At 37.9% G+C, this 144,179-nt stretch overlaps 3 protein-coding genes across 3 annotated transcripts; all 3 read right to left on the reverse strand.

The window, feature by feature from the left end:
• Positions 1 to 25,669: 25,669 nt before the first annotated feature.
• Positions 25,670 to 62,534, reverse strand: LOC139742687 (sucrase-isomaltase, intestinal-like). The gene is made up of 22 exons (XM_071653216.1): positions 62,400 to 62,534; positions 56,252 to 56,406; positions 54,795 to 54,969; positions 54,143 to 54,239; positions 52,722 to 52,834; positions 51,030 to 51,155; positions 50,404 to 50,535; positions 49,752 to 49,856; positions 41,838 to 41,951; positions 41,263 to 41,350; positions 38,092 to 38,221; positions 37,355 to 37,491; positions 34,220 to 34,254; positions 33,308 to 33,424; positions 32,498 to 32,643; positions 31,654 to 31,738; positions 30,993 to 31,049; positions 30,063 to 30,187; positions 29,353 to 29,447; positions 28,868 to 28,917; positions 27,485 to 27,646; positions 25,670 to 26,842 (listed from the first exon to the last, which is right to left on the reverse strand). The coding sequence occupies exons 2-22, from the start codon at positions 56,296 to 56,298 to the stop codon at positions 26,780 to 26,782; spliced, it is 2,199 nt and encodes a 732-aa protein (XP_071509317.1). The 5' UTR covers positions 56,299 to 56,406; positions 62,400 to 62,534; the 3' UTR covers positions 25,670 to 26,779.
• A 7,157-nt stretch (positions 62,535 to 69,691) lies between these two features.
• Positions 69,692 to 89,002, reverse strand: LOC139742693 (protein FAM43A-like). Its single transcript, XM_071653222.1, has 3 exons — positions 88,808 to 89,002; positions 74,051 to 74,233; positions 69,692 to 70,162 (listed from the first exon to the last, which is right to left on the reverse strand). The coding sequence occupies exons 1-3, from the start codon at positions 89,000 to 89,002 to the stop codon at positions 69,692 to 69,694; spliced, it is 849 nt and encodes a 282-aa protein (XP_071509323.1).
• Positions 89,003 to 113,208: 24,206 nt separating this feature from the next.
• LOC139742694 (uncharacterized) lies at positions 113,209 to 131,273 on the reverse strand. The gene is made up of 12 exons (XM_071653223.1): positions 130,938 to 131,273; positions 129,062 to 129,259; positions 125,171 to 125,377; positions 124,138 to 124,379; positions 123,460 to 123,556; positions 122,294 to 122,491; positions 120,238 to 120,397; positions 119,777 to 119,874; positions 119,089 to 119,368; positions 116,389 to 116,490; positions 114,373 to 114,597; positions 113,209 to 113,510 (listed from the first exon to the last, which is right to left on the reverse strand). The coding sequence occupies exons 1-12, from the start codon at positions 131,271 to 131,273 to the stop codon at positions 113,209 to 113,211; spliced, it is 2,445 nt and encodes an 814-aa protein (XP_071509324.1).
• Positions 131,274 to 144,179: the final 12,906 nt, after the last annotated feature.

Raw genomic sequence — 144,179 nt, forward strand, 5'->3', positions numbered from 1 at the left:
GTATTGTGTGTGTTTATCATGTATGCAATAATATATGCATAATAACTGTTTATATTTCTCCTTTGAATTTTGCTTTTATGTCGTTCCACTTCTATATACTATTATATCATTTTTTGTTTGTTTTGTATTTTGCTTTTAATGGCTCTCACTTTCATATTTTGGTAACATCTATGTACACCAGGTTTAGGGCTCGTTACTTGTTCAGCCCCCCCCCCCCTCCCCTTCGCTCATGCTGATGCTGCGTCACTGTTCCTATTCTGTGTCTTTTATGTTATTCATCATAGTTGTCTGATGTTACCTCCCTATCATTATCCCTCTCATTTTGCCCTTATAATCCTTGGGATCATCAATGGCCCACCTCTGCCTTTTGTCTGTTTACCCTCCTGCCTTTTGTCTGTCTATACCCTCTTGCCGGGGATTAAAAATCCCCGGCTTCCTTTAATTTTTGGCTCCCTGCCTTTGCTTCTAACTCCTCCCTTTGTTTTATTGTTCCGTGTCCCTACATATAGCCCTCCTTAGATTGTGCTTGTTGTGTGTAGTCAATTTATGTGATTACTTTCTCTACAGGCCCCTTTTGTCGCCATTAGTTTACCCCCATGGGCTCGTCATTTTATTATCTCCGCCAAAGAGGGACTCGATCGTTTGGTTTGGTTTGTTTGTTTGTTTGTTTGTTTATTTATTTGTTTGTCTGTTTGCAAAATAACTCAATAAGTTGCGAACGGATTTGAATGGAACGGGCAGGAAATGTTGATATTGACACAAGGAACCGATGATTAAATTTTGGTAGTTGGGAAGCAGTCATAAGCAGCTATTTTTTAACAAAAATAAACACGCATCGAACAACACATCTTATCGCTCACGTTTCTTTCATAAAACAATTTTATTCGCTATAGTGGGATTCGCGAACTCGCTATATTATTTTCAGATGAACAAATAATACTCGTTTTATCTTGGGGGCTATAAACATTGGCTTTGCAGCATTCATTTATATTCAGCTCATTCAGAATAACCGATTCGAAAGCATTATGCACAACGCCTCCACTATCATTTTGAAAGAATGCACTTGAAAATTATATCATACCAATACATTACATAATTATGAAGTCAGCAGAACACCGTACGATTGTAGGCCTACAATTATATAGCCATTGCTGTGTTTATTTTAAAAGAAATAATGTTTAAGAATCAGTCGAGAACATTGCCTGAATTGGTGTGGATTTTCATTTTAAACCTGCCTTCCTCTTATGAACTTGTTCACGTGGTTATGTCTAAATTTGCATTCTGTTAGGTGTTGTGACTCTTGTGTCATCTGACGTGCTGTTGATGACATCAGGAGAGGAAAGAAGAAAATAATTTTGTAACTGAGACACTTCGTAGATATTTGAACAAACAATTTATGAATTTGTGATATCACGACCTATTCATGTCAACAGGCGCCATATGGACACAGACCAGAATTGGATTTAAAGGGATCATAATGTGAGTTATGCAACGAAGATCTTATAGAGAATTACTATTTATAACATGCAATGAAGACTTGGTATTGTCACAGAAACCTGTCGACAAACTTTAACTTTTAAAGAGGTATTTCAGCACAACATATAACAAAATTACCCATCAGAACAATTAAATCACAAGTTGATAAGGGAAATATAAAAAAGCTAGGTTAATCATATTTTTGGCTGGTGATTTACAAAAGAAAGAGCATAAAACCTAGCCTGGATACAAAATGTAATCTATGCAGTGATAGGGAGTAGAACAGTTTGTGTTAAACAAATGACAGAAAGTATCATGGGATTCATCCTTCGATTCTGTATTACCAAATCTAGAATTTTATCACATTGATTTCTCAGCTTGGGTATAAATATTGAAGTTGGATACATTATCGATTTTATAATCATGTCACCTGCATTCAGAAAACTAAATCTCAAAGACATCGATTCTACAATGTTGTATGCGTCTGACCATGAAGTAGACTGGTGAGATTTTTGCACTTCTTGGATATACAGAAATGTCTTCAAAAGTATGATATTGTTATCAAAGGGAGATGATACTTATCTTAGGGATAAGCAGAATTATCAGGTTCTTTATTTTCATAGTAAAAAACTCCGTTTCCTTTCACTATGTGTTGTTTTGAAACAGAATAAGAGCTTTTTTTGCAGACAAATATTAAGAAAGCTGTCATTGAATTATGCATTGGAACTTCACTTCAGGTAGATCTTTTTTTAGCACACAGTAACATTGCAATTTTCAGGAACAGGAGGAAAAAAAAAACAAAGGGAGAGATATCAGTTTCAATTTTCATACAGTCCCATTTCCTTTCAATTTGTGGTGTTTTCTTACAGGAAGGGCTTTTCATCCGTCCCTGAATTGTGCAGTAGAACCTCACTCAAATCTGCTTTCAGCTCACCACTTTCAGAAACAGCAGGAAAACAACAACAGCAACAATATCCTTCACATAATTATAGGTATGATCCGTCGCGTCGAAAGCAGCCACACGTCGCTGTCACCACAACCGAGAAAATCACTCTTCCGTCGAGGCACATGTGTAGCGAGAAAAAAAACCCAGATATCTTTTGTTTATTTTAGCTGATTCAAAAACTATAGAGTTTTGTCTGCCGCTAGCTTCAGTTTCAAAATGTCTCGATTACTAGAAAAGTGTGAAATATTCGATTTTTTTTTGCAGGCATTTGTGTGTGTGCGTGTGTGTGTGTGTGTGTGTGTGTGTGTGTGCGTGTGTGTGTGTGTGTGTGTGTGTGTGTACTCCCTAGCAGCGATCGAAACTGATTGGCTGATGGTGACGTATTTCACTGAAGTCGTTCTTTGCCCAAGTGCGAGTAACAAAACTCGGAGCGATGAATTGTCTGTAATAGAAGAGAGTCATGGACTTCGATGTAATTAATGCAAACGTATTGATTGAGTGCGCCTTGTCGACTTACTTGACAATGCTGGACGTAATCCCGAAATATCTTTGCGCCATCACTACTCTCTCTCTCTCTCTCTCTCTCTCTCTCCCATTGTATTTGCTGAACAGGGCTGCCAGATGATGATCTCGGGAACAAAAAAAAATTGTGAAATTGGTGATTTCTAGAAGCCCTTGGTGATAAATTTTTATCCTTGTAACCAAATCTTGTTGATATTTTGGCACAATGTATTTTGCTGGTGATTTCAGAAAACAAAATGATCATGATAAATAGAAGCGAAAATGCTCCTTTCCCAAAGTTTCTCCCTCAACACATTGCATTTTCCTGTAAAACTCACACACACACATACACAATTGTGTGTGTGTGTGTGTTATTATATTTTTTAACCAGGCTCGTGTTCGCAATGAAATATGAACAAAAATAAGCAGCTGTATTGTTCTCTCTCGTGCTGCTAAATCACATCTTTTTTAACATACAGTGCAATATGTGTTTTTGATTTGTTTTTTGCAAATCATACCAAACAAACACACACACACACACACACACACACACGCACGCACACACACACACACACACATGCACTGAGGTATTGCCCATTGAGCACATCGTTACACGTTTCGTAATTATTGCGTTTGACCAAACGTGTTCTGCAATACATTGGGAGACCAGCGTAATTCAATCATGCAGAGTATACTGGTATAAGATGGAAGTTTAACGTGATCAGTTACGAATCAGTTTGTGGTTGTCTTCAAGTTGAACCCTAAACCACACGTTCCGAAATCTGCTATTTTTTTTCTGATTTGTTTATTCATGTTTTTTTTTTTGATTTTCACATGCCTTTTGGTGATTTGGTTTTGTTGGATTCTGACACCGCTGCTCAATTTTTCTCCTTTCTTTACGTTGATCATACGCTCTTTAAAGGCACGACAAATCGAGTACAAAACATTTCTGCTACAAACAGACCCTAGAGAGTAATGTCATTATTGACACATAGCTTCTTTTGCTGCCCCAATTAGATACAGGAATGCTTCGTAAAAAGATCGTTTTGTTTTATCCGTCTCTGTTTCAAGCATTATTTTATCATATCCAATCGTGAAGCTATGAAGTTATCTTTGCGACATTTTTGGATGTCTAATGTGAAATTACAATGGTCGTACTTTGTGTTTAATTTGGCACAAACTATGTTTATTTGACAATCAAAGAAGAACGAATTCGTCATATGCTCACATGACAACGTGTAAGCAGTTTTTTTTTTCGGTTTTTTTTTTTTTTGTAGTCTGTTGTAGAAAGAGAATACAAGTGAAACTAACGTATACTGGATAAAAGAAAAAATCAAGTCCGTAACAGAATTCACCAGGATTAGAAAGATTACGTATTTCATTCAGAGGACATAACATATTTGCGTGATTTCTCCTCATGCATTCGAAAAATCATCAAACTAATCTTCACTCTTGAGAACCTTCTTAAAAAGTGTGTAATCCGTTATCTAGATGGTCTCGTTATTCAAGTTTCGTCAGAACACAAACAGGAACCATGCTTTCGACGCCAAAATCTGACCACTATATCGCCAGCTGAAGTCCAATGGGTGTTAATTATACTCATATTACGGAGTTCCGACATTAAACAAAAAACAACAACAGCAACCCAAACATTGCACGTTTTAGGAGCTTAGTAATTTGCTGCATATTAAACTTGCTGATATTGTATACAAAAGCATGTAACAGACATATACAAATGTGACACAAAAATTCACCGGAAGCAAACCCAATCAGGTATATATACACCCAAACGTCAAATTAACAAAATTGTATTTCCTGGCATACACAGCACAGCACAGCACAGCATAGCACAGCACTCACCTCAGCACAGTATTATAGTAAAGAATGCCTATTGACAACAAATAAACGATAACTATTTTGAATTTTCCCTTTATTTTTGACTTCATTAATTACTACGATATTTTGGATTTGATTATTGAATCTATTTTGTAGACACGTCCGTCTTACAGATATTATGTAAATCAATTTCAAATCTCGAATTTTACCCCGAGGCCTCGATCCACGTCAAGCTGCTGTTTATAATCGCGTTCTCCTGCTTTTCTGTTATCATAATAGCTAAAAATGTGTAATTTTGAAATCAATTCATTTAAATCCCCTTCTGTTATTCTTTTTTCGTGAAATTTGTTTATTGGAACGACATGATTATCAATCATTATTTACATAATTTACAACTGTTGGTTCAACGATTTGCTTCTGAACATTTTTTTTTTTTGTGAATGTTATTATGCTACACGTCCCATACATCGAAAACTGTCATGTTCATAGTGTGTGTGTATATATGTACTTTGAATTAATTTTTAAGACAGTATGCTGGCTTATGCGTCGTGTAATGTTAATTTCTAAATATGTGCATTCTTTTGTTATGTGTGGTTTGGAAAAAGGCAGAAATATAATCAAACCAAACCAAAATCAAAACGTCAGTTGTCTTCATTTACTCTTTTTTTATCTCGTCCCATACACTATTTTGATATTCTGTTTATTTTATTCCTGATCAATCATGATACTAGTAGATTAATGCAGCAGCTGCAGCTGCAGCATAAGTATTTGGGATGATTATGTTCGCATGTTGCAACCTACAAGCAGGAAAACAATAGATAATTAAAGCACAAAACCAAGTTTAAACGTCCTAATTTCACTTCATCTTATCATTATCACTGACATGAGAACTGTACGTGTTAATCCTTTCAGAAAATGTAGCTGCTTAATTCAGTTAACACTGGAATTAATATCTGCAGTAAGAACCTCTCGAGCTTTCAAATGAATCATGTTCCTCAATTTTCTTCAAGGCAGACAATTTTCAGACTTCAGTGAATTGACAAATTCATATAACAGGCATAAGAAGAACATAGCTGGTAATCGGTATACTAAATGCCGCACTTCTGCTGAATAATTTAAGAATTTGTGTTAAAAGCAAAACATTTACTGTTCAGCGAGCGTATAAAAAACTGCTGTACCGGCGTGATATCATCAAAGTATTACACAGAATCGCGTCACCGACAACATGACCGATGTTACGAGTAATACGTACAGAAAAGTTATCTTTTTGAATGCACGGACTGCTAGTAGCTATACTGACCAGAGATCATTATTACCACACGCTTTACGTTTTACACTGTGCAAGAATCTTTGACATCCTGATCCAAAACCCGACAATAAAAATAAAAAAAAGAAAGCGCTACCTACATTGTAAGCAATCACATCTTGTGTATTACCGACGCTTTTAGCTCCGTCTTTTAACATCATGAATAGTGAGTTTTCGCAAGCACGACGCGGCCGGTAGTGGAGCGGTTCGTGTGCAAAATTTGATTCTACGCATGTTCAAATGCGAGAAATTTCCCTTCCTGGGAAAAAAGAGTAGGGTTGTTACGGCACAAATTGTTGCTCCTGCATAATTTGTCGCCTGGCGACAAACTGTGCTGCTTGGGCAATCCCCAATTTTTGTCCTCGATGGCGACAATTTGTGCAGGCAAAATGAAACGTAGCAGCACAAATTGTCGTCGGTCATGCACTATGAATTGTGTCAGTGTGTGGTTGGGGTGATTATGCATGCTCCAGTGTTACGCTTGGGTGGGGTGGGTATGAATGGAAGTTATGCGTATCTGTGTGTGCGGAGGGGGGGGGGGTTGCATGGTATGTGTTGTGTATGATTTGTAGGTGCGAACCCAAAACGAGCTTTTCAATTAGATATTAATCAAACTGAAAAGAAAATCTTACCACATAAATCTTCAACAGCAGGCAGGAGCAAAAGTCTACTGTGGCAATTAAAATGCCTTCAACGTGTATGAGCACGTGTTTAGAGTTCACAGCGGCGTTGATTTCAAAATGGTATGTGTGAGGCGGGCTAGGACAGAGACCGAGAGAGAAGGCATACGAGGGAGGTACCCTCCCTAAATGTTATCTGTTTTTGTCCATTTTTTTTCACTGCATTCATTTTCTTCCATCAGTCTTAACTTCAAATCCCATATCACAATTCTTTGTCCCAGAAAAAGTTTGCCATGCTTAAGCAAGAGCGAATAGCATTTCATTTTGTCCCCAATAATTCCCGAAATGAGGACCATTTTCTTGCGTTCTGTCCAAAATATCTTATCCACAGTGTGCACCAGATTGCTGAATTTCAATCATGAAAATGCAGATTGATTTAATTTTAATGTTAGCGGGTGGGGGAGGGACTCGGAGTTGGAATATCTGTGAGCAGGGGACGGGTGTGGGAGAAGGGTGTCTCCCCTCCCCCCCCCCCTCCCTGACGAGGAAGATTTTGCATTTTCAGACCTGAGATTCAGCGATCTGGTGCACACTTTTGGTGAAATTTCGGATTTTTCCTATAAAAAAGAAAGAAAAGAAAATAATATCAAAAGATAATAATATTAAATAACTAAATCGTGGCATCTCACCTCTTGCTCCGTGTGTGCGACATCACTGTGTAAGCTTACTAAATAGTATCTATACATGGAAGTTGACAGGGAGAGGGTGTGGGAGGGGGTGTATTGCATTTTGGGAATTTTAGAACATAGAACGATCTGATGTGCACATTCATGGAATATTCGGAAAATTGTCAATCCTCAAAGTGTGCAGAGTCTAAGTCAATGGATAGGAACCGAGCGGGGGTGGGAAAAGTAAATTAAAAGAGGATGAGGAAATGTTTAAATTTATTACAATTGAAGTAATACATGTAGATCTGATGAATGAAATAATACCATATTTCTTTCATTTCGGAAATTTTTGGGGGAACAAGATGACATGTCTGAACCCTTACTCTTGCTCTGAACCCCACCCCCCGGGTGTGCTTACTCTTGCTCTGAACCCCACCCCCCCCCCCCTGGGTGTGCTTACTCTTGCTCTGAACCCCACCCCCTGGGTGTGCTTACTCTTGCTCTGAACCCCACCCCCTGGGTGTGCTTACTCTTGCTCTGAACCCCACCCCCTGGGTGTGCTTACTCTTGCTCTGAACCCCACCCCCTGGGTGTGCTTACTCTTGCTCTGAACCCCACCCCCTGGGTGTGCTTACTCTTGCTCTGAACCCCACCCCCTGGGTGTGCTTACTCTTGCTCTGAACCCCACCCCCTGGGTGTGCTTACTCTTGCTCTGAACCCCACCCCCTGGGTGTGCTTACTCTTGCTCTGAACCCCACCCCCTGGGTGTGCTTACTCTTGCTCTGAACCCCACCCCCTGGGTGTGCTTACTCTTGCTCTGAACCCCACCCCCTGGGTGTGCTTACTCTTGCTCTGAACCCCACCCCCTGGGTGTGCTTACTCTTGCTCTGAACCCCACCCCCTGGGTGTGCTTACTCTTGCTCTGAACCCCACCCCCTGGGTGTGCTTACTCTTGCTCTGAACCCCACCCCCTGGGTGTGCTTACTCTTGCTCTGAACCCCACCCCCTGGGTGTGCTTACTCTTGCTCTGAACCCCACCCCCTGGGTGTGCTTACTCTTGCTCTGAACCCCACCCCCTGGGTGTGCTTACTCTTGCTCTGAACCCCACCCCCTGGGTGTGCTTACTCTTGCTCTGAACCCCACCCCCTGGGTGTGCTTACTCTTGCTCTGAACCCCACCCCCTGGGTGTGCTTACTCTTGCTCTGAACCCCACCCCCTGGGTGTGCTTACTCTTGCTCTGAACCCCACCCCCTGGGTGTGCTTACTCTTGCTCTGAACCCCACCCCCTGGGTGTGCTTACTCTTGCTCTGAACCCCACCCCCTGGGTGTGCTTACTCTTGCTCTGAACCCCACCCCCTGGGTGTGCTTACTCTTGCTCTGAACCCCACCCCCTGGGTGTGCTTACTCTTGCTCTGAACCCCACCCCCTGGGTGTGCTTACTCTTGCTCTGAACCCCACCCCCTGGGTGTGCTTACTCTTGCTCTGAACCCCACCCCCTGGGTGTGCTTACTCTTGCTCTGAACCCCACCCCCTGGGTGTGCTTACTCTTGCTCTGAACCCCACCCCCTGGGTGTGCTTACTCTTGCTCTGAACCCCACCCCCTGGGTGTGCTTACTCTTGCTCTGAACCCCACCCCCTGGGTGTGCTTACTCTTGCTCTGAACCCCACCCCCTGGGTGTGCTTACTCTTGCTCTGAACCCCACCCCCTGGGTGTGCTTACTCTTGCTCTGAACCCCACCCCCTGGGTGTGCTTACTCTTGCTCTGAACCCCACCCCCTGGGTGTGCTTACTCTTGCTCTGAACCCCACCCCCTGGGTGTGCTTACTCTTGCTCTGAACCCCACCCCCTGGGTGTGCTTACTCTTGCTCTGAACCCCACCCCCTGGGTGTGCTTACTCTTGCTCTGAACCCCACCCCCTGGGTGTGCTTACTCTTGCTCTGAACCCCACCCCCTGGGTGTGCTTACTCTTGCTCTGAACCCCACCCCCTGGGTGTGCTTACTCTTGCTCTGAACCCCACCCCCTGGGTGTGAAAAATATTAATTTCTTAAACGACAACACTCCACCAGACAAGACCCAGTCTCAAAGAGTGTACCACACCCAGTGGATGGGTTTTAAACAAGATTGCATCTTGTTTAAACTCCATCCCCTTGATGTGGCACATGATACTGTGTCTTGTCTGGCCTAGCGTTGTCTTTTAAGAAATTAATATTTTTCTATATCGTTTTGTATAGACTCGTTTACTACGTAATACGGGACACGCGGCACAATCACACCAACACACACTTTATTTTTAAATCATTTTGTATATGCGATGTATATGCATATGCATTTGCATATACTTGTATATGCACATGAATATGCATCCACTTCACTTATTAATGAAGTGGATGTCACATTTCACACTTTGCACTTTCACAACACATCCGAAACTACAAGACTGAACAAATGAATTTTATTTTCCATTTCATTTTGGATGCCAGAGTATATAAGATAAATATGTCAAAAGTGCAGAGTGTAGAGACCCCAGGGGGCGTGCTGTCACAGTGCTGACTTGGTTGGCACCGTAACAGCACACCCACTGGTGTCTGTACATTCTGCTTTTTTTTTTCTTTTTTTTGGGGACATATTTTATCTTATATGCTCTGCATACAAAATGAGATGGGTGTCACATTTCAATCTGGGCACTCTGAAAATGAAGACAAAACAGGTTCTGAAAATAAACTTTTATTTTAATTTCGTAACATTATTTTTTTCTGTATTGCAATCAACTGTACAAGTCCATGAAGCAATCTATATTTCCACTAAAATGTGATGCTTGACCAGGTCTTTGAGAGATTTTCAAGTCTTAAGATGAAGCTGTCGTTATTAGAGGGGAAGTCATATCATTCAGCTAAATGTCTCGAGGCAACGGGGAATACTGCTACATACGACATGCATCACAAAGCACGTCGCCAGCTATTTTGTTGGTTTCTTGGGAGGAGAATTAGAACCAAAAGAAGGGTCTAAATTCATCTATTGGAGCCTCCATTTAGTCTTATGGTTTAAGATATTAGCTATCGTCTGTCAGGAAATACCAAAATTTATTGTGGATCTATCTTAATAATTATCTAACCTTACTTCATGTTTACATGGTTTTAAGACAGTATATACAATTAAAAGCGAAACTTGTTCGCAGTCATTTGCTTTTAAGATCATTCAGATTTTATCATAAAGGAATAAAGTTATATTGGATGAAGCAAAGAAACGGCCAGTCCCCAAAAAGACAGCCAAGTCACTTAATAAAAACTTTAGATGCATTACCCGGGATCGTGAAAGTCGTTCTCACAGTGCTGACCAATGTGAAGTACGAGAGGGGAGGCCCCGGCCGTCAAAGATGGCTCTATGGTCAGCTCTAGTAATGGGTTGTTTGAGCGTGGATTAGTCTCGTTGGTTGTATGCCCCACTAAGGCAATGGGGATGCTCGGCATTCTGGATCAAGTAACCTGTAGAAGTCTTATTTAACTAGAGACATACAAACATGATATCGATCATAAACGTTTCCGCAATCTACATCTCACTACACTGATCAGAATCGGTATTACTTTTCACTTTTTTTATTTTTTTAGTTTTACTTTTTCAAATAAAAAGAAAACCAAACGGAAGTCCAGGATATAGATGATTTGGTGGCACACGGCGTGTAGTAGCATAGCAGTTTTCTATAATTTCTGTCCCAAATATGGAATTAAAAAACCAAAGGCAATGAGAGCTTACAGCCAATACACTATCACCGCTTGAAACCGTATTCTGCTAAAATGATGTCCACTTGAGCTAACTGCTAGATTCTATAAATGGTTACGGAACCCGTATACAAGAGATAAAAGAGATAAAGCGGCATATTGGACACGCCCTATACTGTAACACAGGTGAAACAATATCATTTTGCAAGCGTAGATTTAAAACACAGACTAAACTACTAATGGCCCATTCGTGGCGGTATACAGGTGGACTGGTGTCTGCTGCCGGGGATGGCTCCGTGGTCAGTCGAGCAGGTGTCCGAGCTTGGATTGGTCTCACTGGCTGCACTGCACGTCCCCCGTAAAGGCTGTTGGGACACTCGGCATGGTGGGCTTGTCAAAAAACATTTACCTTTGATACGACAGGCATACAAATATAAAGTAACCAGTTAATATAGTTTCCACACAAACAATGTTACATAACATTAACTTGTAAACATAAAAAAGCATCTGATGCACACATCGTGTGTAGTTTTTTACCTCACTAAGACCATAGATCTATATAGTCTACAGATATTTCGTGAAGCAAATAAATAGATAGATAAATAGAGGGCTAAATGTGTTTTACTTATATTTGCTTTGAATGCCGGTACAAAGGAGCCATTGTAGACAGCTGCCCAACTCCTGGGAGAGATGATGTCCACGAAACGGCCGTGTGGTCCTCCCCGCTCCTCACCGGCATGATGTCGGATGCCTTGCTGCAGGGAAAGATGACTCGTTCCTCAGCATGCACGACTCCTCCATGTAGCATAGACTCCTCCAGCGGTGGTACAGGCTGGTCTCTGTCCACGCTGTTCCCTTTAATACTTTTCACCGGGGAGGTGTTCCCACCTCCCTGTTTTCACTGAATCGACCCCCAAGCCAATGACAGGAGTACAAACTCTCTTCAACGCCCATATGAGAAAATCCCTCGTTTTCATTGGTTCTCACAACATCAGCAGTTTCTCAATATATCCTGTCACGCGACCCAAAATGGGCGCGGTTAACATTCCTAGTCAAGGGATTCCAATCATAAGTCTAATTTTATTCAAATGCATACGAATTCGCGCCAACTGATGCGGACTGGGGCAGACTATACTAGAAACAATACAAAAGGGGCAAAATATCCACTAACTGCCCCATTGAAAAAATACCGTGTCTTCACTGGTGCTACGAACAAAATCAGCTGTTTCTTAGGGTAGGCCTGGCATATCACACGAACCAAACTGGGTGCGGTTAACATTCTTAGTCAAATGATTCCTTTCAAAAGCTGAAATATATTCGAATGCTTTCGAATTCTCGTTAAGGCTGCGTTCACATGGTGAGAAGTATACGGTATTCGCTATTCGCTATTCGTTATTCGCTATTCGCTATGCGCCGTCAACGTCGACCCAGTACACCATCACCCGCACCTTCAACTCCCTACTTCTTCCTCCTACACTATCATCTCAGCAATAACAATTTCTAAACTGCGTCAGAATGTCAGTCTACATGCTTATTTTTGCTAAAGGGCAAATCCAGACCAAAATATTCATCATTTCATAAACAAAAGATGGTATACGCTGCTCGAAAATCGAACAAACGCGATTCCCACTATGCTATAGTATTCTACGCTATTCGGCATTTTCGAATAGTGCCCTCCTATGTGAACCGGTGTTAGGACATCCTATCGTTCGATTCAAGCTATTCGCGTGCCCTCGAAAACGCGCACCGAATACCCGAATAGTATACTTCTATGTGAACGCAGCCTAAGAGATGCTGTTTGAGGCAAACTATACTACGAACATTACAATAGGGGCAACGTGCCCACTCGATGCCTAATTGAGGAAGTGCCGTGTTTTCATTGGTGCCAACAAAATCAGCAATTTCTCAAAGTAGGCGTAGCCTATCACAGGACCCAAACTGGGTACGATTAACATTCTTAGTCAGTTGATTCCTTTCAAAATCTGAATCGTATTCAAATGCATGCAAACTCCCACCACCTGGTGCTATGTGAGGCAAGCTACTACTAACATTACAAAAGGGGCAACGTGACCACTCCCTGCCACAGTAGGCGTTTTCACATCAGCCCGATAAAAGTCCAAGCTCGCGATATTTTTTTAATTTGCCAAGTCAGAAAATAGCGCGCTATTTCGAAACATCGGGCTGATGTGAAAACGCCTATTAACAAAATACCGTGTCTTCGTTGGTGCTATCGAAATCACGCAGTTTCTAAAAAAGAAAATAAATTTAAAAAAAAAAGTCGCACAAGGATCCAAACTGGGGGAGGTTAACATTAATGTGCTTGCTTTCAATACATGAATCGTATTCAAATACATGCAAACTCCCGCCGCCTGATGCTATGTGAGGCAGGCTCCTATCTACGGACGGTAGGAAGGGGCAACCTGATCACTCGCTGCCCTAATGACAAAAAATACCGTGTCTTCATTTAGTCCATGGGCCAAGACCCGAAAAATGGGTTGTTGGTACCATCTGAGGTGGCACAACCTTTTTGGTGTCAGTTTGTTTGTCGGGCATAGATATGCTTATCAAGCTATGATAGCATTTCCAAATGAGTAGCTTAGTCATAATAAATGAATTTTAACCAATTTGGTCTCGTTTTTATATCCCTATACTTCTGAATCGAAACTAAACCGCTATACAAAGAAGAGCGCTGTCTTCTGTATGTTCATGCAGCTCTATGGTATGTTCACAGGTGTTCTATTGTAAACGCTTTTTTCTTAATTGGTTAGGCACTTTAATCGTTTTCAAAGAGACATTCGTACCGGGAAGCTTACCAGACGTAACAATAAATTCATGGAATTCGTGTTCAAATAATAAATGAACTTGCATAGACCAGGTGACCAGAATGGTCAGTCAATCAGCCATCGGGGAAGCATCCATTTCATTGGTTTGCTTTGAATGCATTAAAAAACTGTTTTATTCATATTGCCAAATACCAGGTTTGCTGTCAGGTGGATGTACTGGCAAGCAACATTTACAAGGATGACATGAATAATCATTATATGACAGATGCTTATCTCAGTGAATTTAAAAACCAACGTGCCTCTTGGTACAAATGACCTTTTTCTGCTCATGCGCAAAGTGGAACTACGAACTGGCTTATTATCGGCGCCTGTTGCCTTTGGGACCAACTTCTGAAGACATAACCGAAGGAGCAAGATGTGTAGACCTACTCCCTGCCCTCATGACGAAATCCTCTTCTTTACCAATGCAAATTGAATCAGCAGTCCCCCCCCCCCCCCCCCCGATCCTATTATATCTTATGTAATTAGTCGTAATAAATTATTCGGTCTTTAGCAGCCATATTGGAATTCAAAATGGCGGGCAAACCGTTCGTCAGACAGATCACAATATTCCGCTTCCTAACCAAGCGTGTTATAATATTTATGTGCAACCTATTTCAGCGACATTCGTCATTAGAACATAAGATAGGGATTTTCAACTTTTTGGTCGAGGCGGAATACTGAAATTCAAAATGGCGGTCATTCAATATGTTTGTCAGACATTTTAAATCCATCCGTCACATGAATTTGAATTTAGTATGTCCAAAAGCCCTTGTGTACGAAATATCAATGCCACAAGTCATTTAGAAACCAAGACAAGAATCTTTATGCCCTAATTGTTTCTTCATGGCGGCCATGATATTGGAATTCAGGATGGCGGCCGACCCAGTGGTCGTCTCTCTTGAATCCTGCAATTTTTTTTTTTTTTACATAAGCGCCCCAAAATGCCTCGAGAAACAAAATGTACTCATTAAGATGCACATAATCAGGTGTCGGCGACGATCATATACATCAAAGAAAGAAGCAGTTAACAGTCCGTGTATAATTAGGTCCATGGTAGGGCAAGCCTCCGGCAAGCTTTGCAACTTTTGTGAATCATAAGCACGCATGATATCTTAGTACATTGCCTGTCTATTCATATCGACAAAGAAATAAAAGGCGAAGATTTATGCAGGAGAGGAATATGAAGTTTAACGGATTCATCATCTCATCTCATTTGTCTATGGCTGTTCATTATGACTTTGCCTGGAAATCATGAAAAAAAGCCCTGATTTCCAAATTTTCCATGATTTGAAAAATAAATATATATCGCTATCGTGTTTGATTGATGTCATTATTTTTCTTATCAAAAGTCATGTTGAACAAAGACTCGATTTTCCTTTAAATGAACTATAGGGCATAAAAAATGCAAGTGCATGTGGACTTTGCGTTGACTCATGATAACCTCGACGGCATGTGCAATTTCCAAATGAATGTCTAAATATTGTCATATGTTTCATAATAGTTTTCTATTATTTTTCTTATGCTCCCACAAAAAAACAACTTCAAAACCAAGATTCTACCAGTGGCATTATTTGTCAGATGGTGAGTCAATTTGGTACTAAATGATTAATGAAAGAAATTGGAATGTAGCTTTCCCTATAGCTAAACCTAACTGTCATGCTTCCGTTTCAAAAGACATTGCAGGTAAACATGCAAGTTATGTCCACTATGCTGTGAAGGTGCATTCCAATGCCTTTTGTTAGTCAAGTAGTTCCTGAATTTTGGGACGTTGTGAATGCCAGGGGGACTGAGAAAAGATAGGTACATACTGTAAACAACAGTTTCGTCATCAAAACGTCACTCTGTTATAGCGATCGCGTCTAAAATAACAGCTAAAGCTCTCCACTACCATACCAAAAAAGTGTTAAAAAAGTGGAGTCTCTTCGCAATTTGTGCGAATAGCATATGGGTTCTATAGCAAGACAAACCCTAATGCTAACCCTTAGCATTTCACTGGCTTTGATGTTCCATGCTCCTCGCCGCTTTTCCATAGAGTTTGGATAAGGAGACTAAAGAATAGGTTCTTGATTTTAAGAATTTTCAACTGTATTTCAGAGGAAATTTTGAATCTTGTATACAAGTTGGTGGTAATCGTGTATGAAATGATGATGTTTTTTTTTCTTCTTCATCAAATCTCTTTGTTATTGATACCTCCGGACTGAATATTAATGTCTTTTTAAAAAAAAGGTAATATTTGACAATCTGATATTGTTTGCCGGGTTTAACTCTTTATTACCAAATCTATCGAATTTAGTATTTGGCAATTGCATGTTTCTACCTGTTAAATAACATTTTACAGTTTAAGAAGTACATTTTTACTACATTTTTTCGTGTGTCCTATATTCTTTGCACATTGAACAATTGCTGCTGAAAATATTGGAGAGACAGCGCTTTGCTGCTGGCTAGGTATGTTGCATTTTAGGAATGATGCATATTTAAACAGAAGTGCTGTCTTGTGTCAAAGCATGGACCTACAACACATGGACATTCATGGCTCGTTAATTAATTCGTGCACCTGTTTCTGTCAAAAGCGTCACAAACACATTTTGAACATGCTTTCCTGCTTTGATCCAGTGTTGTCCACCGACAGCCAGCCTGGATAAAAACAAGACGGCGCTTTGAGAAATCTAAAAACTACATGTGCAGAAGCTAATAACTCTCTTAAATCAAGAAAAATGCATGTGCAGTTGCAGTGTATCTTGCGAAATCATCGCTAAAGCAATTTCATTTGCGAAATGCAAGTACTTTACAAGAAAAAGCAACTAATTAAGCAGATTGACTGTGATTTGTAATTTATTTTTCCCCATTTGTCGCACATTGTTTCAGAGTAAACATGGGCAGTGCTGTAGACGACATGCTTGTCTTGCCATTCAAGGATGTTACATGCATGGCCGCAAGTGGCCGCTTCAGTAATTACCAATTTTGTGACGCAAAGTTTGTCCTTGTTTCAGGTTTGCTGCTCCCCATCATTGGTGTTTATTCAAAGGCAGTTGAGTCTGAAAAGGCACCTCAGCCAAATATGACTGAAATGAGGGAAACCGGGTTCTTTTGTCAGTGATGATGCACGATTACACAATCGTCATTGTCCAAACGTCTGAATGTACTCATTAAGATGCACATAATCAGGTGGCGGTGGTGAACATTGGATCAAAGAAAGACCTCCGTTCATGGTCCATATGTGTAGCAGGTCCATGGTCAAAGCAATTTATCAACGCCTGCGGTAGAGTGCATAACTTCTCGGCGGCACGGAGCATGGGCAAAAGAAAAGATTCTCTTTTTTTCTCCATCTCTGACACCTCCCTGCTCCTGATGACACGTAATCCCGGCACGTAACATGCGTAAAGTATTGTGTAATGGGTAATTTGCCAAAGCGGTTAACGTTTCTTTAGACAAATGAAGCCTTTCCACCGTCGAATGTCATGCAAATGCATGCAAAGCTTGGGGCTGTTGCTATGTTGTAGGGATACGCAGAGGTACGCCGGAGCCGACTTTTATTTTGAACATGTCCCCCCCCCCCCCCCCAAAAAAAAAAAAAAAAAAAATGCTCAAGCTCCAGCGAAACTAGTTAGTGAAAACAAAGAATGTCAAACTTGGTGATTGTTATGAGCTATTCTTAAGCATTATTAGCAACAGATTCAAACGCATCTCCATTTGTTTTAGTTCGTTGAGCATTCGTAGTCTCGATAGGCCTATTCAGAAGGAGTGAAATATCTTCGCACTTTGTGCATTTTTTCCTTGGTTCATTGCGTGACAATTCTTGAAAGCTTACATACATTCCACTGTCTTTGACTGTGCTCTAAGCCGCTCTTTTACAGAGTATGAATATATCACGGAGACCTCCGTTCAGATGAATTTAATGTGAAAATCCTGTGTGGGACTTGGGGGGGGGGTATATGGCAGGCAACAGATCCCTTCAGTTTTTCTTCATTAAAGAAAATCGATCAACTACCTTGCGTACAAAATGGCTTCGTTTGCGAAGCTTAGAATTTAATTGTGAAATCTTTCTGATAATGAAATGTAATTGGCTAAAGCAGGGCCCTACTTATGTGTATACTTGAGTATCATGTTACAGTTAACGAAGTAGGCCTACATTTTTTAAACTGATTTTTGTTCACGTGTCCTGTTCTCTATACACATTGCTGCCGAAAGTATTGGAAGGGGCATCGAACTGCTCGCTCGGTTTGCTGTGATTGAGGAACAATGCACATTTAAACAGGAACGCTGCGTTTCGTCAAAGCAACTCATCAACACCTACGATAGTCCTCATTAATTCTTCCCTGCACAGAGCATGGTTACAAAGGAGAGATTCTAGTATCTTCTCCTGTATTGAACACCTCCGTGAACAGATAGAAGAAAAGGAGCATACACAATGAAAGCACAATGTATCTGCCTGGCGTTTACCTGCTATTTATATTAACTAGTAGCACCCGTGGAAATCCACGGGTCTGAGGGCCTTATATTTCTTCTTTTTTTTTGGGGGGGGGGGTTTACATATTTGATCTTCCACATTTTGATTGATGAAAGAATTACATGTTTTCTGATTTTTTTGTTGAATTGTGCTCTCTTCTACCCATAACCAACGCTCACAGAGAAATTTGATACTGATATGTGCCGTGATCCGGTCCATGAGTTGGAATCTTCCCGCCATTTGATTTGATTTGATTTGATTTGATTTGTTTGATTTGATTTGATTTGATTTGATTTGATTTGATTTGATTTGATTTGATCTGATCTGATTTGATTTGATTAAATTTGATTTGATTTGATTTGATTTGATTTGATAATGGTTTATTAAAACAAACATGGACAGTAGTAGCCCGAAGGCTAAATTATAATGCATCACATTCAAGAACATTATCAATCACATCAAACAACATACAATGTATGAACATTTCAACAATGACAAATATCGGTTACATTAACATAAAAAGAATATACAGCATCATATAAAAGCAATAACCAATTCATACCAATTATTATAAAAAATATATCACTTTAAAATGATAACCATAGTTATCAACGTACTCATACGAACACACGCATTAGCACACATACACACTCGTACACATGCACATCACATCCACATGTCTATACAGATGAACCTATATACTCATCTCATGCAGGCGTTCAACTCTTGCATACACAGTCACACATCAAACGATAAATAATTATAATATCCTGCTTAATTGAGATTAGAAATCAATTAATAGAAATTAATCATAAACATAAACTCCCCCCCCAAAAAAAAAATAAATTATAGAACTTTGAGTTTCGAGGGGTTAGCAGCACCAGTTGAAATCCGAGGGTTGTCCTGTCCCTCACCCGCCGCCCAACCCCCCCCCCACACACACACACTTACCTAGATTTCCACCCCTCCCCCCCCCCAAAAAAAAGAACAAACAAAACAAAACAAAATTTGGGTAAAATTACTAAAACCTCTTATGGAATTCCCCAAAAGTTCCGTCGAAACAGGGAGATATCCTTGATATTTTGACTTTTATCCCCCCCCCCCCCCCCCGGCCCATGTACCTCCAAGCATCCCCGGAAATCCACGGGCCTTAGGCCTCATATATCGTTTTTATTATTATTCATATTTCTTTTCCCACGCTATGAGAGAAAAAAATTAAACTATTTTCTCCTTCGTTTCCGCCCTCCATTTTGCTCGGGTTTTTTTTATTATGCAACTTTGTTAGATGGATTATAGAGCCACCCGTTTATTTTCTTCAAACAGTTTTATTATTATTGTTGTTATTATCATCATTATTGTTATTATCATTATCATTATTATTTGGGGGAGAGCGAGATCATAGCCATTACTTTTTAGGACGCATCAATATAGGGATGAATGAAGGGAAGAAAACAAATTAATTCGTCAAGGATTGAGAATATTTTTTTTTCCAATCGTAAGGTAAAAGTTACTCTTTGCTTGAGAAAAGATTAAAATAGCTTTCAATTTCAATTTATTTTTCATATTTCTCACATATATCACAATATAAAGTAAATTGATACGAAATCTATACAGAACATAATTCAAAATAGAACTTCACCGGAATATTCAAAAGTTTGTCTTGGTATACACAAGGTCTGTATACATGCGAGTTAAACTGAGATCATGATGCGAAAAATATGATGGTGCTTGCGTTAAAGCAAGCTTGTATAGAGCCGCAGGTCCAGGGGGTAAAATCAGATTAGGGGAAGCATAAGTACAGATATTTTTAGACCATACTATAACTGGGGGATCCGATTAAAACGAACAAGATCAAATCAAATGTTGCTAAATAAAATACAGAATAAAATACAGAAAGGTCACATGTTGCAACTATAACCTACTACAAGAAACGACATTGAGAGAACAACGACTGAGATTGTAAGGATTTAAGTGAGTGTGGAGGTATAGATTGTGACGTAACAGTTTGGCATAAATACATAAATGGAAGGTGGGCTAAAAGAATTTTGTCGTGAATATAAAATATACACACAAGAACAATGGAGCTCAGGAGTCAAATTCCAGCGGGGTCCTAAACCATGCAGGCCGTGTGACCATGGTAACAGACAGCTGCCATGCGCAAGAATTCCAACAATCGAGTGTAACAATAAGTGCTCAGAGAACGCAACAGGCAGACTGATCGAAAAATAATAATGTACATGGTTAGGATCCCGTCGGACTACTACTAGAGGATAAATAAGATAGACAAGGGAGAAAATACTGAGCAACAAGTACTATACAATATGCATGCCCTAGCTGCTCAAAAGATATTGTTTTAATTTTCGTTTGAATGAGGTTAAAGTGGTGCAGCTTGTAAGTTCCGTAGGGAGTTCATTCCAGTACTTAGGTCCAGTGAACATGATAGTTTTTTTTCGCAAAAATTGTTCGGGTACGTGGAAGGTGATATCATTGTTCAAGGCTTTATCATTGTTCAAATTTCTTTTCAAATATAAAAGACCCCCACCCGTTTGTGCCTCATCTGCCCACTCTTTTTTGATGGATCATAGTACCCCCCCCCCCTTCCCGTTCATCTGCCTCGGACTGTTTTATTATTATTATTATTATTATTATTATTATTATTATTATTATTATTATTTATTATTGCGTGATGTTGTGCTGAGTAGGCCTACTTCAGGGAATCCTAGTTTGTTTGTTTTTGTTGCTGTTGTTGTGCTTTTCCCCTTAAAAGTACACTCATTATTCCACTGCTCAGTTTTACCAATAATTGGGGAAGTAAAGAGAGAGAGAGAGAGAGAGAGAGAGAGATAATGGAGGAGGAAGAAATATAGCCAAATTTCCAGATAGTATTATTTCCTTGATTTTTTTTTTTTTTTTTTTACAGTTTCAAGACTATCACTTTCATTCATTCGTAACGTACCATTTACACAACCGACGTGTACAGCTACAGTTAACGACAAAATTATTCATACCCCTGAGAAAGTTTTGGGCAGATATCTTACAACTGAAGGAAGGAGTGATGGTGATTGGGTGTTAAATTTTTGCTCTTATTTGTCCTCAATAAATTGACATTAATTCCAGTTTCACCTCATTTGCATAACAATAGAAATGTTGAGATATAACACCCAATCACCAGCACTCAATCCTTTACTTGTAAGAAATCTGCTCAAAACCAAACATTTCCTTGAGGTATGAATAATTTTGTTGTTAACTGTATATCCCCTACCCCAATGCGACTTACAATTGTAACCTTAAAGTCGTAGTATTGTACCATGAAACTGGGCATACGCCAACAAAATGTGTGAAATATTGTATCATGAAATTAGGGTTATGCTTACGAAATGTGTGAAGTATTACACCCTGAAACCGGGCATGTTCATGCCTACAGAATGTGTCAGTGTTATACTATGAAGCCGGACTATGCTCACCGAATGTGTTGAGTATTAACATGAAACTGGGCATTGTTATTTCCGCAAAATGTGTGGAGTATATATCATGAAACTGGACATTAGTATGTACACAAAATGTTTGAAGTGCAAAACCGGGCAAATATGCACAGAAAATGTGTGAAGTGTTATGCCATGAACCCAGACATACGCCTACAAAATGTGTAAAAATCGAGCTCATCCCACGAGACCGACACCCACGAGTCATACAGCCCACGAGTCATACAGCCCACAAGCTATACAGTCCACGAGTTCGACACTGAGTAAAGAAAGCCCACGAGTTCGACATCAAGTAAAATTAGCCCACGAGTTATACAGCCCATGAGTTCGACACTACACACAAAAGGCTCACGAGACCAACACTATGCAAACAAAGCCCACGAGACCGACACTGCGCTTAAAAGGCTTACGAGACCGACACTATAGGCAAACTAAGCTCACGAGACCGACACTAGACAAAAGAGGCCCACGAGACCGACACTAGGCAAAGAACGCCAACGAGACCGACAGGATGAACAGCGCCACCTATAGACCAATTAATTGTATAGTGTGTCCAGATACTGGCATAAGGAAGATATGAGAGATGGAAAAGGAGAGTTGCTAGGGGATTACCCCGTCAATTGCCCTCCCTCGCCCCTGAACTGTTCAAGATTTTTAATAGTGTTTGCGTGTTTGAGTGTTTGTGAAAAAAATAAACAAAATTAAGAAAATGTGCATGAGATGTTTCAACATTAATTTAAAAAATGCCAAAACACCCTCATTTCCCTGTCCGCAAAAACATATGCCGGTATACAACTGCTTAGAAAAAAAAAAGGATGATGTGGACATTCAGATCAACCAACGAGAATAATACCCAGGTGTGAAATGAAGTTTACAAGAAAATATTTCACAAAATGGTCAATGTTGCAGTGCACAATTGCTATACATGATATGGAAGGGGAGTAGTCATCTGCAAAGATGTTGATTTAGTACAAATTCACAGAAAATGATAATATAATCGTCTATTAAGGTAGCTTTACGGATTCGGAAAAAGAAGATGCATCCGTGAAAACAGCTATGATTCTATTTCATGAAAAATGTACCGTTTTGAGGAAAATAATTCTACAAATACAAGCCACAATCGCTGCGATATAAAACGTTTTCATCCTTTGCAATGTCATACATTACAGTTGCAGAAAAAAAAATAGAATTGAACTCTAAGCAGGTGGGTATAAGAAGACGGATAGGATATCCAATTGGGCGTACTTAACTAGTGAAGCGAGAAAGAAAAGGGCGAAAAATAAAACCCCTTACATCCTGTCCACCGTCTAACTAGAAATTGGGAAAGCCTATTTAAAATAGAACGATGGCATCTAAAATCAAACCATACATAGTTCTTGTCCTCTATTGTTTTTTAATACTTTTTTTTGGGGGGGGGGATGAAGAGGACAATTTTATTCATAAAAAACAAACGTATAAATTGGTAACATGTCTCTCCCCGTAGCGTGACAGAACTTCCCTCTAAAAGCCACACGTGTAGACATACATAGTTACTTGATGTCGTTGATCAATATATGGTGCTGTTCAATTAGTTACAATCTCTCGCTCGATAGCGTGACGTAAATGCACCCGCCAGTATGTAATTTTCTCCTTCATGGAACACCCTGTACAGGTAATTGACATGTATATGGCGCTGTTCATCCTGTCGGTCTCGTGAGCCTTCTTTGCCTAGCGTCGGTCTCGTGAGCCTCTTTTGCGTACTGTCGGTCTAGTGAGCCTTTATTGTGTGGTGTCGGTCTCGTGGGCTTTCTTTGCCTAGTGTCGGTCTCGCTGAGCCTTTTGTGCGTAGTGTCGAACTCATGTATGACTCGTGAGCCGTATAACTCATAGGCTGTATGACTCATGGACCTATCTTTTTTTGTTGGTCTCATGGACCGTATGACTCGTGGGTGTCGCTCTCGTGGGATGACCCCAAAAATTGGGAACTGCACGAGCAGCAAAAGTTGTCGCCAGACAATTTGTGACGGGGCGACAATTTATGCCGCCAACTCTGTTGCGACATAAATTGTTGTCCCGTCAAAAATTGTCGCCCCCTGCTCGGGGCGACAATCTTTGACGGATAATGGTATAAGCAATCAATAAACCTTAAGTTTTCAAAATGCATTGCAGTAATCAATAACAGTACATCGTTCAAGACTCAGTGTCATCCACAGTAGTTGGCGCTCAAAAGAAAATATTCAAACATGAACTGAGCACAGCTTATGGTTTACAGTGACATTCACTAATATCTCGACTGTTTCCTCGAAAAGATGAGATGTGAAATAAGAAACGTCCTTCCATGTTTATACACAAGGTGAACAACTGCCCTCATTTTTTTTTCGAGGAGCTCAGTGCAGTAAACTTGGAGTCCCGTGACTATAGGGCCTCAGAGAAGCCATTCAGGTCGATTCCGCAGTAGGTCGTGGTCCTCATACTGTTGACTAGGTGTGCCCCCACTATGGCCAATACTTGTCAGGCGCGGCTTTTTGTGGTTTTCAACTAAATTGACTGAAGATCCCGTCATGTTTGCCTACTCGCATGCACAGTAACACGTGGCGTAAGGCGCTTAAGAAATTTTGTGACTATGAAGTCAATTGTGATTTATTCTGTAAACATCTATAGGTAATGCTTCAAGGAAATGATTATAATCGTTGCTATAGAGAATAATGTACGCAATGTATTTTTCGGTTCCGTGTGATGGACAATCTCGGAACAAAAAAAAAAATCTACGGTAAACTGTTCTCATTATTTTATTCGCCACATTCCCTCTAAAATGTCTCAGGATGTACAGTGTTCCGTTTACACCCGGGGGCTACGGCAGTGCGCCGTGGGTAGATGGGACATTCTTCTGTTTCCCCTCCTCCGTATCTACATTGTACGAGTCTTCTTTCATTGTCTTCGTTCCAGTCTTCGCTGCGGTGAACAGGTAGCTATCAGACGCCGTTCTCACAGTGTCTGGTCAGGCGACGCTACACAATATTTTCCGCCGCGTCTCATTACGGCCCACCTCTGAGTTTTGTTAAGGCCTGTTACGTGCGTTATCGTTTTATTACGTTCATCCCGGTTTAATTACGGCCTACAAGATTTTTCATTAGCAATGGCAGCGGTGAAGATTACTTTTTGACAGTTTCAAATAGATATCTGACAAGGCAATCACGGTCTTCCAGTCTGCTTATCCCGTCCCATCGCATTGTTGTACTTCCATCCCGTTGGGGCAACCCACGAGACCGACACCCACATGAGTTCGACACTACAGAAAACAGACTGGCGTTGACTTGCCGTAGGCAAAATTTCGCCTTAATTAGAATTACCAATCAGATGAACCTCTTCCAAAGTCAACTACTAGGTGTTTCAAAAAACATTTTCCACTTTTGATTCTTAATAATTCAAAAACTATATATCAGATAACACTGTCATTGATATGAGTGATAGCTGAATAGTGTACAATTTTGTTGGAGGTGGTTTAAATATGAAAGCACAAATCAGTTTCATGAAATCCATGATAATTTCACAGTTAGGTTCCAGGACTTTGTATATTTTCAACCCTCTGTACAAAACTTTCCCTCTGCATAGGGGTCAATGGGTGTGTATTGAAGTGTGTGGTTAACACCCTGACTATGGTCCTGAACAATGGCCAGGGTTTGAATGCTTCATTGTTCATTATAAAATGTCTTACTGGTGGGCTGTATGACTGTGGGCTGTATGACTTATGGGCCGTATAAGACGAGGGTGTCGGTTTCAAGACGCGATATAAAGAAAATCAGAAACAACAACAACTATCACGCGTGACTTTTGAATACTAGTAAACTTTATCATGGTTAGACGAAATACATTGTAGTCTACATAGGCAATCATGAACAATGTTACGTTAATGGCACTGTGGTACAGTTGACGATTGAGAACCTCCTTTGTGTTTTAGAATGTTTCAGAACGCTGGTAGGCCCCCTATACAAAAATGAAAATATTTGGCGTTTAATCTTCCGAAGATGACTGTGATCATCGGATTGTGTAATACCATTACGGCGATTGATGATTTGTATACAATATTCGGTTTACACATTAGTTTGCGCAAATATGTATGTCACAAAATTCATTGTCTCAAAAATCCGGCAATTGGGTTGAAGAACATCTAATATGGACGTCTCATAACTCATGACCATTCCCAGCCACTAAAATCAATGTCATGCGCCACTGTATAGTTGTACACATATTGGCTTGGGGATCGATCCTGTGTTACATATCTCATTGCTTTCTTTTTCGTCTTGAATTTGCAGGGCAATCAAAAAATAAGAAGCGTACTTCGCTTTTTTCGTGTACACTACACTACTATTTTCTCCAATCGTTAAACATCTCAGAAAATACGTAAAATTGTTAAAAGAATCCATATCTTACAACCTGACTTATGAAGTAGACCATTTTCTGTGATTACACAGACAATCAACTATGTCTACTCAGTTCAGTTCAGTCCATTATCATCATGGTATTTCAAACATGCAACGATATGCGTGTATAATTATTACAAACATTATAACAAACACGCATATCATAACGAATGAGGAAGCTAGAAAACAAAATCAGACGAGCCGGGTTATCTATGATCATTTCTATTTTATTTTTCTGCTGGTTCTTCTCAGACAAAGATAAAGAAGTCCATTATTTATCAGGCAATCAGAAAACAGACTATGCATTGTTTGGTTCCTGTTCTGTATAGAGGAACAGTTTGATGATTATTTTAATGCATGTCAACTTACATGAAACTTATGATGGCAGGAATCAGTATCACAAGAAACATATAAATTTCATATTAACGCACACAAAAATATGCAATTCTGTGCCATATTTTCACGACTGCATGGAAATCAGTCCCTGCTTGGTTAATGTCGCTGTCGTCTTCTGTATCAAAGCAAGCAGACACATGCAGCGGGCATGGCGTACATCTAGCCCCAAGTAATCACGTGATCAGTCGTCATACTCAGTCCTAGATTGTTGAGGGTCAAAACCTTGCGAGAGAAGGACAAGACGTAGGAGAAAGGATGATTATCATTTCAAGAGATATTACTGAAACATCTTACCTTCAAAATAAGCACAGAGAAAGAAAAATGATGAAAGAAAAAGAGTATTATTAACTTGTGATAATGGAACTTTAATCCACTGTGGTAGAGATTGCATGCCGCCTCTCCCGTCCTGTCACATTCTCTCTTTAAATCTCTCTCTCTCTTTCTCTCTTTGTGTCTTCACACCTTCTTTTCACACTGTGCTATACGTGCAGTGATGATATAAATGCAGGGATATCATGATCCAACAAAAAGCGCCAGGATCTCAACACTGCCAAACACATGCGGGCGGGAACATACCATGGAATATTTATAGGGGGCCCAAATACTATTAAGGGTTACTATCCAAACCAACAAAGTCTTTGATAAAGATGATCTTCAGGTGGAAAAATCTTCCGGTGGACATTATTTTCTCGTTCCCCCACCCCCCCCCCCCCCCCTTCTCTCTCCCTCCCCATCCCTCTGGCCATGCTCGTTCTTTATCTCTCATTTACCGACATGATCTACATTTTACTGTTTGGTTTCCTAATTATTCATTATGGAAGAGTAATAGTACGAGGCCGTGAATCGTAGGAAAGATGAACAAACCTTGGTCGTGACATTAAAACTGACGTCTGTCCAAGACTCTTTATCTACGATGACCATGGTCGGTTCAGCACCCAAACCAAGAATCTCAACCGAATCGTAAGAGAGAGTTGGGTGCAGTTCGTCGTGAATGACGGTCATCCGGAGCGAGCTGCTGCTGGAATTCTGACGATAAAATGTCATTCAAATAAAATATCAAACTGAAGTGTTATGTTTGGTAAAAAAAGATTATCGGATACCGACCTGACTGAACAGTTTGAGCCACGCAAGGGACTGATTGGCATGCATGCGCCTTTTATAGTGTGAAAGCCTGCAGGAGTGTTCAGCAGTGAATGGAATTATAAAGTGTATCAAATGCGAGCTTGATCGACGACACTCTGGTGTTTTTTTTTTATCCAATTTTTTTTTCTTGTTATTAGGCATTTTGATTACCATTATTTATCAAACAGGTAATATATGAAACAACTAGGCTCTTGTTGTTATGTTTTATATACATCTTATTACTGCTGTGTTGTTATGGTAATTACTGTTTAATAACTGTCATTATCATTATCATCAACAATGGTATTTTAGCATTTCGACAGTGGCATTGTGGCAATTAGTTTGATTAGATTTCAATTATGGCGCGCAAGCAATCTGGGTTTTTTTACATGTATTTTTCAAGTATTTTCGATCGATTTTCAATCATTCAAGTATTTGGCCCTACAGGATTATCTCAACTTTCAAATGAATTTGAAGTCTGAAATATTAGACTTTGAAGATCATGCAATAGAAAATTAAGCGATAAGCACTGTTTTTGTTTTTGTTGTTGTTGTATGGACGTGTCATGATTATACTCAACTCCTATAATCATCGATGCCAATGTATTTGACAAATCATTATCACCATTGCAAATAGACCAGTCCAGAGCTAGTAATTAAGGTTCCTAAAACATGCATTTCTTTTTATTTTGTGGTTAATTTCTGGACACACAAAAAAAAAATCTTGAATTTCGTGGCAAAATTCAGGTGATAATGTCAAAATCCACTCACGTTAATTTAGAAAAAGAATGTAATAATTTGAATGAAGGTTAATTGCATAATTTTCTTTTCATCGGGCCTCCCTATGAATGCATTAGTGAAATGTTTAAAATCACACACACACACACATACATACACACACACACACACACACACACACACACACAGAAATATCGTGACCATTGCATTTGTAGGCTCCTTATGACTTAATGCATAATCATGTCTTATTATACGTAGCCTGGCCTCGTGAAAGCATCCTAATGGCACAATTTCTCTCACCATGGTGGAAGCACTCCTGCCATTTTTCTCTCTGAAGGAAATATCAGCCTATTCGAATTCACAGCAAATTAAGACTTGGCCGTCTTACCGATGTTACTGTATACTGGCTGTAAGTGTACTGTCCGCTGATCACAGAATCTGTTGTTGAGTAATAGAAGGGTGGACAATAATCTAAACACATTCGAAAAAGAATTACTTGTGAGAATCAATTTTATGAATTCATGTACTACTAGGAGATAATAAACCAAATAGCAGAACGAATTGCCTGCAGTTTAGCTCAGAAGCAAGTGTAGTAATTATCAGGGAGTTTATTGGAAATGACGGAAATTACTGAACACTGATTTTAATTGACACATGACATTGGATCGAGTCTGACAAAAACAAGATATTTACCGTCGTTATACACTCTACAACTTCGACGTGAATTGCTTTTGTCACATTCGTCACTATGTGGTTCTTATTCTCTTTTGTGATAGTAGAGCTCACACCCCAAGCAAAAATTAAAATAAATAAACACATATTATGAATAAAAACATACAATGAAAATGCAAAACAAAATGAAGGTCGTTCAACCTTTAGACTGCCCGTCGTCCCAGAACAAGTCACCGTTGGCGGCGTAGTCGTCTTCGTCACCAAGGGCAACGATCAAACCAAGGGAATTCTGTCGACTAGCCAACATGAACATCCAACAAAGAGAGACAAATAGAGAAAGACAGCAAGAGAAAGAGAGTCAGTGAATGGTGAAAAAACGAAAGATGTGTGCTATAGTAGTTCATCGATCAATGAAAAATATTCATACAATTTTATATGATATATGCATATATACTATGTGTATATAAATGTATATATATGTATATATGTATAATATATACATATATATGTATATATATATATATATATATATATATATATATATAATATATTGTATATATGTGTGTGTGTATACATATACATTATATCTTAGAACTAATAGTGCGATACGCAGGAGATTCCGTCTGTCTATTTCGTTTGAGATGTAAAGAATATCAGAATCCAATCTGTAGAGAATCTTGGACAATCTGTTGGGTGAAGTTGATTAATCAACCCTTTCTGACGAGATGTTAAAATCCCAACTAGGTTCCCACAGATAAAGAAAAAAAAAACCGATGCTTGGAATATAAATCAAATGTTTGAATGGATATGGCTTCTGCAGAAAGAGAAAAAAAATCTTTTAGTACCTTATTTAGTGGACAAAATCATGAGATATTCTGCTTCTTTAATTGTATATCATTCCCTTTCTTTACCTCGCCTCCGTTGTGATATTCGGTTCCTGAACAGGGATTATGTAACCTCCACGGATGTGCAATGGGATGTAGTTTAATGGAGCACTCAATACTTCCAGGCGTCCCTTTGCGTCTTCTTCCCTACCCTAGTGAGTTGACACACATCCATACGCGCACACACAAATAATCATACACACCAAAATATTACACAAACGCACATGGATACATACGCAAAGATACACACACGTGTGAAAAAGAAATGGAGAAAAGGAGTAAAAGCTCAAGTCATTAAGAAAAAGATAATGTCTTTTTAGCCGGCTCGAAGATCCCCCCACCCCACTCTGCCCTCTCTCTTTTCCCTCACACCCTCTCTCCCTTTCTTCCCCCCCCCCCCCCGCTCTCTCATGTGTCACTGGTGTTATTACTGTCTTGCCTGTGAATCGTTTTCTTTCAACTTGACTTTTTGAATATTAGTAATACCATTGAAGTAAACTAGCTTTAGGACCGTCATATTCGTAGAAGGGAAAAGTTTAGATAATTAATTTTGCTCTCTTGTATTGATGATTAGTATGACACAAATTGATATCAAAATGAATATTGGTTATCAATCAGTAGGACCAGTCATCAATCTTATCTTCGTAATATGACATAATACAAAACTTTGCAAGGTATTTTCACTAAGTTGCTTATGCATTTGATGCATATTCATACAGAATTATTGATATTTCTTTTTGTTTTATTTTGTTTTTCTCTTTGCTAGAATTATGCCAAGTGCGTTAAGCCTTGGGCAAGATGTTTTACCCACAACGTGAAATTATTAACAACGATACTTGGAATAAAGAAAATAAAGAATGACTTGTGGAAGAGGGGGGGGGGCTTTGAGAACGAAGAAGTTGATGACAATATTAACATTATTCTCGATAAGTTCTGATGCAGAGAATTTGAACGTACCGTGCGGTAGTCATACCAGCGGGCTTCAGGAAAGTACGCCTCGACGGTCAGCTGTCCCTGTGTTGCAAGTGGGAAGAAAATTAAACAAGCAGTTTCTGTTAGTCAAAACCGATACAGGGAAACTGGTAAATATTTGTGACCTGCCATCTCAAAGAAACAAAAAACTCGCGTCGACATTGTATGTTTCTTTTCCATAAAAAAGAAAAAATGGGGGGAAAAAGCCTGAAGGAGTTCTATTTGAAGGTCAGGCCCATATTCAAATTATACAACATGGCACCCTTTATTGTTTGTTGAATGGATTGGGACTCCATGCAATTTAGTGATGGGATTATCAGATTGATCCAAAACTTAATACATCCATCAATGATACTCTATTTATGATTGTGTCAAATTTAATACTCGGGGATTTAGAAAATGCAGAAAAGTAAGTTGTGATAGCGAATATGAACCTACACAAGTGAAACACTGCGCAAATTTTGAATGGATTGTCCGATTTAACGTGTTCTAATACTGCCGAATTTCATTCAATCCATGACTTTGCATATATATCCATCCGTATGGGTTTTATTCCCATTTAATGTAACAGTTGTGATTCTGTTCTGATGAATCTTAAACATATACAGGGAAAAGAACAAGAAAGAAACATGTTTAACAAACTTACCTTCTCCGTTGCTGGAGATATCATGAAGGCTGGTCCCCATAAAAACTGACGATCAATAGTGAATGTGTTGACATCTGTTGGAAATCTGAAGCAGCATAAGACATTTTTGTTATTGTCTTTAAACTTGACAGTGATAAGGAGTCGAAATGTCCTCAAAAGAGATTGGCTAGTTTTATGTATGGTTCTGAATATCAATGTTATATGTAAATGTTTTCATCAAACATTGCATTATGTGTGTAATGTTTCATTTACTAATAGTAATAGTACTATATCGACGACGTAACAAAATATCACTTTCACTTCGCAGGAGCATTGCTCGTGCTGCTTATCTAGTCAACCACTGGATCGCATTTTTCATCTGGACTGTGAAGGTTTTGGTCACACAGTAACATATCGTCATTAAAAAAAGAGAGACCATGTTTTCCAACATACTCTCATCGATTTTAGTGATACTGTTGTTGTTGCTGGTGCCGATATAAGATTTTTTTTTTTTTTTGGTCGTTCTAAGCAATGCATCAAGGAGGGGCAAGGTGAATTATGGGATAGCTACACTTTGTTGCACTTGGAGTACATGTACTATAGTAATCGGAAATCCGCACCAAACCCCTTCGGAGAAAACAATGGGCTGCATGGGTTCCGAGAATAGTTGACAGGATGGACAACTGAAAACGCTTAATTATACTGTATGCCTATAACAACGGAAATCAATAGTGCTCTGACGTGCATTCAACAAAGTAAAAAAAAAATATCTATATGCGACTTCACAACAATCAATGTGTTTCCCAAACACAGTAGAATGTTTGCTATAACATGTGAAAATCTGTAATACCGTGGTAGTTCTTACTCGTGAAGGAGTGGCCTGGCAACCGTAACTCCCTCGGTATGCGCATGGTAGAACAGTGTGTAGAGAAAGGGTAGGAGACGGTAGCGGATGAGGAGAATTTCACGGGATGTTGTTGCCACATCAGTCCATACAGTTGGATGCTGGTCCTATTTCCAAAACGACATGACTGACATTTTTATTACAGCTGATTATAAGATCATTTGTGCGGTGCAATAATTCTAGCGGAAAAAAAAATGTTTTAACAAATGTAATAATAATGTCATTTTCTGATTGATTGATTGATTGATTGATCGAATAATTGTGGTGTAAAGACTCTGGTATATAAAGACTCGGTTCTAGGACAATAATTAGCCCTGAACAATTACCCCTGACCTTAAACCTCACCCTAAGCCTAATCATAATTCTGTACCTAATCTTAATCCTAATTCAAGTTCTAATCTTAAACTTAACCCTAGCCCTAGTCTTTATTTTAACCCTACCACAAACCGGTATTTAGTCATATGGTACAATTGACCTGATACGGTAGACTCTACCACATATTCTCTCTTTTTTTTTTTTTTGTCTATACCAATAAGGAAGAAATGAGGGCCCGTTCAACGTAGCTGATTCATTATGAAGAAGAATGTGCAAATATTATTTGTTCTCTAGAGAACGTGCTCCCCAAATGACAGTGATTGAATACCCATGCAATTTATGTCTATTTGAGTTTACTGTTTGGGGGTTTCACATTCTTTTTTTGCACGTAAAACAGACAGCAAATACAAACTAATACAAGTATAAAGCGTAATGATAGTAGGCCTAATTACATACTATAGTGTCTCTTGTGTTGTGGTTGCGTGCGAATGGGTAGAAAGCGCCAAGCTCCATCCATCGATGACAAAGTTCTTCCGTCGTGTTATAGAAAAATCCACAGATATCAGCACCAACCTATATTCATTAGAAAGCAACAGAGTGCAACGTGACAATCTGTTTCTGATGCCATTGCATTAAGCACTTTATGCATCGTGTATGAGCACGAGATACGCGATGAAAAACAACGAGATATTACAATTGCATCCGGCAAAAGGCTCAATAGAAAATAGACACACATTACCTATCATCTATGTGCACATGTGCTCATAATGTGCTCGAATACCAAGCTGTAGGCCAAGTTATTTTTGTTATTTCTCTAAAAATTATACGGAATTGTTATTAAGTTATGCCGAAACATATAATGCAGCCCCGCTAAGTTACAAAAAAACAAACAAACAAACAAACAAACAAACAAACAAACAAAAACAAAGCAATGATACCTCTGAAATTAGTGAAACAATCCTCCTTGTAAAACAAACCAAAAAAAAAAACAACCCAAAAATATACATCACCATGAAGACATGAAAGAGAGCCAGCTAACTGTTTTGTACGGTATATGAAATCTGTATTTTTCTAAACAAAATGTAAATCTAAATACTTAGTAATGTGATTTGTAATCGATTAAAGCAATATTATATAGTTCACGCCAAAACTTTCTCAGCCTTGGTCACACCTGACATATGGACCTGCACTTGCCCTAAAAGCTTCATGTGAACATTTGGCTGCTCAACGTATTCTCTGGAGGCCAATGGTGTTTTGTTAATCTCATATGTAAAGGGACAAGGCTCAGCTTCCCCGGCTTGATATAAATGAGTGATTGTCACATGATAAGGGTGCGTCTCATTAATTAATCAAAATGTATGAACTTACGTATGGGAATCCAAACATGCTCATCTCGAGTAACGCTAGTGAAGAAGAGAGAGAGAGAGAGGGGGGGGGGGGGAAGAGTGTCAGTCATGTATTCATGTAATAAAAGTTGGCAAGAGCAAGTTCGAATACCCCTCACGGAATCCAGCCTGTTCCTTTCCCATTATAGATTATTTGTATCAGATAAAGATGGCAGATGAGAACAGTTTTCTCAAAGCAACTCAAAAGGGTTATATAACGGTAATTATCGGAATCTAACCCTTTTTTTTCTTGAAAATATGTTGTATAGCCATGCCTAGATTCCAATCAGCTGGAATGATTTCACCATCCTACATTACATTTAACAATCTAACAATCAAGAATTATTATCAACTTATTACTGTGCAATTATTACTATGTCTAAACAATCATTTATTAAAGAATCATCCCCAGCAGCCTTTTTGTTCCTGAGCTCTTTGCTTTCGGCGATTATTTCTTCTAGTGCTATTGGGGAACTCATTTCAATAGCTTAACTTGTGCTACCGACACTATAAAGGTCTCTTTGAGTGATATTGTTTGCACTGTTAAAGTGTTTTTTAAGTTCATCAAATTTTTCGAAATAGTAAAGTTTCAGTGTCAATTTGACTACATGTTTTTCTATCATCTACTTTAGCCATTGATAAGTTTCCAATATCCGTTAGGGTTGTTTTCCTACATTGGTCTTTATAGTTATTACGTAGGCTTATATCGTTTCGCACTATTTGGATCTCGTCTTTCTCACTCTCTGTTTATACATCTTGCGCAATGTTTGACGGTCATCTTCGAGCAACTTCTTTGCGTCAATATCCTTACATTTCTTGTACTTATTTTTCAGAGCAAAATACTTCTTTCGTAATTTGGAGCAATTTTCCTAAAATCACGGACGTCTATGCTTGTGACATCATTGTGGCATACCTCAGTTGGAAATGTATTCTTTTCCAGAAACTCAACCAGTTTTTGACGCGGAAGTAAAGTAAATGTATTTGGCTGCGTTTGTTAGACCATCAATCGCAACTTGATCGATGGTGGCGTCACTTTTAGATAGGCTGTTTAGATCACCAACTATTTTCATAATGTCTTGTTTATTTAGGTTATTACAAATTCATTGGATAATGCAGGATTCTAGTGTGGAAAGAATTTTCTTGGTTTAACGGTTTGTGTGTGTGTGTGTGGGGGGGGGGGTGATTCAATATGTTTCAAATTCTTATCAAACCTAGTGCGTAATGTCACACATAAGGGCTTTTTACACTTGTAAATTTTTGCTTAGCCCCGGACCAACGGTGGGGCTAAGGGGGGGGGGGGGGGGGGGGCTTAGCCCCACCATTGGTACGGGACTATCCTTAGCCCACTTTCTGTTTACACTCGTTTTTGCCAAAGTGGGCTAGCCCCACCGATAGTACGGTACTATCTGGCCCTGCAAAATAGCAGGGGTTAGCACCGCAATTGCGGTGCCAAGCAAGTGAGTATAAACAGAACGAAAAAATAATCCTGGGCTAAGCGACGGAGACGAAGTCCGACCCTCACTGACCAATCAGAAACGAGGTAATCAAGTACTGCCGGTGCGTGCGTGTACGTGTACAGTACACAGCGTAATTATGAATATTCATGTGGTTTGGAAAGTCCGGGGCTAAGAAATACGAGTGTAAAAAGGTCAGTTTTTTCCTTAGCCCCGGACAAGAGATAGTACGGGACTAATTGGCGAGTGTAAAAAGTTGAAAAAATTGGTACGGGACTAACGATAGTCCTGGGTCAGAGAAAGTCCGGGGTTAAGAAACACAAGTGTAAATAGCCCTTAAATTGGGCTATGTTTGTCAACTGGTCAAACAGCAGAGTATCAAATACGTCGACAAAAAAACAAAAACCCTGATCAAATACCTTGGAAAAGTTCGTGGAAAACTATGCAGTAGTCGACAGTGTTTGCAGCCGCACATGTCAGTTTCCCAACAAGTAACGTCATTCAAGTTGCGTAATGTCATACATATTGGGCTATGTTTGTCAAACAACAGAGTATCAAATTCGTCGACAAAAAACATAAACCCTGATCTTGGAAAAGTTCGTGGAAAACTATGCAGTAGTCGACAGTGTTCGCAGCCGCGCATGTCAGTTTCCCAACAAGTAACATCACTACCTATGCGACCATTCACAGTGATCATGTTCAGGCTTTCATATATTATCAGTGAGACTTTGTACACAGAAACACTGTTTTTAATGACACAAATCTGTCTTTTACTGACGATATTTCTAGAGCTACGGTCAGGGTGCAATGTGAAGTGTGCTTCGGAGCGCAGCCGGTTAATTTCCTTTTGTTTGTAACGTGTAGATGGCACAATCACGTTGAGTTGCACTGCCCTATAATTAGGCTGCGGTATGGTGTAATTGTAGCAATGATTATATTGTTTAAGGTAAGCTCTGGAGGGGTTATATTGTGACACTGCATAACTTTGCATGAAATACCGATACGAATATCATTGTTGATTTTGTTTTGTTTTTTCAAGACATAATCTATTTAGGTCCTACCCGTCCCAACAAAGTTGATAATCAGTATTGACGCCAGGTATAATTTCACCTGTAGTCATGACTCATTATCACCATGTTCTTTGAAGATTTAACAACGTACATGTACAGTTTTTGCAACATTCAAAAATGTGATTTGGTCGCTTTAAACCAATTATATATTAGCAGGTACCAGTACCTACAATGACTCAATGTTATCATTATCAAACCCCTCTGGCAGAGCAGTGGCAACATTGAAGAGGCTTCCTTGTGTAGAGAAAACCATACTATTGCTTTCTATTATTACCTTTGGCTGTCGTTATCATTACAACTTACATACTGGTACGTTGGTAGTTTTAATATTATAATTACTGTAAAAATAATGAAAGAAAAGCACAATGATTTATTTTGACATTATCTTCTTCGTACATTTGTATTTCATTTATCGATGCAGATTATCATTCATCCAGTTGAAGTGTAACAATCTAACTTCCAAATCTAATTTCTGGTTTGTAAGAATTTGGAGGATATTTCAATCATTATTAGGGTTAGCAGTATAATCCTAGCAATCGTGTAGCACTGATGACATAATTGGCAACAATTAGAGGAGATGGCCTGAAACCTTACACGGTATGCTGTGGCCAAGAGCGGGCCACTCGCTCTTGTTATCACCCGTCCAGTGCCCGGCGTAATGCCCACTACCCGTGAACGTCGATCTAGTCAGCACCATGCTCCGTCGAGAAGGGAAAATCTCGTCCAAGGCCCTGGGAAAGGCGGAAGGCGGAAGGGTGTATTTATGAGAAACGTCTCTTGGAACATGAAAGCGTAATAGATATTTATCGAACCTCCATTATACTCTAATTATGTAGTCCAAGGAATGGCTTGGCATTTACAGTGGATTACATTAAAAATGGACAGATCCAAAGGGGGACATTGCAGTTCCGGCGTTAGGAAGCGATCTTCTGGACCGCGATCCAGATGACAGCTTCGGGCACGGTTCGCTTCGTAGACCGGCCCAGCATGCGAGAATGGACAGTTCATAACTGTAACATCTGTGATTGTGTAAACCTCTGTATGCGTGTGTTCCCCCCCCCCCCCTTTTTTTTTGGGGGGGGGGGGGGCTTATAAAAGTGTTTACAATTCGGTCTATCATTATAGCACTCTGGCAATGTGGTTCGATTGTTATTTTCCTTTCACTACTTGTGTGATAACTTAAAAAAAAACAACGATAAAACATAATCCCCTTTTCACCCCAAAATGCAGCCAAAGTTTGGTGGTTATACTGTAGTTTTCGCATTTTTAATCTTGACCATGTAATGGCACTTCTTCTTTGTCGGATGAGATGTGGGAGAGGGAACACTCACGTCCTCGTTGCGATGCTCATGGAGTGTCCGTACATGCTGTGTACATTATAATGCCTGCTCCAAGCCTGCATATTGTCCATGCAAATCGTCTTGTCCCAAATGTGTCCTCCGTCTGTCTCGTACAACCAGACTAGTGAGGAACGGAGAGAGGAAAGAACAATGTCCTCCAAAGTTGTCACATTTCTCAACTTACAGTGACAAATAGTTGAAACTGATAACTGTCAAACCTCAGCGCATGATCCATTTCTCTCACTTAAGTAATATATAGGCTTTAGCTATTTTGACTGAACTTCGTGAATATTGTCCTGCTGTTTTTGTTTTGTTTTGTTTGAACAATTCCAACTTTACAAAGAAAAAATGTGAACCATGATCTTGGTCAAACATTTACGCACTTCGATCAAAACAATTAGAACTGTCATGAAACACACACACACACACACAAACACGCTTAGAGACATTTTATGTAATAACGCGCTATATAAATGTTGTGAATTATTATTATTATTATTATTATTAAACACAGACACACGCTTCAGAGCATTCTAATTTGCCACCGTGCCGGGACGTATGTCTTCGAGCATTGAAATGAGGCCATTATACTATAATGTCATTCAATTCAGCTTGTATTTTATGAATTTCGTTTTTGTTTTATCTCTTTGATAAGCAATAAATGTTTTGAAGACAAATCCTTTGTATTGGATGCATAGTCCAGAATGCCGTTTCGTGTAGTTCCAAACGACAAACTGATCTGCGAACTGATAATTCAAGAAACAAATCTGTATCATTCCGTCTTACTCTTCCATTTGGAACACTTAATCATCTGATTGCTTTTGTGTTTTTCACATGTGATTTCAGTTCTCTAAGAAACTTACTCACGTAAGAATGAAACAAAAACATTCGATACAATTCCAACACTTATAAGACTGAATTGCATCCACGCAAATTTTGGTGGGTATTACTCAATGGACACTGATGGACAAAACAGAAATTGATGTGTGCGAAACTGAATGCCCCCCCCCCAAAAAAAAAAAAATAAAAAAAAAAATATATATATATATATATATATATATGTATCACGTCATTTAGAGATAAATCATTACAAATTATTGTAAAATGAATGCAAGCAGCCTGCATTATTTGACTGGCCAATAGGGTACATGCAGGTAATATGAGACTATTAAGCTCATTTGCATAAATGGCATGAAGATGCATACAGAGAAACCCATCAAACTTTGTTTTTGGGAATTAGCAACTATTCATCCTTCCTTTTATATAGCATTTGCACCAATCAAATATTTTTGTTGACAGTTAATATGCAAATTATGACATCATCGCAGAAGTCTCATATTACCTGCATGTGCAGGTAATATGAGACTGTGCATGGTAGACATTGTGTCAATGTTAAAATGACAATCTTATGTCTTAAATTCATGACTTTTTTCTATTGGTGTTGTTTGACTATTTAATTTTAATAGATATCATATGAATATTATCTAAAACTGAGACAAATAACACAATTTTAAGCCAAAAATTGAATTTAAGCATGAAACGCCATTTTCCGTGTGTTTGTACACAAATCTCGGAAATTCTCAAATTTGACGCCGACATGAGATTTCATTACGGACATGAGATTATTACGTAAAGGTCGTTTACTTTTATTTTTCACAAAATAGGTATCAAATGTTGCACAAAAGTTCAAAGAAAAAAAGATAATCCCGATGGGCATTTTATTATATTTTATTATTCTTTTTTTTTTTTTGCAACTGAGCTAGGCCTGGCCTAGCTCAGTTGCAAAAAGAAAATTGAATAAAAAATAATAAAAACCGCGGAAATATCACACAAAACGTTGAGACCCCAGTCTTTTATGGTTAAAACTATGAAAATTGTGAATTCAAATGTTTGAAGTAATCGTGTACAGTATCTAACACATATAAAATAACACTTAAACTAAAGATTAAAGCACACCAAATTAATTGTGGCATTAATTTGGAAGCACCCTATCTAAAGTACACAAATATTAATTTACATACATGTTCATATAGCTGTGTGTTGTAATTTGTGATACATTTTTTATATACTTTGAACATAAAAAAAACTGTCAGAGAAGAAAATGAGGTATTTTGATGTTGGCTTCTATCTAATTAGGCAAGTCACTTGAAATCAGAGATGTCAATAAAACCTGTCCGCCATATTGACGTCTCATATTACCTGCAGCTTGTTGGGTCTTGTTGGTCCCCTTTGAAGCCATATAACACATATTTAGTACAGTACATAGACCAAAACACACTTTCTTTGGTTAAACCAATCAATGAGCTTACGTAAAATGCAAAGAATTGATTTCACACACAATAACTTTACTTACACCAGTGTAATTGGTGAAATGTCAAATCTTATATCAAGGCTAAAAAATACTGTAATTTTTACATATCTTTTCAGTATTTAGTGATATTCTCACCAAACTTTCAGTCAGCGAGCAGGAAAATCATCAAGAACTAAGCACAGTGATGATACAAAACTATAGATGGCGCAATATGCATTTTGGAAGTGGTTCAGGTGGAGTAATAAGGGTTTTTAAGTCACGCGTGCCATATTACCTGCAGTATCATATTACCTGCATGTACCCTATGCGAAATTGACCGCAAAGAAGTAGGTCTCTATTGATAACAATGGCACTAACAATAATCATCAATTATTTTACATACTTTACATACATTTGGACTACATGATTCCAATTTAAACCACTTTTTGGACCTAACTTTTATTAATGCTTGTTTGTTTATTTGACAGATACAGACGTTTTGAGGACACGCAACTTGGAGCTGAGAAGACCGACCGCCTCTATTGTCCTCCGAGCTTTCAAGATCCCACTCCTATCCTCCAGTGGAAGAAAATCTCAGAATTGCTTTCCTTCTAGCCTGTTCTTACAAGAAAAACCGTCATAATTTTTTCTGTCACTAGATATAGATTTGAATGTAATCTTTTAAGCGGCCTAGTCCTATAGTTCGATCGACCTATTTCGAAATCCCCTTATTGTAATTGATCTGGTCAGCACGTGACTGTCAGGTTAGAGACAACGCGCAATAACAGAATATCTAAGCACGGTGGAACCAGATGGATTCTGAAATTAAGACAAAAATGCATGTAGTAGGTTGTCTCTACAAAGGAACTCACATCTAGAAAGGTATGGTGGGTTATTCCATCGATTGATCGGACATCCTTCGGGAGAGCCGTACACGAAGTTAGCTGGCTCGTTCATATCCTGTTTTTGTGGATCATAGCAAGCAAATAAGCAAAATAAAAAAGGACTGGCTCATTTGACACCTGAAGATGAGCTTCAGCTGCTTATTTACTAATTTGTATGTATCTAGTCAGGCATGCGTTCTCTCTATAAAACTGTACTTACACACACAAACACACACACACACACACACACATCCATGCAATATACATAGATAAACACGCAATTACTAAAACAAAATTCAGAGGGAATAAGAGAAAAAAAATGATTTATGTAACTTAAGCGTATTCTTCAACATTATGTTGGTCTACTCAAGATTTTTTCGGTACTTAATATATTCTTATTTGTCTACCTTTGATATCAGCATGATTTGATTTCAAGTTTTCCTTTAATTGGTAAGGAAACAGGGTAAGTGACTGTGCCTAATGCTGGTAATCATTGTACAATAAGAGGGTGTTACGGAAAAGTAATTATTGATTTGGAAAAAAAAACACTGTTAACTTCTTACAATCCATAATGCGTCGTATTTCAACACTTCGTGGAACTGCTTGTTCTGCTTTGTCCACCATTCAACCGTTGGAGGGTGTGTATAGTCCGGGTAGTGCACCAGTCCCGGCCATACCTATAGAATATAATTATATAGGCTAATTGAAAATTTGAATACACATCAATATCTATACAGACAAATATTGGACAGCAGATGATCGCCACAAGTTGCCTTAAATGACTGAAGTGACAACTATCGTTTAACCCTAACTAGGCCGGGGGGGGGGGGGGGGGCCTCCGAGGCCCCCCCCCCCCCCCCCCCTCGACGTTCCGCGCGATGTCTCGCAATCGCAAAAAGCTATAGCCGCGACGTTTCATGACTTTTTTCTTTCGAGTCTCCCGCATCTTTTGATACCAAATTTGCGACGCCCGGGCGTGCGGTTCCGAAGTTACGCATAAATATGTACATGCATGTCAGACCAAAAATTGCTCAAAAACGTGAATTCGTGTACAATTTCAATGCAAACTGTGCTTACAGGCAAATTTCATAAAAGCATGATTATTTTGGTGTTTTATTGATTAAAATCAATGAATAACATATTTTCTGGTTCGGAGCGATGTCGCGGACAAATTTCATCGAAAAACAATGGAAAACATAAAGTCCAAAAAACAATGAAATACATAAGAGATTCAAAAAACAATAAAATACTTTCGAATTTTTTCTGATATCACAATTTTTTTATTACATTTGCTAAGGACACTAAAAAGAATATTTACACAAAAAATGTGCCTGTTTTGAGCTTTACTTTGTGATTTATACCGAATAGACTGATTTCATGCATCATTATGCATAAATTAGCATAATTTAGCATAAATGATAATTTTTTGAAAAATTAACTTCATGGTATTTTAGATTACATCATAGGCAATGTGTGTGCCAATTTTCGTCGCGATCACGCGATTGACGGCCGAGATCTGGAGGGGGGGGGGGGGGCCTGGGAGCCCCCCCCCCCCCCCCCCCGGGCTCTATCAACTACCTAAATAGCCCGGCCTAGTTAGGGTTAACAAGTTTTATTGAAAGTACAGGTCCCGACAGTATTCAACATAAAATTTACTATCTAAAAAACTCGCTGAAACGACGTCATCAAAACGGCTGCCTTTCAAAAGAGAGAGAGAGAAAGAAAGATAGCTCTAAAGTTCGCCACGACTTTTACCACTTATTATCTCGTGAAATGAGTATTTCAGCACAGCAACTATATTGTTTCGCATCACTGCGATGACAATAGATAGCCGCGTACAGTGTGAGCAAGCCCTACTTCCCGCCACCCGCTCCATATGGGCAATGTCATCTAGATTGAGATTCTCTATCCCCCCCCCCCCTCTCTCTCTCTCAGTTCGTTTCAAATAACGAATCTGAGAATCAATTGCGTGTTCTTTATTATTTTATTTGGTATTTTCATTTTACCTTTTTTTTGCTTTTAAGTACGGATCTGACAATTTGAGAAATAGAAAAAGACTCGTTAGAAATTACGGAGCTCATGATATTGCGTCACGCAATAGACAGGGCTAATTATATGACTTGACTTGTATAACTGTTCTCGATTGTATGGTTTCAAAGATATCGCTTGATAATCCTATCGCGCTGCGACATGTTAAGTAACTTTGATGTCAGCTTACTACATGCGAGTATAAACAGGACACCTATTTTCAGAATGATGATTGGTTCAAGCCCGGAATTGATTTTGTAGGTTATCTTCTTTTCTTTTCTCTTTTATATGCATATTGAATATTCCCTTTTTCCTTGCAGAATGTTTGTTTGACATAACTTGATAACGGAAAGTAGGACCTAATTTCTAATTCTGCCTTCATGTTCACAGGACAACATTTAGATGATCATGTTCTGTTAACCTTCCGTGATCAGAATAGAAATGATATTTTTGATCGGAACTTTTAAGTTTTGTTTTTCATTTAAGAAAAGAACTACCTTGATTAAGAAATTGCGTATTTGTTAACATAACGGTGGCCTTGCATTTCTAGTCACTGTCGTACAGTTCATGATGACTAACACACATGCATTCTCGCAAACAAGTCAAAGAAATAACGCTTCGTTTTCATGCCACCTGCGAACAAATGTAGATTTTACCGAAAACCCATCAACGGTGGTTAAAATTGTGTCTGAACTTAATATTTTCATTTATGAATAATGGAGACACTTGAATTTTAAATGAGTGGGTTTGCGAATATAGATCGATGTTCACAATTAGCATTTATTTGTGTTTGAATGAACAAAGAATAGAAAAATGCATTTGATAAACTGAAAATATCTGGATCACCGTTGTTCTGCTCTTTAGTTTTAGTTTCTGAGCTCTTATTTCTTTTCGGGGATGCCCAAATATTTGTTAAATATTCCACTATTACACTCTGTTACAAATATCGAATATTCATGAAGCTTGCACACAAACAGATTTTGCTCTTTTTATGGTAACAAATTTGCAGTGAATACAACAATTTTTCCCTTGAATAAACTTGGTGTAAAACATGTACCTCCGCATTGTGCAAATAATCAACTTTGTTTTAACTATAAGTGGTGTACTGGAATCTGTTTGCTGAGCGAAAATGCAAAATTACTGAGCTTTTCTCAGTCGGTTTATTCCCATTTATAAACTTGTATTACAATGTGACTCTGTTTTGTATGTTCAAGTGGTGTATACACTTCTGTCAATCAGCGTCAGTAGAGACACCCGTTTTACCATGTCAACGCCCCTGTCTCGACCGGGCTCGAAAGACCTATCTGAGGGCTTTCCTCCAAAAAACAAAAAACAAAAACAAAAACAAAAAAACAAGCCAAAATCCTAACCCATTTCCATTCTTAAAGGGGTTATCTCTAAGAATTTGGAACAAGCATACGTATATGCATGGTCGACAGCCGAAGGTGGTTCATGATCGGCTATAGTCATTAAAAACTTCTCCTATGTGACACTACTCAATATTCACCTATGGATTTTTTTTGTTTTGTTTTTAAGCTTCTTTAAATTTCCTGGCTCCAACACTGACCAATAAGCTTCGACCCATTTGTGACCGCCCAGTTCAAAACCAACGAAAGATATGCCAAAAATGTTAACTTTTCTACATATACCTAAGCTCTATAAGCTTTAATATGTATATGACTTGTTAAGCTTGGACCATCCTCACCCATTCCAAAAGTATATAAAATTGGAGAGAGTTTGGAGGTGCAGTTTTATAGGAAAGGAATAAAGGTGACTTAATAGAGTAGGGTACTGAGGCGTGCTGTGCAGGAGAATCAATTAATAATTAATGTGTTCTAGTTCTCACTGAAAGTAGCAACAGTCCGAAACAAAAAGATGGTCCAGAAAACAAACATATCCATTTCATTTTTTTTTCTTTTTAAGCAGCCATATTTTGGCAGTACACATAACGTAGAGAAGAGATTGCTCTTCCAGGTAATACAAACCTAAAATTTAGTTTGGGCTTAATATTGGGAACCCCGGGAGACATATTTGGTCCGTTACAGAAAATTCTCATCTGCGACTTTTTTGTAGATTTGTAACCGGGCGGTCACCTTTGGCAATAATTGTTTGCTAGAGCGAACAACTGAAATAGAAAATGTTGACGACGGACAAACGAATGGGCGAATTTAACCACTTCAAGATTGTAAGGAGGTCGCGTTTCGCGAAAGATTAGACCCACTAAATATATTATGGCGTATACAGTGCCTGAAATTAGAAGTGAGTGGTTCCCGTAAACTATCCCAAAATACCGCAAAACTCCGCAAAAAACACAGAACAAATCCACCTATCATTTACAGGTCTAATCAACGTCGTAGCCAGGATTTGATCTTGGGTGGGGGTAGTCTGCGAGGGAGCGAAGCGACTGAGGCCAAGCGAGCGGAGCAAGCGGGGGGGGGGGGGGGGGGGGGGGTTGTGGGAGGGGGTGTCCCCCCTCCCACGGTAAGAACATTTTGCATTTTGATGTTGTAAATGGTGCAATTTGATGCACGTTTTTGCCCGTTTTATTGACTTGAAACAGTCCCACTTGTTTAAGGTAGCAATATATTTTCATGTTGATTATCATTGAACAATTTGGCTGTAAAATATGGTATCATTTATATAAATGTCTTGTATTAGTTCTTACACTGAATATCATGAACGCGACTGACCCCGAGCGAGTGGAGCGAGCGAGGGAGAGTGGGGGAGGGGGGAGGGTGTGGGAGGGGGGTGTCCCCACCTCCCACGGTGAGAACTTTTTTGCATTTTGATGTTGTAAATGGTGCAATTTGATGCATGTTTTTGCGCGCTTTATCGACGTGAAACAGTCCCACTTGTTTAAGGTAGCAGTATATTTTGATGTAGATTATTATTGAACAATTTTCCTATAAAATATGACAGTGCACCTCAAAACGAACATAAAGTCGCACACACTGATTTTGCGTGAGGACTGAAAATAAGTGAAATGGGTCTGAAAGAGCGGGTCTTCTTTTACATTATGCTAAAATTTGGTATCATAAAACGGGCAGGAAAGTGTGTTTTTTTAGCAGTTTATCTCGAACATTTTTGGTAGAATAGTGTGATTAGGTGTGTCTTTAGAATCCCTTTTTCATTTCTGAAAAACCTTGTCTACACTCTTCACTTTCAGCTCTAATAACTTTTGAAAGGATAATGCTACTGCTTTGAAAGTTGGCATTAATTATGGACAGAGTGTGTTAATGAGGCATGCTTAATTTCAGTTTAATCTGATAATCCTTTCATTGTTGTTACTCTGGTGGTTTACTTCCTGTTTTTTGTCCCATTCATTGCACAGCCAGCACGGTTTGGTAAAGATTAAGCGCTTGAATAGACACTGTACTTCGGAGCCTCTTTTCTCAGTTCACACTTTTCCTGAGTTTGTGCTTTCTTTCCAATATTTAGATAGGTTGGGAGAGTCCATTTGATTTGGGTTATACATCATTTTAAAGCTTAAAGTCTGCTCTTTCAGAATATTGTCTTAACTAAAAATTCATGTCTGGCGACTTTTTGTTTGTTTTGAGGTGCAGGGTCACAAATGGTATGATTTAAATACACTTCTTGTATTAATTCTTTTCACTGAACATAATGAACGCGACTGAACCCGAGCGAGAGGAGCGAGCGGGCGGAGAGGGGAGGGTATGGGAGGGGGTGTCCCCCCTCCCACGGTGAGATCTTTTTGCATTTTGATGTTGCAAATGGTGCAATTTGATGCATGTTTTTGCGTGTTCTTTGACGAGTTGAAACAGTCCCACTTGTTTAAGGTTGCAGTATATTCTAGTGTAGATTATTATTGCACAATTTGCCGATGATATACAAAATGGTATCATTTAAATAAGATTTTGTATTGATTCTTACTCTGAATATCATGGACGCGACTGAGCCCGAGAGAGCGGAGCGAGCGAGGTGGGGGGGGGGGGGGAGGGGGTGTGGGAGGGGGATGTCCCCCCTCCCACGGTGAGAACTTTTTTGCATTTTGATGTTGCAAATGGTGCAATGTCATGCATGCTTTTGCGTGTTTTTTCGTGTTTTATCGACTTGAAACAGTCCCACTTGTTTAATGTAGCAATATATTTTCATGTCGATTATCATTGAACATTCTGGCCATAAAATGGTATTATTCAAATAAACATCTTGTTTTAGTTCTTACACTGAATATCATGAACGCTGTCTGTTCAGCAATCAAACAGAAAAAGCATGCACACGAGGATGTCGATTGGGGCATTTCCCCTCCCACACGAAGGTGATTTTGCATTTTCAGACCTTAAATTCGGCGATCTGGTGCAAATTTTTGGTGCAATATTTTTTCATCGAAGTGTTAAAATCACGGAATTTAGCTCTTATTCCGAATGTGCATCGTCTGTGTGTATGTACAAAGTCTAGTGAGTAAGAGCTTAGGGGAAGGGGATTCCCTCTCCCGCTCGGTGGAGCTTTTGCGTTTTAAGAATTGAAATAAAGCGATCTGGAGTACACTTTTTGTGGAAAATTCGGAAATTGTCATACCCAAAAATGTACTAAGTCTAAAGTGGGTAACAAGCAATGGAAGGGTGGCAAGATACCTCTACCATATTCAAGGGAGCCTTTTTTTTATCAGTTTTAAGCTTTTTGAACTGAAATTCAACAATCTGGCGCACACTTTTGTTGGAATATCTGGAAATTTTTCAATCAGAAGAGAAGTTTAGCAAGTCTGTGGAAGGAGATTCTGTATAATTTTCTGATTGCAGTTAAATGTTTTGGTGCATGCACACATTTTGTGTCATATGGAAAACTTTATGTTCAAAGTGTAGTCACAATCTACTTCTATGAATGGGGGTAGAGGGGCGGGTGAGCAGGGAGAAGGCGTGGGCGAGTGTTATCTCCACCCTTCCCGTACAATGGAGCTTTGCCTTTTTAAGGTTGAAATTGAGATATCTCGTATACGCATATTTGATGGAAAATTTTCGGAAATCATTAAAAAAAAACCTAATGTGAGAGGGGGGGGGGGGGACTGAGTTAGGAAAGGGTCGATTAAAAGGGGAAATTCCCCTTGTACATGAGGGAACTTTGAGTTTTCGGAATATAAGTGATAAGTCTTGTGCACTCACAATTATTCATAATTTTGTGTGAATCTAAAAAGTGCACTAAGGCTAGGGAAAGAGGCACAGAGGGGGAGGGTTTGGGAGGGGGATACCCACTCCCAAGCACGAGAGATTTTGCATATTATGAATTGAAATTCAACGATCTAGTGCACACTTTGAGTGAAATATTCAAAAAATTATGATCTAATTTGATGAAAGGTTGAAAAGGAGACCCGCTTCATGTGCATGCATATAGTATACACGCATTTTTTTTTCCGCCTCGCAAATCCCCGGTCCAAATCTCGACCCCCCCCCCCCCAATCGCCCCCCTGAATACGCCAGTAGGTCTAATACAGACAAAATGTGTAGATACCGATGTATGTGATGCAGTTTTCTGGATGACTAATATTCAGTGTCCTCTTATCTGTGAGACAGCCACACAATCCAATCTCTTTATGATATGGGTGTGTGCTTGTGTGCTGTGTCTCCCCAACCAAAAATCATCATGAAATCATATTCCAGTGCCAATACAAGAAATTTGGGAAGAAATTAAATATATTTTGACTGTTAAGAATTAAACAATGTCAATGTAAAGCTGTTCGTTGGAGTGAGATCTCTTGTCTAAATTTGCCATGCATTACATGTAATTGTATCGCTGACACCGCATCCTGTCTCTGCAAATGAATTTGTTCGGCATTTGAAGTTATTCCCCGTTTTATCTAACAGCTTTTGGCAAATACTGATCTTTTTTATATCTGAATTGTCACGTATAAGCTTCAGCTGCGGCTGTATTTCTACAGACATTATGCAATTACTTTTGTTTTCATTTGTTATACTGAGATTTGTTTTTAATAATCCGCATGAAGTCAGCATTCACTACACGTATTCCGAACATCCCTTACAAACTCTTTCTAACATGTCTAATCTAATACATTGAATGTTGAGTGTAAATATGGTAGTGTCGGACGTCAAATCAGCGGAGAATATCATGCCATTATCCTATTCCAATTGTGTGAAACTAGGAATACAGATATACGAATGTGAACACGAGGATTATTGTTGCTGATGTATTACAACAGTTTCAACGTAAAGACATGTGATTCTATCAATAATACTTTCTAAGAACTCTGTAGCAATTTCAAAAAAAAAAATCAGGAATTTACAGGTTGGTTAACATTATTACTGCTTTACTAATTGGATTTGAGAAGCAAAGCCCCACATTCAAGCAGGCTCCGAAACAAGGAAAACAGTAATGCCGATTTCAAATGAATCATTAATCATTCTATTTGATTGATGGTATGACATATTGCACTTGTTTAGGGGGAGGTGTTTCACGTTTGGATGTCCACAAAGCCTTACCTCTCCCACGGCGTATTCGTCTCCGCTGGGCCTTTTGATAAAGACGTCATTTTCCACTCCTTCGTCGAAGGCGGGGTTCCCGGGTTCGATCTTAATTCCCGGATCCTGTTCATGATCAGCCATGGAAATAAGCTAAGTTGATTTTCCTTTTCAAATCCTTAATTCATCTTTATGCATGCTTCAGCGCTTGCTCTTGACAACATTCAAATTCATAAATGTACCCATTTGGTAATCACTTTACGTAGATCATGTACATAGGATTAGTGCTACTATAATTACATTCATCAAAATATCTTTTTTTTTTTAGTCAAACAGTCCAATCAATTATTGTAAAATTATGAATTATGTCTCAATTTTACCCGACTTTCGAAATGAAGCAACATTTTGGTTTATGTTACAATCATGTGAGTTTAAGCCAATATAAGTAAATTAAGCAAACAATGTTCTAAATCATAATATATTCGCCCCAATGATGTATACGTGCAATAAATTGTTTTCATTATCATTGTTTACAATAACCATTATCCTCATTACAATTATGAGTTATTTCTATAGTTGACACTATATTCATCGTGTCATTATCATCATCAAAAGTTACTTGGTTGTAAAAACCACAAGGCATTACATCGGAAAACGGGGGCATTTTCTTTACCACAATAATGATGTACTTCATTCCCCAGTCATGAAGCTGATCCACGTATTCCGGTAGGCCTGCGTATGTGTCGTTATCGATGGTCCAGTCGCGTTGACCCTCCATATAGTCGATGTCCCCATACTGGACATCCTGTTGTCGTCAGAGAAGGAGAGGGAGAAATTGAAGAAATTTAAAGGAAATTAGATAAACAAGGAGGGGAACAGAAAGAGAGACAGAGAACGTCAGGGAGGGATCACAGAGAAGCATTAATTAAGAAAGATGTATAGAGGTTACATGCTGCAGAGAAATGCTTCAGAGAAATTACAACAACAACAACAACAACAAATAACCACTATGGCAAGATTAAACATGCACGAACTGATGGATAAATTTTGATCAAATTTTGATTAAATGCAAAAGACATTCCACAATTTGAAAAAAAAAAAGAAGTATGGATAAATCGAAGGAAAAATAACGACAGTTTTTCCCTAACAAAATTGTAACATCCCCCCATCATCTTGAATTATACAATTTTACTAGAAAATGGCTCTCCAACATGTGGTAGTGATCATGTGGAAGTAAAGGGAACGGCAAACAGAACGAGGACCGAAAGAAGGAGGTCAGAGTGATATAGTAATCCTTACAAACGGAATCTTGGCATTTCTCATCTCCTCCACCACTTCCTTCACCCTGTCGAGGCTGTTGTACTCCCACCGAGACAGTTGGAATCCCAGGGCCCAGTACGGGGGCATCATTGGCATACCTACTGCCTAAACACCACAGAAAAGATGCCAAAAACGCATTTGGTTATTAAATGTGTGATTACTATATATATAATTCTTTTAAATTCAATTCAGTTTTCTATGTCCTTCTTCATATTTCGCCAGGAAGATGCATGGAATTTTCAAGTATAATGCCTAGTACTGAGCTTGAATACATTCGACAATTGATGACGATTCGGTAACATTGCAATGGGTAGCAAAAAAAAAAGAACAGCTGAAGAAAAAAACAACATACAAGTATATATTGTATACATATATAATATATATGCATGTTTGGGCCAACCTTGTTAACAAAGCAACAAAGGTTATTGGTGTTATACTAATTCAAATCAGTTCAATGCTCATCGGTCTAACATTTTAGAACATTTAAATCGAATGCCATACAGACAATGAAAAAGTTAAAAGGGACAAAAATACAACTACCGTAATACTACACAAACATCTACAAAACACCAGGTATATAATGTATGAGTGAGTGTGTCTTTTTTTTTCTTTGTTGTTTCCTGGCTATAAGGGCATTGAGAGCATGGTGCGAAATGAAAACGGGAAATGCAATGCTATCATCAATTGATTTGTCAAGTAATTATTGTCATAAGATTTCTAGTTAACATAGAAGGCAGATTAAGAGACTGCAATAAACTGTTTCTCGATTGTAGGTCTACCATAAACGTATGCCTAAAATATCTGGAAAAGATGGCAGGAAACTTAAATATTCACATTCACCAAGAATAGTTTAGCCCATGGTCTTTGTGAACAGCCACGTGTCACGTGTCAAAGCTACGAAGTTCATGATTTTTGGAGTACAGATCTAATGCCATGTAATAAGCTTTTCGAAAGATTAACAGAAGCCCTCCTTTTCACATGAACAGACCACTATTTATCATATTATGTGTCATTGTTCTTATTTCAAACAAGAGAAACCAAGACTGTTCACACAGAGTTGATTAACGCAGACGCAATATCTTCACACTAGAAAACTATTGAGAAAACGGTCATTGATTTCTTTATATACACAGTTGTCATTGGCTATAAGGGTTCTATTACTGCCCTGCTACTGATAATAATTCTCAACGAGTAAACATGGCGTAGTCGCGTGTTTTATCATTTTGTATACCCACTTTTCCAGCAGAAAAAATAAACCAATCATAAAGTTGTAAAGGTTTCATCATAATACCTTTACAACAAGGTGATAAATTAGGTGCAATCACTTGAGCAAATAAGATGAGTTTATGAAGCCATCGCTCTATACAACGATCATGGCCGCAAATATTCACCAATATCAGTTTTCTGAAATGAATAAAAAAAAAGGAAGTCATATTAATCTCATCAAGGACAAAGTAACCACGTAGATTACCAGAAACAACCCCCCCCCCAAAAAAAAAGAGTAAAAAATAAAAAAGATAAAATCTGTAGATGTGAAGAGAGACAGATGTAAATGTTTTATTACTTTATCATGTGAAACTATCTGATAAAAAAAGAGTCCTCGATTTGTGTCTCTACAATTTTCCTAGTCTCGTTCGTTGACTTCAGCAAAGGTGAGTTTCCTATGATTACCTCGACATATTGCTGTACAACACTCTCGGGCGAGGGACCAAGAAATACATACAAGTCGATGACGCCTCCAATCATTCGGTAAGTTACAGCCGGCATAGGAGAAAGGGCGACATCTGTTGCAAAGACGGCAATTCATTCGAAAGTTATGATCTTATTTCCATGTTATCATCATATTAGGAAAAAAATAACGAAGAGGGGAGGGGATGAGGGATTCTGACATCAGGTAAGCGGGTTCACATTTTGCAGGTGACTTGTTAGCTTCTTTCATTTTATTTTCCGATTAAAGAGCCTTCGGAATAACGAACCTAATTTCATTTAAGGATTTATGACTTACGAACTTCATTCTACATGTATTTTCGGATTAAGGAACCTTCGGAATATGGCCACAAATATTCTGATTTACGAACACTATTTCATCTTCAGATTAAATAATCTATAAGTTTAGGGAATGGCCAAACTCTTTCTTTCTTTGTTTTTTCTTTCCCGGATTTTCAACAAACCTTCGGGATAATTACGAACATATCACACCAAAGATCCTGTCCTTTACTCGTGTCTTGAAATAATGGATTGAGTTCATTGCATCCGATTTTCCGAATGCCTTTAAAAGAAGATTTTTACGCTCTTGAACAGCACCGGAGTGAGTATAATCATGTAAACGTAACTACGCAGCTATATTTCGTGCTTGCTTGCTTGCTTGCTTGCGCGAGCTCGCGCCCGCGCGCGTGTGTGTGAATGTTTGAGGAATGAATATTTCGCCAAGTAACTTCTCTCCAAATTGCATGGCAATAAGTAAGGTGAATGATATTTGTATCCGCTTTAAAATCACTTTCTTTCTTCTTCGCTTGGGAAATCAACAAAAGAACAGATATAGTAGACGGATAGGGCTGTGAGTAAAATTGAAATGTGAAAAGTAAACGCCTCAGTCTAAGGATTATTGCCGGAAAAGCCGATATGGGCAGTTCAAGTACTAATTACATACCTATGCTCTTCATTGTAGAAAAGATATCATAATTCGCATTGATATTGACCCAGTGATGTTTTCTCTCCTATCTGTTTTCACGTCTTGGACATTTTCTTTTTCATTTCATGAGTGCGCAATACCATGTCCAGACCAATAAAACTAATGTTGGTCTGCCTTTGTTTCATTTTTGCAAGTGCTTGTAATACTTTCTCTCTCTTTTTTTTTTTGATTAAGAGAGTACAAGAACGACGGAGAATACATGTCATATTGTTTGACATGTTTTTAACGCTAATCTATTCAATTCCATGGCGTGTATAAATGGTAATAAATGACGTAAATAAATCAGTGATATTGTAAGGTTGCTGACATTATTATTTGCAGAATGTGAAACCTTACTATCTATAGACTATAGGCCTACGTTCAAAACTACCCATTATCATTTAATAGTAACAATTCTCACCCATTCCGTTGCTGTTCAACATTAGGACTCCAAATGCAGTTCCGTCTTCTTCAACACCCATGAAAAAAGGCTGGTATCCGTATAAATTCCATGGTTTCTAACAAAATAATGATAATAATACAGAAAAGAAAGGTTGATTTATATCAATATGTACACACACACACACACACACACACACACACGCACACACGCACACACGCACACACGCACACACGCACACACGCACACACATGAGAAAAAAAAATAGTTCATCTTACGAAAAAAAAAAAGACTATTGAACGAAAGAACACAAAACTTTCGAAATTAGGTGTCTGGGACTCAGTAGGTTAAGCTGTTTTCAACCAGACTTCATCAACACAGCACGACACAATTATGATTATACAATCAAGAACGGACTTTGCCCCTCTTGACTATAATCAAGGTAAATAGAATAAAAGAGGGATTGAGAATTATAATCGCAAAGCCCTTTGGTAGTACACTTCTTTCGCTAATATCATAACATTCTTGAGCTAATATCATATCATTGATATCATTATAATTACTATCATTATTATCATTACCAACAATCGTGTAACTTTCATAATGATTATTACTTCTTTATAGTTATTCCATAGATCACAACAGTTCCTCTTCAATAAAAAGAAAGCTGTACCCCATAGTAGAAAACCGGGTTACGGGCGAAAATCCCCCAAGTTTTCCAATTCATGTCGTGTTGATATTGCTCGTGGACGTGCTCCCCGAACCCAAAGATGTGATTGGTTGACAGGGTTGCTGAGATCTGGATGAACTGCTCCTCGAAAGTCATGCCGCCAATGGTCGTATCAAATCTACAGATACGAGTGGGGAACAACAGGCTTTGGTGCAACATGACCTTAAAGGAGACCTCCGGATGATTTTCAGATTTTTACATTTGAACAACTATAAAATTAGTTATACCGAGGACAGAGTTTCAGAAAAATTGGGTTGAAGAATAAGAATATTTTCAAAATTTAGAACAAATTGCAATGAACAAGGATGATGACATGGCAGAGTCACCATAAGAATGCATGAGTTGGGGCTCAAGGAAGCAGAACAAAAGAAGAAGGCATGCATAGATTATACACAGGTGAACTCGCAAGCAAGCGGTATTGCAATGGAATTACACTGCTACATTTCTGAAATATGTGAACCTCCTATGTCATCATCCTTGTTCAGTGTAATTTGTTTAAGGTTTTTCAAAGTATTGTTTCTCTGCTCAAGAACCACAATAAATTCCACAAATCTATACATGGAGTTGTCGATTTATGTACTACATGATACGAAATTATGAAAATCGTCTGGAATGTCCGTTTAATGAATTAAATTAAACTCAACAAATTGTGAGTGATGTTGTCGCAACCACGCAGGAAAATTAAAACAGTCGAGGACGTTATTTTCTCCCTGCTTTATAGCCTTCACAAAATTACCAATATTTCTGTCCAAAATAAAGTAAAAGAAACGACCCTTCGCCTAAAGGTCGACATTTCTGGGACATAAAGATTGAATGAAACAATTAGAATTTGATTGATTTCACATAATAATGAAGGTTTTTGTACGCGTCAATTGGGCCATTGTATAGTGATGACGTCATCACACTCCCGAATGACGTACGTGCATGTATGCGGCTGATAAACTCTAGTAGAATTCTACTCTACTGAATTTTAAGAAGCTGACATAATGAAGGTTTAATAAGGTCCTTTTGAAAAGCACAAGCAGAGTTGACGATCAAGCTGTACAAACTTTTCGATTTTTACCAAAAGTATCCTTACTTCGCTTGTACAGTGCTATCATGCAGCACAAAGCCAAGGCATAGCGAGTAGCTAAAGGCTTTATATCACATTAGTACTTGTCAGTTAATTGCTAACAGCTGGTTTGCAAACCATACAGGATTGAAAAAGTAAAACTGAAATTGACATCCAGTTAAGAAGGACATCAACTACAATGCAAATAGTCAAAACCGTCACAAAGCATTTTGAACTAGCTTACGAAATTCGCACGAATAAATTTATGAATGAGCTACTACTATCACGATGTGCTCTCCGCTTCCATTCTCAGAGTGCGCATCAGTGTGGAATACGCACACGGACTCACATTGTGGTTCCCGTGGAGCGTCTCGTGATCATGACACCGAAAGGCATTTCGGTGTAGGTCACATCGTAGAGCGGATCTGTGGGAGGTGACTCCGGGGTAGGAATGTTAACGCTTTCTGGGGGCACTTCGTAACGTGTCGAAAAAGCATCATATATCTGTATTTACAAACAAAAGAGAATGAATGCATGTATATATATATATATATATATATATATATATATATATATATATATATATATGGGGTGCGTAGCTTTTTGTTTTGAAGTAAAAAACTTCTCGTTGGATCCATAGCGTACTTGAGACTCTTTCTTCTTATATATATATATATATATATATATATATATATATATATATATATATAATATCATATTGCGAGAGAGAGAATGAGGGAATGGGATGGCTGGGATTCAAAGACCTTCGTCTTGTCTGCAAAAAAGGATGCATGTTATGACTCTTGGGGGGGGGGGAATGGGGGAGGTGAATGAGCACTACATGCACAATGGATCGCACACGAAACTGATCGGTTTAAGTTGTTGACAGTAAAATGTCTGCGTCAGACAAAGGTTTGTTTATTGCGACATTAGAGTCGTGCAATGGAATAAAAACGACGAGCTGATCATAAATCATCATCTCGTGGCATCACACAACCATTTCCCAATGTCTAGCGCATGCAAGAGCCTCGTCATTCGCCACTGCCAGGTCCCTCTCGGTACAAGGTTGTAACATTGCATTACATAAATTAACATGGGAGTCAATAGAAATTGGTGCCTTCGGCCATGCGATATCCATTTTTGCTCAAACAAAATTGCACGGATGACAGCGACAGTTTGAAATGGAAAGAGTTTTAACTATCATGAGATGATGTAGACACTGAGTAAAGTTTCTTTGGTGCAATTATATGTCACGTGATTAGCAATCGTCAATCGGATAGCTGCAATCATTTTTGATGTTGTATAAAAATTCCAAATGCATAATTACCCCTCGTACAGTTTTTTTTTCACATCGGCCTAACGCCTTGGTGAGATAAGACTGTCCTTGACTAGTCATTTGTCTTGCATGTATCTTTTTCAAGAGCATGTTCTACTTACTGTGTGTATATATAAGTGTATGAAGGAATGGTCTTAAATCGGCCTATTCTGGCCTCGTTTGCTGGTTTATGTGCTTGACAACAAAATCAGAACATCTATGTTTCGAGTAAAAAGATGCTGAAACACCATACACTTTATATATATATATATACACACACACACGCACACATACATGTATATAATACATATATATACATATGTATGTATATATATTCTGTAAATGCAGTCATTTTCAATTTTTTTGCGACTTATGAGATTATAATTTGGGTGCGACACGCGTTCCATACGGTGAATTGTGTAAGCTCGTTGATCCAGGGAGGTGCTAGAGAAGGAGATGCAACTCCTGCTCTCCTTTGAAGTCATGCGCGGCACCGCCGAGAAGTTATGCGCTTAACTACAGGTGGAAACGAGGTGCTTTGACAAAAGAGAGCATCAATAATCAGGACTAGCGCTCTAACATCTAGAAATACTTGCCCCTACTGCAATTCTCTCTCTCTTTTAATGTGATGGCAATAATGGATTTGTGTACCTTGAATTGGAGCAGCGAATCAAAATGCAGTGTAAAACTGACAATTTTAACAGCAAATAGTTCAAAAGCACGCTGGAACACGCTTCAGCGGAGTACTTAAGTTGAAAGATCAAAATATCCTAGATTAAAAGATAGAAAAACTAACATGCGGAAATGTGCGCATTATAGAAAAATATTAGGTTTTTAAGAGGGCCTAAGTTTCATTTCATTTCGATTTGCGCATTACGAAGAAACTAGAAACACGTGTTTATAATATTGAATTCTTTCCTTAACTATTCTAAATCAATTCGAGTATTTCATTTAAAATTTTACGGTGAAATAAAGCTTGTAATTCAACGAAAGGTGAAATGCGTTCTTCGTCTCCGAACTTCATCTTGCAACTAGAGCGGTGGCGAGCATGACTTCAAAGCGTAGTGGAATGCTAGACATCCAATTGTAACGCCTTGAACCCAAACATGTGTTTGCATGAATTACGAAGAGTTGCCACTCTATCTCTGTAACACCTCCCTGGTGCGCGCGCACACACACACACACACACACACACACACACACACACACTGTTTTTTCCTGGCCCGTGCCCAATGTGAAAGCTGTATCTTTTGTTGACATGGATCACCGAGCTTACACACTATTCACCGTATGGATCGCGTGTCGCACTCAAATCATTATCTCATATTAAAGTCGCAAAAATCCGGCGAAATTTGACAATGACTGCATTTTCAGAAATTGGCGTAAAATAAAACGTACTAAACCAAATTGAATGATTTTGGTATCATAGTCTTCTGCGGAAGATGCTCTTTCTAATTATGTCAAAAGATATATAACTTTTAGACCGCAAGGTACTGAAAATCCACCGTTCCGCTTTTTTGGGGACATATACATAAATATATATATTATATATATAGTCATATGAATTAACAGCAATAATTAGTTTCTGCTCCGAGTCCCAAGAAAGTATAGATTCACAACAGTAGGTCAATATAAAAGCTCCGTTAGAGACGTAAATTCGACGAATTTTTGCCCATAGGGCTTTGTCAAGTCAATACATTTGACACTTTTTTTAAGCAGATCAGAAGATGCGTCGTCACTGGTAGCGCGTCCATAACAAAATGCGCACATACACATACACTATGTATTGACTTGACAAAGCCCTATGGGCGAAAATTCGTCGAATTTACGTCTCTAACGGAGTTTTTATATCGACCTACTGTTGTAAATCTATATTCATATATATATATATATATATATATGTGTGTGTGTGTGTGTGTGTGTGTGTGTGTGTGTGTCTGTGTCTGTGTCTGTGTCTGTGTGTGTTTACGTTATTATGATAATCTTTCATTTATATAATCGCTGGGAAAGAAATCAACACGGTATTAAACACTTTTTGATTGTACAAATTTGATAATTTGTTTTTTAATCTTCCAATTTTTCAGAAGATTTATTGAGGCCTTCATCATAAACATAGTTGAAGAAAGATATCTGATACCCGTATCAAGTCAACTCTAATCTCCAAGCTGCTATAATAAAAAAAAAATACTGGATAAAACCTACGTTTGAAAAAAAAAAAGAGATCGGTCATGAATAACGTCACTGATAAATGAACATTGTCGGCACCTACCCTTGATATCACATACAGGTAAAAATTCTAAATGATCTATAATCTAATTCTTGACCCTATTCTTGTCTTTGTTTACCACCTTGTTATACAGAATATACCCCGTTATCTATGTCAGAAAAAAATAAAGAATTAATATGGTTCCAAAGTGTGTATGGTTTATATTCAAACTAGCAAACTAAATGAATGATGGTAATATCTTTAAGCTGTTATTTGATGTAAGCAAAGAAATGTCAATACAATCAAACAAAACCCTTATAAACTGATAGGCTACTTAACTCAGGGTTATCATGAATGTCGATAATGACCAAAATACTTAAACCTTTTGTGCACAAGCTGTTTGTTCCATTGAACTGCAATATACTGTCATGATTGTGCTAGGGGCGTGTAGAAAATGGCCTAACTGTCGGTAATTGTATCAGCAAATACAATCTGTCTTGACCTTTGCTCATAAGCATACGATAATGTTACTGTAATCTGTAATGGTGCAAGGTCGTCAAATGTTGTTCTTTTTATTTTAAACGTAGGATGAGCTAAACCCGCCTGTTTTGTTTTGTTTTGTTTTGTTTTATTTCTTCAAGATATTATGTTATGATTAGAAAAAAAAAAGGCAAGGACTATTTCAGCATTAAAACGTTTTCATTTTTTTTGTGTTGTTGTATTGTCATATCTTTTCAGGTAAGGATGAAAAATATACGATGGACTTAGATACGCCAACGAAAGTAAACATCAAAGAAAAAACAAGAAAACGAAAAATTACACAGACATTTCACGATAAAACAAACTTCAAGTAGAACACAAAAGCCCTATTTGGACTGACCTCGTTTAATATTGTATTGCGATTATGTTTAGACGGGAAAAAAGGCACGGATAAGCCATCAATTCCAACAACACCTGATCCTCGTGAATTAAAGGTACTGAAACAATACCACTCTGTTTTCAAGTTGACTTTATTCAACTAATCGCAATAGCAAAAACAAAAATGTAACCTCAAATCTCCTCACGAGGTTAAGAAATTTATGAGACTCGAGATTGAAATGTTTTCAGGAAACAACGATGTCGGTACAGCACACACGCTTTGCCGATCAGATTATTCAATAATTTTATCATTTCTCAATTTCCATTTTGCCGTGTCGGCAAACGTCAAGCGTTAATTTTCGTCATAAACGCGCAGGCATGGAAATAATATCTTCTTTCAAAAACGTATTCCTCGTTCAAATTTTGCATGTTATGAAAACTGATTTCGCATTTGCATACATTTTCGGCGAAGGTTATTCAAATTTGTCTCTGCCTGTCTCCAGCTCAATCTGCATATTCAAATTCGCAAATAGTCAAACGAGTTTATAAAAGGAATATTCAGTCCATTAACCCCTTCTGTGCCAATAAGTCAAATGTGCACAGACTTCACACAAAAAGCTATGGACAGGTAACTAAATATTGCGTGCAGAGTGTTAAAAAATGGCATTACTTGTACTGTATTTTGAATTGAGTGTAAAAAAGTCTTTGTAAAGATTACACATGCTGGTGAAAATGAATATATAAAATGATTATTTTTCTAAAGGAATAGTCATCATTAAGACAATCAATCTATTGGATGAAAACCGTAATTACCGAAATGATAATCATAATGAAAATACAGTTGAAAAGAAAAAAAAATGAATTGTGTAATGATCATGATGAAAAGAATGATTTACATTGAAGTTCAAAGTTTATACGTTATTTCTAAACAAATATCATGTTAATCGTGATGATGACATTGGAAGTAAAAAGTAGAAGTTACCCTCAGTTATTACCTGCACAAAATCACTTTCGCTTACATGATGTGTGTGTGCATGTGTAGACTTATACCTGTATTACACTCTGAAACGAAACTTTAAAGTGCTTGGAAGTACTTTCCCAATTCACATGGCACTAATTTGAATGCACAAATGTGAAAGTTCATGCCAAAATTTGAAATTGGATGCTTTCATCCGAATTTGAATTAGTGACCATTAAGTTGGGTGTCTAAACTTTGAAATCTGAAATCACTAAGCACTAATTCTTTTGACTGAAGTCATTCCACTATTCAACTTAAAAGATACGATTTTGGATGCGCATAAAATGAAAATGGACAACACTTTTGGGAAATTAGCCTTGGAGGTCAATATTATTGAATTCTCGCTTCTTCTTTTTTTTTTGTCATTCTGAAACTGCAATCCCTTTCGAAACAAGTTATATCTTTCCTGCGCTGCTACAACAAAAGAATGATTTGATGCAGAAAAGGAGTGGGGCTCGTCGAAATTCCATGTGACACGTAAATATATGTGTATATAATGGCCTTTGGCCATGCTGCTCCCACCCATGGAATAATTTACCTTCAGCCGTAAAAAATTGTTCTTCATCAGACTCCTTTAAAAGCAGTCTAAAAATTCACTTATTTAAAGCCTCAATTTGATTATTCATTACATGTATTTGATATTTGTATGTCTTTTATCTCCTTCACTTTCTCTTCCTTCCGCGCCTAGAGCACTCTGCAGAGTGGATTTGGCGCTATATAAAATTGGTTTAATCATATCAATTGTTATTATTATTATCATATTATACATATGTCTATGTGTATGTACAGCGTGTACATATGTAGTGAAGCGAGGTATCATTATAACATCTTTAATTTCCATCTTTATACTCTGTACTTCTGTTTTTTTTTTGGTACTAGATATCACTGATTCATGGAAGTACCAGATCCACGATTGCTGATTTGTTTTTTACCTTCTATAAGCTATTTTTATTTAGCAATAGTTTACTTTATTCACTGAAGACGATACGAACCGACGTGGCCGGAATGATATGAATATGGATTAAGGAGAAAACTTGTGTTGTATGTCCGATAAGTATGTGGGGATGGCTTGATGATAATGATAAAACTGAGTACGTTACTTTCAGACGCAGTCGCTGATTGGTCTGTCTCTCCAGTGAAGCTTTCAGAGTGCCAATTGGAAGCCCGTAGCCACGTTCGCCCACAGTGTCATCTTTACTGATTGTTGCTACCCAACCAAGCTCCGTGGTGATGTGTTCTATGGAATTGTAACATAGAAACAAAGCGGGGCCTGTATTTGTTTTAAAAGAAATACAGTTTATACTAATATAGCATTCCTTGTCCCGTCGGAGGAAAACAAACATCGAGAAAACGCTCTATGAATTTAAAAAACTCAGCATTATTCGATAATACTGATAATAATTATTGATACTGACAGTATTATCTACTGATCCAGATGTTCACCATTAACGTTAACTGCATTCAAAATATGCTTGTTCAATTATGAACAAAATGCAGCATATATACATATAGCAATAATAATGTCACAACAGTGGAATGCATTAAATGCCATTCTTGATTTTGATGAATAATCCGAATTTTCGAGAATCCTTCCTCTTCATCAGGGATGACAGTCAGATGAAGAGGAAGGATCCTCGAAAATTCGGATTATTCATTAAAATCAAGATTGTATTTAATGCATCCCACTGTTGTGACATTATCATTATTATTTCTAGTACTGCCAATACGCGGAGCAACTACAATATATATATATATATATATATATATATATATATATATATATATATGTATGACCCTTGCACCACAAAACATACAAAAAGTCGCCAGATATGGATTTTTAGTAAAGGGCAGATTCTTAAAGTGCAGACTCTGAGCTTTAAAATAATACTGACTCAATTCAAATGGACTCCTCTAACCTATCTAAATATTGGAAAGAAAGCACACACTCTGGAAATTTGTGAACTGAGAAAAGAGGCTCTGAAGTACAAGGTCTATTCATGCGCTTTAAATCATTCTTTACACAGCCGTGCTAGATGTGCAACGAAAGGGACAAAACACATGATGTAAACCACCCGAGCAACAACAATGAAGGGATTATTAGATTAAGCTGAAAGTGAGCATGTTCTACAAACATATTCTGTACATGATTAATGCCGACTTTCAAATCAGTAGCGTTGTCCTTTCAAAAGTTATTAGACTTGAAAGTGAAGAGTGTGCGAAGGATTTCAAGAAAATTAATGAAAAGAAAAGGGAACTCTAAGACATACCTGATCATTCTATTTTCCCCCAAAAAGGGTTGTACAAAAACTGCTGAAAACACACCATCCAATTCATGTTATGATCCGAAACTGAATAATAATGTAGAAGAAGGACAGCTCTTTCAGAAAATATGAAAAACTCAAGATTATCTCAGTTGACTCATTTGACCTTTTTTGAGTCTTCACGTAAAATCAAGGAGTGCGACTTTTTGTTCGTTTTGTGATGCACGGTCACGCGACCAATTAAAAAAAAATGCAATATCAGACATTGACGACATCAGACATCAAGAACAATCCAGAATGAAGCTACACTGTTATCCGTACCAATTCGTCCTCCTCTACGTTCTTCCAGAAGCAGCCGCGTTCTTCACAGACAGACCGGCTAGGGTCCATACTCTCAGGGTGACAGTCGATACGTTGGGCATCTTTCACGTTTCTGTAAAAGAGTTCGTCGTCCGTCTCCACCGGATCTTCCTTCCCTCCGTCCCATATAGTATACCACAGAGACAAGAAGATGGTAAGGCCAACGACCACGGCACAGGTAGCGATGACCGAAACGAGTATGACTAGTTTGCTCGGCATTGTTGTCTTCAAGGTGGAATCACGAGGTGTTATCGCACGTCAGCCCTGAATGGGCGTAAAATGTTTTGCAGCAAAACGTATTCCCAATGCTCGTGAACTTTGCCCTCCAAACCGCGTTATTTGGTAAAGTACTATGATAGATTAGCAAGTGCACAAGTGCAAATTCAGATGTCCAGGTTTACACAGTTAACCGGGATATAAGCGCTGTGATACATGTTCAATCATTGTAAGAGCGCTATATAAGTACCCATATTGTATTGTATTGTATTGTATTGTATTGTATTGTAAGGGACCTAATGTACCCCTCCCTCCCATCTTAGTATGTATCTCTCTCGCCCTCTCTCCCTCTCTCTCTCTTATTCTTTCTCTCTAAGCCTCTCTCTCTCTCCCTCTCTTGAAGAGTCTTATCCATCTGTCAAAAAAAAATGAGCTCAGAGTTTTCTCTTGATTACAAGTGATTATTGGTCGTCTTGGTGTTTGTTTCTTTGTTCCTCTGTGTTTGTTTCTTACTGTAAACATTACGTCGTTTGGTCCTATCGTTTGATGACGTTTGTTACGTTTACGTTGAGGTGTTTTTTCCCATTGAAAAACATGAAAAAATCCAATTGTGTATCATTGTGGCAGATAACGTGTCTCAAATTGAAGGGTCTTATTTGACAAACGTAAACAAAATACCAGTTTGAAAGATAAAAAAAAGGTCTACCATGGAAGACGTGTAGCTACTCTAAGATTGAATTATAAAATTAAATGCTGCCCAAAGCTATGCAAATTGGAAAATATTATTATCCCTTGGAGACTAGATTACTTGTAGATCATTAGATGAGTACGGATAAAGTAGTCGGTGAATAACAAAAGCTCCATTACATTTTATTTTTTACTAAAAGAAATCATGCGCTGATTTATTTACACAAATGTTTGTCTTACGGGCACGTGCAATGAATCAGGCGACACAGACAGGGAAAAGTGTAATAAAGTGATGCAGTAATAAGTATCAGCAAAATTATATTCTTACAATGATTAGGCCGTAAAAAGGTGAATAACATCATAAAAGTCAAGACCAATTTGAAAGAAAGCGTCGTGAAATTACCATCATACACTCATCGTCCGGTGTAAAATCACATGATTTCTATATCAATTGTATCGCCTAATTTTTAAGTACATGTAGTACGGTTAACTAACTATTCAGCATCATGACATTGCCGATGACTGTGTTACTACAATCAGATATACACACGTAGATATGTAAAAGATAAATGTAAAGATTTCGTGTTATTAACCAAGGTTGTTTGCGTGTCCAATCTAGCCATACATTCATTTTTGCTTATTTACATCTTAACTCTATGAATGAAGGACATGAGGAGTCAAACGAACAGACTATTGTGTTTGTGATTTCCAACGTCATTCCAAAGTACATGTACCTTAAAAGCCATTCGCCTTGAGAATATAATTAATTCATTGCAACATTGTAAAAACGGAAATTGTACGCCGTTGCATGAACATTCACTCACGCAAGATATGTCTAGATACCCTCATTCTTACAGTTAGGCGCAGGTGTAAAGTCACAAGTTACTGCAAGGAAATAATACAGAGGCAGACTAAATGAAATGCACAACGCTAATGCTCCCTCTGGGGAAAGGAGATGTTATCATGATTACAGGCGCACGCACTGATACTCTTTTCTCTCTTTTTTTCTTAGATTAATTTCTTCACAAGCCGATTAATGATATGTTCCCCTTCACAACATCCGTACCGCTATGTTACCCTGGGTTTTCGGTTAAAAACCCAGTAAGACATCACTTTCAAGTCAGAACTCAATAGTAGTGGATTTTCGCTAAAAGCAGATTACTCGGTACGAAAAGGGGAAATGTAATGTTTTAAACATCCTTCGAGAAAACGCAGATGATGATGGTAATAAAAAACAAGAGAGCATATGACACATGGGAATACGTGAAAGCATTCGAAACAAATCATTGGTTGGCAAGCAACCGTCGCTAAGCAACCGCCTTTTAAGTGAACCGGTATTGATCACACTTACTTCATCTGTTTTATTTCACATTATTTTCCTTAACTCTATTGGAAGAGAGAGAGAGAGAGAGAGAGAGAAAGACAGACAGACAGACAGAGAGAAAGACCATAAAACAACTCAATGACTTTTCTTTCTAAATGATTGCGTATTGTCGCTAAGTCAAATAAGGCAAACAAAACATCATATAATCAAATGCGCACAAAAAGCCGATTCTATTAAAATTAAATCAAATTCAGAGAGGTAATGAATGTGCATTCTCCCCTAAAACAATATACGTAGTATGATAATATATATATATATATATATATATATATATATATATATATAGAGAGAGAGAGAGAGAGAGAGAGAGAGAGAGAGAGATTTACATATTTTAAGACTGGTGATATTGACTACAATATTCATGGTCATTATCATTGACAATATGCTGCGTAGACAGAAGTAACAGTAATTCAACATCATTACCAACCTCGTGTGATTGCACACATAAGTAGTTTACTCGTTCATTATCTATGACAAATATTGTATTTGTAGATGATTTGATTAATGTGAGTTCTAGAAATATGCAAATCAAACATATATCCCTCAACTACTCTCGACACATATCCTATATGAGTATGCTGTACATAATTATGATCATAAGTATATAAGGAGCAAATCAAATACAAATGTTTATTACTGTACAAGAGCTCCTGATATTTTTAAACAATACAATCACTCACATATTAAAAGAGATTTATCTCAAGCTTGGATTGAAAGAATGCTCAAGGAACTTGATTTCATTGTCTCCTACAGGTCGACAATCTAATAATTGCACATACAAATGATCGATCACCTGGCTTTATCTTTGCTTTGTATGATAGGATTTCCAATAAAAGTGAGCTCCAAAGACTGTATAGGCTTGTTTCTAAGATCTCAAATTTAGGAGTTTCATAAAGTAAGTTGGATCCAAACAAGAAAGAGCTTTTCGCCAAATTACAGAGTTGTCTGACTGACGATGTATTCATATCAATGACCATGCCTATGTGATAATAAAAGCAAACACCCTGCATCACGCGAACACAGAGATATCGATTCTTGTGTGTACTCAGCGTACAATGTAAGCCCATATAGATATACTAAGAACAGTATACATCTCTATGTGTAAGCCCTACTCTCTTGTGCGAAAGATACACTGTCAATCCTGTTTCACAGGATGCACTTTCACACAGCAGTAGCACGGCATAATATGAACAAATGTTAGTAAAAGATTAGATTGGAAGGGGAAATCATCAAGAACATTTGCCTCCATTACCTGAATAAATGATACAAAGTGCACTCCAGCTACTAGGAAGTCCTCGGGACTGGCGGTTTTCTTTAATTACACGGAAATTTGCTATAGCAGAATACAGATACTAAGTGTTTCAAGAAACATTTCCCACTTTTGATCATTAATAATTCAATAACTATTCATTCGATAAAACTGGCATTGATATGAGTAATAGCTGAATAATGTACAATTTTGTTGGAGTAATTTGAATGTGAAAGCATAAATCAGTATCATTAAATCTAAGATTGATTTTGAAGTAAGGTTTCAGATTTTGGTCAAATTTTAACCCTCTGTACAAAAATTGAACTTTGCACAGGAACCACTGATGTGTATGTGAGTGTGTGCTGACAATCATGGCCCTTAACAATGGACACGCCTGAACCACCTGTTGACTATGCGTCAGTCTCGCGCTCATGTGGATTGCCCTGGGCGCTGCTAGTCTGAATTCATGCACGGTAAAGTGTAAAATGTATGCACATGGAAAAGGTAAGCACATGTTTCCGTGTGCTTGCAAACACCTCATTTCATTCCAGCTGGCAATCATTTTGAAAAAAAAAAACTTTGCACAGGGGTCAATGGGTGTGTATGGGAGTGTGTGGTTAACACCCTGACAGTGGTCCTTCAGAACAATGGCCAGGGTTTGAATGCTTCATTATTTATTCATGAGAAATTCCACTATCACAACTAGTCTTTATTCAGCCTCTGGCAGTATCTGTGTAAAATCAAACGCCTGCCGATACTGTCGTTGAGTCGTGACAGTGCTCTCCCTACTTCTGAAAAACAAAATTACAATGATTACCTTCTGTTCTATTGTAAACATGGTGACAGGAAGCAAAGAAAATCAATTAGAGTATACACTTGTGTTTATAGAGCCTTGAATTAATCTACTGTGAAACAAATCGCCCCAATGATAAATGTTGCTGGACTCTTTACCAAAAATGATCTCTTTTTATCGAAAAAGCGAAAAATTTGTAAGACTATTTAATTAGTAGACAATTGTATTAAAATGAGGAACTTTAGATAACTTATGCTTATTTAGTGATATATGAAGCAAAATTGCCCTGGGCGCTGCTAGTCTGAATTCATGCACGGTAAAGTGTAAAATGTATGCACATGGAAAAGGTAAGCACATGTTTCCGTGTGCTTGCAAACACCTCATTTCATTCCAGCTGGCAATCATTTTGAAATTTTGCTTCATATATCACTAAATAAGCATAAGTTATCTAAAGTTCCTCATTTTAATACAATTGTCTACTAATTAAATAGTCTTACAAATTTTTCGCTTTTTCGATAAAAAGAGATCATTTTTGGTAAAGAGTCCAGCAACATTTATCATTGGGGCGATTTGTTTCACAGTAGATTAATTCAAGGCTCTATAAACACAAGTGTATACTCTAATTGATTTTCTTTGCTTCCTGTCACCATGTTTACAATAGAACAGAAGGTAATCATTGTAATTTTGTTTTTCAGAAGTAGGGAGAGCACTGTCACGACTCAACGACAGTATCGGCAGACGTTTGATTTACACAGATACTGCCAGAGGCTGAATAAAGACTAGTTGTGATAGTGGAATTTCTCATGAATAAATAATGAAGCATTCAAACCCTGGCCATTGTTCTGAAGGACCACTGTCAGGGTGTTAACCACACACTCCATACACACCCATTGACCCCTGTGCAAAGTTGAATTTTGTACAGCGGGTTGAAAATACACGTAGAGCAAAATGTGGAACCTAACTGTGAAATTAATCATGGATTTCATGAAACTGATTAATGCTTTCATATCTAAACACCTCCAACCAAATTGTACACTATTCAGCTATCACTCATATCAATGACAATGTTATCTAATATATAGTTTTTGAATTATTAAGAATAAAAATGGGAAATATTTTTTGAAACACCTAGTATGAAGAGGATAACTTGGGGAGCTAAATTTTTACTTCGTCGTAGCGAGAATTCAGCTACAAGGGAGTGCAATTTATGAATCTGCTTGATTATTCTCTGTTCACCATGTTCACTCTGCTCGGGTTTGATCAAACACTAAAAGCAAGTGAACCCCCCCCCCCCGAAAATGTATGACAAATTTGCACAGTAGGGATAATACTTTCTTCTTTCAATATCTCTCGAAGATCATGATGCCTCTGTACATTTTGATTCATCTCGTGCATCCGTCGTAAACAAGTAGGACGGTAGAAGCCATGAACCCCTGAGGGCTTTAGAGTTCTGCATCGGCGGGCTTGAAGTCTTCGAATCGTTCCTCCTCCCTTTTTAGGGTGGGGCTATCAAGGATACCAAGATCCTCGATGTTGTACCTCATCTTGGAATTCTCCTTTCCTTCATCCTTGCTTTCTCGGATCACCAACATTTGTGTCTGCAGACTGAGACGGTGGGCCAGGGGCGGCTTGAAAGACGAGCGAGAGTTAATGATCTTCCGCAGAGGTGTCGGCGGCAGGGCTTCCGTGATCGAGATGTTGTCTCCGCTGTCATCCCCGTCGTCGCTGTCATCGCTCCAGCTCTTGTCGCTAAGGCGGTCGATGCTGGTCAGCATCTCCAGTTTTTTATTGCTGGCCAGCTTCTCGCGTTTGAAGAGCTCGAAGGCGGTCTGGTACATGCACGCGATGGCGGTTGCTATTTCCTTGGTTTTGTCGTCCTTGGTGCAGGCCGCCGCGTGAACACGTAGGGAAACCTGATGTACAAGAATATTATTGAAGGAGACGCGTTATTTTTCTATTTATCATTGTCAGATTGTGACAGTCATGTATTTGGATGGGTATTGGTGCGTGTGTGTGTTTGTAGTGAGTGTGCGCGCGTGCGTGCGTTACCTTCATTTTTACAATAAAGGAATGTGTCTGACTTTATGTCCATTGTCTGCATGAAATATTTATGTACAGTTAACAAAATTATTCATACCCCAGGGACATTTTTGGTTTTGAGCAGATTTCTCACAAGTAAATGATTGAGTGCTTGTGATTGGGTGTTATATCTCAACATTTCTATTGTTATGCAAATGAGGTGAAACTGGAATAAATGTCAATTTATGGAGGACAAATAAGAGTAAAAATTAAACACCCAATCACCATTACTCCTTCCTTCACTTGTAGGAAATCTGCTCAAAACTTGTAATTTCTCAGGGGTATGAATAATTTTGTTGTTAACTGTATACATAGCTACAGAAATAGTGATCCGTTTGAGTTTCAACTATTAGATTTTCATGATTCAATTCAAATGAGTATGCGCGCTTATAAATCAAAACATTTTTGACGCAAAATACATCTTCATAAATTGATAAGGGGACTTTAAGGCTATCGCAATTTTCTGAGAAAATGAGAAGTTATACTGTAGCATTGTCATCATGTAAATAGCGATCTCATAATAACACTCGAACTCTGAAATAAAGACTTACTCCATGATGACACATTTCTGTAATGTTAACATTGATTGGACAGATTGCTGTTGTTTCGGAAACCTTGAAATTTTTCACAACGCACGCATTGGTAAACTGTCTCCGTTGTGCTTTATTGTTTGTTGTATTGTCTTACTGTTTGTTAGTTCTGTCTCATTATGTTTTGTTCCAGAGCATTTCCTTTTAGTAATCTTACTGTTGTCCCAGTCTCGTTTCATATTCATTCGTGTCTGTGTACGTGTGTCTATTTGTTATTCTAGGGGTTTTTTTTTCAGTGGGCTTCCAGACTTCTTCTTTTTTTGTCCTTGAATGTATATTCCTTAAATGTATATTTCTATTGCTGTTTTCTACCAGAAGGGCCCATATTCTATGTACAAGCTTTCCCTTTTAGCGGGTCCCTTCATTTTCAAACTTCACTTCACTTTTCATGACAATGTATATAAGATTACTACATAAAGTTCCGCAATTACTGTGTAATCTTTCCATTCTAAAATCTTTTTTTTACTTTACTCCCTGTAAGTAAAGAAAGTTAAGTGTGTATTTTTTGTCAAAATATGAAATAAAACATTAAAGTTTAAAAAGAATAGAAATGTCTCTACGGCGACTTGTGTGCCTCCGCCACAATGCATGGGTCTCCTAATAGTTTCATAGTACAATGTTTTGACAATGTGTGATGACAGTTTCAACTATAATAGACAAAATATCAAAATGACAGGTTTGTCACAAATGTGCTGAATGCCCACTTTCCTTGAACTAGGTTTCATTGCATGAATGACTTAATTGTCAGATTGCAGGTATTTGGGGATTTGAGGATTTTTACTTGACTTCTGACCCTTTTATAATTTACAAAGTAAGGAGAAAAAGTGTAATTCCAGTATGGTAAAATATTTGTATTTAAACCTGTCCTTTGACCCTTGACCTTTCACCTTAAAGTTCCAAACAGAATACTGTTAGGTAGAACATGTAGATAATTATGTAACAAGTTTCATGATACCTTGAGCTACTTTCGAGATATGGAGGAAGAAGTGAAATTTAGCACTTTTACTTGACCTTTGACCTTTTGGCAAGAAACTTTCCACGGAATATATTTTGGATAATACATGTATATATCAAGTTTCAAGAAAAATCCTGCAGACATTGCATAAATATGAAGTAGTGACATTTTGAAGAGTTGACCTTAACCTTTGAGCCCCCCCCCCCCCATGACCCATGACCTCCCAATTCCCTAGATAATCACTGCCAGTCAGTACATGCTTATTATACTACGTTCCACGAACATGACGAAGATACCTTGAACCATTTGCAAGATATGGAAAAAAGCGTACAATTTCAACATTTTGACTTAACCTTTGACCCTTGACCTTTTACCTCATGACCCGAAACTCTCTCTGGAGAATCTTTATTTGGTAGTATATATACACTAAATTTCAAGAACATACCTTCAGGCATTGCATGGATATGGGGGAAATAGTGAAATTTTGAGCGTTTGACCTTGACCTGTGACCTTTGATCTTGAGCATGTGCACCTAAAAGTTGATAGGCACAACTTCGCCCACTCATATATATACATACCAAGTTTCATTAGGATACCTTAAACGGTTTTTTTTAGTTACGCTGTCCACAAAATTGATTACGGACGGAAGGACGGACGGACGGACGAACGGACAACCCGAAAAAAAAACAACAATGCCTCCGGCACCACTTCGTGGCGGAGGCATGAAATCTATACAAGTAATATGTCATGAATCATTTTTTTTTATCTGAATCATATCCGATTATACTTATCAAAATAATGACAATGCAAATGATAACTGACTCACTATTAAAGAAAATATACGCTATATAGTGACGATAACAAGGGTGTAATATCTGTGTGTTTGTATTTTTGTCATCATTCTGAAATATTAGACTCTGTCAACATTACGAGAAAAGGGCATGTCTTAAACGTCTACGTGGTTATCATAATCGGTTTAAACCTGCCTTCTACATGTACCTTAAAACTAAAGCAACCAACCCCCCCCCCCCCCTCAAAGACAGTGTCTGGAGGGAGGGAAGTATTTCAAAATAAACGTTCAGTCATCCATAAGTTGCGTGTTTCCTGTTACCGCATTTATAGGAAACTCGTATGAAATAAGGAAAATGTATATGGCAAAACAAAAAACGTCCAACGACCTTCACCGCTATTTTTGATTATATTCGTTTGTTTATGTTGCATTGTTTCACTATATTTGATACGAAGTTCTTTGTATTTTGTGCCGAGAGCTGTCTGTGTGTATTGCGTTGTTAATTGATACCGTTCGATTCAGTTCAGTTCAGTTTTGTTTCTGCATTCCATTTTGATACAACAGTAACAAACTATAACAAAGTGTCGGTATAACTGTACGACTAATTTGTATCCTTCAATACATGTTGTGTAGCACAATCGGCGGCAGAACCACTAAAATAAAAAAAAAGAAAAGACTAGCTATGCAGACCATGTTCAGAAGAGGGGCTTACTAGGAACATGGCCCAAGGTAACCTTACAATGTAAAGTAAACTATCGCAAGTACACAATGAATGTCACCAACCACTGGATAAACAGCGGCAATGTTGTGAGGTGTGCGTGTTGTGGTTTTTATAATGTTGATCTGTAGGAGAACTGACTATTATTACATATGCATGTTAATCTGAGACAGGATACGTACTATAATATCTTGGCTTCTTAAAGGTAAACTCATTGTTAGTATCATGGTTAGAGTCCTTTGATATCGTGGATGCATCCAATATTTATAGGTCTTACTAGTGTCCTCAAACACCAGGCAAAGAAAATTAATAGTGCGTAAATGATATCATTTCCGCAACGATAATTACATAATGATATCATATTTTACATGATATTGTAACGTTTGTAAGCTAGTGTTTCCCTATAACAACAGCCAAGATATAATGCACATGTTTGCAGTGTATGCTTTTCTTTATGTATGCCTCCAACCACAGACCAAGACAAGGTGCATGAATATATAATGATCGTATGCAAGCGTGTGCCTAAAGCAACAGGGCAAAACATAGTGTATGCTTATGTGTATCAGCTAGTAATAACAGGCCCAGATATTATTTGCAATGTAATTGATTTCTTTTTTTCTATTGGTTGAAGAAAGTGACCGACATTTTTTTGAGGTTCATAGCTCCCACCTGGAGGCGTGGCAGCTCGTGGCGATAAATCCACGCGAAGACGGTGGGATGCTGTTTGTCCGCCACGCAGCACGTGATCCTATGCAAGCTGAAGAACTGTTCCCTGTCCTCTTTCTTCTCGCCGCAACTTGACGCGTCCGCCCTGACTAGTCGCATCCCTTTACTGCCAACAAACAGCTTCACCTGTATTTATTTTTAAATGATAGAAATCACAATGCACGATCAGTGATCATAGGCAAATGCGTTTTTAGTACGATTTTTGGATAACACCCATCAACCATTATAGAATTAGGACACACAAAAAACTACTTCTTATAATTTCCAGCCCTTCATAACAATACTAAATTTCTTAAGCTCTTTGTTCTCCTTCTCTCTTTCTTTCTTTTTTCTCTCTCTTTGTTTCTATCCCTCTTTCTCTATTCTATTCTTTGATTCTTCTTTCCCTTTCATTCTTTTTGTTCTATTTCCTACTCTCTCAGATCATTCTGCTACCATGATAATTCTGATAATTTTGATAATTTGTTTTGTAATACCCTACTCCTTACTAATAACTTTATGATTCTTTTATATAATCATGACCAATTATTATCCAATTATGCCTTATTTTACTCCTAAAACTTCAGTTAATTTCCTGTATCAAGTCGTAGAGCTTCGCCTGAAAAGTTGGCTATTCCTGATTTGGTTCTTGGAAATGCTTACTGGTCAATAGTATTTGAAAGTGGTGATATCAATTTTTCTTTTGATTATCTCATGGAAACATTTGTATTTGGATGATGTAATTACAAAACAAAAATGAAATAACTCAGGATATAAAACGACACCTTGGTTATCGTGGATTTCAAAATCAATTCTTCGTTCAATTAACTAGAAAAAAAAATCGATTGCATTACAGATGAAAATTTGAAAAAAAAATTAGCAATCAAATATAAGTACATTTCATGTAAAAAAGACTGTAACAACGATTTTACATTCTGTAAAGAAAAAAGTATTACTTTTAGCAATTGCAGAGATATGGGTTTGATATGAAAAAAAAAATCCAAGTAAGAATTCAGATATTGATAACTTAAAATTGAAAAATAAAACAATCAGTGACTCTGTTCACATTGCAAAAGTTTTTGATTCTTATTTTTCAGAGGTAGACAAAAATTATGATCAAAATACCCCTGCGTCAGAAAACCATTTTACTAAATATCTGGGTCAGCAAAACCTCAATTCCGTTTTGTCCTTACTCAAACTATATTAGGCCCTAAAAGACATGAGGTTTTTGATATTGTATCTTCTTTGCAGAACAAGAACAGATCTGGTTACGATGTCGTAGATAATCTTATTCTTAAAGGTGTTACATCCCCATCAGTTTCTAATCTACTCGCTCATATATTCAATTTGTCAATTTCTAACGGTGTGTTTTCTGATAAGATGAAATTGGCCATTATTTATTAAAGAAGACAAATCTGAATCAGCAGTTCAATTTCATTATTGTCATCGTTGTAAAAAGTTTTAGAAAAAAACGCATTTGTAAGAGAATTATTAATTTTTGAACCTGCAATTATCAATTCTCAATTTGGTTTTCGAGAGAAACATAGTGCTACTCATGCCTTTTATATTGTCTATACTGGCATTACTTATTGGAATTCTTTGAGTTATGAATTATGGATTTGAACCAGCCTGTTGGCTCATTTTGTTATCCTTTCGAAGACCTTGCATTGCAGATGATATACTGTGACGTATTTTCTCGTCCCTATTGTCCTAAAACACATGCAGATTAGGATTCGACTTTATCTATATCATTTCTGCGTCAATTTCTCTATATTTCCGTGTCCTTTTCACTCGTGCCATTATTTTTTTCGACATACTTCTGTCGAGGAACGCTGGATCAGTTGTGTTGTCTTCCTGTCATATTAGTCTTGTTTAGAATTATTATTCTTTCTATTTGCTTTATTAGTTTCATTGTTGTTCTAGTCTCGTTTGATGTTCATTCTCCTGTGTGTATGTGTGTCTGTTTGTTACTCTGTCTTCTCAGCGAGCTTCCAGATCACTTTTTTCCTTTGTGCATTAACTTATTTTTCAATTGACATTCTTACCTGGGGGCCCACATTCTACAAGCTTTGTCTTTTCAGTGGGTTCCTCCATTTTTCAAAATTTGGGTATTGTTATTTCATTTTTTTTTTCAGTTCAGTGCTCGTGACAACGTATGATTACTACACGGTTGCACAATTATTCTTTGCTCTTCTCAATTAACTTTGTTTCGCTTATGAAACATTATTCTCTGTTACCAAAGAAAGTGAAATGTCTACATGTATGTTCTTTTCGGAAAAAAAAATGAAATGAAATTTTAATTGAATTGAACTGAATCAAATTAAATCAAATTAGACTGAATTGGTGGCCAATCAGGCTACCCAAAAACATATGTTTCTTAAAAAGTGACCATCTGATCGACGTTGATGTTGAGCCTTAATACAAAACACACACACACACACACACACACACACACACACACACACACACACAGAAACAGAAACAGGTGATCAATTGTGTTGGAATGACTCAAACTTCAAGGCGTTATCACTTCCTGACATTGTTCACCTGAACATACAGCCAACACGTAAAGCCAAACATAGGAATAAAAGAAACGCACAATAGAACTGCAACAACACCATGCTATATCATGCCCGAGAGGTGTCCTCTCCGATGCTCAAGTAAGATTTACATAGAGCTAGATGTGTAACGTCAATTATGCCATGACCTCACGGTTACTGTGTCACAATGCAGTTGATGCATCTGAAAAAAAAAAATGACGCAGAGCAATACTTTGTCACCAGGGAAACGAATAGGAGAATGCCTCCTCCGGTAAGAACAGAGCAAATCCTTCATAATTCCCTATCCTCTACGGAGATAGGAAAGGTGTTCAGCTTACTACGCAGACGAGAAGTCCAAATCAGAAAACAACACTTTTGTGAGTGCCGCATCTGATCCACACAATTTTTTGTGAAGGATAACTTTCGGCTTGCTCAAAAAGACTGTAATCAGTGTGTTTTAAAGGGATGGTATAGTAAAGATTCAGCGTTTACGTTTTTTGCAAGATACTTAAATAACTTTACAAAATGTTAAAGAGCATACGATTCTAAGAGGAATTAAGAGTTTATCTGATGCAAATCGGTTTTGAAATGAGATATCCAAAAACAAAGTAAAGCAAAGGGATTTATTTGAAAGGCTGGCCTTATCTTTCATTAGGATTGCTTTGTTTGTTTGTTTGTTTTTTGGATATCTTAGCCATTTCAAAGCCAATTTTCATCAAATAAACTTTGAATTCCCCTTAGAATTATATGCTTTTATGTATTTCGTAAGAGGTTTCTTATTATCTTACAAAAAAAATCATAATCAAAATATGCTGGAAACCTGAGGCTCACACCGAAACTGTACCATTTCTTTAAATTTTGGACTTTAGCACCTCCTAAAACGGAAAAGGTGAAATAAATTGTATCACGAAACAAAAAGGAAGCTAGTAACAAACATAGCGATCGTGCCGGACAATCATTGAACGACAATAAGCAAAAAAGAAAAAACAAACAAACAAACAAACACTTTCGATTTCTTGGAAGTATACACACATATTATGTTATTCTACGAACAAATACATATTGGGATGAATATAATATTCTCACAAAACACACCAAAGGCAGATCACATGAGTTCAGGTAGACAGAATTCCTGAGCTGTCGATTTAAATGATAAGCTTTCATGATATCCAAGTCATCAAATGGAATGGTAATTAAGTAATCAAAATGAAATAAGGAAAGTTTTTGTGTGTGTTTCTTTGTTTGTTGCGATTCTTTTTTTTTCCTTTGTTACGATCCAGTAACAGTTTATCCATGCATTTCTTCATCTATGAAGTATGTTTGGTCTCATTGTAAACAAACGACGTGCATTTAAATCTCATTGAATATGCGAAAGTCACATTGTACTTTACTTTTTTATATGCAAATGTCATATTGTATACTTTCGTCAGAAATGAAAATAAAATGAAATAAAGTAAATGAAATTAAAGTTGACCACGTGGGATTGCTGCTTTTATGAAAATGGGGTTTGAAGTAAAGGGTTTCTTTGACCTTGAACATTGTATGCCAAGCACTGAAAGGATGATTGAACACTATTGATGATACCAACCTAAAACGCTCTAAATTGTCAATCAGATGCATCAAAAACAACTCAACGCAATAATTTCATTAATTTCAACCTGAAAATCATTCACAACGTCTTATCCTTCATTAGACATCACTGACTGTTCTTAAACATTTTTTTTTCACTCTTTCGAAAAGCTTCATGGGTGGAAGATGGGGAAAATGTGAGTTCCGATTGAGAACAAAATGATTTTTCAGGCGCAAGGTTCTTCACCTTTTGTCTCCCTTCACAAATTAAATTTGTTAAGATCGCAACTGCTGATCTGTAAATTAACAAACATGTCGGGAAAAGGAACCAGTGGGACTCGAACCTGTCATGTACTGCCTTCCGGGCAGCGACACTATCATCAGGCTGTCCTTGGTTGTCGGCAGTGACACGACGAACATGGAACAAATACCCAAGCTCCGAAATTCCGACATTGTTATGTTAAGTAGTCCAAGGCGGACAAGGAAAAAAAAAATATTTGTTTTTTCAAAAATGTCATACAACCCCAGATGTGCCGACTTGATCCGAATGCATAATTTCATGCACGCACGCGGTTGAAAACACTTCCGACGACTTATTTGTAGCAGCAGATTTGCTAAGACTTGTCTACTCACATTACCGGGTCTAGTAGTCCATGGGCCAGGCCAGATATTGGTACCATCTGAGGTGGCAAAACCTTTTTGGTGTCATTTTGTTTGTCGGGCATAGATATGCTTATCAAGCTATGATAGCATTTCCAAATGAGTAGCTTAGTCATAGCAAATGAATTTTTAACCAATTTGGTCTCGTTGTTATATCCCTATACTTCTGAATCGAAACTAACCGCCATACAAAGAAGAGCACTGTCTTCTGTATGTTCCATAGAGCTGTAAAATGCAGTTCTATGGTATGTTCACAGGTGTTCTGTTTAAACGCGGTGCGCTTAGTCTTTATTCAAGGCAGCGAAGGGAATATCCAAAGGTTATGATGTCCACAGCGCTTAGTCTTTATTCTAGACGGCGAAGGGAACATCCAAAGCGTATGATACAGTGCATATCCTTTTATCTAAAAACAACAACAACAACAAAAGCAATTCCTCGTGAATTTTACCGTATCTTTCAATTATTTATCATTTTCAGGCGAAAACGCTACGGTGAAAACGCTGATACCACGCCAATGTCGCTTTATTTCCATCCAACAATGAGAGATAATGCAAAAACAATGTACCGGTACACTACAATACACTATAATGAATGATATTGTAAATGAACAGAGTGATTTTTGTTTAAAACTGATGTATTTGTTGATAGGGTAGTATAAAAACAGTATAGATAATCCCTTTTATGAGGAACTTTAGATATGATAACGGTACATTGGTCTAGATAAAGAACTAAGCGCACCGCGAGACAGCTGTGGACATCATAACCCTTTGGATATTCCCTTCGCTGCCTTGAATAAAGACTAAGCGCACCGCGTTTACAACAGAACACCTGTGGACATACAGAAGGCAGTGCTCTTCTTTGTATAGCGGTTTAGTTTCGATTCAGAAGCATAGGGATATAAATACGAGACCAAATTGGTTAAAAATTCATTTATTATGACTAAGCTACTCATTTGGAAATGCTATCATAGCTTGATAAGCATGATATCTATGCCCGACAAACAAACTGACACCAAAAAGGTTGTGCCACCTCAGATGGTACCAACAACCCATTTTTCGGGTCTTGGCCCATGGACTATAGGACTTGTCCCCCGGAGGACAACTCCCCGAGGACTACTCCCACCTGACACCCCCCCGAGGACGTCTCCCCCGGAGGACGACTCCCCCGGGGGGACGACTCCCCCGGGGGGACGACTCCCCCGGGGGACAACTCTCCAGGGGGACCACTCCCCCGGAGGACCACTCCCCCGGAGGACCACTCCCCCGGAGGACCACTCCCACGGAGGACAACTCCCACCTGACAACTGCCCCGGGGACGTCTCCTGGGGGACAATCCCATACTGAACAGAGATTGGTTTTTTGTGTGTCCTAGAAATTAAAAATAAATTCATCTGTGTAAAAACAGTATTCTTTTTAGATAAAATTTTAAATTAAAGTTGGCGTTACATAAGACACGTCCATCTTTATAACAAAGTTTTTGAAATCTCAGCACAAAGTTTTTACCATTGTACATGCTACATGACGTAATGTCGAAAAAAGTAGAAACGCAGGTCCATTTTATCACTGAAAATTGGTCAAGAGATAAACACATTGACGGAAACACGCTTTAGAGGGGAGAGTTCATTCCTTAGCATGTACCTGTTATTCTTCATTATTTTACAATATTTTAAGAAGTCTATTCTTTTATGATTTTCTTTTTCTTTTTGCAATTCATGATTATGATTTATTAAGGAATATGTTAAATGAAAGATATCATTCAGAGGGGTGAAGGCTCAAGTTTTTTAGTTTCTTCAGTTTGTCTCCCTCTACAAAGGAATATGTTGTTAGAAATACCCTTTTAATGGGGTTATGATTTCTATCTTAGATTCTTATGTTAGTTACTATCCTGTATGTCACTGTCAGTAATTTCATTGTGCAATTTTCGTTTGTTATGTTGACTGTGAATTTATCTGAACATCATTACAATTCCGAATGTCGGAGAAATAATTGACAGAAAAAAATATGAATATTCTGTTCCTGAAAAGACTTGAACGTGTAAAAAGGTAATATCTTCCAACAGGCATTGCGCACTGTAATGCAGAAACAGTATTAGCACTGGTTGCACAGTTACCATGCATCCTGAATGCACCAGCCACATACCGGTATCTGCATGACACACGTATAAAGTAACCCTTGCTGTACTATTGTTGGTAGAAAACACCAGATTGAGAGCTAGAACTTGTTATTAAGAGTATGGTAGTCAATACTACTTGAACAAATACAGAAAAAGTGCCAAAAAATGGCAGTTGGGGTAGGGGTAAAGGGCAAGGGAAATTTATAATGCCTAAATATGGGCAAAAGGTTAGTACCATGTGGAAGATTAGGTTTTACACTAAAATCATCATTATAATCCATTTCCATGACCCCAAAGACATGGGGTTAGACACCAAAACCATCACAATTGACCAAAAAATAGCCGAGTTATAACCAGAAATGTCTTTTTAAAGCCGAAACGGCGACCAGCTTGGATTTTTTTACGATTTCGGCCGGGGCACCCTGGATTTCGCATTTTTCGTTCTTTTTTTCAAAAATGGTGTCAGTAGGCACAAAGTCATCAAACTAAGGTGTGATGAGCATGTTCTGAAAATGTCACCCTCTTTAGCCCATCTCCAAGAGATATCAAATGATGACGACTGTAATATTTAGGCTGTTATTTAGAGAGTTCCTTCGTTGTTTCTTTAATCAGTCAGAATAAGCACACGATCTTGGCAGTAATTTGTTGTATTATGATCATGACGAGTTTGAACAATGCAAATGCTTTAGCGATATCGATGGCATCGGATGCCCTTTGTAGAGGGAGACAAACTGAAGAAACTAAAAACCTTGAGCCTTCACCCCTCTGAATAATATCTTTCTTTCATTAAACATATTCCCTAAATCATAATCATGAATTGCAAAAAGAAAAAGAAAATCATCAAAGAATGGCCTTCTTAAAATACTATAAAATAATGAAGAATAACAGGTACATGCGAAGGAATGAACTCTCCCCTCAAAAGCGTGTTTCCGTCAATATGTTTATCTCTTGACCAACTTTCAGTGGTAAAATTGACCTGCGTTTCTACTTTTTTCGACATTACATGTAGCGTGTACAATGGTAAAAACTTTGTGCTGAGATTTCAAAAACTTTGTTATAAAGATGGATGTGTCTTAGGTAACGCTAACTTTACTTTAAATTCTATATAAAAAGAGTACTGTTTTTACACGGATGAATTTAATTTTAATTTCTAGGACACGAAAAAGAAACATCTCTGTTCAGTCATGGGATTGTTCCCCAGGAGACGTCCCCGGGGCAGTTGTCAGGTGGGAGTTGTCCTTCGGGGGAGTTGCCCCCCGGGGGAGTGGTCCTTCGGGAGAGTGGTCCTCCGGGGGAGTGGTCAGAGGGGAGTGGTCCCCCGGGGGAGTTGTCCCCCGGGGAAGTAGTCCCCCGGGGCAGTTGTCCCCCGGGGGAGTTGTCCCCCGGGGGAGACGTCCTCCGGGGGAGTAGTCCTCCGGGGGGGGGGGGGGGGGGGGACGTCCTCCGGGGGAGTGGTCCTCCGGGGGAGCTGTCAGGTGGGAGTAGTCCCCGGGGGAGCAGTCCTCCGGGGGAGTTGTCCTGATACGCACATTACCAATGAATTGCAGAGTTTATGCAAAATCTATTCAGCCTTAAAGGGGCTGTACAGTACTGGCTGAGGTGGTGATTCATGTTTTGAACATTTCTAAGTGAGATAATGAGAAACCTCTTATGAAATATGAAAGAGCATGTAATTTTAAGAAGGATTTAATGTTTATTTAATGAAAATTGGTTTTCAAATGGCTGAGATATCCAAAAAAAGTGATGATAAAAGACTACAGGCCACGCCTTTTATTAGGATCTCTTTGTTTCACCTTGTTTTTGAATATCTCAGCCATTTCAAAACCGATTTTCATCAAATACACTTTTGATACCCCTTAGAATTGCATGCTCTCTGACATCTCATAGAGTGGTTTCTGAATATCTTGCAAAACGTTAAAAGCTAAATCCTCGCCTCGACCAGAACTGTCGCACCCTAAATAGATAACTTTCTATCTTGATTGAATATGAATACAGGAATAAAAAGGCGTTTTATAATCTCATAACAGGAGCTAAAGGCCAGGAGGAAACAAAAATTCCGTTTCATTTTCTAATATATCATGCATGATAGTGCATAGGAAGTTTGTGTGAATTTGATATCAATGTAGTGAAATAGTGTGTCTAGAAACATTTGGATTGCATGAGTTTATTAGAGCATGCCAAAAAAAAAAAGAACAACTCTTACCGTCGACAGGTGATAAGTATCACATTGGCAATGTTTTATAAGATATTACTTTTCATTACAATACTATTTATTAACTAAACTTCTTTTAAACGGTATCATTTTTATTATTGTAATTACTCGCTGTACAATCAGTATTCTTAAAAGAATGAGTGACGGCAGTGGTACCTTTGCCATGGTTGCTTATTGTCTTTCAATGATGAACCATTTGTATAATATCTCAACATAACAGCTTCTTGCAAAATTGTTGTTGTTGGCACACCTGAGAGAAGCTCATCACCTTCGATCCATACTGTATCAATTTGACGTCTGCGTTTGTGCCACAACTAGAAACAATGATAAATGTCTTTTTGGGTGTTTCTGATTTAAAAAAAGAAAACAAATATGCCGTATTTTTCTTTACACGTCTTAAGTAATTATGCAAAACCATGCAGCTGAAAGGCAATTGTACAACGTACATCAGTAGTATACCATAGTGCTACAGAAAATGTGTGAAAATGGCCACAATTACACTTGCAGGTTAATCACCAACGACTTTAACGTGAAGAAAGAAGGGTTACCTTGGTGCAATTTCACTCTTCGTATTGGTGGGTACACTTTTGACAATGTTAAGGATGTTTTTTTTAGGTTACAGACAAAAGCGATGATGCCATACAGTCGACATAAGCAGTTCGCCCTGAAGTTATTTCGAATTTTTCTCGATAATCACGAGAAGCTATAAGCTCTCTCTTGCACCTAACAACGCATGAACTCTTAGCTGCTTTAAATGTGCATGCACCTTATTATAATCAATATGCCTTCCTTTGTGTGTCTTTTGTCCTTTCCAGTTTTCTCGTCTAGATTTTGTGTTGGGTTTTATAATGAAAGATCTTTAGCTGTAAATCTCGGAATAAGCCTGTCATCACCTTGCGTAATGTCTTTGGTCCTTATTCCCTGTTTTTTTCCCGTCGTCTTATGCACCATTCTTGTATTCTCCAATATGTCTTTTTATCGCATCTGATAATGAAATCTGATAATGAAATCTGATAATGAAATCTGATAATGAAACAAAAGCATTATCATTATTGAAATGTCAGCAATCTTGTTCGTTATACATTCTAATTTTTCATTGCTTGCTCATCAGTCAATTGCATGATCTGTTTGCTTGGAAGGTCATTCTATTGCTTCATATCACGTTAATCATAGGCCATAACAATGATCACAAGTAAAACCACACATAATTATGTAGTCACGCATAGGTGAGGCTCCACAGATGTCAGCCATTTGTCTAGATTTTGAAAACTTTAATAAAACTCGGTAAACATTCCTGTGTACAAAACAAACAATAATGGGTGGATCGTGCACCATCCGTTTTTATCCTAACGGTATGATCATCTTCTCTTCAGCTTTTGAATAACTGAGCTCAAAATATCTCTCCCTTCATTCGAATTCCAAATGGGTTTACTGCAATTTCAATAGCGCAGTGGGACTATTGTATTCACTATCGAAACCGCGGTGAAATGACTCTGCAGTTACCGTAGCAACCCTTAACTACCATTGTTGGTTCTCCCATTTTTCTCCGCATGAGATAGAGACAATGCGGGAGGATGATGGAAATGTAGAAGAAGAGGGAGGGCGACAGAGGAAGACATACAGAGAGAGAGAGAGAGAGAGAGAGAGAGAGAGAGGAAGAAATGAAATACTAAGAATTACCTTGGGGAGGAGATTCCGACCGGTACTAAACCGGAAGAGATAGATGGAGACGTGAAAAGACAAAAGAAACGAAGGATATGAAAAGATGAAAATATTAAGAAGTGGATATTTACAAGACGAAAAAGAGAATGAGACAGAGGGGCCTGCAAGGTAAAACAAGTAAATGATGAGAGGGATATACAAGAAGATCAGGAGCGAGGGAAAAAAACAAAGGAGAAAGAGAGAGTAATTGGTAGGACAGATGGACAGAGAAAATGATGATGAGATAGAAAAGAACAAAGATGCTTGATCTGCTCTTTCTTGTAGTACACACACACATACACACAAGACATATGTAATGATGTAAAGGTTGTGGTTCAGAGGAGTGGCGAAATGCACCAAAGGTATCGAAGACACTCTGAGGGCAATCACCAGCCATGAAAGGATGCGTTGCCGATTCACGGCGACTCGGCGCCACGCTGGAGAAAGGGGAACGGAAGGGATGCAAATGGTAAAGAGAGAACGGATGCTGTATGGAACGGCCAAAGGGGGGGGGGCGTGCCGCAAATTAGGGTTTTATGAATTTGGATGGAATTCACTTGAGGCGTTGCCGGTTTTTTTTTTTTTTCAATTAGAAAATCATTGAACAGTTTCATAATATCATATGAAGAGTTACTGTGTAAACACTGTAAAGGGTAACGGGGATATCTTCACGAATCATCTTACCCATGCTTCACATCAATCAATCGAATCATCACACGAATCATCTTACCCATGCTACCCATGGTAGCATAAAAGCACGGCTTGTACGGTGTCATGCTTCTGTTCTTCAGATCTACTCAGAGGTTATGATTTTTAATATGAATATTCTATGACAATAATATGTCATTCATAAACAACAATTCACGTTATTTAATATGGACGTGTTGGTACTTATACGGGATGAGTAATAACTATACAGCCTGCCATAAAGTTTCATTGCTTCAAGGAATAAAGCAAAATTGTTTCAAATAATTCGACAACTGAAGAACTTGACACTAACGAACACATATACACATATGTTTAGGTTACTCCTGATATTTCAGCAAACCCTTCCACAATTTTCCTTGAATAATTTGATCATTTGTAAAGCACAGGGATACCTGTATTTCTTGTTTTGTCTTCTTTTGTTTTCCGCGTACAAACTCAGGAACTGACTAAAAATGTCACAATATATGAGTATACATGTTAGAGATTATTTTGGAGTCTGCAAATAATTCCGGTATTCAGAGGAGATCATGGGATAAAGGAACCAATTAATCATTTCAGTACATGTAGTAAATGATCTCATAATCTTACATCCACTATTGTAGAGATCTGATGAGTTGAACGTCTGGGATTGATCACGTCTCTAAAAACAAGATTCTGCCTGGTGTCGAATTTTGAACTTTGATTCTGATATCTACACTTTGACACCCAACAATTTCTTTCAAGTCATAATCCTCGCTGAGCAAATCGGAACCAGAATTTACAATTTTACATTGAATTAAAAAGAAAACGAAAATCGGTCAGGTTAGAAAGACTAACATTATCTAATATCGGCGTGTGTGAATATATTCACAAGGGATAAATAGGTAAAGTATTCAAAACGTCTTGAAACAGAAGACCGTGTGTCTTCAATATACGATATGTATTAGAAGAGAGATGGTTGAATATGACAATCATCACAGTAAACGACGCTGACACAACGATAGAGAAATAATCAAATCGCATATCTCACGAAATATCGAACGGGTCACCTCTCACGCCTGACATACAATTCAGAGCTTTCCAACACAATTATCGGTGACCATAGCAACAGCTCCTATGGCGTTTTATGATCATTGAAAGGCACAGACAAAAAAGAATAATAATAACGAGCATCACGAGGAAGAGGAAAAGATTTTATTATAATCGTTCGAAACAACACTGCCAAACGTAAGAAATCTGCTGGTTTGAAAACAACCTTGCTGCATGTAGAAGGATGAAAAAGGCATCAAATGTATGCGTACTTTATTGTTACAAAAATATGCATCTATGCAAATAAATCCACCTTCTTCCCCGTCCTCTTCCTTATCCCCCAACCCCAACCCCTTCTCCTCCCGTCTCTCTCCCTCCCTCTCTCTCTCTCTCCATCTCTCTCTCTCTCTCTCTCTCTCTCCCATCATACATTCCTTTTATTCTCTTCCTCCTTTTTGCATTTCCCTCTCTCTTTTCCTCTCCCTGGCCACTGTGCTGCCTCTTTTACAGTGTTCTAAAAATCTAGAGAGAGAGAGAGCGAAAAAAAGCTAAAAGGGAGGAGGAATTGAACAACATCGACTTGAAAGCAAATGCTCGTTTTCAGCCTACTATAGCTTATCATCCAATTAACAAAAATAGATCGTCTGCACGTGCAGTTCTGATATTCCAGAGGAATGGCCCAATTCCTTCTTTTGATAGTTTGAGATCGGTAATTTGCCAAAAACTTCAACCGAGAATTATTTCGTAGTAATTGCTCATTTCACGATTTCATTGCGTCATAAAAAGAAAAAGTAAATGCACCCGTATTTGCAATTCTGTCTAAATTGCGTGTGTAAGTTGTGTGTATAAAAGTAAATAACATCCGTCCTTTATGTCTCTGGGAACAAGTTATTCTTCATTTACCTCGTCGCTACTCTTCAAATTATAAAATGGATGTTTCATTTTGTTTTACACGGGTAGGTGTAATTCATTGCCGTCGCTTCTGAGACAAACAGAAGTTGAATCTTCCTTTTATCTCTCAGGCTACAACTGTTGGTCATTATGTCATCAAACTCTACATTCACCCAAATAGAAAGGACAGGGCACAATTATGCAAATGATATAAATCTACTCCAGATGATCAGGAAATAGGACTTGGCCAATTGAGGAAATAGAGATACACCTTGAGGTTCCTCTTGAATGCAACACACTCAGACACTCAAGCACTATCACATCCAAGAGAGCAAGGAAACACTTGCACACAAAGAGAAGCAACAGTCCAGTCCTCAAGATTAGAAAGATACTGCCAGGATAACCTTTACAGTTTAGAGTAAGTGGGAAAAGACAGGGACAAAGAAAATGACGACAAAGACAGAGACAATAAGAGAAGGAAGGCTTATCTATCTAAAGTACGGTGATTATGATATAAGTAATGAAATATCAAAAAAAATACCGACAGAAAGCTTTATAACATTCTCAGTAATTTTCCCTGCTTTAATTGATTGCAATATATGAAAATGCTGTCAAATATGGAGATAAATGTCGAAAAGTCTATTGGGATATGGCGATGTTTTATGAAGAAAGAAAGAATACGTTCCAGTGGCCACATCTTTATCATAATCGGCTTGAAGTTATTGGAAAATGGACGTAGTTATATCTTTGATTACAGGCCATAACTAAGAACGCATGAGCACTTAACATTGATTAGATCCCCATTTTAGAATAGAGAAAAAAACCTCCACTGCCCATCAGCCGCCTATATCTCAAGGCATAAATTGTCAAGAACACTAAAATAGTCATACTTTTGACATGATGTAGAAATCATTTCCAATGGACATAAATCATGTAGGAACATTCCCCGTAAGAGAAACGACAGGCCAAAAATCAATTGAAAAATAAAGCTGCTTTATTAGTCTTTTGTCATCAAAACATTGACGGTATCAATGCGTTCTGTTTCATTCGATATAACTATCATGATTCATTTCTACGGAACTTTACGCCATTATTTCACAGCTAATAACTCAAGTCATTATTACGGTATAATTCGTGAAGAGCTGTGCGTGTGCTTTGAATGTTTGTCTGTGCGTTTGAATGTACGTCTGTCATATCCTCTCAAATTATACTCTTTTGACAAATGCGAAAAACAATGAGGTGAATGACATACAAATATCAGTGACATAAATGACATAACAGAAAGCTAAGTTTACGTCGCCACTCTCAGCGGTTACCTACTTTGACGTAGCGCTCTCCACATGCCGTGTTCTTCCAGATCTTCCGCACGGGGTACTCACAACACGCGTCTCCCCTGGAGCGGGCAGTTCGCATGCTGCCAAGGTAGTGGATAGTGTACTCCTTATCCTTAGGCGTTACAGTGAATCGCTGGTGTCTCCACTTAAAAGCGTCTGCAATCGTCGTAATCTTTGCCATATTAGCGGGAAACCTCGATGACCAAGACGATGATGATTACCAAAGAAATACAGTTATGACGGTGACGATGATTCAAATAATGATATTAGCAATGGCAATTACGGTTTAATCATCGGACACAATTCGTAAATGGTTCCGATGTTTGACGGCGTGATGACGAACCTAACGGAAAATCCAAATACATTCTATTCAGTTTTTGGTGTTGAATTTGTATTTGCAATGGGGCAAGTCAAAAATACGGGTTTTCGGCCATTCAGTCACCGATGACTGTGTCGGCAGTCACGGGAAACAAGCACTGGGTAAAAAAAAAAAAAAAGAAGAACAAAAATCACATATACTGGATTCCCGCGTGCTGGTGAATTGCTTGAGATGTCCTTCCCCACAAAAAAAGAAAAGAAAAGAAAAGCATATGACTATACTTATCTCTCTGCTTTTTCTGTTTAGTAATCAGCTCAACGCCAAAACATTCGTCAGTATAAGAAAGACGGAACAAATTTGAGTCTTGAGTACAAGGACTTATTTGAAGAATTGCTTTCCTCCCTTGAAGTCATCTGGCGAATAACAAATCTTCGAAGAGATACGTAGCGCGTCGTCACGAAGCACTTGTACGGTATTCCTCCTCAACTCTGTCATTTCCAACGTTGGCACAAAAATCCCACCACCTACGCTGCAAGTCACGTGATCTTGGCTAAAGAATAGAAAGCAATAGATAAAAGAAGTAAAGACTATAAATGAGCAGTTCAGAGTGCTGTATGAGAACATTTCACTGTTGTCATATAGTTCACAGGGTGCATTCCTTGATACAGAATGGTATCAAAATCACACAAGCGAACCAGTATTTATTTACGCAATGTTTAATTGCGATATGTACTCATGAGTGCATACAGGCATTCTATTTTTTTTCCTCATTTATATTTGTAAGTATAAGTAAGGTTCATGCACTTATCATGTCATAGCTTGTAATGCGTATCAAGAAATGGCACTGTTTCATACATGCAACTCACGTCATTGAAAATGAGTTTCTGTTGTTGTTGTTGTTTTTGTTGCTGTCATCGTCGTCGTCAGACTAATGGTATTTAAAAGTCTCTGTCAAATTCACACTGTGCAAATCCCAGCGACAAACGAACCACACACAAATCATCCCACATCACTTTGTTTAGAAGACACACACACACACAAAAGAATATAATTTTAAAGGCAATTTTGTGAGATGCTAGACTTTTATAGAACAGAACTGAGTGATTAAAATGATAAGAATACACAACGGAGTAAAACGCACAAACACGCGCGCGCGCGCAACGCCAAAAACAAAACCATCAAATCAGAAACAATCAAAACAGGGTGCGTACGGGGAGCGAGTACGGGGATTATGCGGGTAATAGTGATTACAAATGCATTTCTCACTGAAAAAATATGAAGATATTTGTACAAACAAGTCGGAAAGCAAATGAATTAGACTCCGGACGTTCATAGCATAGTTGTTTTTGCTCGACTGACACAAAATGTAATTTGAAATAATGTTTGTAGTAAAATTCCTTCCCTTTTTTAAGATGGAATACACGAATCAGCGCATAGTTTTTTCCCTCATGATTGTAATGTTTCAGGTAACAGATATACAGATGGACTCCTGCCTTTGTCAGAGTAGTCATTTTGGCAGGACTCACTGGGAAAGCAGGATATGCAGTATATAGACGACCCATGGTTTTGAATGTAACATGAAAATAGAAATGGTAGTAGTGATTATCAGTTGTGATGAAAATGATAATAATAATGATTATAATATTGATAAAGAAAATTCAATTCATTTCATTTCAAGGTTTAATTCCGAATAACACATTTTTCTTTATATAATTTCAAGGAGGAAAAAGTACAATGTATTACAACAATACATATACTATATGGAACTTATTGATAAAAGTGATATATCTGCGCTGTTCAAAGAAATAATTTCTCAACAGAGAGTGATTATGCAAGAGAGAGTCAATAAAGGCACAAACATTCATTATCATTATCATATCATTTTACCGTTGTGATTATTGTTTTACTATTGTAGAATTACTATACCCAGATAATCTGATACGCTTTACTTTAGTGCTGTGATATACCTCCGTAATTTTGCGCTTTCCTCAAAATATGCTATTGACATCAACTATGGCTTTGCGTTATCTTACTAGTCAAGATTCAAACGGGTAATGACGTACTCTCATCATAACTTTCGCCATTCATTCTTCTCCTTCTTTTGATTTGATTTGATTTGATTTGATTTCGAAAAGACCGCTAAAAAAGTTTTTAAAGTTTATGTTCAATTCCGCCTCCCCCCCCCCCCCACACACACACAAGGACTGGGCAGTGATAATTAAGGTTGGCTTGGGTATGGTTATCTATAGACATTTAGCTCTAAAATCTTTGACAGACGAAAACGTTCACCTGATATGGCAGGATACAATTTTCATAATAACTATGCGTTAATAAGTAAGGAAATGCATAATGACTCTCTCTGGAGAAATTATCTGCTGGTGTTGAACTGCGCAGATAAATTATGATCAAGGCTGCTGCAAGCTTGGACGAATACAGGGAGAGAGAAAGCAAGAGGGGGAGGAAAGAAAGAACGAAGGAGTGGAACAAATGACACGGAGAGAGACATGGAGAGAGACAGACAGATAGGCAAACAGACAGAATACCATCAAAAAGTCTTGCATTGGAATATCATTCATTATTGGGATGCAAGTTCGCTTTATGCAAAATTGTGCAATATTAATCAGGAAAAGGATCATGAAGCGTACAGCTTTCATCTCGGCACACAGGCACATGACATAATGTTCTGTGACGTTGAAAGATTAGATTAAGCCGTTCCTTACGAGAAACTGATGTCTCCTGTAGACAGTGTGAGTGCCTAGTTTACCCAAGCGAAAGCCACCAGGGAAGTTATTAATACATGATGGATTATCCCATTAGCATACAAGAGGGTGGCTATTCCACGCCGAAAGCACTGAAAGTGTCCCCGCTTTAATAGTGAGTCGTGCTGGGGAAAAATACACGATTAAAGCTTCATATTGGGCATAACACGTCGGATTGGGGTACTGCAGTGAAGTAAAATACGCACTTTCCTCATTTTTATTACTGAATATCACATGTATTTTGTTAATTGACGTTTTTGCAATTATTCCAAATATATTCTGCTTATATACATTGCATATATCTTTCTCTGTATGATGAAAATGAAAATAAATTTGAACTTTGAACTTTGAATTATTATCACCTCAGAGTAGCCATGAATCACTTTATACACCTGGATAGGACCGATATTAAGTGGCTATTAGGGGCAAAACATCTTCTACAAGGATGAACCCATCATCTAGGAGTCACAGCCAGGACATGCTCTTTGAAAAAGAACCTTATCCGCCATTATGCTCTTTGTGTCAAAGACGTTTGATGTGGGATTTTTGTTAAGTGTATCCAATCTCTCTCTCTCTCTCTCTCTCTCTCTCTCTCTCTCTTTGATCGAATTAAAAAGACAATTACACAAAATTTACCGCATTCTATCTACAACAATCTACAAGAGATTTTAGGGAATCTGGCAACTAGACAACATTTCAAATTTTGAGGAGATATTAGTGAAAAAAAAAAGTATTACAGGCCTATATCATGTATGCAAAAACGAATAATGTATAATATATGTCTTATTAAGTGTATGGACATATTCAGCAGACAGCCACAACAGAGAGTGGCTCTTTTATTCAATAGGAGGATTTTGGAATAGCACATTTTCATGTTTTAGAAGTTCTTACTTGATTGTTTATGGTGTTTTGTCTTCTGTCCGTTGCCATGGTAATAAATTATTTTTGTTAAATACATACATTTTCAATCAAATAGTACAAAAATGCAATAAAACTGACCGAATTTATTAATTCAGAATTACTAATTCAGTTGCAATTAAATTCCTAGTCATTCCCTGACGTCTTCTCTTGTTGCCATGGCAACTAATTACTTTGTGAAAGAATGTTTATTTCAAGTTCAAACTTTGTTTACCATCAACAGCTTGGTCATTAAAAATGGCATTTATTCTAAAACAAGAAATTGTTGGAGGAAGAAAAGCAATTTACATCAAAATATGACACTAATCACTTGAGTACAGAAAGTTCTATATATGGGTATGTACATAACAAATTTACGTTTTCAAGGTAAAGGTCATGTCTGATAAGACAGTTGCTATGGCAATGATGAAATGATGGAAGCGTTTCAGTCTTGGCTTACAAATCAATGAAAATTGCATGTGCTGATGTAGTTGCAAACGTAACCCCTCTCGCACATCATTCATTATGTCCTTTTACCTAGTTGACTTAACTATCTTTTTTTCGTCTGTTTGCTGATAAATTGGTGATAGGTTAAAGTTCCAGAGATATTTTAACGGTAACTGATCAATCAACAATTATTGTCGGTGTTTTTTAAGGAAATGATTATACTTATGCAAATACAAAAGCATACGGCAACATTCAATGCGTATTCTCCGTAACTCTCAGTCAACTGTATATTTCCAGGAACACGTTTCACTGTAATCAAAATATCAGCTATTCATGATTGTAGTTACATTCGACAATAGCTGTTGATATATAGTAATACATAAATCTTTATTGTTGTGCTAACAACATCGATATAGATAGTTTGAGAAAAATAGAGATGCGATTTGGTAGTGGAAGGATTTTGATTTCGTTGAAACGTGTTACCTGAAAAAAAAATGACACCTCCCAATTGCCTCCAGAGTATCAGCATTGCAAGTCAAAGTGTACTTTTGTGATGTTCTTTGAGCGCGTAAAGGCGTAATTGCTTCCTTGAAATTAAAAACAAAAACACAGTAATTTCGTCATCTCATCAACCTGCAACAATGACAACAGCTCCTATACCACAAGGTTATCAGCAAACAGACAGATAAAGATAGTAAAGTCAACAAGGAAAAAGAACATAATTATTGCATGATGTTGTGTCAGAGAGGGGGTTCACATTATGAATATACATAAGCACATGCAATTTTAATTGATTTGTAAGCCCAGCATGTACACCTTTTTCATTTATTCTATCATTCTGTTGCCATAGAAACTGTCCTGTCAGGCATGACCTTCACCTTGAAAACATAATATATATTTTAGGAACCCATGGTTGACACTTCAGGGCTTTTTACACTTGTAAAATTTTGCTTAGCCCCGGACCAACGGTGGGGCTAAGGGGGGCCTTAGCCCCACCGTTGGTACGGGACTATCCTTAGCCCACTTTCTGTTTACACTCGTTTTTGCCAAAGTGTGCTAGCCCCATCGATAGTACGGAACTATCTGGCCCTGCAAAATAGCAGGGGTTAGCACCGCAATTGCGGTGCCAAGCAAGTGAGTGTAAACAAAACGAAAAAATAATCCTGGGCTAAGCGACGGAGACGAAATCCGACCCTCACTGACCAATCAGAAACGAGGTAATCAAGTGCTGCCGGTGCGTGCGTGTACGTGTACAGTACACAGCGTAATTATGAATATTCATGTGGATTGGAAAGTCCGTGGCTAAGAAATACGAGTGTAAAAATGTCAGTTTTCTCCTTAGCCCCGGACAAGAGATAGTACGGGACTAATTGGCGAGTGTAGAAAGCTGAAAAAATTGGTACGGGACTAACGATAGTCCTGGGTCAGAGAAAGTCCGGGGTTAAGAAACACAAGTGTAAAAAGCCCTTTCGTGTACCATCTGACTTGTCTGAATAATCTGAATAATCGCTTTCACCAGCTGTCATAATTTGTGTCTCTTTTGGCATGACGTGGTGACGGATCACGCATAAAGCACATTTTCTGTTGTTTTTTTTAATGATATACTATATTTGATATCTTCTCAGTGAAATGAAAATCATACTACAATGAAACACACATGCATTAAAGCAAATGTAGCGCATATTTCACGCTTGCAGTTCATCACAATCGTGCATACATATAAAATAATTCCACTCTACACAGGTGAGTTTTCATATGTGTCGTGTGTGTATACTGTACAAGATTTAAGTAATTACAGATACTTTGAATAACATCCAACGATATGATTAAACTTTGCATTTGCATTTTTCTTCTAGATCACGCCTTTATGACCTTCTCTCTTACTCATTTTATTTTGTTGTTGTTTTTGTTGTTTGAAAATATCATTTGTTTCAGTGTGCTTGTGCAGTGGCGGATCCAGAGGGGGGCGCAAGAGGCGCACGCCCCCCTTTATTTATCGTTAAAAACAAAAGAAATAAAAAGAAAAAAATGAAACGAAACCCGGAAGTGGCACCAAAAATAATAGTCACGCCCCCCCCCCCCCTTTACAGAATTCCTGGATCCGCCCCTAGTGTGTGTTTGCTTGCGTGCATTGTAGTTTTTGCTACGTAAAGAAACCGATCTAGCTGTCCATTCCTGTCCCCATATCCTGCCTGTGAGCCTTCCACCTTAGCTATAAATTATGTTTGTTTTTTGTTTGTTGTTGTTCATTTTCCATCTGAGAAGATGGCTGGATGACCCATATTCAGCTACGTTAAGCTGGTCTTCCATTGGGTCCAGTTGGATTTGAGGTGGGATCACTTCACTGGGTTAAACACCCTGCTCATTACGATGAATGAATGAAGCGGGATCTTTTACGTGCATGAGCTGTTACTCTCTCATACACGGGACCTCCATTTTATGTCCTATCCTAGGGACTGGGGGAGGGGGATGTACCCCTCCCCCCCCCCCCCAAAAAAAAAAAAACAAACATATATACTGTACGTATATATTATAATGTACTGATAACAAACCTACCAACACACATCACACCTATATATTCGCTCTTTCTCATTCTCAAATAAGTAAATAATGCATTTAGGTCTACACGCTTTGTACACACTCATTCGTTCACACAAAATTTTTCAGGTCCAGCATACCATGAGCACCTCAAAGTGATTCATTTCATTTTAGTTTATTAAAAAAAGAGTGAACACAAACATCAGACATAAGAAATCAATCAATCTATCTCTGTACAATTTGCACATGTAAGTCGGACTCTCTCTTATGATCAAAAATGATCATTTCTGTATCTCATTTCCTGGAGATACATCACACCCGTTCAAACACACACGCAGATATACATATTTACTGTCTACTTGGACATCGAAAACATGTATGATGCCGAATATAAAACTCACCTTTTCTCCAGAGTGATTGAGATGATGGAGGTTTGAGTTATTTTCAGCACCTATTTAGCTCCTGCGTCATGAAGCGATCTACGACTAGAATGACAATGCCCACTGCGGCGCCGCGAAAACCTCCGCAGGGCACAAACTCGAAAACCGAGTAACCCTCCTGTTTGTCACGTGACCGACTGAACGGCCGCAGGGAGAAAAATACATGAACGCTAGGACTATCACGTGACTTAGGTGCACGGTACGTATTGCTCATGAAAACATTAATAGTCCAGGCGCAGCGACCCAGAAAAAATGACTTCGTTCAACCCACCCCGCAGAAAAGGTTTGACTGCATGGGGTGGTCGGTTGGACCCTCTGGAACACCCCTAGGTAGTATGTGATATCAAATTGTGGTATCAATGAAATTTTACAGGCCATTTTAGTTGCGACATGACCATATTCTTCGAGGGAGCGTCTGCGCACACTAAGACTACTACACGTACCACTAGCACTGCTACAGGCGCCAATGCCAGTGGTGCATGTTATAGTCTTAGCGTACAAAGACTTTTTCCGCGACAAACATCGGTTTTTGCCAGCAAACTAACTCTTCACGCTAAGCTGGGGTCGGTGTAGTGTAGTTTCCAGACGTTTTTATTTCGTCTTTATTTCTCCGAGTTGAAGCAAGCCAAGTGAGAGTGCATACCCAGCGATTGTGACGCCCGAACCGTTTTTTGTGGCAATCATTGAGCATGCACCCTCACTCGGCATAGCGCAATACAGCGAGCTTCTGCACAATACACAAGCTGTAACTCAGAGAAATAAAGGCGAAATAAAAACAGCTAGAAATTAAGACTAGGGTCGGTAATGCTTGTTGCTATTGGGGCACTGAAAATGACAAAATTATCACAGTTTTTGCATTTATTTCACGAAGGATTCATCGAAACGCCTTAAAACTATGTATGAGCATGTTGCTAGAGATGTCAGCAATACAATGGGATACATTGTAAGGTATGATATTGTGCATGGTTACCATGGTAACCGGATGCCTACAGGTGATTGGTAACTCCCAAAAATATCTGGAATTTAGACAGGTTTGTTTCTTTTGCCTTTCGTGCACATCACTCATTGAAGATGAGCTCTACACTCTAAAATTAGTCTGGATAAAAAGGGAAAAGACGCCCAAGATTTTTCCCTCATTCTCTCCTCAGCATTAATTCATTACTGCACGTTTTGAATAAAATTTACATATCATGATATTTCATTTCAGTCTATATATATATATATATATATATATATATATATATATAATGATTATATATATATATATATATATATATATATATATATATATATATTTTTACGATAGCTAACGAACACAAAAGTACGCTTAATTCTTTGATGGATAATCCAGCGCACGTGTATATTCCTTCTTTAGAAAGAAATTTATCGGTATTCTTGAATAAACTTCCTTTCAGAACATAAACAATCAATTGCTTTCCTCTGCTCTTTTCCAGGATTGTTTTGAATAACCATCGCTCTGTAAATACTCGAAAGAGCTACTATAGAATATTGGCTTTGCTTTCTGTATTCATCTTATTTTTAAGGGAAATTTGTGTCCATACATTATTAAAAACTATATACATTTGCCTATGCTTTGAAGTCAAATTTGTGTTGAAAGTACGACGGATGCAACTTTTTCATGCATTTTATTATTCGAAAAATGATATTTTTCTTTCAATGGCCGTTTATTATGCCTTTGCTTACAAATTTTGCTGTAACTTGAGAATGCTTCAAAATATTCTTCACATATATGTCGTACACTTTATGCAGAAGGAAGGACATGCTTATTGAGCTTTTTGAAATTATTGGCTTTAGTTTTTGAGCTATTGCCAACTAAATTCTGATTGGATAATACTGGTTGCCATGGCAACAGGGAAAACTTTTTTAATGAAAATCAATAAAAAAGTGTGTGTTTTTTTTTATTGCATCTATAAGATTTAAAAAAAAAAACCAATGTTTGCAGCAGCAGGAGGCATTTTGGGGGTTACCAGTCACCTTTAGGCATCCGGTTACCATGGTAACCATGCACAATATTATAACTTACAATGAATCCAACTGTATGGATGACATCTCTAGCAACATGTACATAATATAGTTTTATGCAGTTTTGATGAATTCTTCATGAAATAAATGCAAAAACTGTGTGAGTTTGTCGTTTTCAGTGCCCCAAATAGCGACAAGCGTTTACCGACCCTAGTCTTAATTTCTAGCCGTTTTTCGTCTTTATTTCTCTGAGTTGCAGCTTGTGTATTATGCAGAAGCCCGCTGTATATGTTGCGCTAAGTGGAGTGAGAGCACACACCCAGTGATTGCGATTCGGTCGTCACGATCACCGGGTATGGGCTCTCACTCGGCTTGCTTGAACTCTTGAAAAAAAAGACGAAATAAAAACGGCTAGAAACTACACTACACCGAACCCAGCTTGGCGTGAAAAGTTAGTTTGCAGGTAAAACCCTTGTTTATCGAAGAAAAAGTATATGCGCGCTAAGACTACTACACGCAGCACTGGCACTGGCGCCTGTAGCAGTGCTAGTGGTGCGTGTAATAGTCTTGGCGTGCGCAGACTCTTTTACGTTTGTTCCAACAAATCATGATGAAAAGTGGCCAGTAAAATTCTACTGACACCACAATTTGGAACCACATACTACCTGGGGATGTTTATAGAGGTCCCATCTACCACCTTGTCTGGTCAAACCTTTTCTGCGGGGTGGGTTGAACGAACTCCTTAATAAAGCCTCTTATAGGAATTAGCGCCTTGACTATAAAGATGCACAAAATTCAAAGGAAATTCGTCGTAGAACTTCAAAAACAGTGAGGATTTGATAGGTGAAGATTCATCATAACGAATTCAAAGTAATGTTTTCCCAAATTACAAAGCAATTTCGTCAGTAAGCGTGTTGAAAATAAGTATTGATGTAGGCAAAATATCTCTATAAAACTCCTCCAAATCAAAATGATAAACAACAGTGAAGAGCAACGTTCAGTTTTTCCTCGTGGAAAGAGAATAATCTCCTTTACGTGTTAGAACACTCTTGCAATGAATGGGGCATATCATGCGAAAAATGTTATGTCTTACTTCTAAAATACTTTTTTACACAACACACACACACACGCACACACACACACACACACACACACACACACACACACACACACACACACACACATAACTCATTATGTAAGTATGATATAAGTTTCACAACCAAGGTTGCCATGTCATAAATACGCAACTTTCTCAACGGTTTGAAACAAAAATATAAAACAGCTAAATTATGAGTCCAGTCGATGATTCAGCATCAACAACACTTGGTCCACTAAAGGCCTTCATCGCTGGCAAATTATGACGAATACATATTGTTCTCTACTGATTTCGTGTCTACAAAAAGAATCAGTAAAGACATGTTTGTATAGGTCATTGTGACACATATTATGTGAGTCCATGACAAAGTCACCTCATCTATTTGAAAAACATGTAACATTCTAGAATTCTAACAAATTCTTATAATAAGTCCGATTCTCATAAAGACTCTGCATCCACTTTGTCTGATTTAACTCACAATATTCACAACAGTAACCTGAAAATATTGTACTTATACTCTTTCACTGTACACATCCAGATTTGAAAGATGTATACCCATTTTTACATTACACTACATTATTAGTGATTAGTATTGGATAGATGTTGATACAGTTCCAGCAGGGACATTACACAAATGTAGTGATAAAAGAAATGTTCTCTGTGTTTAGCTCATATTTTTAATGTTTATTTGTTTGTCTGTTTTTTGGAATTTTCTCTGTCGTAACGCTGCACATTCCATTGCCATTATGACTGGTTGAGAAAGACGTACGTTTTTGGAAGGCTTGACCCCGTGGAGATAGAACAGCAATTGTTTGTGTAATTCAAGTAAATGTTGAGTTAGTGTATTTTCAAATGGGAAAGCAGGAGAACTGTCCATTAAGTGAAACATTCCCCCAAACGCACGTTTCTTAGTGCACGGATTCCCGCCACGGGCGATGTACGTTGTGACCTGATTCCTCTCTCGGTAGGTCACACAGATTGGGCGTGATAAGCGCTTTGCCCTGCATGTTTGTGACGTCCACTATGTATGAACAATCATCGGAGAAAGAGGGAGGGGAAAAAAGAGAGAAGTGAAATTATCATTTGCATCTATCAATTAGCAACGGTCACTTGTTACTTTCATGTCCTTTAACGCCATGCTCAAAGCGCTAGATTACTACTGCTGCTCAGCATGTATAGACTTGTATACATTTCCTGCCGGCTTCTTGTAATTTTTTTTTGTGTGTGTGTACAGTGGTTATATGAACTTTATTATGTTGTCTGGCTCTTTGGCGCTCTTTTGTGTGCCGAATAGTTTAAATGCAAATGGCATTGACTGTTGTGAATATATCCACATGGTATTAATCTTAATTCACTCCTGAAGAGAGAAAAAAAAAGCTGTACTACAACCTACACATAATTAGATATAGTGAAGATGAGGCACAATCATGTGATATCAATGGTTAGAATTTGTTCTTCGATTTTGATAAAGACATGATGTAGAGGCTGATTATCTCTTTCAGTCTTTGTATAAAGAGCTTAATCTGTTTGTTGCTACCATCTTCATATTTTCAGGCTCACAAACTTCTAGTCATTCATCTTCCGTCCTGATTCACAATCACATGTTCGATTAGATAGCTTAATATTTTTCTTAAGAGTGTAACCTCTCGATATGTTTAAAGGGATGGTACATTATTGGTGGAGATGACTTTGGCTTTAACTTTTTTTTGCGAGATACGAAGAAAACACTTATGAAATAATACATAGCATACCATTTTAAGAGGAATACAAAGTTTATTTGATGAAAATCGGGTTTGAAATAGCTAAAACATGAAAAAAAAAACAAAGTAAAACTAAACGATCGTAATAAAATGTGGGTGCTACACTTAATTAGGATCACTCTGTTTTGGAAATCTCAGCTATTACACAGTCAATTTTCATCAAATAAACGTTGAAATCCTCATGGAATTACATGCTCTTTCATATTTCATAAGAGGTTTCTCACTATCTCACCAAAAAAATGATAAAAACCTAAAGTTAAGTCTCAACCAAAACTATACGATCCCTTCAAAGGAATTGATGACAATTTTGCTGTGGCTCTTAGTAGGTAATTTAATTTACACGATGATGGTTGAAAGACGTTACAAAGGGAAACCGCAGAGGATTTGTACACAAGGAATAATTGGTCCTACAGCAGTCGGTTAACGACAGCAGCAGCCACAGCAACAACAAAAACATCAACAACCACCCCAACAATAGTAACAACTATTCCTCAGTGATATCTCAAAACAGAAAACATGCGTTGTTGCGTCAATTTATGTCAGATAAACTAGAACGTATGATATATTCTTCTGACTACCCCGACTGTTATCCATGTAAGAGTGTGTATGTATTGCCTAACTAACACACACACGCACACACACACACACACACACACACACACACACACACACACATATATATATATATATATATATATATATATATATATATATATATATACATGTATACAGTCAAAGGAACTAGGCTGAAAAGAGAAACTGCTGAAAAAAAAAGAGTTAAGACATGGTTTGAGAAGAAAACGCGTGCACGCACTTCACGTGGCCTCGAGTATTATCGCTGATAACACCTCGTAATCTTGCTGGCATTATTTTTCCATTAGCCATAGGAAAAGGAGTGAACGATAGGGAAAGAAAGGGATAGAAAAGGGGAGAGCAAGAGGGAAGAAAGGAGAGAGGGAAGGCGGGAAATTTAATTTAATCTGGCTGGGATATCTCCTAAAGCTCTGGCTAGTCCGCAAGCATTTATCGTATATCACAGCAGTGCATGGGTAACTTTATTTTTTACTCTATTATTACAAACACCTACGCAAAGATCACGCAGAGAACAATGTATTTTCTCCTGCAATATAAGTTGAGTCACTGATTCAGTTTTAATTTTTTATATCAGCTGCCGTATTCATGCTGAGAAAATCTGATACCAACAGCAGACAGGAAAGGGTTTTTTTTGTCTTGTTTTCTTTTTACGATCCTATAACTGCTGTTCGCTCTCTTTAGGTGTACAATGTACATGGTTGGTTGTTTTTTCCGTCCTCGCTTTACGTGTATGTTTGATATAGTGATTTCAGGAAAAAGAAAATATATCTGCAGATTTTTAACCTGTTTTATTCTTTGGTGTACTTTTTTCAGTTGCTATAAGGAAATTTATCGACAACTGATGTTAGAAAAAAAAATCCATCTACGCAAAAGAAAAAATGATAGGTGGAATATACAAAATCAACAACTACACCGCTTGTATTTGAAGTCGTGATAGGTCATTGGTCAGTTGTTTACTCTGCATCATGCATGGACAAAGTTACGTATCATCCTGGGGGCTCTGGGGCATAATGGAGAAATCTCTTGAATTTCAACCCGTGATATTTAATCACACACAGACAAACCAATGAACATGATTAAACATATACTGGAAACTTAGTGTCAGAACTATATTTGTCAATATACATAAAATGCAACAAATACCAACAAATTAGAAAATTATCCCTTCAACCCTTGACCACAAACCTGTCATACCATTCGTGAGGTTCTATATTCATATGGAATGACTGTACATTGTCTTCACAGAAACTAAATTATTTCTTTCATTCGTTGTTGTTGTTTTTGGTTGTTGTTGTTGGTGTTTCTTTTTTTGCTAAATAATAATATGAAGAAAGTGTAAAATCTTATTTTGAAAGATTCCCCTTCACGATATTCGTATAATGTGTTGCGGCAGCCCAGCTACTGGAAAAAACACAGTGTCCGACAATATGAAACACAATGTGAGCGCAGTCACAACTTATTGTGAATCATCAATTCAGTGTGAAACACAACCTTGCTAAAACTGAAAAACCTGTGAAAAACGACACCACACAGTGTGAATATTAATAATCTCCACACAGTTTAATTCGAGAGTTTGCACATATTTGATTATGTGAACACAGTGTGAACACATAGTGAGACACTGTGTTCTTTCTAGCACGGAATATGCCACTACAATTTTCTGCGTGTTCATTCGGTTTGCTCTTTGAGAGTCTATTTTGATTTTGTCCAACATGGATGGTCGACATTCCATGGTCTAACATAAGTTACATATCTAATTTGCTTTTGTTCATCAATATCAATGATATCTTGTTCATTCTTGCCCTGATTTTACTTATATTTCATGATGATTTATGCCCGTAGTACCATCATTCTTAACGCAGATAGTAATATTGATATGTTATATGAGAATGTAAATAGTCACCTGATAGTAATCTTTTTAATAATGTGAACTGGTTTCAGTGCAGTAGATTGTAATTAAATGTAGACAAAACTAATTTTACGTAATTTCTAAAGAAAAGGAAAGATATGTAACTAAAATGACATGAAAATATATGGAAAGCCCATAACTAAGTGTAAATCAGACAAGTTTTCAGGAATCACTTGAGATTACAATATTGATTGGTGTGAGCATTATCATAATGTATGTAGAACAGTGACCCATTTTGTCGGTGTTTTAAATCGTTTCAAGTTTGAATCACAACCCTTCGTCTTACTATTTCTTTACAATGCCTTATTTTACTTCATTTGTTGCACTTTTAATTCCAGATGCGACAAATTACCAGGGTATTCATGTTTTTGCTTATTTAGCAGCTGCTCACTTGTCCTTGGTCTTTTCTGGTTTTTGGTTTGTTGTACACTCAACTAGCGATCTCATTTCACGCATTGCAATTTAACACGAATGATCAGCTTGTCATCTCGACAAATGTCTAAGTCTAGTTACACTTATGGTCGCTATCATATTTAGGGTTAAACGTTATCATATTGAGGGTCGATATTGTTCTTCTAGAGTTAAAAGTTATTACATTTATTGTCAATATTGCATTTAGGGTGGATAACTTGATACTACGTGAAGCGTTGTTATAACTTTAAGGGGTAATACAACGATGTTTTCCTATAGCACATCCGCCCATCGCTAATTGTATTGTAAAAATACACTTGTCCTCTCAATTGAGGGTGTTAAGGAAAAAGGGGAACAGGAAACACGTCTTGAGCAACAGTTAGGATTAAAAGTCATAAAATCTACGGTCGATAGTAGATTTAAGGTTAAAAGTTAATACCTTGATGGTTAAAATTACATTGAGGATTGACTCCATTAAATACATAAAGGTTTATACGTTATTGCATTTAGGTTTTAAGATATTACATTTCGGGTTAAAAGTTATCATATTCGGGGTTGAAATTGAAACTTTAGGTCGTAATACATGTATAGGCCTATTACGTTCTGAGTAAATATTATTTTCTTAGGGTGACAAAGTCATTACATTTAATGTGCATATCACTTTAAGGGTTGACAGTTAACTCTTAAGTTTATCTCCAGTTATTACATTGATTACAGTTATTTTTTTTCATTGATAAAATCTATTTTAATTATTTCAATTACGGTTAAACGTAATTACACTTAGCGTCGATCATATAAGGTTGATATAACATTTGAAATTGTTTTTACACTTTACATTAGCAGTAGCATTAGCAGTAGCATTAGCAATACTCTAATACAGAAAAAAAAAGTTAAAAAAAGTAAGTAAACACTTTTTCAAGTGCATGTTTCTCTTAGAATATTTGGCTGAATATCAATATCTTATATACCATGTTAAAGATTTATTTAATTGGCTATCGACCTGGTAGGTCAATATAAAGAGAAATCTTACGCATGAGTGAACACATTCGTTATTCTCTTCCAAGGCACAAAAGTAAAACTTGCAAAAATGGACAAGTTGGCAGTCATGCATATACGTGCACTTCAATATGACAATGAGAACAAAAGACAAATTTAGCACAATTTGAAACACGAATTAACTTGCAAGAGTAAACCTATGATATCTATAATGCCTTTAAAGCCCCCAGAGATAAGGAAAGGTGAAGATTAATGGAGAAATGAAGAATCTTCAGTCAAATCCAAATTCAAATGGGCATTAAAGAGGCAATATCAACAAAATGTGAACGTGCACCTCAAAACGAACATAAAGTCGCACACACTGATTTTGCGCGAGGACTGAAAATAAGTGAAATGGGTCAACCTAGCCGAACTTGACTTTTTCATATTTTCTGAAAGAGCGGGTCTTCTTTTACATCATGCTAAAATTTGGTATCATAAAACGGGCAAGAAAGTGTGTGTTTTTTAGCAGTTTATCTCGAACATTTTTGGTAGAATAGTGTGATTAGGTGTGTCTTTAGAATCCCTTTTTCATTTCTGAAAAACCTTGTCCACACTCTTCACTTTCAACTCTAATAACTTTTAAAATTATAGTACTACTGCTTTGAAAATTGGCATTCATTATGGACAGAATGTGTTAATGAGGCATGTTTAATTTCAGTTTAATCTGATAACCCCTTCATTGTTCTTACTCTGGTGGTTTACTTCCTCTTTTTGGCCCATTCATCGCACAGCCAGCACGGTTTGGTAAAGATTAAGCGCTTGAATAGACACTGTACTTCAGAGCCTCTTTTCTCAGTTCACACTTTTCCTGAGTTTGTGCTTTCTTTCCAATATTTAGATAGGTTAGGAGAGTCCATTTGATTTAAGTTATACATCATTTTAAAGCTTAAAGTCTGCTCTTTTAGAATATGGTCTTAACTAAAAATTCATGTCACAAATTGGTAGAAATTTAAAATATTATTTCAAATTAAGAAAATTGACAATGATATTTGGTTCTTGAATTTGTCTCATGAATTCTTAAGTTTCCTAGATTAAAAGAATGAATTCTGTCCATTTTATAACCTTTGCGGCTTACTCCATGTCTAAATTGAAGTTTGATTCGAATGAACATTCTTATTTCACTCTTTATTCTCCCACTTTGTTTTTCTTTGAGGATATAAGGAGATACAGGGGAACGAATACTTATTTTTGCTATTACGTACACGTCTCTCATTGTGTTGATTTGATCTTTAATAATCATTGCTATCTTGAAGGGCATTTGCAAATAAATGACAAAATGTCAAATTTACTATATTTGGCATTTTTTACTTTTGTGTCTTGGAGGATGAAAACAAACTGTGTTCATTTATCCTTGCATTATAGCCATTTGAATAATATTTGATATGTATATGACGCAATGATTTTTATCAAAATCCTCTATGAAAAATATGTATTGGAAAAAGTGTTTACTTTCTTTTCTTTTCTTTTCTTTTTTGTTGAGTGTAGATAGTCACGATGTGTACCGTGCTAGTGGTAATGCTGATGTACATGTATATAATATTTGACGACTGAACCACTTTCTCTTAGAAGTGGATATTACTTTATGTGGACATAACCAAGCAGTTTATGGCACATAAACATTTGGATTGAATTTCTTCTTTCTCGTTTTCGTATCTGTAAATCTCTCTTCTTGTGTCTTCTCACGCTGATGCCAAGGTATTACATTCAAATCAGGCCAAACTGATTTAATTACTCGATACAAAGTGCACTGACAAACGAATCTTTATAATGACTGCATACAATGCATTTATTTCTTACTATGACCACTGCCATTATCTTTTTTTTTCAACAATTCTGATTACTCTTTTCAATCAAGATCACGCTTCTCTACTGACATAACATGACCACGTCATGATTTTCACTACACATTTCAGTACACAATATGGCCATATTTACAATGTGTATTGCACGCCAAGTGATTATAACATAAACTGAATTCACAAGCAAGTGTTAACTTTGTTTATAGACAATATTTAAGCGTTTTTGTTCTCATTTAAAACACTACAGACATAAAGGATGTATGAATGAGAAGTGTGAAATTAAGTGCGTAATTCAAGTTTGAATCACAACCCTTCGTCTTACTATTTCTTTACAATGCCTTATTTTACTTCATTTGTTGCACTTTTAATTCCAGATGCGACAAATTACCAGGGTATTCATGTTTTTGCTTATTTAGCAGCTGCTCACTTGTCCTTGGTCTTTTCTGGTTTTTGGTTTGTTGTACACTCAACTAGCGATCTCATTTCACGCATTGCAATTCAACACGAATGATCAGCTTGTCATCTCGACAAATGTCTAAGTCTAGTTACACTTATGGTCGCTATCATATTTAGGGTTAAACGTTATCATATTGAGGGTCGATATTGTTCTTCTAGAGTTAAAAGTTATTACATTTATTGTCAATATTGCATTTAGGGTGGATAACTTGATACTACGTGAAGCGTTGTTATAACTTTAAGGGGTAATACAACGATGTTTTCCTATAGCACATCCGCCCATCGCTAATTGTATTGTAAAAATACACTTGTCCTCTCAATTGAGGGTGTTAAGGAAAAAGGGGAACAGGAAACACGTCTTGAGCAACAGTTAGGATTAAAAGTCATAAAATCTACGGTCGATAGTAGATTTAAGGTTAAAAGTTAATACCTTGATGGTTAAAATTACATTGAGGATTGACTCCATTAAATACATAAAGGTTTATACGTTATTGCATTTAGGTTTTAAGATATTACATTTCGGGTTAAAAGTTATCATATTCGGGGTTGAAATTGAAACTTTAGGTCGTAATACATGTATAGGCCTATTACGTTCTGAGTAAATATTATTTTCTTAGGGTGACAAAGTCATTACATTTAATGTGCATATCACTTTAAGGGTTGACAGTTAACTCTTAAGTTTATCTCCAGTTATTACATTGATTACAGTTATTTTTTTTCATTGATAAAATCTATTTTAATTATTTCAATTACGGTTAAACGTAATTACACTTAGCGTCGATCATATAAGGTTGATATAACATTTGAAATTGTTTTTACACTTTACATTAGCAGTAGCATTAGCAGTAGCATTAGCAATACTCTAATACAGAAAAAAAAAGTTAAAAAAAGTAAGTAAACACTTTTTCAAGTGCATGTTTCTCTTAGAATATTTGGCTGAATATCAATATCTTATATACCATGTTAAAGATTTATTTAATTGGCTATCGACCTGGTAGGTCAATATAAAGAGAAATCTTACGCATGAGTGAACACATTCGTTATTCTCTTCCAAGGCACAAAAGTAAAACTTGCAAAAATGGACAAGTTGGCAGTCATGCATATACGTGCACTTCAATATGACAATGAGAACAAAAGACAAATTTAGCACAATTTGAAACACGAATTAACTTGCAAGAGTAAACCTATGATATCTATAATGCCTTTAAAGCCCCCAGAGATAAGGAAAGGTGAAGATTAATGGAGAAATGAAGAATCTTCAGTCAAATCCAAATTCAAATGGGCATTAAAGAGGCAATATCAACAAAATGTGAACGTGCACCTCAAAACGAACATAAAGTCGCACACACTGATTTTGCGCGAGGACTGAAAATAAGTGAAATGGGTCAACCTAGCCGAACTTGACTTTTTCATATTTTCTGAAAGAGCGGGTCTTCTTTTACATCATGCTAAAATTTGGTATCATAAAACGGGCAAGAAAGTGTGTGTTTTTTAGCAGTTTATCTCGAACATTTTTGGTAGAATAGTGTGATTAGGTGTGTCTTTAGAATCCCTTTTTCATTTCTGAAAAACCTTGTCCACACTCTTCACTTTCAACTCTAATAACTTTTAAAATTATAGTACTACTGCTTTGAAAATTGGCATTCATTATGGACAGAATGTGTTAATGAGGCATGTTTAATTTCAGTTTAATCTGATAACCCCTTCATTGTTCTTACTCTGGTGGTTTACTTCCTCTTTTTGGCCCATTCATCGCACAGCCAGCACGGTTTGGTAAAGATTAAGCGCTTGAATAGACACTGTACTTCAGAGCCTCTTTTCTCAGTTCACACTTTTCCTGAGTTTGTGCTTTCTTTCCAATATTTAGATAGGTTAGGAGAGTCCATTTGATTTAAGTTATACATCATTTTAAAGCTTAAAGTCTGCTCTTTTAGAATATGGTCTTAACTAAAAATTCATGTCACAAATTGGTAGAAATTTAAAATATTATTTCAAATTAAGAAAATTGACAATGATATTTGGTTCTTGAATTTGTCTCATGAATTCTTAAGTTTCCTAGATTAAAAGAATGAATTCTGTCCATTTTATAACCTTTGCGGCTTACTCCATGTCTAAATTGAAGTTTGATTCGAATGAACATTCTTATTTCACTCTTTATTCTCCCACTTTGTTTTTCTTTGAGGATATAAGGAGATACAGGGGAACGAATACTTATTTTTGCTATTACGTACACGTCTCTCATTGTGTTGATTTGATCTTTAATAATCATTGCTATCTTGAAGGGCATTTGCAAATAAATGACAAAATGTCAAATTTACTATATTTGGCATTTTTTACTTTTGTGTCTTGGAGGATGAAAACAAACTGTGTTCATTTATCCTTGCATTATAGCCATTTGAATAATATTTGATATGTATATGACGCAATGATTTTTATCAAAATCCTCTATGAAAAATATGTATTGGAAAAAGTGTTTACTTTCTTTTCTTTTCTTTTCTTTTTTGTTGAGTGTAGATAGTCACGATGTGTACCGTGCTAGTGGTAATGCTGATGTACATGTATATAATATTTGACGACTGAACCACTTTCTCTTAGAAGTGGATATTACTTTATGTGGACATAACCAAGCAGTTTATGGCACATAAACATTTGGATTGAATTTCTTCTTTCTCGTTTTCGTATCTGTAAATCTCTCTTCTTGTGTCTTCTCACGCTGATGCCAAGGTATTACATTCAAATCAGGCCAAACTGATTTAATTACTCGATACAAAGTGCACTGACAAACGAATCTTTATAATGACTGCATACAATGCATTTATTTCTTACTATGACCACTGCCATTATCTTTTTTTTCAACAATTCTGATTACTCTTTTCAATCAAGATCACGCTTCTCTACTGACATAACATGACCACGTCATGATTTTCACTACACATTTCAGTACACAATATGGCCATATTTACAATGTGTATTGCACGCCAAGTGATTATAACATAAACTGAATTCACAAGCAAGTGTTAACTTTGTTTATAGACAATATTTAAGCGTTTTTGTTCTCATTTAAAACACTACAGACATAAAGGATGTATGAATGAGAAGTGTGAAATTAAGTGCGTAAAACAGATTTGTAAACTTTTAATTAACATTAATTTTGCCTCCAGACTTTCATTATGATTGATCATACACGTATGGGTTATTTGTGTCATACGTGATACACATGTGATACAGGCACAGGTGAGCTGGAGTCGTTTATATAAAAAGATAAAAATGCGTAGCCCTGCATCATGATTACCACAAACATACTAAGCAGCCACTATCATTGTCGTAAATATATTTGATAACAACAAAAATGCGGCATATTAAGATACATACTGTATTACAATAAATCTGCAGAAATAGTGATTTTCGAAAAATATTCCGATCATGAAAGCCCATAAATTTGCTAAAGGCAACACGTGAAAAACATGTTAACATAGTCCTGAGTTATTCATAATTAACAGATGAACCAACGCCAAAGTGCAGTGTGCTGAATTGGATCGTTTTGCCAGACTTCACCTTGACACATCCAATTATATCTCCTAATACATTTTGAGGTTACACTCTATCAATTTGCATCCTTTGATACTTGAAAACAAGAACCAAGCAAACCCTTTGTGATGGTCAATTTCTGGTGAGATCTTTTTGCGTATGTATAATAGATTATTGTCAAGTAGTTTTACGATGCAATCTTTGATTTGTTTTATTCTTTGCATCCTCGCAAAGACTAGAGATGACGCATTGCAAATACTGTTAAACGTCATGGATCACAATCATTGGAGACCCTGTAGCGCTCTTTGGCAGAATTTGAAATATTCCCTCCTAATTGATACTCCCTAACCAACATCAACCTCCCACTTCTAAGCTTTTCAACTGCACAGTTATACTTCATGACGCTTGATTTCCATCCTTTCATAATATCGTACAGTTATAAAAAAAAAAGAAAAGAAAGAATAGTTCGTGGCGTCTCTTCAAAAGAATTTTATTGCTCCCTTGCCACGGTAATCATATCTGTTCGAATTTTCTCAAGAATTATCTTCTCTTAACAGTGACTTTCCATGGTACATTTCTATGAAATCTTTGATATGTGTGAAAAAGCCTTGTGAACCACTCGCACATCAATACCCAGTAGCAGTAGATAATAGTTTCGATTCCCGCTGGTTCCTTTTTTCCGACGTGTTTGATAAAAAAAAAATGTAGATCAGGAGTTCTTACAAATCTTATTTGTACAGAGGGCAGACAAAATTGAAGAAAACTCATACCTTAATAATTTTCTTTAATCTAGATTTTCATATTTACATCAAAAATGGCTATTGACATCAGACTTTTGTGACATAAATTCATTGAGTTGTAATCATGAGAAAATGGATTTGAATGAATTTGTATGCCTACTCATTTACTCGCTTTCTAATTTATAGACACTGTGCAGAGTAGAACTGCATAATGATGCATAGTCTATCGAGGTGTGTTTGTACATCCCTCTGGTGGAATTTACAAAGAACCATTAAACTGAAAGACTTCGCGTGGTAAGGAGATAGCATATCCAATCTCAATATCATCTCCACCTCACTTCGTTAATCTGATTCTGGCCTTGAGTGTGGAAATAACGAAGGAGAAATAGAGGAAGCAAAATGATCTGTCTCGATCTGCCTCAGATTACTGTCGTGGTATTCTAAATTTCACAATTTCACGTAATTTTTACCCCACATATAAATCTGCATTTGTGCCGCGGGAAATATCAGACATCATTACACTCGCTTACTGACGCAGAAAATCGTCTCAATTTCATCCAAGCATCGTCACACATCCCTCTGGTGGAAGTTACAAAAGCACTATGGGGTATTTTTCACAAATCTCAAACTGAAAGAACTCCTGTGTGTGTGACAGGGAAATAACATGTTTTCCTATCTGATTTTTTTTTTCCTACCACTTCTTTGAATCTGGTACTGGCCTTGAGTTAGGAAATAACGCAGGAGAAGACACATAGAAACCAAGAAATGATCTGTTTCCGGTTCATATTACTGTAGTGATATACTGATCCCACATATAAATCTGCATTGGTACCTCGGGGAATATCAGACATCATTACACGCTTGCATTTACGCAGCAACTCTTCTCAGTTTCTAAACGGCATCGTATCTCATAGTCATCAATGCCTCAAAAGGGGAGAACCGTATATTATTCGACTCATTTCGCTTCAATCAGCATCAATTGTCTGGAAGACCATGACAAGAACGAAAGAAGAAACCAGAAAAAAAAAACCTTCATCTGTAAACCATTCGGTACAACCAACCCAAAAATGGATGACTTGAGGCAAAATGGTTCTGTTATTCAGGAGACAGTTGTCACTGCCAGGATTGGATTTCATTTAATTGTGTATATCAAAAGGAGGTAAATGAAGATGAAACTGTCATCAGCCGTCTACAAATTACACGGATGTGCCAAACCTTCTGCTGCTTTGTCAACAAGTTCACCTCTATGGTGCAGTTATCGGTGACAGAGATAGAAAAGACATGAAAGCGAAACATCCATACATCTCCATAAGATCTACTTGAATGATATAGCTCGTACCCACGTCTTTGTACGCTCATCCGGCACAGACTAACACTTTTATCGTCACCATGGTAACAATCTACGATATGCATGGATCTCATGCACGAGATTAGCGAATTACTCATGGCAAAACTGCCATCAACTGCCCTCAGAAAGACACGCCTTGAAAAAGCGCCGGTCGTGTCATCCACGACTCCGTAGCACCAATCGCTATCTCTCTTGAGTTAGAGAGGGATTTCAAGCACAAACCTCGACCATCGCGACCAACAAGCCACGTATTACAATGTGGCATGATACACGTAAGGGGAGAACGCCCTACATGTGGCTGCATGGCCTTAGATATGCGATCCCCTCACAAAATGTCGTCCAGAGCTTGCTTGAAGCGGATAATCTCCCTCAGAGACTTCAAGCCCAGCTCGTTTTTCACCTCCTTGTAAAAGAACTCCGGCGCGTCGGATGCGATGGTCTTCAGTCCAAGAATCCCCTCGCCGTCATAGCCCTCTAGGCGATTTTTCAACTCCGTTAGACTGTTCCTCGTCAACCATGCATTCACGTCATCGTTTGTCCAGTTTGCCGCATTCTTCGCGCTGACTGCTTCCCGCTTGGACAACCGCTTCGAATCGTTGCGCCTGATTTTCACCGCGAGGTTACTTTCTGGAAGAGAATGAAGAAGAAAACTTATGGAGGTTGGGATGCTTGATATCACAACTCTCTACAGTATAGGCCTATTTGCTCCTTTCATAATATATTATTCATATTGTAACTCTGACTTCATTATCTAAATATGTCCACATTGGTTTGCGAAATGCACCTGCCGTTATTAGAAGAGGGTGTAGACAAATTCAACATTGAGGGTTTCTACGTCATTTGATAAGAATGTTGCATTCGAGTCAAAGCAGAACCTCTCTATATCTCTGGAATTACTGATCTGTCAATTAAAAAAAACTTGGTGCTGATCAAAACTGATGCTTTGCCCAACTTAAGATAAGGATGAAAATGAAATCCATACTAAAAAGACTGAAACTTTACAAATTTTAGTAGATATTACACAATGAAGAGATCAGGTTTGTTCACATGCCATAATTCATAAGCAATGAACGAAAATACAGATAAAGATCATAAAACAGAATTTGTTCAAAGTGATTTACGATTTTGAATGCTGAAACGTGCGAAAACTGAATCCCCCCCCCAAAAAAAAAATAATAATAATGATAATAATAAAGAATAAATTAAATAAAAAATAAAAATAAGTAGGGCCTATTTGAACTCTGGAATAGCGGTATTGCGCAAAATGAGTGACCGGGGCAAATTCGAAACGACACAAATTCAGATTTGATTAGTATATGTAGGAATATGAGTGCGCGAAAATGTTGATTTGAACGATAAATCCATTGTAAACGACCAAGAGGGTGGGGAATACTAAAATCTTTTAAAGTGATATGCAGACACATCATAGCATGAACTTAAAGCTTATTGACAAGGTGAAGGTAACCATTAAGGGTCTTTAAATTCTCACCTCCAGTGACGGACAGATGACGAGAGATGGAGGTGGAAGGGAGACGACCTCGATTAGCCAGTTCTCGCTTGAGCCTGTCGACGTTGTCGACAACCTCGTCCATGGTTGCCATGGCAATGTAGTATTTGGTACCTAGCATGATGCCCAGCCAGCCGTCTGCCTCGTAGTCCGTCTGCATTTTGAGTGGGACGATGGGTTTGTTCAGTTTGAACGTGTACTCGGCCTCTGCGTATTGGGGAAGAAAAGTTTCGCATGGCATTAAAAAGGAAAGACAATAAATTTTCATTTCACTCTGTTTTGAGACTTTTACGTCGTGGACAAAAACTGCAAAATAACATGATATGGCTTACAAAAGACGAAGATTAAAGTTCATTCATAATATGAAGCTGGGGATATCAGAAATGTATTAATGTATTCATGATGCATGAATGTAAGAGTGAGTGTGTGTAGTTTTCTGCTAACACACATTCCAAGTTTGTTTTGTAGATCATGATTATTAATCTATCTATTGGACTGCTATAATTTAAGCGGTGCATTGCGTCTGTGTGAAGGTTATTTCAATCGGGCCTACTCGCGCGGTCTTTCATACGCGTTTCAAATGCGTGCATCCACGATTTTTGTCGCAACATCGAACATCTAGGTCTCATTTGATCTAATACCTGCCGAGATTCATTTTGTGTAACCACGACGGGCATGCAGTTTTCTTCAGTCGTTTTAATTGCTTGACTTTTTTTTTTTCATTAAGGACTAGTAGCCTATTGAGAAACAAGCACGCTGAGAAACGTTGTGTTGGCTTTGTGCGTGTGTGTGTATTATAATGTGTGTATGTGTGTGTGAGCTTTAAAAAAACTTATTGTTGACACTGCCGCCGCCGACATCGACGCTGACGACGACGGGAAAAGGTCGCCTATGTGTTGCTTCCGCTGCACAAGCGAGACAAAAAAAAAAAAAATCTCCTAGTACAGCAACTCCCAGGAAAACAGCTCCCGGAAAAAAAAGAAAAAAAAAAACCCTTAGCACAAGTACCTAGAAATTTGTATGCTTAAGAATAACTACCCCCAAACAACTACCTCTTTATTAAGATGATTACCCTATGGACAATTGGATGTGAGAGGGTACTTATCAAGTGGACCCCTTTTTTTTTTTGGGGGGGGGGAGTGGTGGTAATGCCCTGTGGGTTATTTTTTTAGAATCTGTTGTCCGGAGGGTATCTTTTTAAAGGACAGTTGCCTTGGGGTAATTATCCTGGGGGTAATTTTCCTTCAAAGAGTAGTTACTTTAGAGTATTGTCCTGGTGGTAATTGATCTGGGAGCGGGCGTAGGTGTTCTAGGACTTAGTTGTCTTGGTGGAATTGTCCTAGTATTTGTTCCAGGAGTAGTTGTCTTGGAGATAGTCGTCCTGCAGGTCATTTGTCCTGCAACTTGCCCTAGGAAATAATCCAGGGGTTGTTATCCTGGAGGTTACTGCCCTCGAGGTAGTTATCCAGGGGTAGCTTCAAGTTTTGTTTTGTTTTTGTTTTATGTATTTTAGAAAAGTTTCCTTAAAATCATAAAATCTACAGAGTGCAGGTATTGCAATTCACTAATTGTAAAAATCTACTTTATTTGAAAGTCAGTACAAAAGCCTATTGCTTTGTGTCAAAATTACATCTTATGTAAGTTACACGGACTATGAAACAACATGTATATGACTTTTGCTGTATTCGATTTGAATGAAATAAAAAAAGTTACATATCAGGAATCTATGAGAATATAAGAGTTAATAATGATTGTCATATTTATCATCCTAGATTCCTGATAATTAGATTATGTAGCACATAGAGAATTAAGTGTTTGTGTATTGCATATTGTCAATGATATATCATATAACATTCACATAACATAGACAATTATACGATATAAGCGATCAATTCTTTGAAGCTCTTCTTAATTGACGCATATCAATAACACATCTTTTGAACACTATGCTATGCAAATCAAGAAAACCTAAACATCATGGTCATCACTTCAACCTACCTGTTCTGCAGGCCGGGCTATTCTTGTACTTCTCGGAGAAACAGATGAGGACCACCGCAGCATTCTCCACGGCAGACGCCATCGCCTCCAGGGTAGAGCCGCCTGCGGGAAGACATACATGTAGCAGAGTACGTTGAGAACACATTGAAGCTATATAAACTTGTAAAGTGGTCTTAAAGCATGATGGTGTGTCATGAGGCTGTTGGTGCAAGCTTGAAATGATGTTAGCTCTCTCATGGTTCATTTCGTGAATCTAATTTTCTCCGGAGGACAAATTGGAAATATCAGTGCTATCTGAGAGATGAAGCCTGAGAGATGATAGAAGACTGAGGGATGAACAGACGCACAGTGGGCCAGAATGAGCTCAAAGTGCGCCAAAATTATACCCCATGGTTTCTTTTTACCCAAATTTGGTGACTAGGGGTAACTTGGGGCGTAGAAGTGATTGAACATAATATCAAACTCATATGACGTCACCGTGATGCTGATTTTTCATTGGCTACCAAAAATTGGTCTGTAAATGACGAATAAAGCAGTGCAAATATTAGGCTGTTTTATTTTCTTTAAAGGTTAATTTGAAAAAGGGGTTCATTTATCTTTTCACATTCACTGACACTGCTTATCTACTATCATTGAATACAAGATGCTTACATAATTGGCCACAGGAAGTGTATAAACATTCGGCGATCGAATTCATGCTGCGCTGGAAGTTCCATATTATACACACGTACTGCAAAATGATACTGTTGTCCGTGTAGATTAGAAAAAGGTTTATGATGTATGCTGTACTTTTGGGTGAATTTCTTCACTTTATTCTAGCAGGACATAAATGTGTGATATCAAATCAATCTCTCTACTTTATAACCTTAGGCCTATGCCACATCAATTTATACAAGCGCAACACTCGAAAAACCATTTTGTCTAATTTTTTACTGGAAAGATAACAAATTGTGAAGTCAGTAATCAGGAGAATGAAAGGTTATAACAACTAAGAATGAGTCTGCCGTGTATAAAGGTCTACTTGAAAAAGCTATAACAAAAGATTTTTTTCAATGAAAAATCTATCGGAATCACTATCATGTGAAATTATAAATTCATCCCCATTCCACAAGGATTTTTTTTTTCTCATCAGTCAGTCGTCGGAAGCATTTTTTTTTTCCTTCCGGCAACCCACCTAAGTATATAGGATCACAGTCTGATGAATCCGACTTGTATTTGTCGCCTATCAGGCCAATGTCAGACAGGTCGGGCATGATCCCATGAGGCAAGATCGTCCGATGAGGATCACGCGAGCAATGTCCGACATTGACCTGATAGTCGACCGACACAGTCGGATTCATCAGACTGCGATCCGACACACTTTGGTGAGCAGCCGGATAGCAACAGACTTTACTTCCAAAGAGTAATCGATGAGAATAGAATATCTGTGTTTCGGTGTATAACGTTCTATCTGCATATGTCAAGAGCAGGATCGAAGTATTTAGGTGTCCATACAGTATGTATCGCAGAGGGGATAGCTTGTTTACAGCAGTGGCTATGACAATATGGACAATAATATGGCTATAACCTTGGTTATGTGCAATTATGTACTCTTTTATCTTTGAAAGAAGGGTCTTTTAGGTGCCGGAACTAACCCTATTCATACATATTTATAACTCTGTTTACCTCTTATTCAGTGTTAATCATGTTTGCGGGCCTTTAACGTGCAAGAAAAAAAAAAGAATTAAAATATAATGCCGCCCTCATGCGGCGCCGTATGATAACATAATTCCTAAGCGGCTGCCAGGTCCAAAATATACGTAATGTGCCGCGGAAAATCGGCTCTAACACAGAAAGTGGCAAAAGGTGGCAGCCAAATCTGGTATCAGCTTAAAGCTGAGACATCAGGAAATGTTGTGGTAATAGAATTTAGTTGGAAATCCGTGGCAATCTAAACTTTTCATTTGGATATATTAAAAAAGACAAATAATTACCCTCTTTTCAAGGATATTTACCGGAAAATGTTCATGAAGATTAGGTTTCTTTGCATTTTTATGGCATTCATAACGTAAGATAAACTATGAGAAATATGTGGGAGAAATTGCAGGTTGATATCTCAAAAACTATATGTCGAAATTACGTATTCATTAAAGAGCTTACAATTTGCTTTGAAACTCTTAAAATGTTGTATTTTGCTACTTCAGGTAGGAAATATATCCCTTTAATGTACATATCTGATTTAAATATTTCAATGAAATATTCTTCAAAGTATTTCCTCTCAAGAGCGCATGTCAAAAATTAAAAAATCCCAAGTGCCCAAAATGACTTTTGGCGCACTTTGGTATCTCTCTGGCCCACTGTGAGACGTGACAACATTTCTGTTGACATGAAAAGAAGATGCAAAGCACACGTGTACCTAAAATACATGAACAGTGGCCACATTCCTTATACTGGTTCCCAAACTATAGGAAAACTCCAAATACCACTATGGCATGTATATGAGCACCATTGCAAAATTTTGCTGTTTGTTGTTGTTAATGTTGTCATATCTGGTGTCATTCTAACATAAAACAAACTTGTTGAAGCAAATACGCTGATATTGACAAAATTCCACTAATGTCATTTGAAACAACGCTGAAGAGAAAGGCCAATGTATTGACTTCGGGAGTACGTACTAAAATTCCAAAGCTGATAGCGCCCTCTTGAGGGGAACGTACTCACCCATTTGATCGACATCCATCCAGACTTTGTATCCGTCTGCTTGAAGCAGCTCCTTCACTTTCAGAATCTGTTTTTGAACGTCCCACTGGTAACTAAGCATCACATGATTAGTACTGACTTCCTCTTCATCGTCGTCGTCATTGTAGAAGACGTCCCCGACCTCGTTGTCGTGTTCGACAGTGTGTTCAGGGGACTGTTTGCTGCTTGAATTACCCTCACCGCCCGCTGCCGAGTTACCCTCCTTTGCGTCCAGCTTCAACTTCCGAGAGGGGTCTTTTGACTGTAGCGGCAGAAATCATGTAGAAATGAGAGAACTAGGGTTCGAGTCAATAACTGCTTGTTTCCTGTTTTGTTTGACCTGTTGTGTTATCATGTTCTTATTCTTCTAAAGCATCGGCGGTCCTAACAATCAGAATGAGCAACTATAATTATTTTGCCCAGGATAAGTTCGCAAACAGAGTGTTTTCTGCATTGCAGCATCATAATATGTTCCGTTTTTACGTAATAATTTCTGCTTTAGAATTTGATGTGGCATGCCCATGGCCTCTGAGTGATGTATCTGTGCTCACCATTTTTGTGTTAATGTGGAGAGTGTTCCGACTAAAGTATGTTCAAAAATTCAAAGTCAACCTACGTAAAGATAATGATCCGCTCCTCTGTGTACTAGTTTGCATGTAACTCGGCTTACCTTTTTCGTAAGCGTTGCGTGCGTCTCTTCCCCAACGTTCCAGAGAATGGCTTCGCACGGACGTGACAGTGCCGCATGAGTCTTGCACTTTCTCACCACTGAAAATAATTCGTAGTGAACATTTGTTATAATGTGTAAGACACGTGTATACATTCCTTTATTTCTTTTTTCAATTCATTCCGACAACGTTACAGTCAAATCATTCACTAAGGTATTCGAAGTTAAAATCTATAAGTTCCATTTGATTATCCTTTTTTTTTTCTTTCTCGCATCCTTAGACTTTGACATTTTGACGGGGGATAATTGAAATGCAAATATTTCGTTATCAAAATTTCTTCTTTTTTCTGTACTCTCGTTTTCTCAGTTTTACTGTCTGGCCTTACCAGGTTATGGCGAAGATTATTATACCGTACTTCTCTTACATGAATGCAACAATAGGGAATAAATGGAAAGGGTCTCACTTTGAAGGCAACCTTCCTCCTTCAGAATTGCACTTTGGTTAGACGGGTGGAATGAAAGTATCCATAGCACCTCTATCGCACTTCGCTGCTCCTCGAGGGGGTTTTCGTCGGACATCATTGAAACGATGCGTGAAAGAGCGCCGGCAGTAATGAATTTTACCTGGATGGAAAAATGATTGGGAAGCGAGCCTGGTTTGGTGTGCAATGAGACACGTTAACATTATGTAGTTGGTAGCATCTTCAGTCCCTTTCATCGCGTTAACGGGGATATCATACATTACAAAGTGCTTAGTTCTACCTCTCCCTATATTTACCCGTGTTTCCCTTCCATTTCGTAAAGCATTTCACTTTTCCTCTTTCGAAATCCACCTCCGAATAACTACTATCTGCCCTTTTGTGTTTATCTGAAGTTATTCTTTTGTAGTTTTTATCTACGGTATTCTCATTGTTGTTCCTTTCATTCAATTATTAATTTCACCTTCGGTCTTCATCTTAAACCTATCATGAACTTTAACACCAGAATATTACGTTCGGGGGGGGGGGGGGGGAAGAGACCACTCTCCTGTTTCTATATCACAATCGTATCTAATGATATTTCATTTCGACTGAACGTCTTGAAATAGTAGTAGTAGTAGTAGTAGTAGTAGTAGTAGTAGTAGTAGTAGTAGAGGTAGCAGTGGTAGTAGTAGTAGTAGTAGTACATGTAGTAGTACATGTAGTAGTAGTAGTAGTAGTAGTAGTACATGTAGTAGTACATGTAGTAGTAGTAGTAGTAGTAGTAGTAGTAGTAGTAGTAGTAGTAGTATAGTGAATGGTCACGAGTGCGATGGTACAAGATTTCGTACGAGGTGAAAGATAGAGGCGCTCTATTCAACGAGGCGAAGCCGAATTGTATAGTGCGCCTCATTTTTCACCGAGTGCGATATCTTGTTCCATTGCACAAGTAAAGACCATATTCTATTTGTTTTATACAACACCTCGAACGTCGACATAATGTGGTCCAAACAGATTCTTGAATTTAGCCAGAAATGTCAACCATTTCTCCGTGAAAGACGAATGAGTAGCCGCACATGTCACAGTCACAGTGTACGCATGTACGCGAAAAGCTAATCGGTTGAAGTTGTTACAAAAATGTTTACTTGTAAGCGCGCTTGTAACTGTTGAGTGCGAGCGGCAAATGTTTGTTTGTTGTGACATCAGAGCCGTGCGATGGAACAAAAACTTCGAATCAGTCGTGAGTTTAACACGGGAGTCAGTGAAAATACGTGACGTCAGCCATGCGCTTTGCTCAAACAAAATTGCACGGTTGACAGCCACAGCGTGCGATGGAACTTTTAATTAAAGTAATGTCAAGTGATGGGCAATCGACCAATCGGATAGCTACATTCTTCTAAGGTGTTGTATAGTAGTAGCAATAGTAGTAGTAGCAGTAGTAGTAGTTGTAGTAGTAGTAATGATAGTAGTAGTAGTAGTAGTAGTAGTAGTAGTAGTAGTAGTAGTGGTGGTGGTAGTAGTATAGTAGTAGTAGTGGTAGTAGTAGTAGCAGCAGTAGCAGTAGTGGTGGTAGCAGTTGCAGTAGTAGTATTCGTCGTCGTCATAGTAGTAGTAGTAGCTGTAGTAGTATAGTAGTAGAGGTTGTAGTAGTTGCTGTAGTAGTAGTAGTCGTCGTCGTCGCCGTAGTAGTAGTAGTAGTAGTAGTGATAGTAATAGCATTAGTAGAAGCAGTAGTAGTAGCAGCAGCAGCAGTCTCATCATCCATGACTATAGAATCCACTAATCATATTGCACATATTTCATTATAACCATCAGTGTTGTTGGTATTATGATGATGATTACAATGATAAGTATCATCGTTTCTATTATCATTATTAGTATTATTATCATCATCATTACATGTATTATTAGTGTAATTATCGTCATTACCATTATAATTTTCATTACTATTATATATTATTTCATAATTAGTCATTATCATCATTATCACCATCACTGGGAGTGATAGTATTATCTGTATTGGTACGAGCATTATTACTTTTGATTTACTATAGTAATTTACCTTGTTGTCGTCGTTGGCGGCAAGATACTTCATAGCGTCGGCAACCTGGATGGAGGAGAAATTGTAGTGTGCCGAGTAGTGGTTTGGTTCGTTAAGGGCCTTACTCAGGATCTTCACGATGAAGTCGATGTTGGTGTTGGTTGTGTTGAGGTGCGCGTTCTCATCCTCTGTCACGATGAAGGCTAAAATGAAAATAGCCTTGGAAGATAAAGATAGACAGAAAACAATTACGTAAACATCCCCTGCTGTTCTCCTCATTACTTAAAAGAGAGAAGAAGTAAACATTATGCTCCTTAGATGTAATGAACTAGTCCCGTTAGTCGTAAATGAAAGCGTAATAAAACGTTTAATTGGCTGAAATAAAATTTTTAAAAATGCAACTACACAAGCACTCGGAGAGCGCAGACCTCCTCCAAGACGGCGACTCATTTACACCCTACACGCATGCAATTCCCCCATATAGAAGCCTTTGTTTGCGTCATCAGCTTCCAGCTGCGCGGCGCCTCGCTCGCTCAAGCAGAGTACACGTTTTACTCTATGAATGCAAACCTGAAGTAGGCGCAGCTTGAAAACCCAAGTTCATTGTACCTATATGCCAAAAAGATTTAAAAAATCCTTCAAAAATGCATGAAAATTTCCTGGATCACTACCGAAATTTAATGATGGGTTATGTTCCTTATGCCATTATCGACTTTTCCTGCAAGTTTTATTCAAGTCCGATCACAACTTTTTGAGTTATTGTTGCAAACAATCAAACAAACCAATGCCGATGAAAACATAACTTCCTTCCTTTGCGGAGGTAATAATCATACTAAAATTGACGAAGACTGATATCACTCTAAAGTTGATTTACATCTATAAAAATGACCACAATTTCCATTATTGGCCTTACCTCTTGTGTTTAGACGGGCGTTGTCGAACTACAGATATAAAATATCATTTATGGATTTTGAAGTTGACAATGCGTGACACAATAGTAAAATTGATATTGCGGAACACCTTCCCAGAATAATGACACATACACACACACACACACACACACACACACACACACACACATGAACACACACACACATACACACACACACACACACACACACACACACACACAGAAACAGGTGATCAAACAAATAGGTGTGTTGACGAGAGTTCGAGAGCTTTAATACCTTGACCCGCAGGATAAGAAAGCGGCACTTCAGGTATGGCTTGAGGACCATGGTGGCGTGGTTCTCTCGGAAAATCGACTTGTTGTCCATGTGATGCCTACAGTGGTAGAAAGAATAGATAATTTCGGTCTTATTTCTTTCCGCGTTTAAAAATCAAAACACAATATTGCACGAACTAATGACAATGCATGAGATCATCATTACTGGTGAGATCATTAATGTACATTAAATGTTTGTGTGCATTAATATGACAGATCAATGACATGATTACTCAAACATGCACATTTACACAAATACATTTGCAATATTATCGATACAGACGGACACATAGACTGAATAGGAAACTGATGGATACGAAAATAAACAAACTCTAACAAATGTGATAATCAGCAGCAGAATAGCTGCAAATGATTGACAGATTGACCTACATCGACCGAAATGTACGTGGATGTAGGGCAATTTGTCAATCAGTTGCAATGAAAACATCTCGACGGAAGAATTTCATAAATTTAAAGAAGAATAATTACTTACAATAATAAAGGAAAAGAAATGAAAGAAAGGGCGAAGAGTGAGAGATGAAGGGTGACGAAAAACGGGTAAAGAGTGAAGAGGTATGAGAGAGAGGGGCGAAGAATATCAAAGGATGGGTGAGGGTAAAGGACGCTGCTCGTAACATACCTGATGCAGTGGTAGAGCACTGTGAGAACACGCTTGAGGAACTCTCTCCTCGACATCCATCGCAGCTTCTTGCTATCCATATTGAGAGCGTCCACGGAGTAGAAACGGTCGTGGAGAACGGCAAGGAGTGCAGGCACACACAGCTCGCCAATCTGCTGGCAGAGCTTGTCACCGGCTACTGTAAAGCCCTGTGTGGCATCCAGCAGCAGGTTGATGGCGAGGTACGAAGCGGGGTTCTCGATCTGACCATTTGAGGAGAGACAGAGAGAGATTACTTTAAAAACTTAGTGATTACCACGATTACTGGCCTACATAATAATGCTGGCTATGGCTAACAATGACAAGAACACTAACCTTTAACGCTGAAAGCGCTGCATCAGCGTCAATTACGAGATACAAAGAGGGGGGGGGGGGGGGGGCTTGAGAGAAAGAGAGGGAGTTGGGGCAGTGAAAAATATGCAGACCCAGACAGACAGAGGAAGAAAGTTTTTACTTTTAACTATTGTATGTCAGAAACGGCATCTGACAGGCCGTTATCGTTGTATTGTCACTTGTCATCTTGTTCCCCAACTTTGAGCGTTTAAAAAGAGCTATTCTGTTTTTAATCATGAACAAGATGAAAAGGAAACGCTTGCTATGCTTTAAAATTTTGATATCGATTATGTATTATCGACATTAGAGAAGGATACGACTCTTTTTCTAAACTTGATTTCGACATTCTACAGACATTATCATTCCTTTCATCGTTAGATCCAATACGTTAAGGATATGAGAAGCTTTTGTACACAAACACATGAAATAAATTGTAAACACTTGAATAAGTAACAACATCATCCAAAAGTTCTTTGTACAAGAGATCCCCAACTACAAATTTGTGAAACAATGTCTCCGATTTTCTAGGGTGTGAAGAAACGCAGCACACGCACACACACGCAAGATATAACGGTTTTTTTTTTTCTTTTTCTGTAGGCGCTTTTACACAGTCGAGCTTAAGGCGGAGAAAGGAAGAGTGTACCTCTAACGAGTCACTCACCAGATCATTTACGTCATCTTTGTGCAGCTTATCCCAGATCTGCAGGAAGAGCCTGGCGAAGCCGAGCTCAGTGACCAGCTCGACGTAGTCGGCTTGCCTAACGTCACTCAATTTGCAGAGGACGAGAAGACAGTGGAGCTCCTCGTTGCCTGTGTACGAGTCGGCCTCATGGAGCTTCTTCATCGTCTCACGGAGCTCTCGCTTTTGCTGGATTACGAATAGACATAAGAAGTATACTTCCAACTGATCCTCGAAACGACAGCAATAGTTTTACTTATCTAATTATTTCTTTTAATAAGAATTCTGATTTTTCTTTCGCTGTATAAAAAAAAACAACCTGCAAATATTTTATTTATGATATATCCGATCATTTACCTGTTTTTACCATCAACAATAGTTCTTTGAAAATAAAACAATATTTTGAAAATAAAAAATCTCAAATGTATTATAAGGAAACAGAAAGTAATATAAATTCTTTGATATTTGATTTAGCGCAGGAAGAATGGGACGATGTATATGATGAAAGCAATGCTGATACTGCTTATGAAAAATTTATCAGCAGATTATTGTATTATTATCAGAGAAATATTCCTTTGGTTAAACGGAAACCTTTAAAGAAAAATAGACAACCCTGGATTACCAAAGGTATTATGCGGTCTATATCAACCCGTAATAAGTTATATAAGCAAGCAATAAAGAATCAAAGTAATAACTCATTTATGAAATACCGGAAATATAGAAATCAATTAACATCAGTAATAAGATTGTCCCGAAAATTGTATTATTCAACTAATATAGAAAAAAATAAGGATAATCTTTTTTCATTGTGGAAAACTGTCAATGCTCTTATGGGAAAGACGGTAAAAGAAACTACCAACTCTATCATCATTGACAATGAGGAAATTACTGATTTTACCACAATTGCCAATTCATTTAATGATTATTTTATAAATATTGGTCCTAGTTTAGCATCTAATATGAATTCATGTAATACACATTTTACTGATTATTTACCCAATCCTTGTGAAAATTCATTATTTCTCACGCCTACCAATGACCATGAAATAATCAATATTGTTCAGAATCTGAAAACAACTAAATCGAGTGGGCATGATGGTCTTAGTGTTCATTTATTGAAACAAATAATCTTTTACATTGCAAGCCCCCTAACTCACGTATTTAATATGTCTCTTTCAACAGGCATTTTTCCGAACTCATTCAAACTTGCAAAAGTTATTCCCATTCATAAAAAAGATGACTTTAAATTAATGAGTAATTATACACCAATTTCATTATTACCAAGTATATCCAAAGTTCTTGAAAAAATTGTGTATAAAAGGTTATATCAGTTTTTACAAACCAATAATTTATTGATACCCAATCAATTTGGATTTAGAAGTGGATATTCTACTGACTATGCAATCGCTCACATGTGTGATAAAATGATTGAAGCTTTTGCTGATAAAAAGCATGTTATAGGTATATACATGGATTTGTCGAAAGCATTCGACACCATCGACCATGAAGTATTGATACATAAACTTAATACGTATGGTATACGAGGTCACGCTCTGCTCTGGTTTATAAATTATTTGCAAAACCGTCAACAGTATGTTAGTTTTCAGTCTTATGAATCACACAAACTTGATATTAAATGTGGGGTACCTCAAGGCTCCATTTTAGGGCCTCTGTTGTTTAACATTTATATAAATGATATTATAGGTTCTTCTCCATCTTTGAATTTTATACTTTTTGCTGATGATACATCCATTATTACATCAGATTATGATGTAGGGACACTTGTTAATCGTTTGAACACTGAATTATTGAATATATTGGATTGGTTTAAATCAAACAAGTTATCTTTGAATGTTAATAAGACAAATTTCGTTTATTTTAGAAAACCCTACTCACAGGATCTTAATGTCAACATATCAATTGATGGGTTTTCTCTTTGCGAGAAACAGGTTATTAGATTTTTAGGCATTACAATCGATTCTCATTTAACATGGAACGAACATATATCCTGTTTACAAAGGACCCTATCAAGAAATATTGGTGTACTCTGGAAGTTGAAAGATCTCTTATCAGAACGATCCCTGATTATTTTATATAATTCTTTAATTTTGCCTCATATATTGTATTCAAATATTGTATGGGGAAATTGTAGTATTACTAAACTGAATTCATTGTATTTACTCCAAAAGCGTGCTATTCGTATTATTACTAATTCCACATATTTATCTCATACAGATCCTTTATTTCATCGTTTGCATACTTTGAAGCTTCAGGACATCCACATCTTACAAACAGGTATATTTATGTACAAGTATGCAACAAATCAACTTCCCTCTTTATTTCATAATATTTTTCACTTAAATTCGAATATACACACATATCCAACTCGCCGTTCGACAGATTTTCACCTTGTAAACCCCAAAACTGTTTTAGCTCAGAAATCAATTAGACATTACGGTCCCGATGTCTGGAATAACCTACCTGATCAATTAAAGCAGTGTACTTCACTGTTTTCCTTTAAAGCTCATTTAAAAAAGTATTTATTATTGAAATATGTTTCCAGTTAGTAGTTTTTGATCAATGTACTTTTTCTTCTTTTTTTCTGAAGTCTCAGTAAGCCCTGATCCATGCAAAGTGTTTTTTTTTTCATTCCCTCCCGTTCCTTTCCTTTCTTTGATAATGATATTGCATACATTCATTAAAGCGTATACCTTACCCCCAAAATAGGCATGCTACAGCCTTTATTCTCTCTTGCACTGTCACCTGCACACACGACGCACTGTCACTCGCACACACCTACACTTTTATTGTCTACTATACCATGCAGCAGTCAATGGTGCTGCGTGCTGTTTTTTTTTCTTGTTCTAAAGCGCCAAGTCACTATTTTTCTTTTCTGTTTTTTTTTTCTGTAGCAAAATGTGTTTTGTGTATTAAGATTAAGAGTTTTATGAGTACATATATAATTGGTGTTGTATTACATTGGTATCACATATTCAGATAGGGCCTCATCCACGTCAAGCTCTGCTTATGATGACGGTCCCCTGTATTGATTTCTCCTTTGTTATTAGATACAGTAAGCCTTAATATGTTATTTTGATTCATAATTATGCCACTTCAGACTGAATGTTGTTACGCAAATGATTTTTTTTTGTATTGATTTGTATGTATCTGTATCATTTTGTTTTCATTTGCAATTGTATTCGGAGAAAGAAAATGCAGAAATAAACCAAACAAACAAACAAACAAACAAAACGTATAATCTTTACAAGCAGGGTTTAGTAATACATTTGCAGTTATTATGACACATGAGCGTCATTATGAATTTGCTCCTATGTTCCTCCAGTGATTTCTTAAGTAAGGGAGTACTGTATCTTATATGATAGGACTATCTGGAGTGTAGATCCTGCCACAACAACAGTACAGACAACATACACTATTCCGATAATTCTGTTTTATTTCTAATTATCCGTGAGGTTATCATGTATTTTGGTGCCTGGCATTTCACTTTGGAGAAGACGATGAATTTGACCCACAAGCATTACAATTTAAACTTAACAACTAACAATTATTCGTGACACTATTATTGTTTATTTTTGTTATCATCATTATTATTGCTATCATTACAATTTACAAGTATCATTATAACAATTGATTATCAATATCGTCATTGACATTACATTATCAACACAAATGACGGAAAACAACGAGAATGAGGCGGACGATATCAAATACGCATGCCCATAATGTAATATACAAATGCAATATATAAATATCGCATAACTACATAAAGGTGACATTTAAAGGTGAATAAACATGTGATGCCAATAAACAACTGTATTTTGTCATTACGTGTGTATAATGAGGACGTCATACCTCAATCTTCATGGTTTCATCAGGCATTACGACTCGCTCCCCACGGCTGCCCGTCTCTGTGGCCCATGTGAGGTAGTCGTTGAAGACCTTAAACTTGGCCTCGCTGAACTTGGTCTCCGAGTACGTTCCTTGTCGATGTATCTCCTCGAGTCTGGCAAATCGCTCCTGATCCGTCATTGTTGACGACGGCTTACCACACTTTAGGTACAGATTGAGGGAAGGGAAGATTGAGGGAAAGGTCTTTACATAATATGTGATGACTTTCCCAAGAAATACAATGTTATATCAATACACATATAGAATATACCAAATTACATATACTATTGATATTGCACCGTGCTGCAAAGCGATAAATTGCCTTTATATAATGAAGAACTTACCAGGTTCATAGTCACTTTCCCCTTACGGCAATTTCTCAAACACCTAGGTAGCGGGTTTACAATCTTCCACGGCGTACAATTCATGTCCATGATGTGTCTCCTTTTCCGTAACCAAGTGCGCTTATTTACATCGGCACGACTTTTATATAATGATGAATGACTAACTATCAGAGGGGATCTCACACGATCACGTTTTCTTGTGGTCATCCTCGTAACAGGCCACGCGGCTTCGACTGCGTATTCGACGTACAGTGTAACTATGGACAAAGGAAGTCAATGAACTAAGTCGGAAGCAAGACCTCGCGTTAATTGACAGACCTCAACCTAATTTTGCGTTCAACTGCAGGCTCTGACATCTGGTGCCTGGTTTGTTTTGATGACTTTTCTCGGAATGAATATTACATGGAGTGAAAGACCCGCTCTATCTGCGTGCGTTTGGCTCGGGTGTCGCTCTTTTCCTTATTTTGTTTTGTTGTTAACATTGGCAAGCTAACATGAAATGCGGACAACTAGAATTTTTTCTACCTTGACAAATTCTACATACGCTGTAGAATACGTGGCTCCTATCATTACCTGGCAGGCAGAGAAACACGTCGAAACCAACCTGCTTCATGCTACCACATATGAAAATTCCACAAGGCAAACATAAACAAGTGTTTTTGTTGTGAAAGCAAAATAAAATTTACTTCCAGTGTGTTGTCTGTCAATATGACAATATGGCTTACAAACTTTTTCCTTTCAACCCTAATAAAATTGGAGAGAATGATACTAATACTGTGCAAGTTGGTGTTAGCCATAAATAGAATGAATCTAATGAGCAATTCTTCTCTTCAGTTTGATAGTAATAACCGCTTCATAGCGGTTGTTATACAGTTTAATCATTTTGTTTTTGTCCCATTCATTGCATAGAGCATAACCTGAAGTGCTTGAACAGATCCTACGCTTCAAAGTCTCTTTTTCTAAATGAACACATTTCTAGAGGCTGTGCTTTCTTTCCCTCATTTTGATGTGTTAGGGAAGTCAATTTGTATTTGTAATTTTAGAGTCTGCTCTTTCAGAGTCCGACCTTATAGCTGAGAATTCACAAAATGGTGACCTTTCTGGTGATTTTGTGATGCAGTCTCACATATATTTGGGTACATGCACGAAAGGCTAACAGAAGGACACATAGAGGACTGGAAAAGAATGGGAAACAATCAAGTCATGCAGCTGACATCGCTAAGCAGGAAGAGCCTGCTGCACTTTCTGAGGAGGAGCTTGTTTTATGTCGAAATTTGACTCATTTTGTTTTGTTCGTTCACTCATTATGCCCAAAACATTCTAATCCAGAAACTCAAGACCATAAAAACAGGGCAAGTTTATGATATGTCTGCCATACAAATAGTCCATCCCAATAACCTTCCTTATTTCCACCTCAAACAATATCTATCACTTGCAGATATAAAGCACAGTACATTTGAAGCTGACTGACAAAAAAAAAATATATATATATATACCTGCTCAGCGTTTTCCAGGCTTAGTTCAGCGTTCGATGCCAGCGAGTTCCTGTCCTTGTCTTCTCCGTCGTCATCCAGTTCAGCGTCCTCCGCGACCGTATCAAGTTTCGCCACAGGATGACGAGGTTCATCGTACTCGTTCTCGTCCACACTTTCGAACTGTAGTGTATTGGGGACGTTAATTGTCTCTTGTGGGGGACCCTTCGCTACAATATCCTTCCTACTAAAGGCCACTGTCTCGCGGATGGTGGTGCCTTCGGCGGATTTCTCCGGAGGTTCCTCCTCTGTCACTTTCGCTGTCACTACCTGCGAGGACTTACTCGAGCCACTACCCATGTTTGTTTCTGCAGTAGCCTTTTATGACGTGCTTCTCGACGTTACGTCCCTATCACCACGGACGATGCTCTGATCCCGATAGATTCTCTGGCATTCCCGGTTAATCAGTGATTGGTTTGAATTGCTCCCCAGCTGACTATTTCTCCAGCTCGTAAAGTAAGCGCAAGAAGTTGATTCCTCAAGATGGCTTGTCATCTGCTCGAATGGAGGGAACACTCATACCTGAACGCACAAAGAGATACAAGCACACGAAAGAGTAATTTAGAATTGTTCACAATCATGGGAATTCATCGGTACTGCGTGTCAGTAAATTATTTACTAGTAGCTGAAGTATTACACTGTTTAAAACGCCACTTGTCATAATTGCTCTACATGTGCCAGCACATCTCTTCATCGCGTCAAATTATTGAAGCAGTGCAATAGCCAATCAACAAAGACATTAAAAAGCCAGAGGTTGTAGTTATCAGCATCTCAATGATATTTGTATGTGCAAACGAATGGACTAGCGGTAAGGTGACGACATCAATGCCTCTTCCAATTGCCATGAAAACGCGAGGAAATTGCACATACAGCTTTATGTTTACTGTGCCTATTTTCATACGAATATGATTACAATTTTAAAAAAATACTCAATCGGTTGCGCGGCTATCATGTGTTTTTGTTGCTACCAAAATAAGTAAGCCATCTTCAATCAATTCAAAGAAACTGTAACCACCTCCCTGCCGTAACCTTCATTGAATCTTATATCTTGCATTTAATTTCGGTGACACCGTCTGATTTCCCCCTGATTTTTCCTGATTTTCCTCTATTCATTATTAGTCATTATATTCCAACCAACTTTGAATGTAAAGCTTGTCGTACACTATACGACTAACGACTAAACGACTGGCAGACTTTGGATCCGAAATAAATCCCAATACCCTGAGAATAAACATGCCTATTTATTTCAGATCCAAAGTCTGTCAGTCGTATAGTCGTGAGTAGTTTAATGGATGACAGACTTAACTTGGACTTGAACATTAACAGACATGTGTTTGTTGACACAGAACAATCACAAATAACCAAGGCTAGTATCATCCCCAAAAGGCCAAATACACAACACGGAGTTGCGAGTCTTCTCTCACTTCTCATTATTCTCCTCATATGAACGCCTTTTTCTTTGTCTACTGTCTGAAGACTTAATGAATGCTGAGAAAGGGAGAAAGAAAGGGGGTTGTTTGGGGAGCAGAGCTGGACAACTTTAAAGACAAAGACCAGTATAACTTCCTCCCGACATGCTCAGCAAACGTCGTTTCCCATGTAACCACTTTTTCCGCCATCTGTAATTGGAAGGATTTGCCAGCGGGAAGCTTGAGCGTCAGTTTGCACGTGCAATGGTGCGTCCGAAGACGGACAAGACTTAGTTCGGTGGCATCCGGCTGGCTGGAAATGTACGCTCTCAGTTAGGAGTGAATTCACAAGAAGTTCAGACCTAAGCATGACTAAGGCAACATTTGACAACATTGCCAGCTGATTGCGGTGACTAAATGATGATAATGACGATGATGATGATGATGATAATGTTGATTATAACAATAATAGTAATAATAATGATAATAGTAATAATAATAATAATAATAATAATAATAATAATAATAATAATAATAATAATTATTATTATTATTATTATTATTATTATTATTATTATTATTATTATTATTATCATAATGATAATGACAAAGATAACGATGATAAAACGATAACAGTAACAACAATGATAATAACAATAAGTGATGATAATTACCTTACCATCATCATCATCAACAACATGTTATTACACTACTTATATTAATCAAACATACAAACATGCTCACTTAATAGGCGCTATTTGCACCAATTTCATGTGGACTCGGACAAGAGCCTTGTTAACATTGTACATGGCGTAAGGATATTGGAAATGGACAATGACACAGTTTCCATTTGATATCATGTAATGGACAATCGGGATAATCAGGACGACAGCGATATTGCTGAAAGACACTCCTACATAGTACCTTTAAGGAAAAGAAAGAAATAAGGAAAGACAGAAGACGGTACAACAAACTCGAACTGAGTGACGCGTCAAAATTCAGCTGGATCTGGTCTAATATGATTCATATATAACGATTGCTATACAGTTATGATTTCATCTTTTGTGCTACACACAACGCGGAACGGATCGTTGTCGCTGGTCGCGCGCTTCAGTTGATGGCCATAATATACACACATGCACACAATATATACGATTTTTATTGCTTTTCCATATGAACAGATTAACTGGGAATGGTTCTAGGATATCTTAAGTTGTTTCTTTTTCTAATTCACACCAGAAAACGGGCAAAATATTTTTAAGTTAACGGTCTTCACTTTATCCTATGAAAGAGATGTTCCATTTACCAACTTACCGAATTATTTTATTTAGCCTTTGTTTCGGTTTAACGAAATACAAGATCTGCATCTTTCAAGACGACATTTCGAATACCGATGACATCTTCGTCATAGATACGTTATAGTTTGAGGTAGATATCTGTTGTATTCAATGTGGTGTAATTATTTGAGCGGGACTGCGTTTGTATCAGTAATGCTGATCAAGCTAACGCATGCAGGCGGTGATAAAATCTTCATGATGAATAATACCTATTAAGTAAATAAATCTTGACTAGCGTATACCCGAAATAAATGATGTACACCTCAAACGCAAGAATCATACACCACATGTGGATACAAAAGGATGCCTACATCACAAGTATGCTTACACACACACACACACACACACACATACACACCCACATGCAAACACGAAGATATTTTAATGTGCACCATCATAACCACAACACTCCATATTGCATCAAACACAACGAAAAGGGTGATGCCATCTTCGCTGTATATGATTGTCCTAGTGCAAATTATAAGAGAGAAATCACATAAACCGAGAGCTTACTGACGAAGGAGTCAATTTTAGCAATGATAGTCGTACAATTATTGTTACAAGGATGCAGGCAAGACTTCGATTGGCAAAGGCCCATACAGTATAGTGACACAAAATGAAAGCTGCTATATGATCGCTGTGCCCGGTACTTTGCGTGAATTGTGTTGTAGCTCTACGGTGTCACTTTTGGCGTACGACGTTGCCATGACAACACGGCAACACGGTGTGCATCAATTAATACAAAAAGCCCACTTAATAACGAACCTCTGCTGGGTTCAAGCAATATCATGAGTACGACATCAATTGGTAGCCAGCGTACGAGAAACGGAACTATAGAGTCGTGGCTGTGTTCTTTTCATGCATAGGCCTCAGTTAGCCGCTTGGATAAGCAGAATAATACAATAATCAAAACGATTTTCGTCGCTTCGCTATGTTTTTCTCTCCTCTCTCTCTCTCTCTCCCCCCCCCCTCCTTCTTCTTCTCTTACTCTCTCTCTCTCTCTCTCTCTCTCTCTCTCTCTCTCTCTCTCTACAAAGCACGAGAGGTTTCTCTTTCAAGCAGTATTCGAAAGTCGCTTTCCATGAATAATGACCACTGCGATCAGGCCAGGTTATTAATGATCGAGAGAACTACTACACCTCACACTCAGCCAAAAATGATTCTCCTATTTGAAAAAAAAAGAAATATCTCTTCAGGGAAGGGTGAAAATCGCGTAGTAATACAGCACACAATGACAAGAAACGCAATAGTGGCAGCGAGTGTAACATTGCTGCAAATGCATGCATGCGTCATGACAAACACATTAAGAGGCAGTTTTTCCCAACATATTAATGAGTGTAATATATATGAGTGTGGAAAGTGTGAAAGAACTCGGATAATCAGTTTAAAAGTTATGTAGTTCTACTGGTAATTCCAAGGGCTTCCTCTGAAGATGGAAAGTCTTTATCGACCAAAGGAGGTAACACACCTCCTTTATCAACCAAATTCCAAATCACTGTTTGCTTGCGTGTGCCACAGAGGGCATCAACCATGGATGTGCGTAAATACTTTATAGTATTGAGTGTCATTACGAATACAAAATGAAACGAGGAAAATAATATGAGGAAAAGAAGATGATGCACGTAATTCCCAAAATGTAATGGATTGAATCAATACATGAGCATTAGTAAAGTACAGTGAGGTTTTAGAAAATCGAATTCTTGAAGGTTTGGTTAAATCCATGTGTTGTCATCACTCGATAAGAAGACTACAACAATTCATGATGTCACAATTAGGAAAAGATGAAAATAAATCCATATCCTCTGTGAATCAGTGATATTTCATACACGTAACGAAGATATGTACACTGTCGATTGGACTCAAGAATAACTTTGGATTAGACTGCCGAAGCGATATACTAGTATAGCATGGGAAATGAAAATGATATGTCCATTATGTCTTTGGCAACGTTTGTGCCAAAAAAAAAAAATCTTTGAGCTGAATTATTTGGAGAGTGTGAACCTTTTTTTAAAATGTATTAGCGAAATCAATTTTTTTTCTCTATCAGCATCTAAACGTTCTCAAGTGATGTCTCTGGTATTTATTTTAAATATCCAAACAGTAACGACACACCACCACCACCACCACCACCACCAACAACAACAACAACAACAACACAATAGGGAAAGACACGCTATGGACGTTCAGGTTGATATGGCATTACTGCTATCAAAGCTTGGAGCCTTGGAAGAAATATTTGCTACTTGCTTGCTTGATTCTATCTTTTCTTTTGTGTATTTAATTGTTTGCTTGTTTGTTTGTTTGTTTGTTTGTTTGTTTGTTTGTTTGTTTGTTTTGGGGGCTACTGCTTTTTGCAGCACGACATCAAACTTGGGTGCAATATATTCATTGGCAACCATCTATAAAAACAGCTGCGTAAATGTGTTTATATGAGGCATTGCGGGGAATGGGAATAATCAAAATTATTTAAGATGGTTACGGTTGCATGCACATGATAAACAGCAGCGATTTGACAGTATAATTACATTTGGGTTTCCAAGAGAAAGAGAAAAAAACAAGTAAAACAAAAATATGCAGAAAATCAAAATCACAGGAAACTCGACCAGGTATCTATAAATATATTTGGCACGAAGTACGACCCTGTACAGGATTGCTCCATTCACTTAAGAAGATGCTATAAATAATGCAAAGGAAGTGTAAGAAATTTGACTGCTTCTCCCCTTGGCCCACGACACGTAATATGAACAAAATGGTGCACGGTGAGCCAAACCTATGCACGTCGATATTCCTGTTGGCTTAATCTGTGCACAAGTAGAGGAGAACTTGTCTTGGCATGGCTACGTTCCAAACAGGGGGTACAATCCATGCCGATCTTCATACCAAGCTACGGGGTTGAATTTTAGATTTTGCGGCCAAATGTTCGCTGACTAATAATGCATCATTTCACTAGAGCCCTTGGTCTACATGCGATGAAAAGTTCACCCACCTTCCATCTTTAGTAGATTACAAATATTATGGTTTTGTTCTTTTGATCCTTTCAAAGACCCACTAAGTAAGCCAGTTTAACACTGTCAAAATAAAACCCCCGAAACGTTAAAATCATCCAATTTATATTTCTATAGATTGCAGAGTGCATCTTCGACCAATATTGCTGAATATAGGATGAAAATGATTGTTAAAAGATGGACTGCAAAGATGACAGTGAGTCAGAATGCCTGAAAATGCTAGGTTAATGTTTCTAAATTGCCACGTTAGCGGGCACTTTCCGGAACTTAAATTGGTCATGCCTGTGAAGCACAAGAGTCGTGCTAGCACAGTGATGTGGAGTGTTGAATGTGAATGTTCTGTTTCTTCGTGTAACATAACAGCAATGAATGAAATTCACGTAATGATAAAGTGAATATAGCTCCAACTTGCTATTATAATCATATGAATGAGCAGCCATTTGTCCATGGGGTGGAATTATAAAGACAGTACACTCTCTTGCAAGCTTGATGATGATGATGATGATGAAGGACTGCGAAATAATACATTACACAAGTTACACTTCCGAAGTGCTTATGGCATTTTTATACACTGACACAATGTTATGAAATAGAGGTAATACCCGAAAATAGAATCATGGAGATAATCGTGATTCATGGTATGGAAATTATTCGAAAACAGTTATACTGTCGGAAGACTAATAATTTGCACGATTTTCCTTTGTTCTATTGCAATTTCCTTCGAATGTATCACTAAAATATTTTTGGTGGTATTGAGTAAAATTGTCCCAGCGGATAAAGTTATTGACGAGCGCGTGTTGCGTAATCTGCTGCTAAAAATCAGAACAAGAAGAGAAATTAGAAGTAGAGGAAGGCGACGACGAAGAAAAAGAATGCTATGCAAGAGGGTTCACACAACCTTGCCAACTCACGTGTGTGGGTGTATACGTGTCACTCTTCAACACCAATGCAATATAACATGTATAACACTTCAGGTGGCATTTAAAGGTAGCTACCATATTTGTAAGTACGTCATCATATCTGCCACTACCGCAAACAAGACGACACTTCTCTATATTAAAATGCGCAAAACTTCTCTTCAATTTCCTTACGGGATCACCAACTTGACACATCGTTTTCTATCGAAGAAAGACGAGTGTTTTGTTGTATGGAGACCATGAAACCGTCATGACGTGAAGGCAATAACCCCCCCCCCCCCAAAAAAAAAAAAAAAAAAAACCAAACAAACAAACAAACAAACAAACAAACAAACAAAACAAAACAAAACAAAAAACAAAACAAAACAAAACAAAACAAAAAACAAAAAACAAAAACAAACCTTAGAGTAACGCATCATAGGTTCAGTAGAGAAAGGCATGTTTAAATACATTTGCTTCCTTGCAACAAGTGCAAATCTCACATCCCTTTCGCTCGTTCTTAAACGAGCAGAAAGTGTTATAGCGGATATCTAATTTAAGTAGGGTCTACTTTCACTGGGGCAGAAGAACAACGAATAAACGAACAAATAAGCAAACAAGCATCGTCTAGTTGCCAAAGGTAAGTGAATAGAATTAAGAATTCCGTGATTCGTACAAAGTAAACAATCTGAATATAGGCTGTAATACGATTATAAAGTTTGGCAAATGAGACTGTTACAGACTCTCATCTAAGGTGATACCACGGACGCAATTGAGGTTAATGAACACCACCTAGCTATAGATAAACATGGCTGATGTAAACCATGTACACTGCGGCGAACAAGGTTCTTAGTGTTATTTTGAATTTTTGTCTTGCAACGGGATTTCTCAGATCGAACCCTGATTTGCGTGTTCATCCCGGGGCAAGTTATTTCCCTTCACAAGGTTCCTTCTGACCCTGGTATGAACCAGGCAACATCTAGGGTACCGACTACAGCAGGGCCTAATCATAGAACGGCACTAGTTGCCGCAGGAGAGTCTTCCACAAGTTTTGGGGACTTTAAAATCTTATTATTTCCTGACCTTGAATCTTTATGACCAACTCTTAAAAATGTTAACACTACATTATAATAATTTGCATAATGGTATCCTCAGTTACCCAGGTGAATACAAACACTCATTTTACCTTCGCCAGCATGATGAAAGATAGACCGTATTGATAAGTTGCCAGCGAATTGATCATAATGTGCTACTCATCTTCGTCAACGAGATGAAGAATAAGATGGTGAATCATCACTGATGGGTTGACCTGGACAGGCTACGTCAGCAGTATTAAAGGAATGATAACGTCAACAACAACCTCCCTTCGGGCATTCTCCATGTCAGGGTGATCAGTGAAAAGTTGAAAAACAAACAAACAAACATCGATGATCATCGTTTAGACTCTACAATCTCTCTGCATCGCACACTCACATGCCTCTTGATAGAAATATGGCTTGATTCATCGATGAAACATCAATCGAAAATTTGAAAAGAAAACTTAGGTTATTCGATTCTATTTTTCAACGAATTCCAAGCTGTGGAGTGTTCGGATTCGTCAAAAGACGGATGCAATTATCAGCGGAACTTACTGAGGTTAGTAACCTGGGAGGGTGGATCCCTACAGTGACAATCAAACTGAAAAGCTTATTTTTCGTAATTGGTCTCCTAATTGATAATTTCCCCTCCTCTTCGGCTAGACGGTCAGACGGATACTGACGGTGAAGTTCACATTGACTTTTTGGCTCGGCAGGCTTTGGCATCGAGGTCACGCACGGTGTTGTTTACCAGGGACAGACTTATCCCTGCATTATTTTTGTTGTTGTTTGTTTTTCAGCTAAATGACCATCGAAATATTCAGATGTTTAAGAAATATCATAAGGAGTTATATAAGTGACGAGTGAAGAGACAATTTACTTTTCATTTCGTCTCGTGTCATTTTCACACACGTATTTCTTATGGTAAGATACATCATAATAACAAATGTAACTGAATACGCTCAGAATAAACAGAACTAACAAAAATGGTTAATACCTTACAAATGCATTCTTGGCATAAAAAAATCCATATAGAGAATGCGGTCCACATACAGAATTTCCAGTTTGTGTAATTGTATGAATATGCCATGCATTAATATGAAATTCATATCGCAGGTATGCAGATTTCAATGAAAATGCTGTAAGATTACCTACCAGTCATTCTTCGACGAATGTCTTGATCAGCATTTATCTATATGTTTTGATCAATATTTTTTTATTGTATTTTTCTTCACAGTGTTTAGCTGACAACTTAACCATGTGGTTTTATCAATCGCTTGCTTATTAAATTGGTTGTTTGTATTTTCTCCCCATGTTGTCGGGGGGAGGGCAGGACATCACTGTATCCTACACGAGAAAAAAAAATGAGCACCGAGAAGAGGAACGTGAACAAAAAAAAAATTAAAAGTCAACTCTAGGTCAAACAGGCCTTTTAATATACACTTAACATTTCCGATGCTTCTCGTCGTATATATATGACAGTAACGGATGCAGGTTATCCTATGTATGCAGGAAGCTATGTTGCACATGAATCATTAAGCATTGCTTATTATTTTGGAGGCCTACACGAGCGATGGAGCTGCGTAAAATTAAAACAGAATGTGTCAGCGAAAAAAAAAAATGCGCCCGGAATAGATTGTTTCCTCTTGCCCATTCCGTAACAGACACAGCGATGACAAAACAAGGAATTTATAGCACACATTTTAGCTGCAGGTATCATCGTATGTCCGTGATAATTATCACTACTTGCGTAGAATATCGACAATACGTAGGCCTACAACACGTACCCACACAAAATAGCATCCATTGAACCACACTCTGTGTACAAATACAATAATAATGTTACCATGGTTACATATACCAGAGTCTGCTCTTACTGATGGAAAGGATATTGCAAAAGCTCCTCGAAGGGACATTGCAACAGCGCATTCTTCTTCAATATCTGGCAGCTGCTTTACCGAGAGTATCAATTTCCGGTCTCACCAATAGAAGAAAAAAAAAAAGAAACACAAAAACACCACCAAAAAAATCACAAAAACCCTAAAAACAAACAACCTGCACAATAGTTGGAATATGGCATAATATCAGCAACATTGAAAGGAAATGTTTTGATAGTTGGATAGTAGTGTTAATGTTAATATAGCGTTACTAGCATTGCACAAACACTTACGCTCGGTGCACGCAGGAATTTACCATGCATAATATGGCCTATATAGCTACTATCCCAGCATACATCCTTATCGGGATATTTTAGTCATCACACTTATTCTTGTTATCAATTCCATAGAATTCCTGTGGCAACTACTTTATTCTATTGTCAAGCAAGGCTAGTCAGCAAACTTAGGTAAGGGCTTCACCTGAGGCAAGATATTTTCACGCTAAAACACAACAAACAAAACAAAACAAAACAAAGAGAAGCTACACAAAAATCACAATTAAAGATGCCAAACATGTCACCCGTTTATGACTGTATCAGCTCCACCCCTTCCCTCCCCCATTTCCCATGAATAGGTTACATGTCCAAAAAAAAAAAATCAGATGAATGGATAAATGCATGAATAAATCGAGCTACTAGGGTACAGTCATTTTTCCCGACGTTGCGTGCGTGAGTACTTACCTTGTCATGCTAATGAATAAAGTAGGCATCAAACAATACTGCCGCTGAAGAGAATCCAGTATAAAGCTATATACACAGCATCCTCGCACTCCTAACACCTCCCTGTTTGTCTTGCCAGCTGATAAGGACCGGGTGTCTATGACTCTTGCACAGTCACTGAGTCCACTCCGAACATTGGCAGAACTCTGCATGGCATGACGTCTACTCGACGTGCGCGCATCTCTTCGACTCTTGTACGTAGTTTTGTTCACGAACAAAAAGGTAATAGATGCACTGTAACATTCACGATGTTCACTCCCTTGTGACACAAAACTCGCCAATGTCGTTTTCGTTTTTAGAAGGATGACAACACACAAGATCTGAGTGAGGCGGTGTGTTGAGCTGGAAGTCTCCGTAACGATCGAGTGCGATTGGAGAGAGGAGCGGATGCTGAGGGAGATACGAACCCTGGAGATACAGTTGGTCACGTGGATTCCATAAGACTCTGTCAGGCCCTGCGCAGGGCAAGGATATGTGGAGCACTGTTGCTGTTTTTTTTTTTTTTTGGGGGGGGGGGGGGGGGGGGGGGGGGGGACACGAGGGACTGGGCAAAGCGCTATGAGGCATTTAACTTACAACTTTTAACTTGAAAAAAAAAATGAGTGTAGACCTACTTCAGATTTTCCTGCCATATGTGAGGTGAGTGATATCCACTAACGCCGTCGCATGCGACTGTCAGATTATTCGACTTCATCATGCTTTGCATTGTGAACGAATGGAAAAGTCACTAGTAGATGGACGAGAAAGAGATATGGAAATAGATACAATGAGAGAAAGCGATAGATAGATAGCTTGATGAATTGATATATTCTATTCATACAGGCTGGTTAACCAGGTCAATTAACAAATAGACAGACTCTACAGAGAGAGAGAGGCAGAGTGGATTATATTCGAATGAGATAAACAAGTCGATATAGATATAAATAGATACATGTATGTAAACATACGATAGATAGGCATTATATACAGATCGATTTGTGGAGACATATTGTAGACACGAACAAGCCCTAGCAGAATGAAAAGGAAAAGTAGATAGGTTGATAGGTTGATAGATCAATAGAAAGAAAGGGAGACAGAGAAGAGAGTGGTAATGTGACGAGGATCATCACGTGTTGCTTCAAAGGAATACTTGCTAGATGATCGATCGCAAGTAGCGTCGACTCTGAATCAACCTACTCATATTGTTGCTGATGATTCAGAATCAGAACGATTGATTTCGACGAGATAACGTCCTGCGTTTGTTGATGTGGATGTTTTAGTTGCTATGTTAGATGACGGTTGCCACAGCCTCGGAGAAAGGCTGGTCATGCTTTCGTCATCCATTGCAGCCACCGACATTAATGACTATGACAGTGATAGATACAATGGTATGAGTAAACATGTCTACTGATCCCTGTTTGCATTTGCATGGCGTTAGTGCATGGAGGCACTGTCCCGATTCATTTTGACACGGTCTTTGCTACAATCATGACAATGGTGTTTGTTGTAAATGTTGTGTGCTTTATCTCTTTTTCAAAAGACAAGTGAAGGGATTCAACTATTCAGGGGGATGATCACAAACAAACAAAAGTAGGCGGTAGCAAACACCCCTGCAAGATTCAATCCTCATGATCAGTTTCATGTAATCAGTAACATTATCATGAGGTCTATATTTGTGCATGAAGTCATTAATTCGAGAGTCCCCATAATCGACAGTGCATCGTGAAAAAAACAACTGCAAACGTATTATGTTGCTATCATCTACCCCTTTCAAAACTTTCAAACTTTCAAACCTACCCCTCCCTAACAAAATCCATTAGCAAAATTTACATGTGTATATTAAAGGCAGGTGAAATCAGATGGTCGTGTCAGTGCCTTGTCTTTGCAATCCATTTCGAAGTGTGAGGTCATAATCCACCTTAGTATAGCAACTTGGAGAGCTTAAAGAGTTCGGAGTTAAAGAGTTGCGGAAACTGAAATCAAACTAGAGCTGTGTTATGAATAATTATGAAGCTGGTAACCCTAAAAATTAAAAGAAAGAATGAAATTAGCGAATCAAATAAGTGGTAAAAAGTTCTTGAAAGCAAAATTATTACAAACGAGGGGCATGGGCAGTATCAGTAGAATCTGGAACAGCGTTGACCTTCGCATGTCCAAAACAAGCCACAACAGTCATAAGCCTGAGTAGTATTCTCACCCACAGGTCCGGGACCAGCGATGGAGCAAAACTAGCCAAATCCGACGGGAAAACCGCACACTATCCGAGTGGTATTCCTGGGATTTTCTGCTCTGTCATCTCTGTTTTAAAACTGTGCGGCTTGGACTCGGCGATAAAGCCGTGGAAATTGATAGTGTTTGACGGAACAGCAGGTTTAGAAGCACATGACTTCATGGTGTCCTTTTCTCTGTGTAATCCTGAAAAAGTGCACCCGGTGTTACCGAGATTACACTCAAAGCTGCAGATCCATGAGTTTCTTTCGCTTGTTCTTGAACAACGTGTCTAGATCCAAGTGAAAATATCACATCCAGGTATTTTTACTATTCCGAACTTAAATGATCCCATTCTCCCATCAAAATGATACAGAGATTCTCTGTGAAACTTGATAAAAGCGCATAAACTTATTTGCTGATGGATTAGGCCTAACTTACTCGCCTGTATCGACTGTCTATGTAAACAGATTATCACATTGCGTTTTAACAGTTTTCATTGATTGGACTTCAAATGAAATTGGTATCATGCCACAATACAAGTGATCTGCAAATCCCTATTTGATTTATACTGAAATTCAATTGATTCTACTGTGTGAATCAATCGGTTGAAAACCACGAAGAATGGATATTGTCTTTG

The sequence above is a fragment of the Diadema antillarum genome, unplaced genomic scaffold (genome assembly GCF_040938485.1).
Source record: "Diadema antillarum isolate AM-2024a unplaced genomic scaffold, OU_Dant_1.0 seq00001014_RagTag, whole genome shotgun sequence".
Classification (NCBI taxonomy): Eukaryota; Metazoa; Echinodermata; class Echinoidea; order Diadematoida; family Diadematidae; genus Diadema; species Diadema antillarum.

Excerpts from the sequence above, each read along its gene's own strand:
- LOC139742687 (XM_071653216.1), bottom strand. The coding sequence starts at position 56,298 with ATGCCTTTCGGTGTCATGATCACGAGACGCTCCACGGGAACCACAAT. Across the intron at positions 51,156-52,721 it reads TTGTACAGCAATATGTCGAG|GCAGTAGGTATGCCAATGAT; the intron begins GTAATCATAGGA and ends TGTGGTGTTTAG. Across the intron at positions 31,050-31,653 it reads TATCTCCAGCAACGGAGAAG|GGACAGCTGACCGTCGAGGC; the intron begins GTAAGTTTGTTA and ends CTTGCAACACAG.
- LOC139742694 (XM_071653223.1), bottom strand. The coding sequence starts at position 131,273 with ATGGGTAGTGGCTCGAGTAAGTCCTCGCAGGTAGTGACAGCGAAAGTG. Across the intron at positions 125,378-129,061 it reads ATGAAACCATGAAGATTGAG|CAAAAGCGAGAGCTCCGTGA; the intron begins GTATGACGTCCT and ends TTCGTAATCCAG. Across the intron at positions 122,492-123,459 it reads TTCTTATCCTGCGGGTCAAG|GCTATTTTCATTTTAGCCTT; the intron begins GTATTAAAGCTC and ends TTATCTTCCAAG.
- LOC139742693 (XM_071653222.1), bottom strand. The coding sequence starts at position 89,002 with ATGGCAAAGATTACGACGATTGCAGACGCTTTTAAGTGGAGACACCAG. Across the intron at positions 74,234-88,807 it reads GTGGAGAGCGCTACGTCAAA|GTGAAGCTGTTTGTTGGCAG; the intron begins GTAGGTAACCGC and ends AAATAAATACAG. Across the intron at positions 70,163-74,050 it reads ACGAGCTGCCACGCCTCCAG|GTTTCCCTACGTGTTCACGC; the intron begins GTGGGAGCTATG and ends CTTGTACATCAG.